General features: G+C 41.8%; 5 protein-coding genes across 8 annotated transcripts; 3 read left to right on the top strand and 2 right to left on the bottom strand.

Moving 5' to 3' along the window:
• The first annotated feature begins 9,678 nt into the window (after positions 1–9,678).
• Positions 9,679–14,141, top strand: LOC147234196 (serine/threonine-protein kinase pim-3-like). Its single transcript, XM_086147010.1, has 6 exons — positions 9,679–10,175; positions 10,363–10,472; positions 10,558–10,608; positions 10,760–11,123; positions 11,881–12,057; positions 12,332–14,141. Exons 1-6 carry the CDS (start codon positions 10,088–10,090, stop codon positions 12,532–12,534), a joined length of 993 nt encoding a protein of 330 aa, XP_086003136.1. The 5' UTR covers positions 9,679–10,087; the 3' UTR covers positions 12,535–14,141.
• Positions 14,142–67,431: 53,290 nt separating this feature from the next.
• creld2 (CRELD disulfide isomerase 2) lies at positions 67,432–75,536 on the bottom strand. Its single transcript, XM_086146162.1, has 10 exons — positions 75,207–75,536; positions 74,951–75,033; positions 73,886–73,996; positions 73,584–73,675; positions 73,266–73,442; positions 73,081–73,179; positions 71,460–71,543; positions 71,015–71,110; positions 69,083–69,223; positions 67,432–67,781 (listed from the first exon to the last, which is right to left on the bottom strand). Exons 1-10 carry the CDS (start codon positions 75,342–75,344, stop codon positions 67,723–67,725), a joined length of 1,080 nt encoding a protein of 359 aa, XP_086002288.1. The 5' UTR covers positions 75,345–75,536; the 3' UTR covers positions 67,432–67,722.
• A 323-nt stretch (positions 75,537–75,859) lies between these two features.
• On the top strand, positions 75,860–79,826 carry alg12 (ALG12 alpha-1,6-mannosyltransferase). The gene is made up of 9 exons (XM_086147008.1): positions 75,860–76,018; positions 76,669–76,801; positions 76,909–77,082; positions 77,171–77,365; positions 77,945–78,049; positions 78,146–78,368; positions 78,585–78,754; positions 78,971–79,046; positions 79,128–79,826. Exons 1-9 carry the CDS (start codon positions 75,860–75,862, stop codon positions 79,351–79,353), a joined length of 1,461 nt encoding a protein of 486 aa, XP_086003134.1. The 3' UTR covers positions 79,354–79,826.
• Positions 79,827–79,949: 123 nt separating this feature from the next.
• zbed4 (zinc finger, BED-type containing 4) lies at positions 79,950–87,069 on the bottom strand. Its single transcript, XM_086147007.1, has 2 exons — positions 86,932–87,069; positions 79,950–84,748 (listed from the first exon to the last, which is right to left on the bottom strand). Exon 2 carries the CDS (start codon positions 84,554–84,556, stop codon positions 80,786–80,788), a length of 3,771 nt encoding a protein of 1,256 aa, XP_086003133.1. The 5' UTR covers positions 84,557–84,748; positions 86,932–87,069; the 3' UTR covers positions 79,950–80,785.
• On the top strand, positions 87,010–106,515 carry brd1a (bromodomain containing 1a). 4 transcript variants are annotated; one of them, XM_086147004.1, is made up of 13 exons: positions 87,010–87,144; positions 90,272–91,691; positions 91,987–92,155; positions 93,131–93,262; positions 93,406–93,534; positions 96,103–96,415; positions 96,526–96,849; positions 98,891–99,499; positions 100,245–100,386; positions 100,543–100,676; positions 101,671–101,780; positions 103,254–103,408; positions 104,737–106,515. In XM_086147004.1, the coding sequence occupies exons 2-13, from the start codon at positions 90,289–90,291 to the stop codon at positions 104,918–104,920; spliced, it is 3,804 nt and encodes a 1,267-aa protein (XP_086003130.1). In that variant the 5' UTR covers positions 87,010–87,144; positions 90,272–90,288; the 3' UTR covers positions 104,921–106,515. The 4 variants fall into 4 exon arrangements, with proteins under 4 accessions (XP_086003130.1, XP_086003132.1, XP_086003131.1 ...); XM_086147005.1 differs by lacking the exon at positions 87,010–87,144 and adding an exon at positions 87,893–88,204 and having other exon boundaries at positions 91,987–92,143; XM_086147003.1 differs by lacking the exon at positions 87,010–87,144 and adding an exon at positions 87,897–88,204.
• Positions 106,516–144,179: the final 37,664 nt, after the last annotated feature.

Raw genomic sequence — 144,179 nt, 5'->3', positions numbered from 1 at the left:
TTTGACATAGCCGCAACCCCGCGTTAATCCATTGTAGGAATCATCTACGAAACTCGCCTCGGACGGTTTCCCGGCGCCGACTGTCAATCACTTGACAACCTTACACCTTTTAATTACCCCGATAATGTAAACGTGAAAAGAAGCAATTTGAGTGTGAAGACCTGATAATGCCTACTGCTGTCTCCCACCTCAGAACGCTGTTTGGTTAATTTCGCCGCGAGCGCTCAGGTGTGAAGGATTTACAGGGGGGAGCGAGGGGGATCTTTTCATAGGTGTCATGGCGAGAGGGGTCCGCGTCTTCTTTTCTCGCTATTGTTGCCATGTCATAACATCAGGACCTACGGATTAGGCCCTTCTGTGGCTTCGATCTCTGCACAATGTGCCCAGGCTTTTGGTGACATGTGGCTATTAGACACTCTGGTGAATAAATAATGACGTGACAGACTCGAAGAAGTCGCTGGTAATACAGAATAAAGATCAAAACGCCGCCTGGACGAGCCATGAGAAGACCGGAGCTCCGTCTATGTGTCTTAACGTGTGCGTTAGTTTCGGTTCTCTTTACATTTAGACGCGCTTTCTTCCGAACTGCTGCGCATGAAGGTGTGTTTGTGCATGTGGAAATGGACTGCTGACCAGGCATCCCGCGCCGGAGCTTGGGTCCTCACAGACACACTGTCAGCACAACGCCTGTCACGGCGGCCGACCAATGAAATCCCTCGGAGTGCAGGTCAAAGGGCGGGCGGCGGGCTGGGGGGGGGACAGCCACGAAAGCGCCCGGCTCTCCGCGCGCAACATGTAACACAAAAGTTCACTTGAGGTGAAAAACAAATCTTAATAAATGAGCTAAGAGTGTACGCTGCAGTTAAGCCCGAGAAATTGCACAATTAACTTTCACATATTATCCTTACAATCTTTCTTGACAGCTTGGCTTGGAGTGTGATGATTTCACCTCCACGGCAGGTCTGATCCTGTCCCTTCGCTTGCTCTTTGTCCAAATTAAAATGTCGCAGGCGTACATTGGCCTTTAGGGCAGTATTTTTTGTTTGTCTTTTTTTTTTTTTTTTACAGCTGGCACGCAGCCTCGAGGTATTACGGCAAGTTTTCTCACAGTCGCGGTCACCCAATGCCTGCAGTGTGTGTAAAAAAGCAAATGCGCCGCCACACCAACAAGTGCCGGACTTGAGAAAATGAGATTTGAATAAAGGGTATACTGATGCATAAGCAAGAAGAAATGTGCTGCAGACGCGGAGAAACTTTACCTTCATGGTCATTCTACTACAGTGAGTCCACTCATGTAGCTAAATGGTCTCAGAGTATAAGGCACTCTCATTTTCCCCGCTTTATGCCTTTTTTAGGAGTTATAATAGATATCATTATCAACAAATTACCTCAGCGACTATGACATTACTTATGTACGTTGCAATATCTCTCCAGCAAATATCCTGGGAGAAGGGAATGGGAGATAATATTCTAATTGTTTAAATTCATGATACCCATAAAACCCATCTATGAATAATTTAGTGACATGTGACAGCGCCTATTCACCATGTACCTGACTTTGCTGTGGGATTATTCATCTTTTTTGCTCATTCAGATGGAGTGGACGCATCCCAAATCCACTTAAGGCATTCATCTTAGTGGGACAACTGGCACCTCCTCCCAACAGCCCTTATCTAAATGTTAATTTTCACATGCCAAGAAAAAAAAAAAACATTAATTTTGCGTGTTATCACGCCGGTTTAATTTGCACCAAATACAAAGTACGTCTGTCAGTGTCAGAAATATCAGTACGATTAAAAAAAAGTAGAAATGGTCAAACAACAACATAAAGAAACAATTTCAGTCAACTCTGGGAATTATTGTTATCTTCATTATGGCTTTATAACATAAATACTGTGGCAATTTATCCCAGGATTCCCCATTTTTGCCTGAATGTCACGAGAAAGGGGCCTTTTCATATGTCGGAGATTTTTACCGCTCACTTATTCCACTAAATTCAGCTTGAATTGACTGATCCAGCCACAGATATCTCTTGGCCGGCTACGAAATACCCTTAACAACCTTTATCTGCGATGGGCCGGGGTCAAGCTTCCTCTCCAGTCCATTAAGTCTGTGTACAAAAAAAAAAATACAACAATAAAAAAAAAAAAAAAGTAAAGAGACCGCCTGGTAATGAACTGCTGCCTTTTTGTGCCGCTCACATCAGATTTGAGTCAAATCCCAGAAAACGACATCCCGTGTTTTGGGACTGATTCGTGTTCGATAAAAAAAGGGGAACCGGCCTTTACGTGGCTCCATCTCATTAAAGTAAGAAAGCGGCTTCGTTTCAGACGTGCAGTTAGCATGGAAGCTCCGTGGACTGCCTCGGGATGTGCAACCCTCCCCTCCTGGGGTCGCCGGCCCGGGGGATTTAAGGCTTTGGTCTCAGTATCCTCTTAAGACAGGGATGGGCAGTTAAATGGATCAAGTCACTGGAGGGAAGTGGAGCACTTAGTCGAAACGTCTGTGTATACAGTATGTGGAAGTTATATACGCCTGCTTTCCCGCTGAGGATTAACTACTAACGCAGCTGCTTTGGGGGGAGGACTTCTGAAACAGTTTGAGCAATAGACTTGGAAAGTGATTACTGACTGCTAAATAACAATCTCTTAATAGGGATAAGAGGTGAAAACTCCATTTGGAATGTAAACCATTTATGGTAACTGTTAAGTAAATCTTGTAATATCACTTCGATGGTTAAAATTGGACCCGTGTGGAGACGGCGAAAATACAGGAAAAGCAATGAAAACAGCACCTATGTTGAATTTTTCCACCAAAATCGTGCAAATTATAATGCCTTCGCTGTGTTTTTTTTTTTTTTTCCAATACTTGCTAAAGGGCTAACCCAAACTCAAACCTGAAACAACACAATAAATCTTGTTCCAAATGATCAAATGGGATTTGTTTTATGAAGTCTCCTACACCAGCCCGGCAGCCTGTTCGCACCCTTTCCTAGAGTATTAATGTCAACTCCCATGCACAGTAGCCATGTGCACGTTACAGATAGTGTCGGAATACATACAGCTAAGCTCCTGGGTGTTTTTAATTAATGTGATATATGTGCAGGGAAAGTGAGTATATGCGGTCGTATGTGTGTTTAGCTGTAGACATCTCGCACTGTTCGAAAAAAAAAAACAACCTGCGCTCGAAAACAATTTCAACCTTTCTGCAGAAGCTATGTATAAATTTGAAAAATCCATTTTTAAATTTGTGCCCATCACTCCCCTGGTTTTAATGACGAGGTAACATGAGTGAGCAAACATTTTCAGCCACCATCGATTAAACTGGTTGAACGAGATTTCGCTTCCACCGAAAATTGGTCATTATAGCTTGCCGCAGCTTCAAAGACTTGTTCCCAAGATAGTTCCAGGGCTACTTACACAGACTGCGTCACGGCTGTCATTCACAAACATTTTCAGAAGGTTAGCAGGCTAGCGGTTGGTGAATAACCTCGACGTGTATTCTGCAAAAGGACTAGTAGATTGAATTTAATAATGTATGTCAGATTAACTTTGTCAACATCGGCGCACCGAAGTATCATTCATAACCTAGTAGCAAAAATGGGTGTATTGTTTCTTTACGCGAGTTGCATACAAATGAGTAAGCGGGACATTTTCCTTGTTTATTTAATCTATATTCCATCCACGCTTTATATTTTTGGCACAACATGTCAATTTAATGTTCTGTTAAATATCCTGTTTGGATTATTCAAATGGATCTCAGCTTCAATATAAATAAAAAAATCGCTGACTTGCAGCACACAGCTGTTCTGCAGCACAGCACTGACACCTATAACCGTATTTGAGGGAAGACCTCTTCTTCATGCAGAAGGAGAAACCATCCACCGAGGCCGATCGGCCAATCGGTATCATTTCTCTCTCCGATGATTCAATACGCTTCGAAACGCCGAAAAAAGGCGCCGACGAGCGATGTTTAACCAACACACCAGACGCACTTCAGGGACCCTGAAGGTTCAAGCACGGTGTGAGGGTTGAGGGAGCCAGGCAATGTATAGCTTATTCATCAGTTTCGTTGAGCATTGATGATCTGTTGGGTATGACCTGATGCTGTCTGGCCCCTGGCGTACCAACATAGTGTTTAAAATTTAATAAAACATCCAAAGTTTGATTTCATGTCTTTGTCGGCTCTCTGAAGGATTCGTATCAACACAAATGTTTAACCACCAGTGAGTAGAAGATTGGTAAGTCAGGAACATTGCAGATACGATTATCGCCCGAACGGTAGCTGATGCACAGAAGGACAGACGTCCAAATAAAGGGAAGGTGTAAGGTAAGGGTCAGCAGCCTGCGCTTTTGAAAATAATTGAGTATTTAATAAATAAGTATTTTATTTTAGTTTGTTCGGTTTCAAAATAAAATTTAAAATTTGAAGACTATGGCGATCTTGTAACGTCCGAATAAAACAGGTAAAAAAAAATTGTTGTAGCTCTTAATAAGCGACTGCACACAGAGAGAAGTCGCCATTTTTGGTTTGCTGCAGGTGGAGAATTTAAGTACAGCTTTTTTTTTTTTTTTCCACATATACAAGAAGGACTCAAATGGGCATAGAGTATTTTGCTTAAACGTAACTTTCAATCCAAAGTTTTTTTTCCAGAGTTCAAAATGTTTTGTTGCATGCAGAAATGTAACATTTTCTCTGCAGTCGCTCATCCATTTAAAAAAATGCAACTTATATTTTGTTTATATATATATATATCATTAAGGCAAAAAATAAATAACATAATAGGCCGTGTTCACTTATTTTACATTTTTAAAAAAGGTTATGTGGCTGCCGGTGTTTTCTTTACGGGTCCAAATGGCTCTTTAACTGGTAAAGGTTCCCGACCCCTGGCGTAAGGTAAAGCGTTGAGGACGCTAATGACCAGTTATGCAATATGGCTAGCAGATTACTAGCCTGACAAGGGACCTGACGTTGTTGCATAATGCTGAGATGAGACAGTAATCCATACAGCTAACCTGGCCAGGATACAGGGACGAGTGACCAAGTCCCAACCCGCAACAGCGCCATGCACTGAGCACAGACCGCCAAAACCTTTCTGGAAAGTGTTTGAATAGCAGCGGGGATTATTTTGAATATGAGTACATGGTTGGTGACGGCAGACACGACAGTCTTTTTTTTCATTCAAGGAAATATTTTTTCATCTACCCATCGCCCTCATTCAGGGACACCACTACGGTCGACGCAACTCCAACGGAAGATAATACGTGTATATCCAGTGCGCATGTTGAGGAGGCGTCAGCACGCTACATGGCAAATTCAATCCCTCAGACTTCGTTGGCAGAGAGAACCGGTTCAACCAAGCTGGATCGGTTTCAATCGGCGGTTTACCAAAATGATGTGGCAGCTACTGGCCAGCAGGACGGTGCTAAAAATAACGTCGGGTGACCCCAAGACTCTGATGTGGTCGCGTACCCTCTGGTATGTCTGGCTTTACGTGTCCTAAATGAAACCCGACAAATTACAGACGCAGATGCTCGTTGCGGACCCCTTTTCAACTCGCTGACACGTTTCAGGCGAAGGCAGCCGAAAGGCATTTCAGGTACGAGAAAAAGAAAATTAATGAACGAGGATGGGGCAGAATGAAAGCTTGTGGCCCGCAAACCGCTTTTCGTTTACTTACTCCAGTGCTGTTTTCTCCGTGTCCACAGACCAAAGGGCTGGCAAACACAAATAAATGCCCTGATGATGATTTTGTCACGTGACCAACCGCATTGTGCACGTTTACACGAAGCCTCAGCAAAAACAGCGACTTCGACGTCGGCGCTCGGCACGCCTCCTTGGCCAGCAGCTCAAGTTGCCTCTCGACCCATTCACACCACCACGCAAAAAAATGATTACAATCATGAATACTTCATAAACTTGACTGGTGCTTGTTTGGAGGGCAAAGCCTTGTAAAGATTGAATTTGTCTATGTACTATAATCCAATACCTTGGATGATGGGATTGAGAGATGAATACTTTGCGTTCGATGCATTATTTATCATGTGCACATACTGCTAGCTTTTAGAGAGGCTGCGCTACGGAGGTCGCGTAAGGTGAGGGGAAGTCTTCCATTTAAAACATTATCCTCTATGGTTGCACGTTCATGTTCCAATTTGTTGACATTTTGCAGCCACGAGGTTGAGATAAAGTGAAAGCAGAGGGGTTTTAATTGTGATTAGTTTTACCAGATCCATAGCATGATACTTAAATTTAGAGTCATATGATTGCAGGAGTCCGTCGCAGCAAGCACTGGCTGAGGGGCAATAAACACGAGGATTTGGCCGGTGTCTAATATATCACGGGGTTGACACTCAATATCCATGCAACCACAACACCCTCACCCAATTCAGCCCCAAATGACATTTGCACACGTGCGCGAAGACCACATCCTCGGGCCTATACCAGATACTACATCCAACCACCTGTTGCGTCCATTAAAAGTGATGAATAAAAGTCTATCAAATGTTTATGGCCTTTTTTTTTTGGTTTGTCAAAATGGCTTTGACTGGGATTCTTAGTCAAGATAGTGAGGGGACCCGATCGGGGGAGAGAAGAGGCACGAGCCCAGTTCAGAATAAATATTAACATTCGTGCCGAGAGGTCCAATGACAAGCTGGCAGCTTTAAGTAGAGCAGTGGCACTCGAGACCACATTCAGAGGTTATCCAGGCCATATCTAACCATAAGTATTTAGCAGCTTGCATGCGAGTGTTCTAAATATTGTTAAACTTTAGAAAACATAAAACCCAATGAATTACTTTCAAATGAAAACAAGTAAGAACCAAACAACTATTCCGATTCCGGTCGTCAGTCGATCACAAGCTGACATATAGAAACATACAACCGTTTACTCTTTCATTGGTACGTCTGGGTCTCCAGTGAACCTTCACCATGTTTTTGGACCGTGGGAGGAAACTCAAGCTGACACAAGGAGAACATGCAATAGGACCTTCAAACCAGGGACCCTCTTGCTGCAAGGCGGAAGCACTTCGGCACTGTGCCGCCCAAATATGGAGATTACGGAACATGGATCTATCCAAATTACACAGATTCAGGAAAATCCATTGAGCTTGGCCCTTTACAGATTTTTTTTTTTTTTGGACATTTTTGTAACTCTGTAACCCCCAATCAGATAGAATTGTAACATAAAGTGTGCTCTGACAGGCCGGTTATTTTTCTCTCCCATTGTTGGTGGTGGTGAGTTCATGATCGTCCAGTGCACCAGACACCCTGGCATGTGTCGGGACTGCGATTCCCGGCCATGAAAAAAAAAAAAATGTAAAAAAATTGATAACTTTTCGAGTTATGCAAAGAAAAATGTTTGAAAAGAGGCTTTTCGAGAACACTGGAGAAAACGCTCATTATTCTCAAGGATAATTAATAATGAATTATTAATAACTGCTCTATAGGTGAGAACTCTACTGAACTCATGAGCACAGAGACATCACGATGCGAAGGGGGGGAGGATTTCTTTGGTTTTTTTCTTTAACACGGGGGTACGAGTCGAATGTGTTTACTTTGAAGGATAATTCAATAAACCACTGAACTCTTGATCATATATGCTAATATTTATAAGATAAAAGCAAACCCTTCTTTTGAGGTTATAGATTCAATGCCCAGTATCATTTTCTCAAGATGCGAGAGTGACAATATGCAAACAAAAACAAAATAAAAATGTGAAAAGGTGCACATTATCATACCATGAATAAAGAGCATCACTGCAGGTCAACCCAGCGGCTGTTCCTCTGCTCTCATATGCAGTGGATTTGTGTGCATTTACATAACTTTGCAGTTGACAGGCCCACGGCAAGATAAGGTTCCCTGGAATTTGATGCTTCTGTTTGGTTAGTGATCATACACACAACACACACACACTTACACACACACACACACAGAGTATCAGTGCTAGCAGAAGATAAAAAGTGGAAAGTTCACTGAAAGCCAAGGTCGTGTCAGATGTGTAACAGCAAAAGTGGAAAGTTTACCCTTCGAAATAGGACAGCTGGCACCAAAAACTTGGGCCTGATTATGTTTCCATGTCCTATCTGTGTTACCATCGCGCTGCGCTGTTCTCTTCTCATGCCGTCAATGCATGACATTTCGTTCTTGTGTAACCATAATTATGGATCATTTTTCAAACCCTTCATCACTTAAACGACAAACTTCAGGACCCGTATGTATGCAGCAATGCGTAGCATGATCTGTTGCGGTACATTTTAGAATTTAGAGGGTTTCCCGCTCATTTCAGGTGAGTTCAAGCAAAATCCCTGATGTTATGAAAAGCACCAAAATGTTTTTCCCCACTTCAAACCCCTGCAACTCACAATTTCCCTCCATATTTTCAATTCCAATTGTTTTTTAATTTTATTTATTTCAACTTCCACTTACTTGTGGTGGAAGGGTGTCCTTATTTTGATGCACCGTTTCAATGTACACATTGAAACACAAGGTTTAATGGAATAAATAACTAAATGAAACTGTAACAAGTTTTCAGGATCTGCATTGGAACCCCGTCTAGATCAGATTTTTGGATGTGTTTCCAAAATCATGTATTTTAGGCACAATATAAAATGAATGTTTACTCTCTTCATGACTGGCAGAGAGAGACAGAGATTTCTGTTAGTTGTTTTATAATGCCAGTTTAGCCTTAATGTTATGACAAGCACTGAAATGTTTTTCCCCTCTTCAAACCCCTGCAACTAACAATTTCCCTCCATATTTTCAATTCCTGTTGTTTTTCAATGTTATTTATTTCAACTACTTGTGAAGGAAGGGTGTCCTTATTTTGATGCACTGCTTCAATGTACACATCGAAACACAAGCTTTAATGGAATAAATAACGGAATGAAAATGTAAGGGTCTGCATTGGAACCCCGTCTAGATCAGAATTTTGAACGTGTCCATAAAATCATTTATTTTAGGCACAATATAAAATGAATGTTTACTCTCTCCACCGCTGGCAGAGAGACAGAAAGAGATATTCTGTTAGTTGTTTTATAATGCCAATTTAGCTTGAAAAAAAAAAAAAAACATAGGAAAATCAATCGTTTAAAGTCATTCTCTTTTTTTTCTTCTTCTTTTCCAGTGGTTAAGATAAACAAAGAGGCACGAAAAGGGGAAAATTCATTAGTAATGTGCAGTGGGTGAGTGCAGGGCATGGGGCTGCCTCTGCTGACAGGCCGCCTGTCTGTCACGGCGGAGCCGCAGAGGAAGGACGTCCCAGGATTGCCGCCACGTGCGCTCAAACGCCTGCTTTATTATAATAACTCCCCGTGATTGGTCAAAACGCGACACGGAGAATTTATATACGGCATCTGATTGGTCGCCGCCTCGGAGTATACAGAGACCGCAGTGCAAATCTCCTAGACAAAATATTCCGAGCGTCTCGTACTATGAAAAAGTAGTGCCGATGCGAATGGGGGTTACGGTGCGAATTTCGATAGAACGCTTATATAAGTCACATCGCCGCTTTTTTGGTTGTGTTTTAACACGTATCTAGTCACGGGGTGGCGTTTTCGGGTCGGAATTCGACGACGGGATCGACTTGTGTTGCCCGCGGAGGGATACTAACTTCCAACTGCGCGTCAAAATATTGGCTTGGGGAGACCGCGTCAAAGCTCAGACAGCGGCCACTCTCTTCAGGATAACAACATACTGCGGAGGTCTTTAAACGCAACGTCCTCTCGCAGCGGTTGCTAGAAACGTCGGAGTGTTCGTTGTTTTTGTTTTGGTTTTGCTCTTTACTCGTCCAAGAGGACTTTTTTTTTTTTTTCGTCGCGGACGCCTGTGTCGAGACACGCCAGTTTTGCCATTTGATGCCGGTTTTCGGGAAACGGTGCGCGACTTCACGGTCGTGACACGAATTTTGACAGGCGCGGTACGGCACCGCTTGACTGGATATATCGCTCCCTTGCCGCCAAGACGGTCCGCGCCACCTTTCCAATTTCCCTTTTTTTAACCCTGCGCCTGAACACACCGCCCACTGTTTTGGTTTGCATCCTCAACGGCTGGATAGGAGTCGTCTACGCCGGCCTCTCACCTTGAATATGTTGCTGTCAAAGTTTGGTTCATTTTCGCACATTTGCAATCCTTCAAGTATGGATCATCTTCCAGTGAAAATACAACTTCAGCCAGGTTTGTCCCCTTCGCCCTTTTTTCCCGCCTTCTTGTCGGATTTTCCCCGAAATTAGCAGACTCGATTCATTTAGAGTAAGCGACTGGACCCGCCATCGTGTCCTCCCCCTCCCCCGGTCTGTTGTGGAAATACCCTGCATACTTTTTTTTTCTTTTTTTAACATTTATTTTTACTTCAATTTTGCAGTTAAGGCAGAAAAGGAGCCGTTTGAAAAGGCGTACCAGGTGGGCTCCGTGCTGGGAAGCGGAGGATTCGGAACTGTGTACGCCGGCAGCCGGATCTCCGATGGCGCACCGGTAAGGCTGATCTGAAAGCGGGGCGTTTTTTTTTTCTTTTAATCGAAATAAATCGTCGACTTATTATTGTTTTTCACCCTATCAGGTGGCCGTGAAACACGTCATGAAGGAGCGGGTGACCGAGTGGGGCACAATCGTAAGTAGCGATCCCGATCTGCGTGTGGTTTGTTTTGGTCCCCTCCTCCCCCCGGCGGCTGAGGAGGAGGGGGCGGCGGCGGCGGCGGCGGCGCAATCCTCACGTATCCCCCCCCTCTTCCACCCTCCCCTCCGCCCGGTTCTCGTTACAGAACGGAGCGATGGTACCCCTGGAGATCCTGCTGTTAAAGAAGGTCAGCTCGTCTTTTCGCGGAGTTATCAAACTGCTGGACTATTACGAGCGGGCGGACGGCTGGCTCATCGTCATGGAGAGGCCGGAGCTCGTCAAGGACCTGTTCGACTTCATCACCGAGAAGGGCGCGCTGGACGAGGACGCGGCGCGGGGCTTTTTCCGCCAGGTCCTGGAGGCGGTCAGACACTGCTACGCCTGCGGCGTGGTGCACCGGGACATCAAGGACGAGAACCTGCTAGTGGATCTACGCACCGGGGAGCTCAAGCTTATTGACTTTGGCTCGGGGGCGATTCTCAAGGACACGGTGTACACCGATTTCGACGGTGAGTATCTATTAATCCCCCCCCCCGTGTGTGTATGTGGTGTGTGTGTGTGTGTCGCGGATCGTGCGTGGGCTGGGTTGTAATTGCCCTCTCAACCTCCCCGCCCCTCCGCTCCGTCCAGACGAGCGGATGCGGTGACGCAGCGCTCCGTTTTCGGCGGAGGGTTTTCCTTGCGCAATTACGAACGTGACGTGGACGGCGCTGCTCGGTGCCGTTTTTAGCGACGTGACGCACATCGTCGTCGATCTGACTCACGCTCGGTTTAATCTCGCCGGTGTTTTTTTTTTGTCATTTTTTTATTTTCTAAATGATCCTCCCGCTTCCACGTCGCCGATTATCGGCCGGACTTCGGTTATTTCCGGTCCGCCGGCCGGTGCCACGTAACATCTGTTTGTTGTGAAACCTGAGCCGGGGCGTCACGTGATCCGCTCACGTTGCCTTTTTGTTTGGCATCCCAGCTCCTCGGAAGGGAGGAGGCAGAGGCGGGCGGGTCACACAGTTTGTGTTTTTTGGCCAAATGAAGAATAAAAAGCTTGTACAACATGACTCAGCCGTTTCAGAGCCAGACACAATTGGGTGTTTATTTTTTATTTTTTTCTTCTTTCTTTTTCTAATGTTCAGTCTCTGCAGAGCTCTGGTGCCCTCTATATTCTTCCCATGTTCCGCTTACAAAACCGTCCCACCCTCACGGGGGAATATCAGGTGTCACAACACGCAGGCACCCACTAAACCCCCACCCCTGTTTCTCATCTTCTAGGTACGAGAGTGTACAGCCCGCCGGAGTGGATTCGCTTCCATAGATACCACGGTCGCTCGGCAACGGTTTGGTCGCTGGGTGTGCTGCTGTATGACATGGTGTGCGGAGACATCCCCTTCGAGCAAGATGAGGAGATCCTCCGAGGGAGGCTGTACTTCAGGAGGAGGATTTCAGTCGGTAAGTTACGACGCCAGCCGGCAACATAACCCCGGTTTTCAATTTGACCCGACAATAAAGATGCTTGAAATGATAGGAGAGCGCTTTACACAGCGTTAATTCTATGGTCAATTTGGCTTTTTCGAGTTCCCTGGCAGCTACTTGAGACACTCGGCCCAGGCACGGCATGAAATCGCTGCTTGCACCATCCCGAGTCATATCAAGTGCACTTACAAATAAATACACTCCATTTGTTCAATGACATCTCTAATATTGTGTGTGCCTGCCCCCGCAGAGTGCCAGCAGCTGATCAAATGGTGCCTGGCTCTGAGGCCGTCAGACCGACCCACACTGGAGCAGATCTGCGACCACCCATGGATGAGGGCGACGACCGAGTCCCCCAAGTCACCAGAGGAGCCGGTCGACAGCGACATCCGCCTTAGGACCATCGACACAGACTCTTCGTCAAGCACAACCTCAAGCAAAGAGAGTCTCTGAGGACAGCTCTGATAGACTGAGACTGTGGGGAAGGAAAGAGGGCGGGAGATGGTGGGAGTGATATGGACTCGAGGCCAGCAGCCTGTAGCCCAGCTGGCCTGTCAGCAACTGGGCATCTAATTTAGCTGGACCGGCAAGAAATATGTACTTTAAGTTTCCTCTTTTGTAGGGAATTTCTAATTTATTACTGTTTGTTGTTTCTTATCTTTATTTCCCCCACCCCCTCTTTTTCATTTATTTGATTATATGTGTTTCCTAAATGGGAACATTTTGCTGTTTGGGCGGTCTTACCAGCACTATTTATTCCCCCCTCCCCCCCTCATTTTTTTTTTTTTTGTTTACTATGCTGGTATATGCAGCTGGCAAGGCCCTCCTATTCAGACTTGGCTGCTCTCATAGAGCTTGGAGAATCCCTTTTTATTTAAATGTTTTAATTTTGATTTTGGAGTGCCTTTTTTTGGAAAGCTGCTTTTCTGGGGGCTTTCATCTCAACTCTGTTTTTTGGATTGCCCGCAGTTTGGTGGCTAGGTTGGCTGCGCCGTGACGGAAGGGTGTCTCGCTGTTTTTTGTTTGTTTTTTTTTTTTGTTTTTTTTTTTTTCTCCCACCTTCTCCATCACTGCGAGCCAACCAGCCCCCAGCCAAGAGGCATTAGATAGGAGAGAGGGAGGTGGGGCCTCTTTCTAACAATGGAATACTTGAAACACACTCGACTCAACTCTGTATCACTCTCTTTGAAGCTGCTCACTCACTCTATAGCCTGAACAGATGTTTTGGAAACTGGATCCTGTCTTTTTCTGAATGTCAAAATGTCAACACACACACACACACACATGCTACTACCCCTCTCCCGACCCCCTCCCTCCCCCCCACCTATGCTTGTCCCGGGTGTTTGGTCCTCCTTTCCTTTATGTCTCCCGCCATCTCACTGCTTAACACTACATGGCCCCCACCCCTGGCCTCCCTCAGGGTTTGGGGTGTGAAATGCACAATCAATGCAATCTTCATAATATATCTTTTTTTTTTTTTTTTTTTTTTGCAAATATTGTACAGTGTGTTTTTTTTTTTTTTTCTTCTTTTTGTGTGTGTTTTTCCTCCCCATTTGCATTTAATTTATTTGTAAACATGTAGACATTCCACACTCTGTGGTTATTTATTTATTTATTGTCTATGCTTAACTCCCCTCCTCAAAAATTTGCATATCCTACTTGGCCTTTAGTTTGCATTCCTATAACTTATTTTTACATATCGACAATTTTCTTTTCTTTTTTTTTTTTCTGGGATGTGGAGGATGCACTGACACGGTTGTCGATGTAAAGCAGAATAAAATAAGTTTACTTAAATTTGAAAGAGCATTTGAATGTTATTTAACTACTTTTTAGAGTCTAGTAGTGTTGAATGGCATCCATCCAGAGGAATCCATCTGGTTTCTTTTCTGTAATAAGTCTGGGCTCGATGGAGAGCAAATCAACAGGTGAAAAAGCTTGCGTAGTTGTCACATTGCCTCATACTCCACACTTTTCAGTTCAGCTATGTGACTTGTGGCTGTGAAGGATGGACATTGCTATTTTTTGATACAAAGTTTTCAATTAAACTCCCATTTTTATGTACAGAATCAAGCTTTGTGTGTCGATCATTTAGAAACTTGGAGTGTCGTTGGCCCCATGCCTCGGAGATATTGAAAAGTGTACTTTTGCACCCATACACACAAGGAAATACCCTTAATTTACTTGATGAAACACCCTCTGGGGGAGCTAATATACATATTTAATGTAACACGTGGTGGTAAGACCTCCGTTCATTTACATTGCCTTCAGTAATGATAACAATATTGTGACACAACCGCCAGCGTGGCTGAGGAGAAACATCACAGGAGCCATTAAATGGATGACAATCTGCAGAAACCACAGCGCTAATAAGAGGCAGATGTGTCTTGAGAGCCGAGTGGGGGTGGCGGTGTGTGTGTGTGTGTGTGTGTGTGTGTGGGGGGGGGGTGGGGTGGGGGTGGGGGGGGGGAGCTGGCATGATAGAAGAAGGGAGAGAAGGCACTTTCGGCATCACGACACACACACGCTCAAATATAGCACTAATTGCTTTTCCATTTTATGCCTTCTGCTTGTCCATCTACCATACAATAACATTAGTCATTTCATTATTGTACGCAGAAAGGCCATAAGGATGGAATCTTATGGGGTATGTGTTTTTTTTCTGGGGAGGTGCTGCCCCCTCTGGTGAGTCAGTGCAGTGGCGGACACCTGTAATAATTTTCAAGCATTTAACAAAATCTGAAAACTTTCTCAAAATCTCATATTCATTTTAAAGTCATTAATATAGATACATATATACAGATGTATAGATAAACATAACTGGAATGTTATGAATCTTCTTCTTATTATTATCATTATTGCTCTTGTGTATAATTTGTTACAGCATGAAAAAAAATAATAAATTGACATAAATAGATAAAATCTTTTGACCTCAAATGTCCAATTACACCTGACTAGCCGCCTCCAGTTGCAACCAGAGTGGCGACATATGGGCACTTGAGGACTTTGTCAGGGAACTGATCCCTAAAGCTTCTCAGAGATTTAATTTATGATGAAGGGAATCCCGTATTCCCTCACCTTCAAAAGCTACAATTTATAGCTCTTTTTTTTTTTTTTTTAGGAGAAATTGTTCAGTCCCCAAATTATGCCACCACTTGATGAAAGGGGGTACTCTGTAATTGATGACCATTCCTTAAACCACTACCCTTGTATGAAACATGGAGCTGTAAATGATGTCCGATTCAATATGATGACATCTGGGTTGCCGTATGCGACCCGCCCCCGTAATCCTCCATTGTCTTTGTGTCTCTGAGCTTTTTGACATGCAAATGACCACCAACTTGTCTCTATCAGACTCCCTTCTGCTCAGACTATAGCGAGCCTCATCCACTCTCACCATGAAATCCTCATTAAGTGCAGCAGAGCATATGCCATACTGTGGTGTCCCTCAGCTGAAGCCCACAGGCTGGTTAATATCATCCATCACTGCCACTTAGCTCGACTTCGTCAAGATTTCACAACTTTTGCTACGGTAATTTTGTCATTTGCACTATTAAACTGTGCTCAATCTTTTCACAGCACGTTCCGGGACACTAAAAGTCAGAGCTAATGTGCATGGACAAAAAATACTTAGATAAAAAAGCTGGGTAACTATAATCCAAAAGAAGGCGCAGGATAACCCTAACGTAGTTTTGTTGTTTTGCAAGGCTCCGCAATAATGCAAGTAGAAGACACTACGGCTGATTCATGGATAAAATGTAATATTTAATGCCTGCTGCAAGGTTAATGATGCCCTCACACAGAAAGTAACCAAAGTTTCTGTTCAAAAGATTCGGAGAGGACAAAGCTTGCTTGTTTCCCCTTCCCTCTGCACTTACACGTATCAAAACCAACCATCCCTCGATACGTACGTTACAACACTGACAATGAATCCGTTTCATTCAGAGCGTCACACACAGCCCGCCGGCCTTTGGGGCCAAATGTACCGGCGTCCAGCCGGTCCCAAATGGAACGTGGCCATAATTAATATTTTCGAGAACACTTGTGTTTTCCCACCAATGAAATGTCAATATGGTGGCTGTTCAAAGATGCTAACATCTGCGGGCAAAAAAGTACTTTTCAGTCTCTCCAGCTATTCATTTAACTAATAAGTAGAAAAAATGGTATGAGCTGTGTGCAGCTTCCCCTCTGCGGGACCATTATTGGATGATCTTATCTTAAGCTGTATTTGAAATTGAGTCTAAAAGTCGGCGTGTTGGATGGGAAATAAAATCGAATCGCAGAGGATATTTGTTACGTGACTGTATTTCAGGTGTCTCTACCCTCGATGCAGAACTCAGCGTGTCGTCCTGGCGGGGGAGTCTGAACAAATCCCCGGCAGGTCCGGGCAAACTGGAGACGGCCGTCGTAGGTGACAACTCGCCAGACACAGAGGAAGATGCCAGATGGACTCTGGTCCCGATGGGCGCAGATGGGTGGGTGGGTGGTGACCACACTTTTAGCGCAGGCTGGAGAACCAGCACCAAGACGAGGACAAGATGAGAGAGCAAACAAACTCCGCTGATGCGACGCTACTTCCTCCTGTTTACGTGTGACTAGATTCATCAGATCGTGTCAAATGATAGACGCGATAACCGGGGCGTCTGATTTCAGCATGTCCTTACACAACTCTACCATATAAACACAGCCATGGCTACTTGTCAAACATCATCTTTGCAAACTAAATACAGTTTCCTCAGTATTCCCGCTCTGCCATGACGATTCGGTAGTTTTCAGTTGAGTGAACGTCACATACTAAAGTCCACTCCGCTAACTATTGTACCCATATATTGGGAGTCCCACTTTCCAAAACACTGTGAAAATAGCGCAAATACTGACTTTAAAAAAAAGACTGGCTATTGGATATAAGAGAAACAAATACGGGTGCTGAAAGTGAACTTCGTATGGAATTGTTACATATTCAGATGTCAGTGTCGCAGACGGTCGAGTTTGTCACCCTATCTGCGAGGGAGAGTCCCTCGCCTTTCGGAGGAAACTCATTTCTGCCCGTTGTATCCGTGATGTTGTCGTTTCGGTCGCCACCTGCAGCTCGTCACCAAAGCAGAGGGTGGGAACGTGGATCAACTGATAATCCTTGGTCGCCACGACAGATGGAAGTAGAGTCTGCATCACGGAACAACCGCTTCACTTGACCTTACCTATCTGAGCCTTTGGTCGTAAAGAAGCATTTATCTGTTGTACAGCTGAATTTGTATCCGTACAGATGAGGCATACTTTGAATATATTGAAGTTATAGGTGAACTTTAGGTATCTTTTTAGTATCCCCAGTCAAAGTATGCTCACCCTAGTTTTGATGACTTGACCAAACGCTTTAGTTAAAATTTTTTAACATCCTGAATGTATATAATTCTCATCTAAGCAACGAGACAATGTCTCCTTACCGCCGGACTCTGAGAATCAACTCTACCTTCTGTCACGAAGACTTCCGAACAATGACCCCAACATTTTGACGCATTCGTTTGAATGACTTCCTCCTCCCTCCACTGAGCCTTGTTTATAATCTGACTGAAGAGGAAGCTGATGGCGGCTACAAGCGACTGCAGAGCAATTTACCTCTTTCGATAGATTAGCTTAAACAACACAAACGGCGACACTATTCGTAGTCACGTGCCACTGCAACCAATGTGCGCCGCCTCTTTCGCTTTCACGCGGACTGTTTACATGCATGCGATCCAGAGCCACTTCCTGTAGAAATAACCGCTTGTGCTTCAAATGCCCAAACAGAATCAGTCAACACTACTAAAAACAGACTATACAAATGGAAAACAGAAGACTCCAATCTCAAAACTCATGTTGCTCGCCTCAGGGATATGCATTCAAGTATATATCTGCTTATAGAGATCACCTAAACCATGTTTAGGACTGAATATGTCTTTGTTTTTTCCCTCTTGTAGTTGCTGGATGGCTGACAACTCACTCTGGAGGCCTCTCGCTCTCTGTTACCCAGAGCACAGCCTCCACAGGGATTTTCCACTGGTCTGGCTCGGTGTTCATTAAAAGCCGTGCCCCTGCCAGCGAGGAGTACCTGGCTGCCCAGCTTGTGGGAACCTACTGCCGCCACCACACACCATGAAGGAACCCATTGTTCCGGGCCGACAGGACACTTGTGTGTCTGCGTCGTAAATATAAGGGTAGAATGCGGTTCGGGCGAAACCGCCTTAACCGGGTAGCGATACTTGTACACACCGCGGCCAAAAACGGATCCGAGATTAAACAGAATGACGGCTCCAAATCTTCGGTCAGTCCGGTGCCGTCGTTGCCAAGCGCCAAGCCCGCATTAACAGCGGCGGCTGATCTCGGCAGGTGAACTGAGGTGACTGAACTTACTATTCCCAAGATGCAACCATTGATCACATCACGTCTAATTGCGAGCGCCGGGGGAGCGAAAGGGACGAAAACAAAAAAGGGGTGGAGAAAGGAGGAATTAAAGTTGATGGAAAGAGCGAGGGTGTGCTTGGAAAGGGGGGCGGGAGAGTGATGGCGGTGTTAATCGTTACAGTCTCGTAATGTGATCAGAGGAATCATTGACCCGGTGCTTATTTCGCCCCGTGGCTCTTATCTGTTTCTCCGGTGCGATGAGGGTAGTCTTTTCTGCTGATCAAACAGTCGACTCCCCAGGGGGAGAAATTATTGTCCAGCTGCATTTCTTGTCGTATTGCAGAGTGTTTAGGAAACGAACAAAACAGCTTTTGAACATTGACACGGTTCCAAATGGGAAGATGCAAAAGCGCACCAAATTCCCTATATAGGAAACTCCTAATCACAACATGCATGCAGTTTTCTTTAACACAATATTGATTTTGGGAACACGGGAACCTGGAGACTCTGAACCCTGTTGACATTGGACCCTGAGAATATTACCCAGACCTCCAGCTGTTCATTTTGTGATTTTTTTTTTTCTTTTAATCTTGCGCAGATTAAAGTAGATCTGCGTAAGATTTAGTTTAAACTTCATTTCATATTATCATGTCTATGGAGGTTTTCAGTCATCCGGGTCACGGGGAATTCTCGTGGAGGGGCCCTCGGACGCAACCTTTCAGAAACACATAACGCCGTACACGGATCGATACCAGGACGGATTTGCGCACCAGGCTCATCTGCTCCCTCCAAACAAAACAGGAAAGATTCACCACCAGAACCAGCCCCCGGTAACTTCAACATGAGCCTGCGAACATGTGATCCGACAGGTTACACTCCTTTGTTGCGCTTTACCATTTCACATTCCGATCCAAATAATCCCCAAAAGTTGCTCCTTTGTCCCCGATGAACGGCACACCGGTTAGCATAATGACCCCCTTTGACCTAGTTTCTGGCGATCTCTTCTAATTTCATCACGAGAACATCATAACCTAGACCCGCCCAAAACCCTGGCATTTATATTCTCTGGCTCCCCACAGATCATTAGAACTGAAGATGAAGGGTGAGACGTCTTCAAATGAAGAAATTCAAGTCCAGTTGCCACGACAAGAAGATTTTAACAAAAAGTCAAAGTTAAAATATCAGCTTTACTGTCAGTTTCTCCACATGCACTGGACATATAGAAGAATCGAAAATACATTTCTCACAATCCCAGGGTGACGTGGAATGAACAAAATAATCATGCAGTGCAAATTGTCAGTATAGTGCGCTGTTTCATTAAACAGTAAACATTAAACTATGCGGTATGAAGTGTAAAGTGCACGCAGATACAGACATACATTTGACGGCATGAGAGAGTAGCAGCAGAGGTTTTTTTTGTTTACGCTTTAGTGCAAAAGTCAGTCGGTAGTACCACAATGGTATAATAGCAGCATGGCGGTTTTCTCAGTGCAAAGAAGTAGCGAAAAAAACAGAAAAAAAAGTGGTAATTTTTCGTTATTGACCCAATGCTCATCCACTTTGTGTATTCTCGCCAGGCAGAAGTTGTTCTTGTTTTAGGACAGAAGACTTGGACGCACAAATTTTTTTATCCAAACATACAAGCAGGAATAGCTCCTCGTGTAACCTCCTATTCAAAAAAAAAAAAAAAGTATATTTTCATTGTGAGAGATGTTTTAAAGTGGAGGATGATCACACAGCGTCAACCTGGAGATAATAAGAGGATGAAGAGCATTCCGACTCGGGTTACTTTCTCATGGCAAAATGGAAAACGGCGGTGATTCACACTGAACATCTGTTTGGGAGATTTGATTCCTTTGACCTCGCAGCGAAAGGGTTTCTACGGTCCGATATTCTCAGATTACATCCCGACAAGTCAAAGACATCCAGGTCAGAGGCAGAAGAATGAAGAGCGTGCCCTAATGGACGGTGACCAGACCCTTGTGTTTCCTCTTGACATGGCGTGTGGAGGAAAAAGGCTTCATTCCCATGACCTTATGACGGACAGCTTAATTCTCTCGCAGTTCAGAGCACAGCATGCATGTGTTGAGCTTGAGACGCACGTGACGCAGCTGGATGGCAAAAAAAAAAAAAAAAAACTCGGACCATCTAGTTTCACGGATGCTTCGGTGGCGTCGGGGGAAAACGTTTACGGTTATCGAATTAACCGAAAAGGACAGGAAATGCAAGAATGGGTTCCGGGGCGACAATAAGTTTGATTTTTCGCTAAATTGCTGGCTAAATTCATAATATTAATGCCATTTGACGCTCTATTCAGAGCCGATATTATGAACATTAAGATCAGGTATTACGATGAATATCAATACGAAGTTAGGGGTTCTGAATTTAGCCATTATCGTTTTTCCCACATGGCCCAGCTCCGCTGTGCCGCTTCTGCCAGCTCGGGAAAGTATCCGTAAATCGAATCACTCTGCGCACACCCGCATCAATCACATCTCCAGCGAAGTTAATAAAACCGATATAAAAGATCTAAACTTACTATTACATGGCTGTTCAAGTATAAGCAGACCGCCGCTTGCAGCAGACTATGAGCCGTCAAACAAAAACTTGATTTCAACCCGTAATGACCACGAAATTTGCCCGAGCTCGTACTCTGGTGCACTCAGTGTTCTGAGAGTTGGTGAAAAGGTTGCAGAGGAAACGTTTACTTTTTGGACGAAATATGAGAAACGCTCATCCCGAGCGCTTTCGGGAATGCCCCTGTTTGGAACCCTGGCAGTCGTCCCACCAGGTTGAATTAGACGGGATCAACGGCGAAGGCAACGCTCCGACACCTTGAAATTATAATCTTAATTCTTCTCGTCCTGCTCTGGATAATCTCAGTTTTATGTAAATGCGGTAATTCATATGGATAGATACCGAAACATTTATTCCGATATATTTGGAATTCAGAAAAATGACGCTTCTTCAGATCTCTTGTTTTTTCCGTCGCGAGGGAAATATTTGCTCTTTGTCTCGACTGAATTCTGCCCCGTTCGATACTTAGCTGTTTTCGTTTTTTTTCTCGTCGCTCCGTCCGGAAACACGTTTCGACCTGAAAATCAAACCGACGGCACCGAGACGCTCCGTAGATCTAAAGCTAAATTAATCATTATATTTTTTTTTCTTTTTAGTGGAAATCGTCATCGGTCGCGTGATCCGCGGGTTAGATTGGCTGCCTTAACCTGAAAAACATGGGAAAATGACTATATTGAGGGAAAAGCTTTGAAGCCCCCGTATGTCTTAAGTCTGGTGGAAGATGAAAAGAAGAGGCGAGTGCAGACATGTCGGGGAAGGAAAAAAAAAAACAAAAAAAAAAAACGACATCGTCTGGATGAAACTGTAACAGGTTGAGAGATCAGACGCTTCGAAGAGAGACGTGAGAAATAGGGAGTCTGAAGATGAGTATCTCCTCATGTGTACAATTGTAGCGAAGACAGGGGTGCAACATTCAACGCGCCTATTTCGATATCATGAATAAAAATCTATATTCGTCTCTTGGAGGCGAATTGAAGAAGAGTGCAAATTTGAACTCTGGATCTTTTTTTTTTTTTTTTTGGACCCAGAGCGGTTCCGTTGCATGCGCTGAAAACAAATGAACTTAATTCGCGGGAGTAAATATGCAATGTGGTAGTCAGAGAGCGTTTACACAAGCGGGGCTCCGATAATAAAGCGGGAGACCGGAAAGGCATTCGGCTTCCCGTTCAGGACAGTCACGAAATCTGGCGAGCCTCCTCGGTGAGGATGATTAAAGGGCGCGCGTTCGCCGCAGGTATGTAACAACCACTTCAGGCCGCGCTTAGCTTCCCTCACGCTGAAAAAGAATGTATGGGAGCTTCTCGAAAGGGGGGAGAAAACTACCACTGTGCGCGAAACTACTCCTTCATTTTACCCCTCCTCCTTCAGCCTTACCACTCAAACCGCATACAGTAGGTGGCTAAAGGCTACACTTTCACCACTCATTCAGCCTGAGAATATATGGCTTGGGAGGACCCTGGGAATGTTTATGAACGAAGAGGGGAGAATTACGGGTGTTGCTTGGCTTTCTAAGAATGGTACGCGCTGAGAAACGACACTCCTCGGCGATGACGACAATAAGGCCCGGGCTTGCTTTGCTAAATCTGAAGTATCACAGAGCTCGGAGAACTACTTTTACGTGAATTCGAGATCCAATCGTCTCATCGTGAAACGCGACATTTCTTCAGCAGTACTTTAGCGAACGCTCAGAATGATTGACGTCCCCGCTTTTTTTTTTTTTTTTTTTTTTTTTTAATCAGTACATTGCAATGATACCGCCGCTAAGTCTGAGCGGGGATCGGTTATGGTGCAGGAATTCACGGAGTAGCTCCGTTTCCCGCATCCTCTCCGCCGCAGGTCCCGATGAATCACTTCTCACATCAGTTCCAATCTTTTTGAATTGCCTCGGGGTGACGTTGCGGGCCGAGACACAAACGCATTTTTTCCTTTCTGATGTGGTTTTCGGCGGGCCGTGAGAAAATGAGAAAAGGTAACATGAAATGATATTCCGCTATTATTTAGAATATGAAGCTTTATGGATACGTATAATTATCCGGCTATCCTGAATTAGTACTTGTTCCGAGCTCGGCAGGTGAAACATTTAATCTGAAATCGGGTCATGTTGGGTTCGCGACCCTTTCCTGTATGTGTTGTTAAAGACCAGCTGCCGAATGTTTTTCGTTGGGCTCAGAAAACCTCGGAGATACAAAATCTTGTCAGATATCCAGTCGTTTTTGGGATGTTATTTGGACTTTTTTAATCAATATCTCATACTTCTTTTGGCATGGGAACTAATGAGCTCATTTCAATACCGACGCTAGGCATCTGCTTAAAAGCCAAATAAAAAAAAAATAAATAAAAAATTGCAAAAAAATGTGCTTGGTTTGTGCCACCGCAACCTAGCTTGTGGTGCTTTTTGACTTCATCCGTAAGCGCTTTCCTCATATCTGACATCCAGACTACCAATGCGGTCGGTGAAGACATTAAACTTTACTTGCTTATGATCTCTGAGCGCTCCACCTCTAGCCTTTTAAGGCCACCCATACATTTAAAGACTTCGAAAAGATTTGGAAAAGACTTGACTTGCATCTAAAGACTAGTTTTTTAGAGTTTTAAATTGGAGACTTTTTATAAAGACTGTGGAACTTACAGGACTGTCTCAGAAAATTAGAATATTGTGATAAAGTTATTTATCTTCTGTAACGCAATTAAAAAAACAAAAATTACTTTTTCATGATATTCTAATATTTTGAGATAGGATTTTTGAGCTTTCTTAAGATGTAAGCCATAATCAGCAATATTAAAATAATAAAAGGCTTGCAATATTTCAGTGGATTTGTAATGAATCAAGAATGTATGATATTTTTGTTGTTTTAATTGCATTACAGAAGATAAAGAACTTTATCACAATATTCTAATTTTCTGGGACAGTCCTGTATATCTGAAGACCTTGAAAAGATTCAGAAAAGACTTGCGGAAAACTACAGCTAGATTCTTTCAGCAATTTTTCCCAGCCTGCAATGTTTTCACCGGGTATTTGCAGCGCCTCTGAGAGGCAAAATTTAAAGAACATCAGTTAATATGAAGTGGATGACTGAGGATTTTCCCTGAAAAGGGGGATTTTACATCTTATGCCACACATACGTCTAAAGACTTTGAAAAGATCTGGAAAAGACACATGGAAAACTATCATCTCACACCTGCTGTTAAGACTAGTTTTTAGAGTTTTAAGTCTGAGATTTTACAAAAACTGCAGAGCTTCCATTTAAAGACTGAAAAGACATGTGAAAAACTACAACTAGATTCTTTCAGGAATTTTTCCCACCATGCAAAGTTTCCACCAGGTTTTTTCAGAGCCTTTGCCATTTCAGTCTGTCGCGTTTCCTTCTACACTCGGTTGTTATACCATTACCGTTCATCCATACCGTAAAGAAATACCGCCTCTGCCTTCAGTATCGCTCTGGCCATTGTTTGCCTACCAAGTTACCTTTTTACGGTTTTGTTGAGGCTCATCTATTGGTTGTTGATTGACTAAAAAGACTTGCAATAATATCGAACACATTTCATATTGTCTTAATCCCAAGACAAGGAAAAGACTGAGCTACGACTGCTCTAAGACTTTGAAAATTGTAAGATGCAATTCCAGCTTAAGTTGTATCTGTACGCAATGTAAACAATTCTTGTGTGATATTGTTCTTTTCTCCATCATTTCACGCCTTTTTCATGTGCATGGCAACGGTGGTCATTTCCATTTCCGCTCCCATCTTTTTTCGCGGATGAACATTCGCGGACCATCTGAAAAATTTTCCTTTGCAAGAGTAAAAACAGTTTGGGAACTATTTGATTATGCAACCTTTTACTATCCTTTGGGTCAGTTAACTGCAAACAGTTGGTGGTCCCTGCCCTAAAGCCATACATACACTGAGAACATTTGTTTTTGCCAAAAAAAAAAAAAAAAAAGACAAAAAATGCAAAACATGATTCCTACCCTTGTTTTTTGTCCTTTTTTTCCTCCCCTCAGCTGCAGGGAATCTTCAATCTTTGTAGTTACAGTTAACAGTTAAGACAATTCATATTTCATTGTATTTCTTATTCTTCCTCCTTTCCACTATTATCTATTACTGTTATGTTTTTTACTTGAAACTCTGGCACGACAATTTCCTTCAGGATAAATAAAGTTGTTCTCATCTCATCTCATCTCATTTAATTGTCTCTTCTATTTATATTTATATCCATATTTATTGATATTGTTATTGTTGCGCTGCTGTGACAAAGAAATCTTCTGTATGGGGGAGCAATATAAATATCTTATCTCATCAAACATGTTTGATATTGTCATAAGCCCAAGACGAGGAAAAGACTCCTGTAAGACTCTTAAGATTACCTTCCAACTTTCTGTGTTAAGTCTGCCACTGGCGAAATCTTAAGGTGTAAACCCAGCATTGGTCCATGTGTGCTGACAGAATATCAAACACTGACACGTTTTGGATAAACGCTCGTTTTTTGCCTCGGTGATGGCAATTCTTGCTCGGTACGAGCGCGCTTCTCAAGTATCCCAGGTATTATTGTGACCCCAAAGCTAGGAAACTAAATCTTTTAAGATTACCACCTCATAGACCACGGCAAAAAAGACATATTGCAAAATAATTCTCCTTCCCTCGCTCATGGTGAGATTTAACAAAGAAAACTTGCAGATTGTTGGATTTGACAAAGGAAATACCGGTGAGAAGTTCAGTGTGTTGGAGACGAGAGGGTTATGACCCAGTTAGCGAAGGCCTCTGGTTCCAGATGGTTGTGTCAACGCTTCATAGCCGCTCTGCGCTTCAGGGATCCCTTGGTTAAACTGAATTTGCTCATCATGCATAACCACACACACACACACACACACACACACAAACACACACACCACGCTCCAGATCTTAGCATGCTATCGTGCCACTTTTTTCCATTTTCACAACGCCATAAATGCTCCCCGTCGTCAGAAAAATGTAAAAATAAATAGAAAAAAAAACATCTGACGAAGAACCGTCACTGTTTTCCGCACGGATTCCACGTCCCGTGCGTTTGTGTTCACCTGGGCGTAAAATCTCGAGCGATGACTCAGCATTATTACACGTCAACATCCGCCTTGTTTCCTTTTTGTGAAAAAAAAAAAAAAAAATGAATGATGAAAGCGAACCATCGTGGATCAGTGATGGAACAGCGTGACCTCGTTGCAGTGCCAGCGTGTCGAAGATCCGCTACTTCCTTTGGGCCCCTTTGCTGTAATTCATAGCCCTTTGCTGCAATTCATAACACACACACACACACACACACTGGTTCTAACCTAAATTCTTCCGTTATTTTGACGACAATGCCCTCTGTGACGCAAAATGCACTTTTGAATAAGGTCTATTGAGAGGAGCTGTGAGAGTCCTCTTGCCCCGAGGTGGTTGTATCAATGAAATCAATTGTATTTGTCTTTCTGCCGTTTGCAGCTATAACCTGAGAAGCATTCCGACCCCGATATTATAGGATATAATTCAGCTTTCTCAGAGTGTTCGCCCAGGTTGCACATTATTATTTCAATTACGCTTGGGTAAAAAAAAAAAACACTCTTGTCGAGCTCCCGTCGCCTTTTGTGTATCCCTCGCTTTTGACCAACACAGCAGGTCCAACAGTCGAACAAAGAAAATCTCCCCTTCCTATTTGCCGTCAGTCCCACTTGCCTGTCCGGGACTTAAACATCACTCCTCCTCACGCCTTGTTTACCATCTCGCTCTGTATCCAAAGCGATGGCGGCGGTCGTCAACGTGATTATGTTACAACGAGGACAACCAGTTCCGTGAAAAGGGAAACAAGGGATTCCCGTCATTGTTACCAAAGAGCTCTTTACCTACGACGCTCCTCCTCTGTAACGGACACACAAGAAGCTGCAGATGCATGACTCACCAAGGACACCAGATACTCAGTCATGAGGGTGCACACATGCACAAAAAAAAAAAAAAAAAAAAAGAGATGAATACATTGTGCACAAAAGCAGTTAAAAACAAGTCACAACAGTTGATGGCTATTTTTATTTTCATCATGTTGATAGATTATGTGAATTTGGGGATAGAAAAAAAAGAAATCTTATATTTACTGTTGTGCCCAAAAAAAGAAAGGGAAGAGGAACTGCTTACGCTAGTCTTGGACTTTCAAGTAAAAAAAATGAATTTTTGATCATTACCACTTAATTATTAAGACAGTGTTGTTTGGACAAACTGTTGAACAATTCACTCAAAGACAATCAGTAGACCCAATCAGATATCCAAACCCGTAGTGACTGGGTTTTGGCCGGCGGGGCTTTACGCCTGACTCAGACATTCGACATAAAATCAGACGTCAAACAGTCTTGGGCCGGTCGGCTCCCTGCCAGTTCTACACTTTTAAAGCACGGCGATCAGCAGTAAGTGTGCTTCTCTTGCAGTGGCTTCACAGTAAGAAGGTTCGGGCCTTTTTGTTTTGTCCCCATGCTATCCCTGCATCTGCGCGGGTGGTCGTCCGGGTTCTCCGGTTTCCTCCCACAGCCCAAAAACATGCTATAGGTTCACTGGAGACCCTAAATTGCCGAGACGTGTTAATGACAGGGTGAATGGTTGTACGTCCCTATATGATTCATAAGTGGGAGGATGACTGGTTGTGCGTCGACATATGTGACCCTGTGATCGAACGCCGATCGGCCCAGGGTGAACGCCGCCTCTGGCCCAATGACAGCTGGGATAGCCTCCAGCCCAGACCCTGACCCTGACCCTGAGTCCAGGGTCAGATAATGAATGAATGAACCAGAGATAAACCACAGTGACCTCCCAATCTGCTTGATGCATCCTACACCAAACTCCTACCTGTCTGATGTAAATAAGACCTTATGTTCCCCGGCAGAGAGCTGCGCTCCTCTTATACAAACCTACTAGCAGTACCTTTTGCTCGCTCTAAGCGATCTCAGGCAAAACTGTTCTCAGTTCTACTACCTCAGTGGGGGAACAAACTTCCGGAAGCAACAAGACTAGCATCATCTCTCTCAACCTTCAAGAAGCAGGTAAAAACTTTTCTCTTTCAGGACTATTTACTGTGCTGATGCTTGAGCCGCCCCAGATCAGGTTAGGCACCAAGTTAGGCTATACAGTGTATGTTTGTGTACGTCTTTGTCAAAACAAAAAAAAAAAAAAAAAACTCACTAACCCAAGCTTACTGTTCTGTATATTTCCTGTGCATCTTGTATTTACAAGTGTTATTTGCAGTCCTTACGTCCTCTATTGTAAGTCGCTTTGGATAAAAGCGTCTGCCAAATGTAATGTAATGTAATGTAATGTAATGTAAACCTCCCAGTTCAAGTAACGTGCGATTCCAAGCATTGACCAGCTTACAGATCTGAGAAAAAATACCGGTCTGTAAGTGACTGACCCAATTTAAAATCATATCAATATGATTTTCAATATCCTGCAGTGCAAAGGAAACATGGAATATTGAGCAGATGGTTGATGAGAGGGTTGAAGGGAAATATCACCAAACCATTACCAGTATGTTAGATTCGTACAGCAGCCAAGTCTGCAGGTTAAAGCCTTCATGGCTAAATAACCTCTTCATCATGCACACAAACAAATACGGGGAAAGACTATATTCACTGAACGTCATCCACGGCATCGCATTGCACTGGATTCAACCAATGGTAAACTAAGCGTGCTCTGAATTTGCATGAGAAGGAATAGCTATGAATGTGACTGATGATCTATGCAAACAAATGGTTCAGTTGTCTAACAAATGCTATAAGAGCAGACCCATGGGCACGTTTGCATGTTTAAGACAAGCCACTTTTAGAAAGTCGTTTTTTTTTTCCGAAATCTGCCACAGTGATACACTCTCCTCCAGCCAACTCTGCATTCTCCTCTCTCACGCCGACTAACTTAATCTCTTCTTTCACTCCATCCATAAATCTTCAGTTCCAACCCAGCATCTTTCTACCAATATATTCAATATTCCTCCTCTGTACATAACCAAATTATCCCAGTCTGGCTTCTCTGACCTTATCTCCAAATCATCCTACATGTGCTGTCCCTCTGATGGACTCATTCCTGATCCTATCCATCCTCGTCAGTCCCGAAGAGAACCTCAACATTTTCATCCCTGCTACCTTCAGCTCCGCTTCCTGTCTTTTCTTCAGCGCCACTGTAAAAAATCTGCACCCCTTCAATTTATGCAGCAAATCTTCTTTTCCTTTTCCTTTCGGCCTTTCCCTTCAGGGGTCACCACAGTGAATCAACTTTCTCTATCTAACCCTACTCTCTGTACCCCCCCTCCCACACACACACACACACACACACACACACACACACACACACACACACACACACACACACACACACCAACTATACCTTCACATCCTCTCTCACTACGTCCATAAATCTTCTCTTAGGTCTTCCTCTCGACCTCCTGCCTGGCATCTCCAATTTCAGCATCTGTCTACCAATATATTAGCTATCCCTCCTCTGTACATGACCCAACCATCTCAGTCTGGTTTCTCTGACCTTCTTACCAAAATATCTAACATGTGCTGTTCCTCTGATGGACTCATTCCAACATCCTATCCATCCTTGTCAATTCCAAAGTTGAACCTCAACATCTTCATCTCTGCAACCTCTAGCTCTGCCTGCTGTCTTTCCATCATTGTCACTATTTCTATCCCATACAGCATCGCTGGTCTCGCTACTGTCTTGTACACCTTTCCTTTCATTCTGGCTGATAGTCTTCTATCGCATGGTAACCCTGACGCTTTTCTCCACCCATTCCAGCCTGATTGAGCCCATTTCTTTACCTTTTAAAGTTAAATTTTAAAAATTAAAATAGCTGTGTATCTAGTCTGTGTATAGTGACCATTTTATCAATGCAGTACACAAAGTATTCAATAGGCTCCATCTCACCGTGGTTAAAAAAACCCAAAACAAACAAGAAATATAATGATTATATAAAATAAAACAGAGAAAAAATAGAATAAAATGAAATAAAAGGGATTGCAGATGTCTTTTGTCACGGATGCTTGAGCATCTGCATGTATGTATGCAACTACTATGCAAACCCGCTTCTCCTTACTCAAACCATAGTAATTCCATGAGAAATGGAAATGTCAAGCCTATGACAAATGAAATGAAAATGCCTGCCCTGGAGATAAAAAAAGAAAAAAAAATACTAGTTGCCACTTCACTGCCTTTGTCATCACTTCAAAAATGAGTGTATGACAGAGGTAGAGGCAGGTCTTGAGTGTTTCATATCTGGCAAAGAGAGCAAAACAAAACACAAACCTGAGGTCAGTGCTTCACTCACACTGTTGTGTTAGACGTTACTGCCTTTTCTCTGGCTCTCCTGCAGCTGAGCAAAACTCCCACAGGCTCTTGCTGCAGCGCAGTATACCACAGGATGCTGGGATGTGTAGCTAACGCTTAAGTTTTATTGGAAGCGAGTGTGCAATGCAGTATAACCTGCAGCAGGGAACTCAGATGCTGGCCAAACGGAACTAGGTCACATCCAGCATCATAACACACAACAGCAGTGGATGTGTGGTTGCAGCGAAGCCACTGATTGCGGCCTACTTTCAATCCCTGACTGCAACCTTGCTGTTCCAAAGTTTTAGGGCGCGCAAAAGACACGAGACGCACACAGAAAATGATGCCAAACTATCACTCGGACTATCTCCGTTTTCTGTTGCTCTTATATTTGTGATACGATCCTTCTGCGTTCCGGGAGGATTCGGATACGGGCATAAAAAAAAAAATGAGAGAACGATTCGAGGCCACACAGTAGTTCATATGATCAATACAACGTGTCCTAACACATGGTGGTTACCTTCCTCGACTGTTTCTTCTATTCAGTTTGGAACATATGAACTCAAAATAACTTTTTCGCGCCTTCCTCTCTCTTTCCATGCCAAACAAGGCAGAAGTAGCCCACAGACTACAGAAGAACTTTGGAAGAGAACCAGCTAGAGGTACGAATGTGGGTGTTAACCGTGTTCAGGTGGATAGCGAAGGGCACAGGAGACGCGGTTATTCAACAGGAGATGATGCAGCCAGGGATGCGGGGCATATTTTTATCTTTTTTTGGGAAGAGGAGGAAGCAAGAAATGAACAAAACCGCTTTTTGGTGAACGCTGAGAGGATATTGTTATGGAGTTTTACAGGATGGAGATTTTCATCTCATTTAAAATGCATGTGTTTAAAATCAAAACGAACCCCCCATGTGGATATACATGAGATTACCTCAGAAAAGTAAAGCTCTCGGTTACGTCGTTTCTGTGTCAGTTCATTCATGCGCATGTTTGCGTTCTCACTATTTGCTCTTCGCCGAACGGCTATGATGTCATCAGCGCGCCTCACAATAAAAGGTTACGAGTATCAAGTAGCCCAGCTGTTTGTGTGTGCCGGGTCTATTTCTGGACCTTTTCCATTGTGCATAGCCAATGCGGTTCGACTGGATGCGTGTGTGTGTGTGTGTGTGTGTTGACGCCTGAAAAGCGAAACGCAGCGGCAGGGGAATTGTTGTGATTGTGACGTTTCAGCTGAAACGATAACAAAAAGCAAAAGTCCCGGTACTATGGAGCCGTCCTGGAGCTGTACTTATTGTACGTCTTAGCAAGGACACATCCATATCTGTCACCAGCTGCAGCGGCTGACTCAACAGATGCTCGGGGAAGGGTTGACTGCGTTTTCCGACAGATATTGCTTATTTGAGTGACTTCATTTGTCAAAACACTGTTGTCCAATAGCAGGAAAGGGTTGAACACCCTTGGTTGAATTGATTATTTTGACTGCAAATTAAAGGATGACTCAATCGGATGGGTTTTAAGAATGACTTCCCGTAAGCCTGATGCTTTGTTCGATGTCTTTTAGATCATTTTTCCACATTGCGTCACCAGGACAGGAGATTCGGTCGTCTTTTTTTCCTTGTACTCACCGGGGCTTCGCTGCCGGATCTCCTTCTTATTAATCCACTTGAAATGGTCTCGACTTGGCCGGCGGCGATGAAAGCGCAGGTTGCTCTTCATCCCCCTCCAATCCGCACGAAGACGACCCTGTGAACGGAGGTATTCAGTCGGTAAACCAGGAAGATCGGGTTCATAAACGATCGCACCGCATTCATGTTCTTTCATATACTTGCTCCATGCGTTATGTCAGATAACTGACTAAATATATATGGATTTGAACTTATTTTGTTTGACCTTGATCCGTCAAGGTCAAACAAAATAAGCAAAAATGGAGTTTAAGATGCAAGGGGGGGGGGGGGGGGGTCTTAACATTTTTCTGCATATCCTGACCTGGTTTCCAGGTCGCGAACCATGAACCAGGAGCATTGGAGGTTAAGCTGGCTTGCCAAACTATTTCAGTCCTTTAATTCACTTTGCACTCCAGCTTTAGGTGGGTGACATAATTTTTGGACCCTGAGGTTGCTAGGCGATGAGATTGATGAGCGTACTGATGATGTCACACAGGCATAGGATACATCTATGGATGTTCTTCACTATTCTCCTCTCTTCAGGGCTCGCCACAGCGAATCATCATCCTCCATCTAACCCCATGGTCTGTAGGCTCTTCCCTTAAGCAGCTAACTTCATGTTCTCTTTCCACCAGTCCATAAATCTGCTCTCTGGTCGTCCCACAGGCCTCCTCCTTCGGCATTCTTCTACCCAAATCTTTACTATCCTTCCTCTGTGTGACTTGATCTTCATAAAATCTAACATGTGCTGTCCCTCTGATGGACTCATTTCTGATCCTGTCAATCCTTGTCACTCCCAAAAGAGAATCTCAACATCTTCATCTCTTGGTCCTCCAGCTCTGCCTTCTGCTTTTTCGTCATTATCACTGTCTCTAAATCATACACCATTACTGTTCTCACCACTGTCTTGTGCAACTTTCCTTTCATTCTGGCTGATACTCTTTTCCACAAATGACCCCTGACACTCCAACCAGCTTTCACCACATCTTTTTCAAACTCTCCATTTCCCTGGACTGTTTGGCCTAAGTCCTTAAAATCCTCCACCTTCTTTATCTCCGCTCCCTGTAGCCTCACCGTTCCACTTGGCTCCATCTCATTCACACACGAGTAACGTGAACGCCGCAACTAACCTTCGATTCCTCTCATTTCCAGGAGCACACCCTCCCCTCTCGAGGTTGTCCTCTACCTGCTCTCCCTACACATCGCAGTGTCATCTGAAAACGTCATAGACCGTGGAGATTCCTTTCAAACCTCATCCGTCAGTCTGTCCATCACCACTGCGAACCAGAAGAATCTCAGAGCTGATTCCTGATGTAGTCCCACCTCCACCTTGAACTCCTCCGTCACCCCTAGGGCACACCTCACCACTGTCTTACAGCTGTCATACATGTCCTGCACCACTCTTGTATACTTCTTTGCCACTCTACACTTCCTCATATAGTACCATAGTTCCTAAGCACCCTATCATATGCTTTTTTTGCTAGAACTACAAAACTGCAGTGCAGCTCCCCCTGACCTTCCCTGGATACTTTCCCAAAATTCCTATTTCACCGTTAGACACACACATAACTGCACGAAATACTGGCGCACATGTGTTAGCACACACACATGCTCTCTCCCTTTCCTCCTCCATCCCTGCTCACCCTGATATTCCACATGAACTCTGTAAAACAGCCTTTGCAGCAGAATGATAAGACATGATATGACAGCATGGATTGTACTGATTACTGAAGCGGAGAGGACAAATGTGGAACATGGTTGGGTAGGGCAAAAAAAAAAAAAAATGTTGCCGTGCAACTTTATGACTATGATCTGGAACTTCTTAATCCTTCGTATATAAAGTCCACATATATAGCTAGATAAATATATATAAACTGTGAAGTCAGCCAATCCCATCCATCCTCTTGCTGCAGAGGTTTTCTACCCGGCAGGCTTTGGGGTTCATCAGTGGGCCAGAACACAAATGCAGGTCACAAGAAGCTGGAGGGAAAAGAATATCTTCTTTGACTATATACGCTTATGCATATTATTCTTATGATATAGAGATTTCTGGCCTGATACAGCACAATATTTTTTCTTTGAACATCACGCACCCAGGCATGAATTTAAGGTCAAGTGTTGCTTTGTTTATTTTCCGGTGGAAAAAAGGGAAAGCCAATAACACCTATAGGTTTGTGACGTTTAACACTGCGGGTTAAAGCGATGTTTCCGAAAAAAATGCAGTTTTCATTTAAAGTGTTTACAAAACCCATCACATGCAAATTGCAATTACACAGACATTACACACAAAGGCATATACGAATTAAACGGGCAGCAGTGTTGTCCTCTTCTTCTGTTGGACAAAAACCTGAAATGACTGTATCTGTAATTTCTGCTATGTCATGTAGCTGTGCCAAATGAGTGGAAAATCTCGATTACCACTCCCAACTAGAACTTGTTATTAACACGTGCACTTTGCCTTTAGCAAATCGGAAAATATGCTAAAAAGAAGGGTCATCCTCCTCTATTTATCTTTTGTGTGTGTGTGCGGGGGGGGGGGTATATTTGTGTATCCGGAAACACAGTGTGTAATATAGTGTAACATCATGGGACTGCAGAACCGCTGATAAACACATTTCTGCAACAGAAACATATTTGCTTTACGCTGGATAGCGTTTACCCGTTCACACACATAGACGCACACGACGGTAGCAGAGCTGCGAAGCAAGCAGAATGATAAGATATCTTGCTTTTAGGGGTTCGTGTTTTTGCACGAGGGAACTTCAGCACACAGCCAGGCAGAGCAGGAATTCAAACTACCAACCTTCTGGTTGGAGGGATGCCCAACTACCACCAGAGCCATGGCCAGCCCGCTCTACTAGCTGCATCATGTTAGTGCTAATAACATTTTCACACTAAATCGCCATGTAAAACCAACCAAACTAACGCATGCATGATCGATAATAATAATAAGATAACTTCAACGTGCTCTACTAAGACAAAATGATTGGCACCGTTATCAAAGAGCCTTCCAGTTCAGTATTGACTCTGAATTTTTTTTTATTTATAAATAGTTTTTAGTTTTTTTTACCTTAGGAATGTGCATCCAAAGTGAATGTATCCTAACAAATTATGAAATTCAGCTGTTTTCCAGGAATGATGGATCAATAGTTGTGACTGAATTGCAGTTGCAAACATATATGTTTTTCCATCATACCAGGACAATAATAATACTGTGTATATAACTTTGTGGTAGCTGCCATCAGCGTTACAGTGAAAATTTTTTTTTTAATTATTTTTAATGATAATCTACAGATCAGGGAGGACATTTTCAAATGGAGATTCGGTCTTATATCAGAGAATCTTTCCCGGGAAAACTGTTTGGCACTTTGATCCAAAATAATTCTCGGAAACACACGCCACACAAATGTGATTCGGTCCTTCCCTGCCTTTTACTGCGTCGGTATCTTTTTTTAGAACAAAGCGATAAACTGTTTGCTCTGGACGTGTCGCTGGAGTAAAACTCATTACTTGTTTTTTTGAGAAAAAAAAAAAAAATCATCAGGATTTATGACATTTTGTGCTGTTTGGCTAGTTGTTTTGGCCGGAGGCACACAGTTACCATCATGTGAGTGTATTCGTTGCTGTGTTTGCTTGCGTGTGTCCCTACAAGGGGGGGAGAACAAATATGTTCATACTGGTTATGAAAACGGGGATGTTTTTTTCCAAATGGAGACGTGCTCCGGTACGTCCTCACCTGTGTGTTTTGTTTTCATCTCATCCCTGAGCTTCCGGCTCTTACGTTTTGATGTGTCACAGCTCGCGAGCGTTTGCGCGTGTCGACTAAAAATAGAGTTCTAGTGAGCTGCTCAGTGAACTGCTCAGCGCCGCTTAATTATTTAAGACCTGGAAAAGGCTGAGGGGTGACCCTCCCCTCACTCACATTTACCATATTTAGTTTCTGGGATACAATCGTAGAAGGCGGATGAACCCCCCCCCGCGCCCTCCGGAGGCCCCGCTAAGTGCGTGTCACTATGTCATTCACTCGCCGCCGGAAGATAATGTCTTCGAGGCTTTTCCCCCTTGTCATACTCTGCGTGAGCATCCGCGTTCATGCTGCTCATGAAAAACATCCCACGTCATTGGAGTGGGTGGTGTCACATGCTCACTCACAGGAACACACACACACAAACACACACACACACAAAATCACTCTTCGTTGGATGCTTGGTAGATATTATCGAATCCTATTGTTCCCTCGATTGAAATGAGAAGACAGTCATTGTTACAGGTTTTGCATTCGGTCAACCAAAAGCTGATACAATAGTTAAAAATAATCTGTGTGTTGGTCAATTACTATAAAGTGACACATTTCTTTTCCAGCATGTGGTTTTATAATGGAAAATTAAAAAAAAAAAATGGTGAATGATTTCTGGTTTATAGCCAAAACCCGATGTATTTCCCTTTCTATTTTTTTTTAAACTGAATTTCCAACCGAAAAGGCCTCTTGAAAGAGAGGTGAAATGCCGAAAAGAAATTTACCAAGAATTGGTTCATATGAAGACTTGGGAATTTCCCTGAAAAGGGGTATTTTATGTCTTAAGCTATCTATGCCACATCTAAAGACTTGGAAAAAAGTCATGGAAAACCACAAAAAGTGCTCATATCTACCGTATTTTCGGGACTATTGAACATACTTTAATATAAGCTGCACCAGCTAACGATAAATAAATAAATACATATGTACATATATAAGCCACACTTATCTATATGCTGCAAGCATCCACGTTGTAACATGAGATATTTACACAGAAAGATGTTACACAGCAACCTTTTTTTTTAACAAAATATACATCGGTAACATCCACAAATATGAACTGGAAATGCTTTTTTCCGCACAGTGCGTGTAACAAGTCTGATGAAAAAGATAAATAATAAATAACACAAGGAAAAGTCCATCCATTCATCCATTTTCTATAACTGCTTTGTCCTACTCCAGCTGATCGCTATCTTCGTCTCCCAGGCGCCCTAAAACCATAAAAGTCGTCTTCTTCAGTGTCGGAATTGAACGGCCTCAGAATTTCACGGTAATTTCATTGGTCCGATGTGATAAGGCTAAATGTTTTGCCGGCGTGAAGCTTGTCAGCCCCCCCCCCGCAAAAAAAAAAAAAAAAAAAAAAAAGAAAATCGATAAATTAACCGCATCATTGTTTAAGCCGCAGTGTTCTCAAGTAGCGACTTATAGTCTGAAAATTACAGTAAACAGAAGTTTTTCAGTTTTAAATCTGAGATTTTACAAAGATTGTGGATCTTAGATCTAGAAGACTGAAAAGATTTGGAAAAGATTTGCGGAAAACCATAACTTTCAGCAATTTTTTTCCCACCAGGCAATGTTTTCACTGGGTATTTGCGGAGCCTCTGCTATTTCAGCCAATCGCATTAGCTTCTCCATTTGGTCGTGAAACGTTGGAGAGTTGGTATCGTACAACGAGAGTTGGCTGTTCTGCCGACAGCTCCACCATCCAATCCTCTTCCTGAACGGCCCGCACAGATCCGGACGTCCTTCGTTGTTACCGTTCATCAATAACATCTCATCTATTCTTGGAGCTCATCAATTGCTCCTTGATTGTGTTACATCACTATAAAGACTGAAAGTCTTGTGATAACATCAAACATGTTTGACATTGTCGGAAGACTGAGCTACGACTGCTTTAAGAATGTAAGATTACTCACTTACACTGAACGACAAAGATACGGGGAGCGCGATGCGACTCCAGTAAGGCTCTTAACATTTCCTTGCGACTTTCAGTTTTAAGTCTGCAACTGTGAAAATCGTAAGGTGTAATCTGTACGCTATGGAAACAATTGTTGGGTGATACTATTCTTTTCCAGTATATGGGCGCTCGCCATCATTTTGGGCCTTTTTATGTGCATGGCAACAGTGGCCAAATCTTTTCGTGGATGGAGATTAGCCGACCATCCCCCTGACGCTGAACAACCAAGATGTGACTTTCAGTTTTAGGTCTGTAACTGCATAAACTGCAAGGTGTAAGTGCAGCATTGGTCAATGTGTGTTAACAGAATATCAAACACTGACATGTTTTGTATTCGGGACTGTCTCAGAAAATTAGAATATTGTGATAAAGTTCTTTATCTTCTGTAATGCAGTTGCATAAACCAAAAATGTCATACATTCTGGATTCATTACAAATCAAGTGAAATATTGCAAGCCTTTTATTATGTTAATATTACTGATTATGGCTTACATCTTAAGAAAACTCAAAAATTCTATCTCAAAATTTTAGAATATCAAGAAAAAATAATTTTTGTTTTTTTGATTGCATCACAGAAGATAAAGAACTTTATACAATATTTTCTGAGACAGTCCTGTAAGTACTTTCCTCTTGCTCTGGATGAGCACGCTTCCCAGATCCCTCGCCCTTAAATACTCCATTCCCTTTATGCAAAAGACAAGGAATTTCGCTTTCAATGTGACTGTGTATTTTTGAATTTGTTTGGTTTGGTCTGGAGGGCCACGTTTTGGTGACAGAGGTGATGGTGTTTGAAAGGGGAGCAAAAAAAAACCCGCAGTGTCAGAGATGTCCAAACAGGGTGCAGCGCATTCAGAGAATGCTGAAGGGCCCTTGAATGGCAAAGCTTGATGTCACAGGTCCTTTGTGAACGAGTGGCCTTCCCTTCTGCAGCAGGAACCAAGGTGACAACTCATTGTCTAGGTTTGTTGATTATCTCTTCTTGTATTTGTGCTTGTGTTCACCTGTGAGTCACATCCAACCCCTCCCCACGACACCTTTTGTTCCCGGCCCGTCACCATTCATACGTCAAGTCCTGTCCTTCTCGTTGCGCACGATCGCCTTTCTTTCGAAAGGCCGATAGTTTTGATGTCCCCGTCGTTCCCCTTTTCTTGAATCGGGCCCGGTTCGAGCTTAATTATTTCCGGGCCCGATTCAACCCTTCGCTTTCGTCATCAGTATGATTTGCGATGGGCCTAGAAGGCCGAGAGGCTGTTCCTCGTGAAGAAACGAATAAAAGTAGAAAAGGAGGGACCGACACACACCCATTCGCTGATCCCACGGATCCCTTTTCTCAGTTTGAGAAATAGGTCACAGAAAGTGTTCCAACTTTTACATTTTGTAATCGTCAAAGGCGAAATACCCGACATAAAGCGTCAGTACGGCCAAGAACTTTGTTTGTTTTTTTTCCCAGCGGTGGCTCTTGTACAACGGGCCTTTGTAGTTTGGTACACCGTGTCCTCAAACTCTGACTGAAGAAAACAATGTTTGTACCTGAGTTGAAAAGCTGCATACTGGATGGAAAGCCCTCTTATCGCCGTCTCATGCTGGCTGAATAATACCGAGGGAAAGGCTCGGCGGCACCAGACGTGATTTTCGCGACTGAGCATTTCGAACGACCTGCCCTCGGCGGCACGACTGAACCCATCATGCGACAGGCAGGGAGAGAAAAAGATAATGGTGTGGGGTTGGAAAACCCCAATTTTACTTCACTAAATTTGGAAGAACTTTCAAATAATTTTGTTTGTCGGCGATGTGCGTTCCCTGCCACGTTAATGTTTTTTTTTTAAAAAACTATGTCATCTTGTTGAATGAAATCCCTCTTATGCTACGATCCTGAGAATAGATACCAGATCCTCAGCCTGGCAACTGGAGACGCCAAAAAAATAAAATAAAATCGATCCAAACGACACAATCTTGGCAACCCTCTGGATGCCTCACTTACAAAAGGTACGGCAACAACTCAAGTGAAAAGCAGAATTGAACGGGTTCATCCGGGCCGTTGGCTGGCAGCGGCCATACAGCGCGTTTGCCCTCAGTCACACCCGTACACAAATGCATGAACCCCTCTGAACCCCCTGTCCTATAAACAGGCAGGCATGTCAGGAATGCCCACGTGCATTTACAGACATGTTTTGTGCCACCGGTGGCATTTGTTAGGTTAATCAGTCGGAGCAGGCAGCGGGGTCTTTTGTTATTGGCTGGGGCTCAGGGCGGGGCCTGCTCAGCGGCTGAAAGAACCTATGAGCATCAGCAACATCCTGCCTCTTTCTTTGGGAGATTTGGGATGAGGTAACATGACAGCATTGTCATAATAGAATACCAGAGGGAACGAGGAGGACATGGAGAAGAGAGCCCTCATCTGTCACTGTCACGGTGTTTCTCCTCTCCAATGACCTCCGTGTTCCATCTACGATTTAAGGTAACGTCCTTTTTCTACATTAAGATGGAAGAATTCCCAGTATCATCACAACATGCGTGCGAGCGATATTCACAAATAGTGCTCGTACCTGCAAAACTAAAGGTCCTTGAAACGCATCTTAGAGTGCCCTCAGGCCGTCCATTTTTGTTTTTCCGAATGAATTCAGCAAAAGTAAGAGCGGTTTGTTTGCCATTAAACAACTGGCGTATATCATTGGAACAACCGGAGCCGTGGATTTCCCGTGCTCAATTTTCTAATTTTCTTGTAATAGTGATTTTTTTATAATAAAATTTTTAATACTAAATAATAAGAATAATAACAATTCAATTTTATTTTCTAATAAATGTGAATTTTTTGCCCAATTTTAATTGAAGGAATTTATTCATTTAAAGTCCCGCCACTTCATACGTGCACGTTCATACATGTCAGGGTCGAGCTCCCTTTGGGGGGTCGGTTTTCTGTCGACGCTCCGGGAAGCCGCGCTGTTGCTGCGCAGATAGACGGCGTTCATGACATGAGACAAATGGAATAAATGAATCTTGTTGTCATTCTAGACCACCAGAATTGCATTCGTCTGGTACTTTTCTCGTCAACGGGCGGTCGAACCACTTTGCATCGTGGAGCCTTCGGAGGAGCCGAGGGAACGGACCGCAAAGCCTCGGATCACTGGATGGCCCGCTCTACCCCCCCACCCGAGCCGCAGCTGCTCCGGCACATAATGGGTTCTTTTTTAAAACGATTTCTTATAATTTGTTCATCTGCTCTCTTTCCGATATCTGCCTCCAGCTGCTTGATCTTGAACACATACTTTCCTCTCTCCTTTTTCCCGGGTCAACATCCCGGGTTTGTTGAGTGGATGCGGCACCAACTGACACTTTATTTTAAATACAACATTAAAATCATGGTCTAAAAAGATATAAAATATTGATATCAAGCCCTAAAGCTATAAGTGTTGCGAGTCTTTTGCCGTACCGGCAGTATATTAATATTCATTATATAGAATATTGTCATCTCAATATACATTTCCTACCATTCACCTAGACTTTGTAGTAAATATTGTAAAAGGCAACTTGTATGGCCTGCTTTTAAATGTCGTATTTGAGATCGCATTTGTTTATTAAGGCTACGCATTATTCATGTCTTTTATGCGACTAGAGTATAATTTTATCTCCACAATACAGTTCCCCTTTTCTGTGTTGTTTCAATGATATCACGATTCAAAATATCTACACATTTTGTTATCTTTGCACAAATTTCATCATGTTACTTTTATATTGCTCATATTGGGAAAATGCAACTACAGAGTTAGGAGGGAGTTGGGTCGGAGACTCCGTAAAGCGCCGCTAGCACAGCTGTTATTGCAAGCATCAGAAAAAAAAAGAAGGGAAAATAAAGAGTGGTAGATGGTTTGGTCAGCAGCACGGCATCCAGCGGAATGAGGCATTATCATGACCTGGCAGCAGCGAGCCTGCTGTGGAGAGAAATCACCGCAGTGGTTCTCCAGCTAAATGCTGGAAGATTTAATGCTACATGGCGTCCCCCCCCCCGCCCCTTTGAGAGCACTGGAACACAGAGGCGGCCGAGTCTCGCCGAACGCCCGGCGAATAACTGAGCGAACGGGAATTAAGCGTCTGTCATAAATTTCAGCATTTTTAAAAATTTTTTTTAATTTAAGCAACAGTTGGTTTCGAGGTCTCTTTTTGCTTTTTGCAAACATAAAATAGGTTGGATAACGAAGAAAAAGCGTAAACTTATATAGATTATTGCTCAAAATCATGATGTGACCTTTTAACATGCATTTGTAAAATGTGAGTTTTCACCGTTATAACTATAGCAGATAGAGACAGTCATTATTTTTTTCTCGAGCGTTTTCTGAAAAGTTGAACATTATTTTGGGGAGAAACCCGACACGTCGGAATAACGTGATGAGCCGGGGACACAATTAATTCGGCCTTTACAATATGTGGAGGTTGAGCGGAGGGCCTTCGCTCTCGTGATTACCGGGCCTTTTAATCCCATTTGTCATCAACACATTGATGTCACATGTAAGACAGGGAGGTCAGATGGCGCTCATGTGAGTATCATCAGACCAGGAAAGAGTCCTCGACTCCTGCTGCTTTTTAGTTTGGTCACTTATCTCAACATCGGGGGGGGGGGGTTACTATTCCTGGAATCACAAAGCGCAACACGTGCGAGTGAAGGTACCACGGTGGCTTCTCATGAGCATGACCCATTCTCAGGGAGAATTATAGGTCTCATAAAGGAACGATTGTCCGGATTGCCGTTTGGGATCAGCGTATCCTAAAAACACCCAGGAGGGGGGTGGCCAAAAAAAAAAAAAAAGAAGGGGGAGGGGATGACAGCACAATCCTTGTATTTCCCTCCTGAGCAATAGCACCGACACAACAAGGCTATTGTGTTCCTCGTCCCTGTGATGTAGCCAGGTGGGGGGGGGGGGGTTCGGAGAAATGGCGGGAGACAGAGACGGAAAATCCGACCTAAGAACAACACCGAACCGTGTTTACGCTCTTGACAACGCGCGCATTGTTCGTCCTGCTGACAGGTGTGCGGATAAAGGTGTCACACCAGATAGACAAAAAAAAAAAAACTTAAAAAAAAAAAAGCAGTTTAGTAGAACCCAATACACTCCATCCCTGTTTCTCTGAGGCCTGGTATCCCCGCCTGAGTGTCTGAGGTGCTGCTGTTGCTGGGTGACTGACACCCCCCCCCCCCCCCCCATGCCTTCAACCTCCCTGGATCCAGACAGAGTGGCTTGTGTCCGGCGGAGAAGGCAAGGTGACGCCAGTGGGCCACACTGGGGCTGTTGTTAAAGCGTGCACATGAAGAGCGGCGGGGAGGGGAGGGGGAAACGTAAGAAATAGCAGTAGCCCCGAATCCCAGGGGCCGTCACGGAAGAAAAATAAGAGAAAAAAAAAAAAAAAAAGGGAGGCGACACCGACAACACGGTCTGAGCGAAGGACATGGCTAAGACATAGGGCGAGAGGGATTAAGTAGCATGTGAGCATTGTGTGTGTGTGTGTGTGTGTGTGTGTGTGTGTGTGTGTGTGTACGTAGCAAAAGTTGCATCTGTGTCTCAACCCCCCCCTCCCGCAGTAAATGGTTGCATTCTGCAAGTGGTGCGAGGCCGGGGTTTCGCCGCTTGGCGGGAGAACGAGGTGCGATGCCCCGCATTCGGAGTCCAATTTGTTCTACGTCAACCTTTTGTTACGTAATCGCCTCCCCAACATTCAAAACCGCTGCAAACACTGCGCATCTTACTCAGCGCGGTCACGGATCAGCGAAGTTTAATCTTTGCCGTGGAGGTTTAGTGAGTCAGCATGCGATGTTTTCTTCATCTGCACTTTCTGGGCGCTTCAGTTAAAACACCGATCTTACGTCTATCATCCTTTCAAAAGTATCTAGATACCAAAAACCAGCCAATCGGTTTCCCCCTCTCATGCTACTGCATCTCTTCACGACTCCTCTGCAATCCCTGTCGATCCTGCGCCGCAACTCTGTTCGGCATTCGAATAAAATCCTGCATTGTTTCCAGCGGCGATGCCAAACCAGTTTTTGGTTTAACTGGTGCCATTACCGAGCCGGTTTGTGTTTACTACAAACACAGTCATATTATTCTTATTTACTCTTGTGGATTGTGACGATTAGCACACCCACTGATTTTCTCCAAAACATTCAATTATTTTCTAGGAAAGACCTTCACGTATGAGGGATCTGGCAAGATGACAGAGCAAAAGAGAAGGGGTAATTGAGTTTGATTACTTTTAGCATGAGAAAAACCAGTCCATTTTTTTTTTTTTAATAGAATTTCATATAACTTGTACTGCAAATAAAAAGACACTGTTTCTATGTGTATGACCTTATCCAGTTACTAAAGTGTACTCTTTGCTTGTCTGTATGGCGCCTCCAATTAAAATTCATTATTATTATTATATAGTTGGCTAAGACGGAGGTAATAAGCAGATACATGGCTCCTGGAGACAAAATTAAATCGGAGATGATCGTCTTAAGCTGTCGACCAGCGATGTGTCATGGAACAAGCTAACAGAAGCTAGCGGTGTCGCTTTGGCGCTTTCAAGCTGCGAATGATGCAATATCTAATATATCAGCTGTAGTTGAACAAGAGGTACTATACACAGTTTAAGAAGTTATTTGTGATATTCTTCTTCAAAATGTCAAAAGATGCACACATTTCAATCTCAGTTCTATTGTAGTTTCTGGCTATTTTACAGTCCTGCGGTCTTATTCGACCGCTGAGTCACCGTTTGAAAACCCGCAAATAGACCAGGAATGCTCTAGCAATAGCTGCTAACCTTGTTATCAAAAGATCTGCCTACTCCAAATCCAACGTCGATATTTGCATTATTTCTAACACAGCTACGCCCCGTCCTTGCGCGCTCCTTCATTTGCCTAAAGTCGCACCTTCTTCATGCAAAAATGCAAGATCTCCAATAAACTCAACAAAACTTTGGCAGCGGGAAATAACGACAGATTCTGCCACTGCATGGCTTCAATCTAGCAAGGAATATCAGCTATTTTGATTTATTTTGGAGATATCTTACTGTGTTAAGTCCATACCATATTTTTTTTACTTTCCATATGTTTGTGTGGTTACAGACATTGGATTGGGTTCTAAAAGTCCACCCAATTTTTTCCCGCATACACCATGAGTATTGATGAACCAAAAATACACGAGCTTAAATTGTTTCACTGTTCCTTTGTTATGATAGGACAGTCACGGTTGACGCACAACACAACTCTCATAATTAACAGTCCATAATATAGGAAAGCAATGACAGAAATAAGGAAACTTTTCGCATTTGTTGTTGACATCTTCTTTCTAAAAATCAAAAGAAGGCCGGTCAAAAATATTTTTCTTTTATTTAGCTGCTCAAAAGCATTAAATGACTCCTTTATTGGCGGTTTGGTTTTGAGAGTCTTCATTCATTCTCTATACTGTTTATAGGCTGGAGATCAATCCAAATTATTGGAACTGGAACTGGACGGGTCACCAGTTGATCACATGTATGGCGACATGTGGACCATTCAACCATCCACCCTCTCATTTGCAAATTATATAGATATACAACCATCATATAGAGGAGGGGTCGGGAACCTTCTTGACTGGGAGAGCCATAAAAGACAAATATTTCTAAATATATTTCATCCAGAGCCATGTAGTAATTTTAATGTATAATAAATTAAATATGTCTTACTTTTAACGTGACTTCTGGTGCTGCATGGATTTGTTCTAAGTGCCGCTTTATGTTTGACCGTTTCATCGATGCAATTTTATCACAGCATATCAGACATACCGCACATCCAAATGCAAATTCCTCTGTCGTAAAAGACGTAATCATTGTCTTTTTTTTCATTTCGCCATCTTTTCCATTACCAGGCTTGACGCGGATAAACGAGTTGGCGATCTGATAAAATTAATTTCTTCACCTTTACAATGACCCGGCCGTGCTCGGGAGCCAATGGTTCCCGAACCCAACTGACGGGTGACCAGTGAAATTTATCTTCAAAACTTATTTCTGTTTACTTTAAAATGACACAGTATTACAAAGAAATATCACAAGTATTCTAAAATCAGTTCCAAACTAATTTTTTTCCTTTTTCAACTCAAAATCGTATGGGAGCCATATGCAGTCACCAGTAGAGTGAGCCATAGTTTGCGAGCGAGCCATATTTTCCCCACTGCTGATATAGAGACTTTCATGACCTAATGGGTGACTAACAGAAACACAGTCACAAATCAACATTTACCGGGATAGATGGGTCCTACGGGGGTCTAAAGGTCCGAAAGGTAAACAAGACAGTGGTGAGACCAACGATGCTGGACAGGAGGCAGAGCTGGAGATCGCAGAGATGAAGATGTTGAGGTTCTCTTTTGGAGTGACAAGGATGATTAGGATCAGGAATGAGTCCATCAGAGGGACAGCGAATGTTAGATGCTCTGGAGAGAAGGTCGGACAAGCCAGATTGAGATGGTTGGGTCATGTTGGGAGGATGCAGAGAATAGGGTGAAATGGAGAAGGAAAAGAAGAAGATGGTTCCTATACTTGGTAAGATTACTGGATAAAAGTAAAGTTATTGTTGAGGTTTGAGGTGATCCTTTCCGGTCATTATGTTTATAATGTCATCAGACTGCATAATGCGACCAATGGAACGAATCATTTCGCCTCCAGTTGCGTTGAAATAGAAACAACGCCATAAAGAGCCTTCATCGGAAGTTACGCTCATGCGTTTGCGAATCGACGCTGTTCGACGTTCAAGTTTTGGGAGTTTGAAACGGGCCTTTGTTACATAATCCCTGCTCCGATAGTAGTCCATCTGGGAGAACTCTGTTGGCGCATACTGACATGAGTGAGTGTGTGTCAGTGGGTGGGCGCAGGAGAGTAGAGCAAGATGCGAAAAAAGTGCACGAGCGAGCGCGTCTGTGGGTGTGCGTGTGTGTGTGTGTGTATCCACCTTGTCAGCATTTGGTCCTTAAATGTGATGTATTTATTCATTACAAATTGTCGAGTATACACCTGATGGGATGGAGTAGGATCGCACTGATAGCGTTGCCAAGACTCTACACACACATCCCTTTGGACACGGATGTGTGTGTTTGTGCGTCTGTGTGCGGGGGCAGTAGCAGGCTGGTGCGTGGGCCGCTCACTGCCTTTCATTCTCTCTGCTATCAGAGACACTTCCGCGCCGTTTTCGCTCCGCACAAACGCAAAGCCGTCCGCAGGCACGGCTAAAGAGTCCCAGAAACAGGATGTAGGCCAAGCTGGAGCTGCTAGTGCTTGGCCACGGGAGCTCTACTCGCTTCCAGCATTATGTAAACCTGCCAGATCAAGCTGTGTAGTCATTTGGTCACACACTTCATTTAGATTTCCAGCGATGGGATTAGACGGGAGAGGCCCTCTATCTTTCTTCTTCATGTTCGAGAAAATTAGCGGCGAACCGAAGTCACCGTTGTGTATCAAGGATGGAGGCGAAAGAAAAAGAAGGAGCACCGGCTGGAAGAAAGAGCTAAAGGATAAACATAAGCGCACACTTCCATTGAAGGCCAGAACAAAACAAAACAAACCAAAAAAAAAAAAAAAAACATTGTTAACCTGGTGTTGCCGTGAAAACGAGATTTATCTGCAGATCTGCACCTGAGGGCAGAGGAAGCATTACTCCACGCCGCGGTGTTGTTTACGTAACTATAGAGAGGAGATCAATTTTGTTTTTTTTTGTTTTTTTTGGCACTGCTGTTTGCTAAAAGGTTCACATCCAGTGGGGAGGAAGCCCAAGCAGGCACCGGCATGCTGGTGCAGTGAAACAAAGACGGGCTGCCTGGAGGAAAACACTCTGCTGGAAGATTCCTGTTTTCAGCCGTGTCCAGCCTTTGAATGGCCGATGTGTCCCGAGCTTTTTAACTCCGTGCATCAGGTTAACAGATGGTCCCTCACCTGGACATCCCCACCTAGTGGACAGATGTGTCTTAACAGAACAATTAATAGTGTGATACTATCTAACTGTTAGCACTATGATTTTTAAATGAGTTTTATTTGCAGCTATTTCAATTTTTGCCCCTTGACCTGCAGTAGCACCGGCAACACACACCTCCACTCCCAAGCAATTAAACCAATCGGGTCAATCATTTGCATTGGATGAGGATTTAACGTTCATAAAAAAGGGGATGAGGCTCACGATTGACGTAAAAGGTCAAGTGATGTCAAATTGTATTTAAACTCACTCTTGCTTTTATCCCGTTGACCCCAAGCCAGGAACATAAAATTAACTACTCTGGCTGAAGGTGCATTTTTTTGGAAATAACAAACTTTTCTTTTTTTTTTTCTTTCCCATATCTCCTTGTCTCCTTTCTCATGACAGTGCATGAAAATGCTGCAGATCAGATGAATGTTATTACATTATATTGTATTATATTATATCATATTATATCATATGATTTAATTCAATTGAATGATATGAAGTGTATGGAGTCTTGTTAACAAATTCAATTAAAAACAGAGTTTCGTGGACTGAAATGCAGAAACACAAAGATTTGGGATGGGCTGGCTAATGTTTTTTTTTTTTTTTCTTTCTACTGTCGTGACTTATTCAAGAAATCATGTAATTGGAACTTACCCTTTCAAGGTTTCACACAACTATGGTTATTTCTGAAGGACGCACGCTAAACAAACTGAGCCACAGACAGCAACTATGATTATAATAGCATAAATATTATCCATTACATATAAAGACTTTGAAAAGATTTGAAAAAGATTCATGGAAAACTATCAACAGTCTTTGTTACAGATTTTGCATTTGCTCAAACGAAGTGCTGATACAACATTTAAAAATGCTCCTAATTAAAAATACTGTGTATTTGTCAAGACCTTAACAGTTCTTACAAATTACTACAAAGTGACACATTTCTTTTTTTAGCGTGAGGTTGTGCGATGGAAATTTCATCATAACGGTGAATCATTTCTGGATAACATCCACGGCCCAATATTCCCCTTTATTTTTCAAAAGAAAAGGCATCTCTCAACAGCGGTGAAACGCCGAAAAGAAATTTACCGAACATCGGTTAATATGAACTGGATGACGGGATTTTCTCCGAAAAGGGGGATTTTATGTCTTATGCCACCCATGCATCTAAATACTTTGGAAAAGACTCATGGAAAACTATCATCTCACAGAGTTTTCAGTTTTAAATTTGAGATTTTACAAAGACTATGAATCTTTCTTGCGGGGTCACTAATTATAGGACTACAACTAGATTCCTTTTGCACTTTTTTTTCCAACCATGCAATGTTTTTAGAGGGTATTTGCAGAGCCTCTGCTCTTTTAGTCCATTGCTTTTCCTTCTCCGCTCAGTTTTGATACGTCGGAGAGTCGACATCGTCCATGCCGGGTTGTTTCTGAACGCTCCATATTTATCAGGACGTCCGTCACCCTTCCTGTTCATCCATACCACCAACCCGGCCCTGTTTGTCTAGCGGTTTTGTCGGAGCTCATTTATAGGTTGTCGATTGTGTTACGTCACCGCGAAGATTTGTGATAATATCAAACACGTCTGATATCGTCATAAACTGGAGTCTAGGAACAGACATAAGACTGTAAGATTACCAACGAGCACTGAACGACCGAGATGACGGGAACGCGCCGCGGAAGATTTTCTTCCGGCTTTCAGTTTTAAATCTGCCACTGTGAAAGCCATAAGGTGTAAACCAAAGCATACGTTCTGTCTGTACACCATGTAAACAATGCTTGTGTGATATTATTCTTTTCACCATCATTTCACACTTTTTCATGGCGACAGTGGCCATTACCCTTTTTTTTTCGTGACATTAACAGGCCATCCGCTACTTTTCCTAGTTACTTTGCAAGAGTAAAAAAAACTGTTTTAAAACGATTTGATTGTGCAACCTTTTACTATCCTATATGTCGGTTTACTGCAAATGGTTATTGGTCCCTGCACTACACCCGTACATAAGAATAAGAACAACTTTATTTGTCCTGAAGGACATTGTTGTGCCAGAGTTACAAAAAAAATATAACAAAAATAAATAATGGTAGAAAATTGTATAAACAGTAAAAAAAAAAAAGAGAGAAAAAGGGAGTATAAGAAATACAAATAAACTATAAAGTGTCTTAAGTAACAAGTGAAAGATAAGGAGTGCACAAGAGTATGAAAAAATATTGTACATGTAGCTGTTAAGAAATATGAATGCTTTGAGAACATTTTTTTGTGCAAAAAAGACATATTGCAAAAACTCGCGAAAACATCAAACGTGTTTGGTATTGTCGTAAGCCCGAGGGTTGGAAAAGACTGAGCTACAACTGAAAGATGACCCTCTTACACCGAAAGACCAAGATACCGGGAGCTGCGACTCCTATAAGAATCTTAAGGTTACCTTCTGACTTTCAATGTTAAGTCTTTGCAAAATCTTAAGTTGTAATCCCAGCATTAGTCAATGTGTGCTGGCAGAATATCAAACACTGACACGTTTTGGAAAAGTGCTCGAATTCTGGCTCTGGCGTTTCCCAAATATCTCAGATATTGTTGTAATCTAGGAAAAAGACTGATCTAAACCTGTTAAGATCACCACCCCATAATGAATGAATCCATGAATCCAGTAAGACAGAGATTTCCTTCTGACTTTCAGTTTTAAGTCTGCCACTGTGAAAATTGTTCAGTATAGCCTAGCATTAGACAGTTAACAAATAACGTGTAAATATACATATATATGCAAAAATATATATATTTTGAACTGCATCATTAATCAAATTGGATGAATGTGAGGGATTCTACAGAATGTCATCTTCTTACTCCTCTTACTCACATGTGAAACCATCTGGAAAGGCCTGCCTGCTACAAAAAACATCTGTTGTCTAGTAACCGTAAGAGCCGAACAGGCGGATTGCAGTACAACATCGCTTTTACTTTCTTTCCGCGTTAGTTTTTGCCGTATTATAATTTTCGACGTGGATGATGACATCTCATACGGACCTGAGGTGAGACGGGAAAAGAGTGACACTGATGAGCCTGACAGCTGAACCCTGAGCAAAACAAACACACGAAAACTAGTTGTGACTCAATTTTACATGAGCTGGATTTCCTGCATTAATCTTTATTAATTTCAAAACGAAAGGGGAAATGGACTTTATTGTTGCCTTTCACCCTCTCGCTCACAAACACACTGGAAATAAAGGGGAATTGTAGATGGATGGACTAGTTTGACATTCATGCAATAAATATTAATCATATCATATGTATAATCAATTATATCGCACGTCCAAAGTGCAAAGGAAGTCCCGATAGCTTCATATTAAATTATAAGTGGAATTCTGGGAGATACTTTGGATAAAAAGGAGCAGTTCCAAATATCATTTCCATAAATAACGTTAAACACATCAGGCTTTGACTTTTCAATATTATGCAAACTAGTGTGATGCACATTATCTTGCTTGTGTGCACATATTCTTGCATGCATGTGTGTGTGTGTGTGTGTGTGTGTGTGCGTGTGTGAGACTGCCTAGGCCTAACAGTACACCTGCCCTACATTCACTCATCAGCTCACCTGCCCTTCATCATCTCATCATCCGTACCGATTCTGCTCTCACTTCCACGCATCGCCAGAAAGACCTCATTATCTCGGTTTTATTTTTGGGCACAGGGGGCTGTTCCAAGCAGTGCATTTTCCAGCAAGAGAGAACGGGTTTCTTGTATGAAACACTAGTATTTTTGGTTAGAATTCCACCGATAGGTTCTCTCTGTTGAGTAAGAGACAGGGAAGAGGTACCTAAAAAAAAAAAAAAAAATCAGTGTGTCCAAATGCTTGTCACCGGTGGAGGGGGGGGGGGTCTGTTTAAAGGCAAATTATAAGAATGTATTAAAAAAATGAGGAAGATGAAACCAAATGAAAATGTTCGTATCGCTATGTTCGGAAGATAGAATGGAGGAGGATTATTGCTTGATAAAAACATTTTCCAATCTATGTAAGAATAAGAACAACTTTATCTATCCCGAAGGAAATTGTTGTGCCAGAGTTACAAGTAAAACATAACAATAATAAATAACAGTAGAAAATTGTATCAACAGTATGAAAAAATAAAAATGAAAATAAAAATTAAAAAAAAAGGGGGGGGATAATGATCTATATATATAGTTATCTATACAGTTCTTTGTATTTCACAAGGAATAATCGCCGATGTCAACAATTTGGCCCTTACAGGGGAATTTCGATTAAAAAATTATCATGTCTCCTCGCAAGATCTTAAGGGCACAAATTTTGAGAACTTTTACTTTGGACTATTTCCGATCAAGAACAGCGATAATTAAAATCACAGAAACATTCATATAGTGACTGATTCAATTTATTAGCATTATTTTTATTATATGGCCCGCTCCCTGGCTAAGTGGGTGGTTCTAATGCAGTCCAATGCTGTTCGCCAACTATCAACTAATTGCCAATGAAGAGACAGTAATCACCATTTGGTCCCTCCGCTGATGCCAGTCGTACAGTAAGTGCGCTGTTTTTTTTAACTAATTTAATGGTACACTCATAATCATGCCAGCGACGGACCCAGATTTTCAATATCCCGATTCCCCCGAACCTATCTGACGCTGGATCTCCTCCTCAGTGCCTGCCAGATCTCCACTAACGTTTTCCTTTGTTAAAACGCGCCAACCGCACTGCTGCTGCTCCAAACCGCATCAAATGATTCCCATCAGTTTGTTAAGTGGACACACAGTCTTATTCCATCTAATTCAATATCCCTATAATTTACCCCCCCCCCCCCCCCCCCCCCCCCCCCCCGCCGAGAGAGGGTTGAGTTCTCAGATGCAAAATTTGACAAATAAATTCTGATTAACTGCATATTTCAGCAAGCCATTGTCAGGACGTGGATTTTAAATAAGGGGAAAGGAGAGCAAATGTAACATCCTGTGAATGTGTATGACGAGATATAATCAGGTATATTAAATGTTTGCAGAGCCACGAATCATAAATGACATGCATGCAAGCGTCCGGATCGATCCATCTTCTCGGTGCTACACTGACATCCTTTTATAGAATGATAAAGACTAATTATATCACCACTATGAGCAATTTTAAATGGGGTCTTTCAGGCCACTTTGATTTATCGAACGGCCGACGGCAGGAGGATTGTGAGTAAATATCTGCTTTTGGAAAAAGGTAAAAATAATGAATTTGGACCAGGGGGAGGAGGAAAGGGGGGGTTGTCACTGAAAAACCCGAGGGGATGTGAGTAGTTTTAGCAGCGGGGAGGGGGTGAGGGGGGGATGGGCGTGGGGGTGAGTGGCATGTCACCAGCCCAGCAGCTCTGCATGGCAGATATATGTCTAAATGTGCTGACCTGACAGAGAGGTGACAGGCAAGGCTTAGCTGAGCCAGCAGTGCTGCCCACTCTCTCCCTCTCTCTGTCTGACTGCAGACTCATCAGCAGCAACACCCTCTTTTTTTTTTTTTTTTTTTTGCACCAGGTGCCGTCCTTTGCGCGTCTGTGTCGCGCAGATTTCACAGTGCAAGTTTCAATCGAAGACTCTGCGATGAACTGAGAATTTTGTTTATGCGCAGAGGTTGTTTTTTTTTCTCTCGTAAGCCCCTCCGACCCCTTCCTCCACCTTGCACTGACCGAAAGTAGCCTGGCCGGTTGCGTAACGGCCGTCGGTGGGGTGGTCGGCACGGCTAAGCCGCTGAGCCCTCCTGTGATCACTGCTCTCTCTTCACTAGGGTTACTGTCCAGGAAAAACATAGCCATATGAACTGATAACAACCAGGAAATGAGTTCCACGGAGAATGACAGTGAGGCTCGGGCCTGTTTCATATCCAGTCAATTACAAGAAGGGGAAAATGTAATTGATGTCTGTTGCTCTTGTTGTTGTGACAGGCCGCGTTGTGCTTTCATGTGGCCATGTGGCTTTAGGGATCATAAGAGACTCATGTCCCGTCTTATTACGTTCCATTAAAATAGACACACAAACTAAAATCCAGCGAATACTGAATTTATAAGATAATGGAACCAATAGCAACTTTTGAGAGGAACTAAAATGACGACAAATTTCCAAGTGTTGTCCCACCAGAGCTTATTTCACCACATAATGCTATTAAATAGTCCATAACACCTGAAAGATATCAATTTAATATCTAAAAGATGTGCAACATTTTCACCATTTACACAACGTTTGCTATATTTATGTTGCAAAAATGGAAATAAACTCCAGCATCAGGCTCAAAAGCAACAAAACATCAGAAATAAAAGAAGGTATAAAAGACACATTGTCCGTGTAATAATATTTGGACGTGTAGAATACATTAGGCTGATAAAACTCATTGTTGCAACTAGTGTTGCTTAATTTCTCAAAAATGTTTTCCTTTTCTGCTTTATTTTGTCTCTCAGTCATCCAAGAGGTTTCGTCACTTCTCTGGAACTGAGGAGGCCTTTGAACGCCAATGATCCGGATGAGCGACAATCTTCAGATTGAATAGGTGACGCATTGATTTGCTAACAGACAAATCTTAAAAAAAAAAAAAAAAAAAAAACACACGATCAAGTTGAGAGCTGTGTCTATTTAAGGTAAAAGGTCGCCATCCGAAACCGCAACATACATGGGGCTGAGTGGCGACACTTAAATTATGTTGGCGTTCCGCTGGAGTCCCGTTTGTATTTTAGTTACTCAAAATAAAATATCTGTCTATTAAAAACAGGGGAAAAATACAGCAGAGTGAAGAAACGAATACACGTGCAATTTTTTGCAAACCACGAGCAGGTCCCCCCTCAAGTCACTGTCTCCAAGAAAGGAGGGAGACTTGCAGTCTAACTTACATCCGGCTTCTTTTAATGCATTTTTAACCATTTTACATCGCTTCGCCGGTCATGGTTCTCCTATTTAACAACATAATACCCAGACACCCATCCATCCATCACTTCACGCGCTGTCGGCCGTAGCCTCTGCGCACTGGATAAGCGAACACAGCGCCTTTCCTTGGCACGTGCTGACGAGGCTAGCTGCATTCGTTTTAAGCCGGGGAAAAGGGCACAGCTCATTTAATTACGCCGATGTTTCACATTATGCGAGTCAAGGTGGTCGGTCGGACATCTGATATATGGGCGCCGCTCGTCGGTTAGCTGCTAAGTAACTAATTATGCCGTGTTGCGCTCGCCTACAGTGTTTCACATGTAATTAGTTGCGATACGGAAGCTCAACACAGCTGGACTTCCTTTTCTGCTTTAACCCCAGAGGAACACATTGTTCCATTATGCACGGTATTCGTACTATTATGCTCCAGCAGTGTAAACAATGGTAAAGTTGATCAAAATGGGGGCAAGTTGCAAGAGCGATCCAAGAAAACATTCAGTAAAAGTCCCTTATTGGTGACGACCTCAGAGGCTGACTCTTCAGTCCGGCCCATTTAAGCATCTTTCAGCAAAATATTTTGGCATTTTATCCACAGTTTTACTGGTCGCTTGAGTGTGTGTTCAGTTTGCGTGAACAACTTAAGAGCGCGTAAACAGAATCCACCCTGAACCGCTGATTTATTCCGACAGCCGGGCCGTGCCTTCTGTCCGAGCCTTTGTGTGACCTCCTCTGCCTCGCCGCCGCCTCGTTCGCTGTCCTCCACTTCTGTTTTCACCCTCCGGTATCAACAGCACCTTGGTACCATGGCAACATACACCTTGACGTGGAGAAACAAACACGTGCCTTTGCTTCAGCCCAGGTTTTACAACGGGCTTTGGAGGGACGGCGGGAAAAGTACTTTGAAGCCGTGTCCAACAGTGAGAGAGAAGTATGCGTTTGAAGTGGAGAGGCCGGCTCGTGTTTTGTTACTGCAGGTGTTAAAGTAGGTTACAACACAAAATAGTGCCTATTCATGCAAAAACAATACGTTGTACAATCCAACTGTTAAGTAGGTCGGTCTCGACTATGAGACTCCTCAACCCAAAACATTGTTAACAGATTGTGACAACAACAACAAAAAGGACATACAGGATGTCTCATTTTAGAGATTAGAGTATCAGGTGTCGGACTTCTGCCTGTCAAGGTGGCTGTATGACATCCGGTTTGTTAGGCTCATCTGCAGACAACAGCGTTTTTAAAAAAAGTAATTGAAAGATTAATGAGAAATGGTGACTTATGTTTTTTGATTTTAGCTGTTGGACCCTGTTCCCCCGTGAACTCATCATTTCCTAAAAGCTGAAAGCAAAACTGCCAGTGGGTCAATACAAAAATTCAATAGGGCTGAAAAAAAGTTTATATAAAACTATAACAGTTATTTTTGTTATACTCAAGTGGAAAACAAGCAGACAATAACCAGATGTGCAGCTGATAACAGGTAAACTCAATGACATATCAGGTGAACTTGCAATTTAGTAATATGACACCGGGGTGGGAGACTTAATTTAGTTGGATGGGGCACTGGCAACAATCATTTAGTCATATAGTTAAGGAATACTTTTTTTTTCTTTGGTAACCTTATATAAAACAGAGCACAACAGTTGGAAAACATCTCAGGACTTTAAGACACGATGCTACATCCTTTTACGCGTCATACAGCACAGCCTTCGCATTCATAGGGACACAAATGCCACAGTGCTACTTAAACTATAAACTATAATCACAAAACAAGTGAAAACACTGATCGTCCTGGCTCTACTCAGATAGGCTGATCACATTCTGCATACAAAATATATGTTTTCTATTTGTTTACCACACTATTCAACCCTATATATTGTGATAAACACTGAGAGTAGGTACAAAAGGCCTAAATTCTTAATCTTACCTTCAGTGTGAAACACGCTAAAGGTACCATCACATATTCATATGTTTATGAAAACAATAGTATCAGTAGATATTGGAATAATGTACAATTTCAATGCCCTTTCTCAACCAGACCCATCAAGACCCTGTGTTTTTTGGAAAAAAAAAAAAAAGATCATTTTAGATTTAAGTTGTATTTCTCTGTTTTCTTGCATCGAAACACATGTCCATAAATAAAAACAATATAACTAGATGCAGAGTTCTCAGAGCCAGTAGATCCCAATAAAGACAAACAGGCCCCCTCTTCTTTTTCTTCTTTTTAAACAAACATATAAGTCATTTCTCCTTAATGCAATGTCAAAATGGAGCGCAGGGAATGGTATACAGAATCCAATGTAAATTATTTATTGTTGCCATGTTACATCTTTGCCCTTTGTCCAATAGGAATAACACGGATACATCTGCTTTTGCACAAACTAGACAGAAAGGCAATATTAGCATTTTCATTCAAACCCGGCTGACGGTCAATCTATTATCATATAGTGTTGACCTGGTTTATTAATTTTATCCTCAGTATTTAACTAAACCTCTGCTTGCAATGACTTGGGAGTGAAATTCTACAATAGAGCCATCTTTTCTCAGTAGGGAAAAAACTTTTGAAATCATATAAAAAATACTTTCCCTAAACAAATACAGAGCAACCGTGAGAACCCTGAGGATCATGTCTATCCCGCCATCCAGGTCATGGTTTATTCTCACAAAAATCTTCTCCTCGTAGCAACTGGACTTGATTTTCTTTCCCTTCAAGGCAATTTTCTTTCCCTGTTATTAAGCTGCATTCACACATACAGGCTTTTTTTTTCTGGAGGAAGTCCTGTGTGAATCACAGTAAGAAGTGATTTTCTCAGAAATCTGCAAGAGCTCGTGTGAAAAATATTTACGCTAGTGACACTTGGAAGGTATTCCCAAAAATTTACACGGGACTATGTGTGAGAAAAGCTTTTACACATGTTAAGGACCATTCTGGGTTACATAAACAGAAAAAAAATCTTTGTTAGGGGATTTGAGACGCAAATAATAGCACAATTCTGTATTCTATGTATTCAGATATAGACAGATCTATAAAATTTGTACTTACGGCTGATGTTTGCGATTGGGTGTAAGTAACTATTGTGTTCCAGCCAAGGGATGTTAAAATGCGCTAAATATATATACATTTGAAGAAAGGGGAAAGGTCACTGTAAGTAGTAACCCTAAAGATAACCACCAAACTGTTCTCCTTGGTCTTTTCCTCCAGTTTAACGGCCTTTCCAGTCATTGTTTTTGGTTTTATGGCTCGAGATCGGAGCGTTTTCGCTCTGCTCTCACCACTTTGATAAAGCCATTGCTCCAGATGCAGCAGGAAGCTCTTAGATAAACCGATAGAGGTCTGATAAACTAAGTATGGTACCTGTTAAGCAGCTTACAGCAGTCCAACAGAGATAGCAATGAATTGGTGAACAAAGCAGAGCATTTAACAGATAGAAGCCCTGACATTTCCAAAAAGGTAGTTATGGATGTTTGTGTTGGGCGCAATAAGCTGTGATTGATTGTATTATCGAATTGGTAGTGTCACAAGGTTAGCAGATGAAGCGGCGAATAATTAGCATCTGATCTTTTGGATATTTGATGAGTGCCATTCTGTGTCTGTGGACACGTAACAAAAACGTCCGTTCTCATCCGCTGTCTTCGGATGGATGAGATCAATTTCAGAGCAGTTTTGCTGTTTGTGTCCTCAGACACGAAGCAGATACATAAATTGTCACAGTGGTGCAATCAAACACTTGGGTTCATGTGTCACAAAGTCTGGGAGATGCTGTATTCTATTTCTTTTGCACACAACAAAAAAATTCCAATTTCCCCATTTTCACCCCCGGGCAGGCAGCTACAACTACAAATGCAGCCGCAGCTCTTCCATATCACGCTTATACTTCCTGACTCCAGACATCTGATGCAAACTGATTTCTCGAAAGCTCCCGCTGACTTCTCTCACAGGTTTCCTAACTGCACCTTAAAACTTTCTATCACTGAGTCCCAGTCGGGGCTGCTCCGCAGAGTTTCCAATTTGTCTGACTAAATCGCCGGCTGTTTAGCATGCAGCCGGGTGAGAGAGAGGCAGACCGAACCGCATCAGAGGGCAGCAAGTTTAAGGAGTGCCTGACATCAGAGGCGGCGCAGGCCACTGACAGCTGAACAAAAGCACATGGTGCCACATCTGGCTTCTAGTTTAGAGCATAGTTTCCCTCCGTGTACCTCAACACTATGATTATCTCTCTCCCATTGCCTTACAATGGAACAAAGAAGATTGTTGTCTAAGGATAGCTTTGGGAAACGGCAGACCTGAGGGTTAAGACACACCAAACTGACGTCAAAGAACGAGTGCCAATAACTGCTGCTTATTGCATTGCCTGTGTTTGTTCAACTTGGATTCGAACACACCGCCAAGATGATGGTCAACTCGCATGTTTTACCCATGCATGAGAAAATGTCAGTTTACCAGCAGCGGCAAGCGGCATATATCCATTATCCCAACAAAAATGGAAAGGCCACGAAATATATATACATATACATATACATATACATATGCACCATACTTTCGGGACTATGGAGTGCACTGAATATAAGCCAAACCAGCAAAAAAAAAAAAAAAAGTATAAATGTAAATATATAAGCTGCACTTGTCCATAACCCGCAGGTGTCCATGCTGTAACATGAGATATTTACACAGAACTTTTTTTTTTTTTTTTTAAATTAAAATGCATACGGGAAACATCCACAGATACATTCTGGAAATGTGCCTTTTTTCCCCAAAAAGTGCCTGTAACACAGCTGATGAAAAAGATTGATAATAAATAAAAAAGTCCATCCATCCATCCATCCATCCATCTACTTTCAATCCCCGCTTTGTCCTTCTCCAGCTGATCGCTATCTTCGTCTTCCTCCTGCACACTAAAACCGTTAAAGTCGTCTTCCTCAGTGTCGGAATTGAACATACTCAGAGTTTCAAGCTAATTTCATTGGCCCGATGTGGCGAGGCAAAATGTTTTGGCGGCATGAAGCTTGTGAATCCATAAATTAACCACATCTTTGTTTAAGCCGCAGTGTTAAAAGCGTGTGAAAAGAGTAGCCGCTTACGGTCCGGAAATAACGATATATAAACACACACATATATACGTTTAAAAATAAGGCGAATTTGGCAATTTTCTATTGGTGCTGTTCTGTCAGGATTGATCAATCATGTACTGGTTTGCCTGAGCAGAACCCGCTGGTGAGAATGATTTCTCTCGCCCGCTGCTCTCAGCTGCTGATTCAACGTGTTCAGTCATCAGGAAAACCCACCAACAAGGGGTCAATAAATGCCAACCTTCAGGGGACACTTCAAAGACTGGAGTACCAGATGCTAACCAACTGCTAACCGTCGGCGCTGCGTGCAGGGCATGGAACTGAATGAATGAATGAATGAACAAAAGTGTAAGAGAGGGCAAGGCAGTTTAGTCATGATCAAATAAAAAAGCCTTTCTGAATAGACATCTGACGGCTAACGTCTTACTGTTAGTGCATTTCAAAACTCTGCGTGCTTTTGGGTTTCCTCAGTTACCCCGAGTGTCCTCAAAGTGACCCTGCACCAGCTGAACCATGTGCTCCACAGCTGAGGTTTACTGGCAGGAGGAAACCACCACGAATTCAAGAGCGTGGAGCACTTCCAAGTGCAGAGCACACACGCACATCTGTAGCAGACTTCATAAATGCACACATTGGCAATGCTGGGCATATGCTGACATACAAACAGTACTTTTTGATGCACATTTGTGGAATCCAAGGGATTCACAATGCGGTGGGAAAGAGGAAGCCAGAATTCAGGATAAACAATATTGTAATTTCAAGAGGAGGCAGGCCGAATGTTTGGAAGAGGTCTTAGAGAGGTTACACATTCAGAATGCAGCATATGAAGATGTAAAATGCTACATTGCTGCTAAAGATTGATTTTGTAATTGAAATGTCACTTGAAATAGAAAGCAAATCTGACAAGTAATCAAGATTTCAACTTTTCAATTCAATGGATGACCAACGGACCAATAAATTTGTGATTTTGGCAGGTAGAATATATGGAGCGTTGTTAAGGGGACGAATGGTGACAAGTTACTTAAGAAAAGAGGCCAATTATTTTACTTAGTTCAGGCAAACAGAGCCTTTTTTTTGACATTTTTGCCTTCTTATTTTAAAAGGGAACCTCTGCTGGGAGGATTAATTGACATAAATATACTATACTCTTTGTCTCATACTGGAATATGTTGTTAAAAAGGCATGAACAATTGTTATTTCGTCACACATATTTTAACAGCCACTGTTTTACTAGCGCAGTGATTAGCGCAATACATGCTATGTTGATGACGTTTCCGGGGTTCTGCATGTTAACTTGGTACAATACGATATATACGGTAATAATGCTATATTGTGCTGCTTTTGGGTATAGTTTCCAGGCCAAGGAAAACAAAGGGGCTGAACAAAGGGACTGATGCTAAGCTACACAGCTTACCAAGGCACAAGAAGGGAAGAAGGGAGTGGGAAAATACTTGTGGACGTACACATCTTCCGAAAGGTGTTCTCGCTGCTTCTCTCCTAATGCATGATGCATTTAGCCGACCAAAGCCTACAGTTTTCTTTCCTGAACATGCAAAATGCCCTCAGGAAATGAGTGAAACCCGCTCGAAGAAACGGCACAGGCAGAAGATGCTGGATGTTCTCCTGTGAGGATGCCATTAACCCGCTACTATAAAAAGTAGCATCTGATGACGAAAGCGTGATCACGGAGGAAGCTGACGGTCAGTCAGCACAGCATTCCGTAAGCCTACCCTGAAGACCCGATGAAAAAAAGTCGAGCTTGTTACAACAGACGCTCTCTCTCTCTCTTGGCATAGCAATGCAGTTACCGCAAGCACATCAGCGACTTTTGCCTCTTTGCATGTTTGTCTTCATTTTGAAACTCATTTTGACTTCTGTCTTCAGCATTATCCTCCTCGCTCATGTCTCTCAGCTTCAAACGGACTGGTCGCACAGATGACACGGACTGAGCCGAGTTGAACCTCATGACATCACTACCAAGACAGCATTGCAACGTAAACAACAATGGCAACGTTTTTTTTTTACAATTTTAAACAAACTCAGATCCTCAGATTTTATTATTGTTTTTATGTAGCTGGTCTAATAAGGTAACCCAGGATCCCTTTAAGAGGTGAAACTCTTTGCCAAAGCTGTAAACAAAATTTACTGGCACATACACTATTTAGCTAAAAGTATTCGCTCACCTGCCTAGACTCGCATATGACCTTAAGTGACATCCCATTCCTAATCCATAGGGTTCAATGTGACGTTGGTCCAGCCTTTGCAGGTATAACAGCTTCAACTCTTCTGGGAAGGCTGTCCACAAGGTTAAGGAGTGTTTTTATGGGATTTTTGACCATTTTTCCAGAAGCGCGTTTGTGAGGTCACACACTGATGTTGGACGAGACGGCCTGGCTCTCAGTCTCCGCTCTAATTCATCCCAAAGGTGTTCTATCGGGTTGAGGTCAGGATTCTGTGCCGGCCAGTCAAGTTCATCCACACCAGATTCTGTCATCAATGTCTTTATGGACCTTGCTTTGTGGTGCATAGTCATGTTGGAAAAGGAAGGGGCCAACTCCAAACTGTTCCCACAAAGTTGGGAGTGTGGAATTGTCCAAAATGTCTTGGTATGCTGAAGCTTTCGGAGTTCCTTTCAATGGAACTAGTACCGTTCTCCTGGCAACTGCCAAACCCAGACTCGTCCATCAGATTACCAGATGGAGAAGCGCGATTTGTCACTCCAGAGAATGCACTTCCACTACTCTAGAGTCCAGTGGTGGCGTGCTTTACACCACTGCATCCGACTCTTTGGATTGCACTTGGTGACGTGTGGCTTGGGTGCATGGAAACCCATTCTATGAAGCTAATCTTCAGATAATTTGAAGGCCACATGAAGTTTGGAGGTCTGTAGCAATTGACTTTGCAGAAAGTTGGCGACCTCTTCGCACTATGCGCCTCAGCACCCGCTGACCTCGCTCTCTCAGTTTACGTGGTCCACCACTTCTTGGCTGAGTTCCCGTCATACCAAACACTTCCATGTTCTTATAATACAGCTGACAGTTAACTGTGGAATATTTAGGAGCGAGGAAGTGTCACGATTGGATTTGTTTCACAGGTGGCCTCCTATCACAGTTCCCCCTGGAATTCACTGAGCTTCTCAGAGCGACCCATTCTTTCACAGATATTTGTAAAAACAGTATGCATGCCTAAGTGCTTCATTTTATACACCTGTAGCAATGGAAATGATGGGAACACCAGATTCCAATTATTTGGATGGGTGAGCAAATACTTTTGTCCGTATAGTGTATTTCTTGAAATCTGATTCAAACCAAATATCTCACTTGATTAATACATGTGTCAACCCAGGCTCTGTTTTTGCAAAGCAGAAATGAAATCTATTTAAACCTTGGCTACCAAGCGTATAATTTCTTTGTTTACGTGAATCACTCAGTCCTGCCTGCAGCTGCAGCGCTGTCTGGGTGTGAGTCTTCGGAAGGGAACTAATTCCTTAGTAATACATTACTCATGTTTGTCCAGACACTAGGCATCAACTCGCTGAGAAACTATCACAAACTTTGCCGGCTGAGTCAGCTGCACACGGGTGGTAAAAATGAAGACTTCACGGGGTTGCTAGTATCCGAATCGACTGTTTTTCCTTTCTGCCACATCAACATGCGGAGACAGGATGTGCTTAATTCACCTGGATGAAAGTTGTAGCAACAACAGTCGGTCAAGTGAGTACGTATTAGTCAGGACGCTGACTCATGGTAATGTCCTCACTCGCCTCCGCTGCTTCTTCATTTGTTTGACTCACTGAAAGACTCCTTATGGGAAATTAATGGACGTGAACTTTTCAGGGGACCGAGACGTTTGTTTATCTGCTTTTTTGTAACTTGTTCTTATATGGTTATAAGATGGTTCTTACACCCCTCAGTTTTATAACACCGTATTTCCTTCTTTTATTTTTTGTCATTCATTCTCTATACCGCTTATCCTGCACTGGGCTGGAGCCTGTCCCAGTCATTGGTTGAGAGGTACGGTTCACGCTACACCAGGCTGCCAGTCGATCACAAGGCCACATATAGCATTCAGTCTCTCATTCACAATTATTGGTCCCATTGGAGAATCTCCAATGAACATGAATTGTGGAAAACCAAGAGGAAACCCACAGAGACACAGGAGAGAATGTGCAAACTCCTAACTACTGTGTGGCGGAAGTGCTGACCATTGCGCCACTGTGCCGCCCCTTATCCTACATTACATTACATTGCATTTGGCAGACGCTTTTATCCAAAGCGACTTACAATAGAGGGCATAGGGACTGCAAATACACTTGCAAATACACGATGCACAGGAAATATACAGAACAGTAAGCATGGGTTAGTGAGTTTTTTTTGACAAAGACATACACAAACGTACACATACACACACACACACACACACTGCATAGCCTTACTTGCTGCCTAACCTGATCTGGGGCATCAGCGCAGTAAAAAGTCCTGAAAAAGAAGTTTTTACCTGTTTCTTGAAGGTTGAGATAAATGATGCTAGTACATCCTATGCATGTTGGTCAAAAACCCTGTGGGTAGCTCGCATTCAGTCATTCATCCATTAATTTATACAGGTATTTAGCACTACAATGTTTGATCAGCAGCACTGGAAACATGACTCTCTGGCCTGCTCCTAGTAGCTCACTGCCGTAACTTAGAACATTTCGGGGTCCCTCACAGATTCTACTTGACTCTGTATTAGTAAGTCTCAAAAAAATAGCAAAGGAATCTGAGAGACAGAAATGCAGATGTAAAACATTTTGACCATTGTACCATTGCCATTACTGTAACTACATAGTGCACTTTTTGTTTGACTTCATTTCTTGTAGATGGGAAGCCCGTGTGTTCATGAAGTACAGAGGAACACATGGGGGAGTGGGGGGGGGGGGGGTAGGAAGGTGAAATCATTGCTGCAAATGGAAACAGAGACTATTTTTTTTTTTTCATTTAAAAGTGGCTTTACTAGCAAAGACACGCTAATCGGTTTGTGTGAAATTAGTTTTAGCCTAGTATCAAGCATGAAGCAAAGGGAAATAACTGGCCTGTCTCTAACAGAACATAACCCTATCTACCAGAGCCTTAACCCACAGACAAATGCATTTTGATTCATTGCGGAGCCTTCTAAGAGACTTCACTATTGGTTTACCCTCACTCCCACCCCCATGTCTTTGCTACTTGTCTCCCTTTTCCATTCGTTTTAACTGTGGTGCCACTGCTAGATATGTTGACACAACCCACGGCCGTGGAATCAGCTTAGAAAGCGGAGGACTTATTTTGTTTGCTTTCCACACACCAGTCACTGATGATGAGGGGTCGGCTGAACTGCACCTCAAATCCATCCTCCCGGCTCAGGGTCATCACCACCTCATTAAGATCTAGGGTCATTCGTCAAAGGGTTTTCTTTCCCTTACCACACAGTGACAAGGGCGCCTTCACACTCCGTGTCCTAAACATGCACTCTGTTGTTATATTTACCATGAAAATTGGACTCAAGGGGCCCCTCTCTCTGAACTTGTGGCTCACTCACTGGATTTGTGATGCAAACCGCACTGGTTTGCTCCACTCCAGAGGGCCTCAAGGCAAACTGCACCAGAGACATTACATCTTCTGTGGTACTTTACATCCTGATGGGGATGCCTCAAAACCATTCACAAAGCTTTTTAAACGCTTTACTTACAGAAATACAGATAGAGGTCATAACATCTTTTCTAAACACTGAATTGATGTGCCATTTGGTATATTTTGTACTCTGCTTTGAAGGTGCAGCTGAGGGGAGTGGGGCGCTTCTTCTAAAAAATAAAAAATAAAAATTCTTTTCAAAATTTGGACCACTTCTTGCAAAATAACAGAGGGGAAGAATAGAATATGCCTTTAATTTTTCCACAGTGGGGAAATTTCAATTTGCACAACAGAAAGTGGACAGTGCAGGCGAGGAGTATTGTGGACCAAGGACCACTGAGGACCATGTTCAAATTATTTGTTATTTTCTCATATTCCTAAATTTCACATAATCTTAAAATGTAATTTACAACGACACCAACTCATCAAAACAATTTGAATCAATTGTCAACCTCCGATACCATACATCATGAACATGTATATCCCTGTACCTAGTAAGTGGCATTGGGAAAAATTTAAAATATTTAGTAGATTGGGGATCTTAAATCTATGACGTTTTCCTCAGCATTTGACCAAAAGATAGCCCATCGAATAAATAAACAAATATAAAGCGATGTGAAAATTGCAAAAATATCAAGGTCACATTTCGGTTAGTGTTTCAGCAGTTGAACTACCACGATATAGTCTTTCATTCTGTATGACTCTATAAGATCAGCTTAACATCCAGGGGTGATAATTGGTGGGGTGGCAGTACATAGACGCAAGTGCGAACAACGGGGGAAGGGATTGCAGGGTGGAATGATACAAAGATTGCATTTTTGCCGCCTCACGACCAGCACAGACAGGTCTCAACTGGCAGTTCCTCCACCTTGGCGGGCCTGTTGAGTCAAAACAGCTGACATCATTCTGCAGGAAGCTGGGAAGGCCAATTGCAAGGTGAGACATGGGTTAGAAAAACATGCTTTGATCCAAACGGACCAGAAGACGGTTTTCCCCCAAAAGCACTTTAATTCCAATATGATAACGGTTTTCAAAAGCCAAAAACATGTCAGAGACAAGAACATTTCCTGGGTTATGAGGTAAAACTGTTGAATAATTTATATTCCACCATGAACTCTGAATACTTTAAGCACATCTCTTATCAGTACAAAATCTGACCCCTCCCAGATTATCATAATGAATCAAAAGCTGTTATTTGTATGAAGGTTCACCAAATAATTTAGCAAATTGCCACTAAATCCTCAGATGTTAAGAGAGATGAAATTAAACAGAGCTTAATGGAAACAATGAAAAGTCCCGTTGAGTCCGTCAAATACTCAGACGCTGTGATTTAACCTGTGTCTTGTTTCAAGCACCGCGCGTTGCTGCATAACAATGCCTTGACAGCCATCGTGTGGCAAACTCCGGTCACTACCACACAACCTTTGACCAATTTCTTGTCTCACAACAGTTTCTATCTGTATACGCCAGGCACATCATTAAAATCGTCGTCTGGTGGCAATGACTGCAAGCATTAGCCATCAAGACACAAATTGGTGTAACACAAGATAGAAAAGGGCTGATAGCTAGCTCCAGTGGAGAACCTCATCACCTTACCAATAATCATTGAGCAGAGCAGTGGTTCGTACCTGCCAGCTGGAAGAGGAGTTGATATTGGCTGATGACCAAGGTTCATGACACGTGGCTATTGTGTATTGACCAGCTTGTTCGAAACCAATCGGGGCTAACCGCTCGGTAACATGGCTGCTGCAGAAAACGCTTTTACAGGGACACGCAACTATCAAACCTTATGCATAGAGATACGGAAGAGAGTGCTCTGGTCTAGTGAATAATTTTCTTTCAATCATTTGCAAGACAAGGCATGAGTCTTGTATGTATCTGTATGTCTCAGGATATTGAAGAGAGGAAAGAGATGTCAGCCGACCACATGATTCTTTTGGGCTAATTTTAGGACTTGCTCAGTTTGAGCTCAACATTCTTACATTTCCACAACCTCAGAGGAACCTGGAGGCAGTTTTAACACTGTAGCTTTTTCTTGTGTAGGATTCGGGTACTGTGAGAAGGTACAAGAAGAGAAGACATGTTCTTGACATTGGTATCAATATGTATCAGTATCAATATTTACTTTATTTGAACAACTTTACTTCTTTAAAACCATACAACAAATAAAGAAAAGTGGTACTTTGAAAAGCAACAATGCAACAGAAATAAAATGTCTCTTGTGCTTGAGGTCACGATTCTCTGATAGAAAACACCGGATTTGAGGGCCCGATAGAAGGACGATGTGGCTAAGGTGTACCTTGGACACTAAGTGCATGTTGGAAACAATTGCGAAAAAGATCAGCGTCATATTCCCAAATCCCGAAAAATTCTTCCTGATAGGTCCCACTGTTTACATCAAAGCTCCCCGTGTGGACTGGAGGCTGTCTCGGTTGCTCCTGGTTCCTCCTCTTTTTCTAAAGACAATGGAAGAATAGTGAAGATCTTTAGGGACCCCGTAGTGAAAGTGTTGAGGCCTGCGATCTTTTATGTCTTAAGAGACAGCGGCACTGAGGAAAAAAGACGGGAGGCAGAACTGCAGGTAGAGGTGATTAAGTTGTTGAGGTTCTTTTGCAGATTGACAAGGACGGATAGGATCTGATGAGTCCGTCAGAGGGACATGTCAGATGCATTGGAGATAAAAAAAAAAAAAAAATCAAAAGAGGCCATACGGAGATGATTTTGACATGTACAGGGGAATAGTGAATATATTTGTAGAAGGACGCTGAGGTTGGAACTACCTAAAGGAAGTCCAAAAAGAAGCTTTACGGAGGGGATAAAAAGGGTTGGTGTGGAAGAAGAGGATGCAGAGAATAGGGTTAGATGGAGGCAGGTGTTTTGCTGTGGCAACCACTGAACAGAATAGCCAAAAGCAGAAGCAGAAACGCAGAAATGCGAGAACCTTATTGGTTTTGTTTTTATAATTCTTATTTTCTGTACTGTGTATTTGTGCGAATGAAGCCAACCTTCCTAAGTATACAAAATCAACTGAAGGGGCGTCAGGAGGTTTGTCAGCAATATTTCTGTGCGCATCTAAAACCCGACTCAAACTCAAGAAGGCCCTTCAATGACCAGGTTTATTAATTGTAATAGTCTCCTACATAACAAGCACAATTAAAAAGAAAAATTATGGCATTCCCTTTTCAGAAATTCTCCATTTTAAAAAGTTTCCCCCCAATTAATTCAAAAACTTATTTCTGACATCTGGACTGAAATTAACCAGCTGATTTTCAGATCTCAATCTTTTTCATTTTTATTTTTTATTTATTTTTTTCATCAGTTAGAGTATGAGGGAATATGGTACCGAAAAGCAACAGTGACTCAGACAAGACAGTTATGAAATGAAAGGTATGGCGGCCTCTTGTGGTCATAGAGAACCATGGATTTTGGGATCATTTCATGTCACAGAAAGCAAACTGGATTTCTTCTTTGGGCATTAAAAATGAATGAATAAGTACAAACATTTACATTTTTGCCAGTGTATTTTCTATATATAGACAGTACTGATATTCTTGGCGATAGGAGGTCATAGGTCTAAAACCCAGTTCTCCAAAATACCACAAGTGAAAAAACTTTCCAAAGACCCATTTATATTTAGCCTATCTTATCCAACATGTTTAGAACTTGTTTATAGTTCCAGGTCTAGTAGTAAATAAAATGGATAGATCTAAGATCACGGTCATTTCAGAATAAAATAAGATAAACACTTGATGCTCACCTGGCTCTGGTTTCTGTACACACTCGCCGTTTTGCTCCTCGTAGCCACTTGGACAGATGCATGTGTAGCTTCCTTGACTGTTCAGACACTCCTCATGCTCTTGTGTGCATACTGGCTCTGGCTGGGAGCATTCATCGATGTCTAGTAGAAAATATTTAAAAAAAAATTATATAAAAATCAACAAGAGAATAATCACACGACAAATACTTCAAATCAAAATTTGTGATATGGTAGGAAAAAGAACATTACCAAGCACAATAATAATCCTTTAAGATTTGGAAAAGATACAAAAAATAAATTAATGGAAAAAAAAAAAAAAAATTGAATTCTTAGGAAAAAACACTCGTATCTCTAACACTGAATGAGCAACAGTGAAAGGAAAAGGAACTACGATCTTAGTTTCTCAAGAAAGAAATTACCCATATGAGGACCACTTGTATTTTACAGCATCTTCTTCCATAGTGTCTCAACTGTTCAAGATTTAAAGTGTTTACTGTCACATGCAGTGTAGAAACGTGATTCCCCATACAGTGAAATTCCTACTTCGCTGTCTGCAGTGCATTTGGATATGTATAGATAAGAAATAATGATAGTGTAAACATTATTATAAATATGAATATGAACAATGTTGGCAGTGCAGTAAGACATTTGAGTACAGCTTGGTGTGCAACTTTGGAGTGCAGTTTCCATGGAAGCTAAACTTTCTCCAATTAAGACATCTCCCCGTCCCCAAAAGCTAAATAATTGGGGTATAATATTTGGTTTTACCCTGCAGACCTGATGGATATATCCAGAATAAAACTGAGAAACCTGCAGCGACCCCCTGTGTTCTGTTTAAAGTTTCACTTGAGTTTATGCCTGAGAAGGATATAACAGTTCAGAATAAGATTTGCTTTGGAATGGGGTGATGTGATGTAAAACAGCCTCATATGAGGAGGGAGTCAACAACAATACACTAGTCAAACTGAGATGTTTTGTCACATGACGCTGTAAATATGAAATATTTAATAATCTGGTATAATATAAACTTCAATATCAGCTAGCACTTAGGGCAAAGTATTATTTTATGTGATAAACAGAAAAAAAGGTGACAACAACACTGATGTTTTACGGTCAAATACAGACAGTGACTTTGATGCCATTTTTCTACTGAGAAAACGCTGTGTATGAATGGGTGTGTGTGTTTGGGCAAAAAGAAAAAACAGATGTAGATTCATACTGTGAAAAGAGAAGCTGCGAAGTCACATCACAGGGACACACACAAAGATCTCCGTGATGTCACTTTGTACTGGATCTTTGAATCTTTTGAGCCACTCAGAACATCAAGTTACTGTAGTTTCCTGCAGGGTATGCTCTCGGTTGAAAGATTAATGCACGGTGTCAGACAAGTTAAATTGGCAACTTGTCGGGAATTGATTCTAAGTATGTAGGAAGACAGATCTTTTCTTCACTCTCTCCCTCATGTTGTCCTTCACATGTGAGCCCTAAGTTCATTTATACACTGTAGCCCTGTAACCTTTGTGGTATTTGAGTTGTATCAGTTCTTCCCGCACTGAACTTGTTTTATTTAAAAAGAGCTGTCACGTTGAATTTATATTCTTAATTAAAAGTGTGGAAGTCCTGTTAACACAGACATTGCCATAAAAAAATAAAAGATTTAAAAAAAGCAAGAGACTGCAATGCAATCTCTTGCTTTTTTTTATGTGGAATTTTGGACTACAGGCATTGGTGATTTTATTTTTCAACCAAATTTTATCCTAATTATCATATCAAATAGGCAATCAACTGTGTTTCGATCAACTTGGGCAAAAATTAAAAGCACTAAAGTTTATGACTTCTGACACATGAGACTCAGTTATTCTTCCAGCATGAATGATTAACCTTGATAATCAAAACTCTTCCCATTCTGCCTCTTTATTTTAAATCCCCTACCTGTGCAGGCACCCTCTGTGAGCTGGTACCCGCTGGCACAGTTCTGGCACTTATCAGCTCCGGGTCCGGTACATCCAGAGCAAACTTTGTCACAAGCTTCAAAGATCAAACACACACACACACACACACACACACACACACACACATAGATTACATGAGTGTTATCAACAGCTATTTTTCTCCAGATTCAAAGCCATGAGATGACTTCAGCTGAAGTTAGAAAAACGCTTTATTTCAAGATGTGAACCTGCAGCCTACAGAGAGCAAGATTCCTTTAGGCTAGTCAGTGTTGTGTTACTTAACTATTGTTTAAAAATCATACCAGTTTTCAAGACAGCCCACAAGATGGACCCACTTTGTATCAATGATTGGCAGATTTATCTAAAATAAAATAAAAAAATTGTAAGGTAGCCTTATGTGGGATGTATCAAATGCATACTCTCACCCTTGCAGGAATACGATCCTTCGGTGTTTAGGCAGTACTGGTCTTCTTTACAAGGGGAAGGGTCTGTGGAGCACTCATTTATGTCTGCAACACATAAGATAGATCACAATGAGATTAGGTGCGTGCGGCTCATACAACCAAATGATCAAAATGCATTACCAGGCCAATTTGACAATACAGTACATATAAATTGATTTTAAATAGCCTTACAAATCATTGCAAGAGGGTGCAATTCAATAAGCATAAGTCAATTGATACTAGTATCTAGCTTTATAGATAATAGTACAGCACAACAAATCAATGAGATAATTTCAATTCCATTTGACCTATATTTCTGTTGCCACCTGCAAGGATGATTACTGACAGATATCCAAATTGTACACAAAAAGAAAAGTTTACAAAAGGTTAACATCTTGAGAATTCTTATCCATAAATTATTAGGTTGTATTAAAACACTCTCAGTAGAATTATTAATATATTCAAACATGCACTGAAAAATATGGCTGAGTGGAATCTGCACAGGGGAGTTTTGCCTGGTAGGATGTTCCAGATATGCTTAAGAGTACTTTCAAATAAACTACTCCTTAAACAAGATGAAAAGAAACTGACAAATACATGTGTTTTGCAAATATGCTTTGATAGGCTGCTTTTCAAATACTATAGTATAGTTGGTTTTCATGTAGGTAATAGACACATAGCAGTATGGTGTAGGGAAAAAAATGCATGAAACTATCACAAGGTGTTTTAAGACACACAAAACAAACTAACTGTGGACTACGGGCACCTGCAGCTCATGGTGAAAACTGCAGGGATGATCACCGGGACTCATCTACCCTCTCTGCAGTTCATCAACCACTGCCTCCACCCTCAATAAACCATCATCAAACCCACACTTCTACCTTCAGGTTAGAGGTACAGAAGTAGAAAATGTAGGACCTCAAAACTGGACAACTCCTTCTGCCCCGCTGCCATCAGACTCCTGAACAGCTGACAGGAGTTTACAATCATGAACTACCTCTGATTAATCAGCTGCACTTGAAGGTTTGCATTACAATTCGCACACTCAATACTTGTCAAACAGCCATGAACTACCTCAGAATATTCATGGGGTGCCATCTTTGCACACTTTCTGTTTGCATGATTTATTATCATCATGTATTTCTTAATTAGAACAACAATCACTGTCCCTGACACAATAGTCAAGAAAGTGGCATTAAGTACTATTATTGTGTAATTTATTTCAACTATGTTATTCTTATAGATCATAGAAATTAATGCTGTCTTACTTTATAGACTTTTCTGCTCAAATAAAATGTATTACTATTATATCAACATCTTTTACTTTTCTGCAGAGCTTATATTTCTGCTATTTTTTTACACACACTGCCTTTTATGCTATGTTCCTAAGAACAGCAAAGAACTTATTTTGTTTTACAGGGAAATATGATCCAACACAAACCCTTTGGATTCCTTGAATGTATCCCCATGTGTACACAATGTAGTTGTGCAAAAGCATATCAGAGGTACAATAATCACAAGGTGTCTCTATATTAGTAAATACAAAACCATATAGTCCGCCCCAGAAAGACTCCTCTTAGTCTTGAAATTACTGTCCTCTTACCAACACAGTTTTCTTGCTCATCATCCTCCCAGCCTTCCTTGCAGTCATCACAGTCCTGGTTGGTTGCCCCGGTGCAGGTCTTGCAGGAAGTGTGACATTCTGCAGCCATTGGAAGACAAATTTACTTAAACGGCACGTCACTACACAAGAGAACACTTGAGGCAGCTGCACTTGTGGAATCCTACCTGAGCATAAGGAGAAGGTGTCGTTCCGCACTTCATTGAAATAGCCGTCAATGCAATCGAGGCAGAATTCTCCTTTATAACCGTGATCGCAGCTGCACTTCCCATTCCCGCCGCGTGTTCCGTCCCCGTCACAAATCCCATTTCCATGGCAGGGTTTTTCAGCGCCCCCCACACAGGCTTCAGTAACAAACAGAAGTACAATTTTCACCTTAAACACTGAGCACCTCCTAAGGGGTTCTAACAGTAAATAGGTAAAGAAACTGCTAAATGCAACATTTTGTCTGGTTTTATATGATAATATGTCATATTTTTGCTCACCATTGCAGTCTGGCCCGAATGTTCCTTTTGGACAGCATACTTTGATGGTCTCAATGCAGAACCATTTATGTAAATCAGGATGTTTCGTTTTCCTGCATTGCATTAGGACAAATATTGAAAGAAAAAAAAAATATCAACAGGATCCTAGAAACACTTAAGTCAACAGAGCTTTAAATGTAGACCACATTTTTGATCCTTTTGTTTTAACACTGAACCTTGAGTCAAAATTATACTGTAACTTACTCAGTTACATTAATTCAGACACTAGTAACTTTGATCAACACACATGCACACACACACACCTCTTGAACCACCATGTCTCAAAATGGTCCTCGTGCTCTTCTACCATTTGGTTGCACTCAAAGCTGCTGCTGTCACACAGATCCTCTAGGATCTCCACCAGACGAATCTCACTGCAAATACAGCAGTCGGGACAACATGTGTAGCAGATAGGTCAATTATAAAGGGAAGTAGTGAGTGTTCCATCATTGTCAAAATGTCAAATCAAATTATTTTTCATTGATATTTCACTGGTTGTAAGAAAAGCCCTGGCCCGTCAAATGATGAGAATAAATGTTTCACATTAAAGTGAAATTCAACTGTAGGTTACAGAATATCAGTATAATGTAACCAAGTGAATAATAGAACATTTGAATCCATCTCACATCGAGAAAACTATTGGTAGAGCCGACTAACATTAACAAAATGAATTTGCTATTGGTTTTACCTCTATTTCTGCCAATTATTTTCTTGTTTGATTAAATTCTAAACCCATGTAAATGTTTAACAGGATCACAAGGGAAAGTATCAGTAGTAACTACAAAAAAAGGCAGAATTAAATAAATGGCAAAACAATACAAAAAAAATTGCCAATATTTATTCAATTTTTTTTTATTTTATAACATTTGTGCCTCTTCCTTATGCCTAGCAATGTGTCCCTCAAAAATTTTGCTTTGCTTGTATAATGTCAATAAGAACTCTTGAGTCTGGAATTATCAACAAAGAAATTACTTGAATTTTTGCAACAAGTGGAATTCACCAAGCAGAAAGCATATTCTGATCATCCATTATGTGTGTCTGGTACATTATGTTCCTCACACATAAAGGTAAACACTGTTGTTTACATGAAGACAAAAGATGCTGAAAGTAAAATTTATTCTCCTAAAGCGCTCACTCTAGTCAAATATTGAGTCAGCTATGATGCATATAAACACTTGCTGTACATTAAGTGAATGAATCATGAAACACAGTGTTTATCTCTTCTTTACTACAAGATATCTGGGCTGACTCCAGATATTGAGTGTTAGTTTGCAGCTGAAGGGCAGGTTGACCTGGAGTTAGGACAGGTCAGGCCGATTCTGTCTCACCTTGTCTCATATTTGGATAGTTTCCTCTCCTCCCAGGCTGTGTTGCCCCCACCAAAGTTTTGTTTAGTGGTTCTTTCAAAACCCTGAAACACACACAAAAAAATTTAAATTAAAAAAGAAAAATCAACCGTTGTTTGACTAGAAGGAGAGTGAATATGCAATAAGAGAAAATACAATTAAGGCCTTTTATACATAGCACTCATTAAACTCATCCCATTCATTTCGAACCAGAGAAACTCAAGACAAAAGGTGTGACCTTGTTGAAATTCTCCGTGATTTTCCGACAGGTTTCGCAGGCGCTTTTCATATCCTTCTTGGCGTTGGTAGAGTTAAAAAGTAAAATAAGAGCCAGACAGGACAAAAGCCACGGTAGCAGTGGAGTGGAGGACAGCATCTCAGCCGATCAATTCTGGTTCATATCAGTACACACGCTTCAACTGCTCTCCGACGAGCTCGTCACTGGGAATAGAGTCCTGTGCGACCCGGAGACATCTAAATCACCTCTTCCTTTCATCAAATAAATGATGATGTTTGTATGCAAAGCGCAGCTGAGTACTATTTACATGCCGGCTGTACGAAAAAAAAAGATGAGTTTTTAGTTTTCCGCGTCAGCCTCTCGGGTCGAATTGTGGCTTGCGTTGATAGGCTCTATGTTCCTGTCAATCACCATAGTGACCAATCATAGGCCGCCACGCGCGGGACAAAAAGAGGCTTCCTCACGTGGAAAATTCACGAAGGAAATTTTTCGTATTAAAATAAGGTTGTTTTCTAACTCTAGCAAAAAAAAAAAAATTTAAATATATTGACAATGTATTGAACAAATGATTTAAAAAATATATATCTTACAGACAGAAACAAGTATATACGATAGCAGACGCAGACCGGAAGTGACGTGGTCTTGTAGCTGTCATGGCTGACAAAAGAAGTGTTTTGGGGCTTCCACTGTGGCTTTTACTTCTTTCTGTGGCTTTGCTACATTTATTGATTTGTCCCTTCACCAAAGTTGAGGAGAGCTTTAATTTGCAGGCAGTGCATGACCTTCTCTACCACAGGTTTGATTTTGACAAGGTAAGCAGGTGTTGCAGATGCTGTGCTAACAAGCTAACTTAACTGTGCAAACAAGTCATGAATGATTGCAACTGGATAGAGATTTGGAAATATGACACGAAACAATACTTTACAGAATACACAGCTTAAATGCTTATTTGCAAAATGCAGACAGCATGTTATGACTTAATTTCATTTTAGTCGTAATTGCTGGGAAAGACAAAAATACTGCTGTACAGGTAAAAATTTTTAACTCAAACAAATTATTTAGATTTTATTAATATAATGTTTTTAATAGGTATTAATCTCAATATCTATCTTTATATATTTATTTATTTATTTATTTTTAATTGTCTCAATAAATTAATGTAAATTGCGAAAGGAAAACAGTAAATGACCCAGAATTGTTCGAGAGAAAGAAATCATTATGAAACGACCTGAAAAAAAATGTTAAGATATGTCTGAACAACCCAACAATCAAAAAGAATTTGATTGCCTCATCCACTAAATGGGATACTAGGTATTCTGAGTCTGGTAATTATTTTGAATGTGCGGACCTAGAAATTGTGACCAACTGTGGTTCATCTGCCAATGAAGATTATGTGATATTGTACTTTCTAATTTGATATCTGATTATTCAAGTGTTGATAAGAGCCTTTAATTTCTTTCAGTATGACCACCATGAGTTCCCTGGTGTTGTGCCGCGAACGTTCATCGGGCCCCTGTTCCTTGCCATTCTCTGCTCCCCTTCTGTTTTTCTGGCGTCTCTCCTGGATGCACCCAAATTTTACACACAACTAATGGGTAAATCACTCAGATCTGTTGTGATGATTGCGGGCATGAGTTCTTAAATGTCAGTTTTATCTCCCGACCGATGGGTTTCAACCCATTTTTAATGTCTTCTGTTACAGTCCGAGCTTCCTTGGGAGTTTGTGTGATGGGTGCACTGTGGCACATGCAGAGGGAGGTGAGGAGGCAGTTTGGCTCCACAGTTGCAGGGCTCTTCTGTCTGTCATGTGTGTCACAGTTTCACCTAATGTTCTACAGCACCAGGACGCTCCCTAATGTATTTGCCTTGCCGATAGGTAAGATAGTCTAATCAGAATTTTTACCTTTTCCTATCTAATTTTGGAACAAACAAACAGTGTGATGGGTGTTCATTTACCTTTCCAGTTCTCCTTGCATTCACATCTTGGATGGCTCAGAAATCGGGGAGATTCATCAGCCTCTCGGCTTTTGTCATCATTGTGTTCCGGTCAGAGCTTTGCATCTTTCTGGGTCTCATGTTGCTTATATCACTCGTGAGACGTAAGCTCGGACTGCTGGAACTGCTATACTATGCTGTACCTGCTGGGATATTGTCACTGGGTGAGTTTTGAATATAAAAAATGCAGATAGCAGGGTTTCGTGAATAGGAATAAAGACGCATGTAATTATATCAAGAAGACCCATTTGGGGTTTTAATATGTATTAGAGTATACACAGCACTTATACTTCATTTTGTCCGTCCTGAATGTAATTTGCAGCCTTTTTTGGTAACCTTTTTTAACAAGGAATTTCTTAAACATTTTAGGTTATTTCATTTCTTTATACCTTTTATTAGTGTATAAGTTATGTAGGCTTTGAAAGTCACTAACTATATAATTTATACAATAATTTATGGAGGGCGCTAACACAATCTGTATGTCAGCAATACAACTATAAATCAGATTTTTCCATTTTACAAAAAAATTCATCATACAATATTTTATTTATATCAAGAAGGATAGTGAATTTATTGGTACAAGTTTGCTGGGATTGGAGCTGCCAGGCAGGAAGTATAGAGGAAGAAAAAAGAAAAGATTTATGGACATAACAAAAGAGGACATGAAGTTAGAATATTATCCAACCACATTGAGCTCAAAAAAATTGGTTTACATTCTGATTATTTTTCTTTGCATTTCGCAGCTGTGACTGTTGCCATTGACAGTTTCTTTTGGAGGATGTTTCTGTGGCCAGAGGGTCAGGTTTTATGGTTCAACACGATCCTCAACAGAAGTTCCAACTGGGGAATATCCTTTAAAGTGAATTAGAAAAACAAGAGCTCACTAGTAAATGTACATCTGTTTTTTTCCGTCTTCATTTCTCCTTGACACACTCCTCAGTAAACCTCCCCCTTTCTATGGTACTTCTACTCTGCACTGCCCCGTGGCCTGGGATGCACATTACTGTTTGTCCCTCTGGGGCTCCTTGACCGGCGGATGAGGCTGCTGCTGCTGCCCACATTGGGCTTCATCCTCCTCTACTCACTGCTGCCTCACAAAGAGCTGCGCTTCATCATATACACTTTCCCTGTGCTCAGTTTGGTGGCTGCCCGAGGCTGCTCTTTTATGTAAGGGGGAAAAAGTAAAACTTTAGGGATAATCATGTAAACATTAAGTTAGAAATAAACACTTAGCAATCAAGTGTCTGTTAATGGCAAACAGAAAAGACACTTGAATTTTAGCATGTGAGAAGTTTGAAAAAAATAAATCTTTCTCATTAAAACCCTAATTGCAAATGTAGATTTCAGTTTTATAATTGTTTAAATTTCCCCTTTGTGCTGCAGTCTGTGCAACTACCAGAAATCCTGGATATACAAACTGGGTTCTTTGGTTGTCGTCAGCCATCTGATGATCAATGTGCTGTACTCAAGTATTTCTCTCCACGTTTCGCATCATAATTACCCAGGAGGCCAGGGGTTGCAGTCACTTCACAAGCTTTTGCCATCAACAGCAGGTTTGTACGGTCTTTAGATATTTTTTTCAAAGTACCCCAAATTCGAGCCATTTTAAGGATTTGTAGTAATTGTGATTAATGATAAGGATTTGAACTTAGCAATGTAGCATCAAGCCCAACTGTTTATATCTGGAAAATCATTTAGAGATGTTTCATTAGGTATTAACAAAAAGTAAAACTGTTTACCAAGCAATTTGAAGTTTGTTTTTATTTCAGATGTCTTTGTTCATGTCGACACCTATGCTGCTGAAACGGGAGTATCCCGCTTCTTGGAGCAGAACAGACACTGGAGGTCAGTGCATTTTTTTTTTTTCAATATATCAGTTGCCACTAAGTTTTTAAAGCACTCACCATTTTCAAATTTTTCAAATAGATATGACAAAAGAGAAGACATGGACCCGACAAATCCCGAAATCAAAATGTACTCCCATCTATTAATGGAGGTTAACGTCACAAGGATGGAGCTACTGAAGGACAGCCATCAGCCTCTGGCCTTCATAGAAGGTTACAGCAACATTGAAGTCAACATGTTTAATTTCCCTCCCGTCAGAGTACGATTGGAGAGAAAAACTGTTTTGATGGAAAAAACTGGCGCTTGAGAGACAACATTTGAAAGGAATTGTGTATTTGATTCCTATTTCTTTACTGCCCAAAGCTGACAGTGCTTGATTCAAGAGATGGTCTGCTTTAACACAACGACAATTATCAAGTTCAAGCATGATTACAGTATCTGCAGGCATGTACTCTCAGCTCTCAAATGAGTATTCATATACTGTCTGTTGGAAAATTTGCTTAAAAGAAGTAGGGCAACATTTTTCATTTAGACCGTTACGAAGGTTTAAAATGTCTTAGATGCCATAAATTGTACATTAAAGTTTCAATTTTTTTTTCTAAGTTATCTTTTTCAAGTTTCTGAAAAATGTCTGGGTCCCTGACAGTCTAATGTATACACTGTTTTAAATTGTAATGACATTCAAGTTTTGTAGGACTGTGGTACTCATTTCATAGAATCAAGTGGTTTTTTAAGGACATAACATTTAATGACTGGTTTGTATATTTTTAGCCTGAGGTGATTAGTAAATATGTACATATCTAAATAAAGTATGAAAAAAATCAAACAAGATGAGAGTACTGCGTTGATGTTAAATGTCTGATGATATATCTCCCTTTGAAAACCATTAAACAGCCAATAACCTTTTACATAAGGAAAACCTTTATTTACAAATGACCACAAAATTTGCATGGTTCCAGTCTCAATTCTAAAACATTTATCAAATTATGTTTGGTAAGTAATTTAATATAAAAATGTACAGTACATTGCTTTACTAAATAGACCCATAATTTAATCCCCTGAACATAAACTTAAATTGTGCTTAAGAGACAAATTGTATATTCCAAACAAACGGCTTATTCTGAAAATACAGCAATATCTTACAGGATCTTATTAAAAACATTTCAGCAAGTAAAAAATTTCTATTTCTAAATGACAGTACCATGAGCCACAATTTCACAATGAAAATTAAATAACATTAACTTAAAAACATCTTTCAGTCACAGCATTTATTTTTGGGCCATGTTTTCATCCAACAAAAAAAAAAAAAAAAATCACCTGCATCTATTTTTAATAATATTCAAAAGCATCCTGACATTATCTGCGCAAATTTAACAAAATATTTACAGCATTTTGACCTGAAAAAGTTTTGGATAAGGCACAAGGAGAGAGAAGACAGAAAACAAAACGAAAAAAAAAAAAAAAAAAAAAAGCAAACACGTCACCAACCCCTACAGCTAGGAAAACCCTCCCTCCCTGATACACTTCAGACTGAGACTTTATCACATACATCTCCAAAGTGTTTAACAGTAGTACACAACACAACAAATCGTCCAAACCTGGCCTTTGCATTGAGAATCAATCAGTGTATACATTTATATTTTACATTACACAACAGGAAAAAAAAAAAAAAAATCCCAGTTTCACAGCTATTTCTCTTGGTCCTTGATAAAGGGTTTAAGTTAATGCTTCATTTTGAATCAATATTGAAAATAAATCAAGGGGAGGTTGACCTTGAGGAAAAGCAGACCCTCCATATTCTCCAGCAAAGGCCTGGGATGGTTTAGAGCACAGTTCACACTAGCTGTGCTGAAGAGTGTCTCTGCTGGGATTATGCTGGGAGGACAGCCCACATAACGAGCTGCTACTTTGGCAAGATCTGGCCACAAGAACTTTTTGAGGTTCCAATAGTCGAGCGGGTCACAGCTTTGATCGAGTATGTCTTCCTCAAGGTACTCCTGCACTGCAAGCTCTAGGGACTTTGGTTTCTCCTCGTGTTTTACGTTATGTCTTATATCAGCCATCAAAGACCAGAGGTTGTCCTTGTTTGAGTGAGAGGTGTTCGATGACTCTGGGTCTTCGTTGAAGCCGTTGAGCAGAGGAGAATTGGGTGTATCTGAAGTTGAAGAGGACAACTCCAGCTCTTCAATCAGGTCTTGCTTAAATCGCTCGGCTTCTTCCTCTGTGAACAAGGACGTCTTGTATCGCGGGTCCAGCATTGTGGCCCAGGTGTATCGTGAGTCTTGCAAAGTTGCAGACATTCTGCTTACCATGGCTTCTTTAAGAGACTTGAGCATGTTGTCTATGCCCACAGTTTCATCGAACAGCAAGTCAATCTTTCTATTGAGGATGTGAATAAGTGGTATCACTTGTCCCAGAGTGGCAGTGCGGTTGCTCATCTCCCTGCAGGCGACATCGAAAGGTTTTAGTGCGTTGCAAACGGATAGCATCACCTCCCACTGATCACAGCTAATCATTTCCCTGAAATTGCACTCAATCGACATCTCGTCGATTGCTTTCTTCTGCTCCACCAGCCGCTCCAGCATGAAGAAGGATGTTCTCCATTTGGAGGGAACATCCTGAATTAGCTGGTTCTCCGGCAGTTGGTGGACCCTCTGGAGTTCGACAAGCTTCTCCTTGGCCTTTGCAGAACGGTGCACGCGTTCACAGATCTTTCGTCCAATGCTCAGTAGGTTCTGAACCATTCTCTGGCTCTTTATGGCTTCACTAACAATGAGGTCTATAGTGTGTCCAAAACACTGCATGGCGACATGGCCATTGTCCTCCAACGTGTTTCTGATGGTGCTGTTATCAGTTACAGTGAACCCCCTTTTCAGTCCTGACGAGGTGATCCAAGTGTCCCACAGATACTCGAGCTGTTTTGGGATGTCATGCATATCCTGATCACAGTCTATTTGTGAGACACTTAAGAGAGCAGAGCAGTGAAAGTCCTGACCCTGAGGTCTGACACTTGACTCATACGTCGCCCAGTGTGCAGTGAGGGTCAGGTATTCCCTTGTCTGGCTACTGACCCAGATACTCGTCGTGAAGTGGACAACACCCCCTTCAGCCTCTTTGAGATGCATCAGCACCACATCTTTCACCTTTTCGTACATATCCGGTATGGCAGTGCTGGTAAAATAAGAAGAAGATGGTAGAGAATACTGAGGCTGGAGGTACTCTAGTAGTCTAGTCAGTCCAGCATTCTCCACCATAGCTGATGGCTGAAGATCCAGTGCGAGCATTTCTGCAATAAGTTTGGTGATTTTTTTGGCAACCGGGTGGTGTTCGTCAAACTGCTCATGATTCTGTTCTGTTTCATAAACAGAAGTATCCATGAGCTCTTGTTTGACATGAATTTCAGCAGACGGCACGTCACCTGAGATAGTATTGTTACTTTCAAGAACATGTCCATGAAACCTCTGCATGTGCCTGAATAGGCAGCTGGTGCCGAGGTTTGTAGTCTTTTTGCCTCTGCTAATTGTGCGGCTACAGTGCAAACAAACCACCTTTGTGGGGTCAGCAGGTGAAATGGAAAAATGGTTCCACAGTTTTGATGTCTTCTTACTGAAAACTGGCAGGGTCGGTGGCTTTTTGTCAATGGTAGGGCTTTCAGTTTCTTTGGTTGAAACTGCATCGTTTGATATGAGGTTAGTATAGGGCTGAGGGGAAGCTTCCTTGTCATCTAGACCTTTTTGGTTTTTGAGGACATCTGGGTGGCGCCTCATGAGGTGCCGCATTAAACAGCTGGTACCGAAGTCGCCGCGTTTCCCCCGGCTGATGACACATGGACAGTAACGGCACAGTGCTTTTAACTGATCGACTGGCGACACGATGAAATGATGCCAAACTTCAGACTTCACCCGTTTCATGATCTTCTTGTTTTGTAGGAAAACCGAGTGATCCTGAAAGGAGCTGGGACCATCAGGGAGATCACATGGCGAAGATGTTAAGGGTATGTCATCCCCCTGAGCTCTGAAGGACAGATTGAGACAGGAGTCCTGTCCTGAGAGTTGCATCAGGTCATTGGAATCCTCTTTTACATCCAAACTCTCATCAATATTTTGCTGCAACTCATCCGATATAGTTTCAGGCGAGGATGGAAGAAGAGGTGATTCTTTTTTTACTTCCAGCGGGTCCTGTATTTGCGTGCGGGACAACATCGATGGTGGATTAGAGTAGGGTGGAGGAATGTGATTGCCCTGCCCATTTTCTTCGATGACAACTTCTTTGTGGGCCCTCCACATATGCCGAATAAGACAGCTAGTCCCGAGATCTTTCCCATTTTTACCCCGGCTAAATTCATTCATGCAATGGATGCAGACCGCTTTGGAATTGTCAGCAGGTGAAAGGTAGAAGTGTTTCCATACAGCTGATCTCCGCCGAGAACTAGAGGTTTTTGGGGTGCCAGGAAAACGCTCAGGCCCTCCATCGGACATATCTTCAAGGTTGTTTTCAGAGGAATGTGAGGATAAGAGTGAGCTGCAAACAGTGTCAGTGTTGATACATGGTTCTTCTTTTGGTTCAACTTTGGGTAACACTTCTTTGGATGACACGTCTGAACTTTCAGCTGAGGAGGTGGACGGCGAAGTGTTCTTTGAGGCAGAAGTCATGATGCTATTTGAGAGGTCTCCGTTTTTTGGTGAGTTTGGGGATGAGGGTATCAAAGATGAGGCAAGAACGCTCGTCAAATTATTCGTGGACGCATCTGCTCCGTCTTGGAAAAGCACAGTTGGGTGAGCCCTTCGTACGTGCCTCATTAGACAACTTGTACTGAGGTCTTTCTCATTCTTACCCCGACTGAACTCCTTCATGCAGTATAAACAGATTGCTTTGGTACTGTCTCGAGGTGATATGCAGAAATGATTCCAAGCTGGAGATTTTTTCCTTGGGTTATTGTGACCTCTCATAGATGACAAAAGGCTCTGGGTGACAGCATCCATGGCAACGTCATAAAGGGTACTTGTGTATCCACTAAGTAAATTACTATATTCATCTCCATCTTTAGTTGCAAAAGGGCCAATTGAGCCACCAAATGCAAGGCTTTCATCATCCTGGATATCTTCATCAATACCATTTGTATCTCCAATCTCCTCTTTCATATGACTTGCTCCATTTTCATAATTTTCGCTCTCGGTATTTTCGTCATTATCTGTGTTAAGCCATTTGCTTGAAAGAGATGGAGAAGCTGGGTCATTCACTTTTTCTATGTCAGTCTCCAACTGTTTATCACCCTGAGAAGATAAATGGATAGAAAGGGGTGGGTTTTTGTCCAGTGTTATTGAGGAACAAGAAGGCGTTTTAGCAACAGCAGTCTCATGTGGGTTAATGCTGTAGGATTTGAAAACATAACCATCCTGGCCCTCAATCTTCAGGCAGGCCCCCTTTGCCTCCCTTTTCCTTTTTAAAGCGCCACTACTTTCACTGACCATATCCTCACTCATGTGAGAGAGTTCTTCCTCCCCATCCATTGCAGCTGCCCAATTGTTTCTGCTGAATATTCTTGTCTGAGTTGTCAAATGTAATCAGTTTTTTCAGGTCTAGTCATTGATACTGCAGCTCTCAAGCGGGTGTTGTTATGTTCGTGTGGCTGTCTGGGACACAGGAAGCCTGCTTGTCCCTCTCCATTTATGATTGAACAGGTTCCACCTCTCTGCCCCTACCTAGAGAGGGAGAGAGCAAAATAGATCAAAGTGCATTCGAGAGCCATAACACGCTTCCAAAGCGACAACTGATAGAGGAAAACTGCAACAGAGCTTTAGCATATCCATGATATATTACTCTTATTACCAATTATCTCAATTGTCGAGGTCTATAATGCAAATTTTGCCCAACTTAACAATGATATATGGAAAATAAATCAACACATTTATCAGTGACAGGAACTCTACTTTCATTGCAAGGCAAGCTTTGATAGGACAAATGTGGATAGACATAAATAATCATGCCTTATAATAAAATATTTATGTTTAATACTTGATATGACATATAAATGGCAGGGCCAGTCTCAAATTAGTGATCATGCTATATGCCCATTTATTGCATCCACGTCGCAACACCAAATGGTCTACAACAACCGTGCCCTGAGTAAAATTGTATTCATGTAGTATTATTAAAAGTATTTATTTTACACTGATGCTGAAACAAACCCTCTTCACATAATGCTACAGTTAAACATAAACATGCAACAACTTTGAAGATCACCCATAAATATGTATCAAAACTGTTAAAACTGTCAAAATAAGATGTAATTGTTCCATTGTAGTACAAGGTGAGCCTCAAAAGGAGACACCAATGGAAATAGAACTGTTTAATCTTAGTATGCCTTGATTGTAGAAACACCAAAGATAAATATTTACATCAAATGATTAGAGTTATGGACTATGAATTCACTTTACACCTTGTCCTCTACCATACACCGATCAGCCGTAACATTTTGACCACTGTCAGCCTAGTGGATGGAGTAGAACATTTTTGTTTCTCAATTCGATGTGTTGAACTTTAAAAATGGTCAAGCATAAGGCTGTCATGGACTTTTCATGACCAAAATATAGTGGGTTGATGACTAGATCAATGTATCAGAAACTGCAGCTCCTATCCTGGTCTTCAGTGGTCATGACCTTGCAAAATTATAATAAAATGGATCTGATGTTGTTTGAGGAACATAATGAAAAGTTCACGTTGCTGGCCTTTAAATTCCCCTGATCTCAGTCCAATATATGATTATGTAACATGGCGCCCTCTATGGTGGACATGTTTGCTAGCGTCATTTTTTTCTTCTTTCTTGAATCCTATAGCATTTAGGAATGCACTGGACAAACAAGTCTGATCCATGCAGAGCCCCCATCTCCCTCTTTCCAGGACTTAAGAGATCAGCTGCTAATGTCATGGTGTTAGATATTACTGTACACCTTAAAGAGTTCTGATAGAGTCCCTGCCTCAACAGCCCACAACTGTTTGTTAGCAAAAAAAAAGGACAGATACCACATCAGGGAAGTGGTCATTATGTTATGGCTGACTGGTGTATTCTCTTAGAAATCTGATGTTTTCAAAATCCAGAACTATGAGAGGCAACAAGTAAAACAGATACACAATTAAGTACTGAAACATTTTACTATAGATCCAAAAACATATATATTTTCATCAGTGTATCATTAAAATAAAGTACGCACATTTAAAGTGTGTAAATTTTAATTGTTATACTATCAAGACCGATCAAGAGGTCGTGAAAGAAAACTTTAAGCGACAGCTTTTCCGGGTTTGGCTGAAGTGCGAGTCCGGAAGACGAAAAGGACAGCAAAAATAGCCACTGCTTACTAGCTATCTTTAAATACGCACACTTAAAACGATCCTTTGACGAACGGGCTTTCTTGTGATCCGAAAATAAAACCTAAACTGGTTTCGAAATACATTCAAAACACCAACAAATAAAAGTTTAACATTTAAATGTGACAAATACAAGCTAACATTACGCTACATCATCAGTAAACAGCACGGTGGCTATCGTGTTGCTAACTGGGTTAGCCGTAAAGCTAATGGACGTATAAAAACAAACACTCAGGAATTACAGAGCCGTGACTTGGCGTTGAAGCGCATATCTCACTTGATGTGGTTCGCATGGTTATCCCCGCGGCGATTAATTAAAGGTGAAAGGCATTTAACCATTTTCAGACCATACCGCGACGGCTAGCTGGTTAGCTGCCAGCTAGGCCACACACAGGACATAGTAGCTAACCTGGCGAGGCAGAACCGAGCAGAACCCAACCCAGCTCAGACCAGTTCTCACCACGACGCCATGGCCACATTAAAAGTTCCCCGCACTTTAACGGGAGCTTAGCGTACTTACTGTGAAGTATCTGGACCTGATCACTGTGTTTCGGCTGCTAAACAGTTAAATATGACACATTTGATTGATCCGGAGGGGGGTTCACTTTGTTGCTTTTGTCTCCTGGTTTGCTCGCAGTTCACGTTCGGCCGAAGCAGCTCCACACAGCGTCGGACGGAAGGAACACGTTTTAATGATGTCATCAGGCTCGAGGTCCTCACTATGGCGAAGGAGGTGATACGTTAAGAAAAAAACTAAACATCGCCATGCTTTAGCAATAACTCATACTTTTACGTCACCGTTATAACTATTACAATGTATAAATAGATCGTGTTTATTCTTATTTGTTTACATTGAGCCACCACAACACACTACATATATGTAACTTAGTCCAGTTTATTCGCAAATCTTAAATAAACGGCTATCGGACAGTTTTACCAGCTAAATATAACCTAACTAAACGCGTGTTGCATTCAAGTAGATTATTATGATCTCACAAGACAAAACCATGTGTAACACTTGCGTGGGGCTCTGAATCCATGGGGATTCCTTTCGAGGAGTGCGTTTCAGACAGATGGAGTCACAGAAAAGGGGCTACGGTTTTAATTTACAGATATTAGCCCGGGGTGTTGTCAGTCTGCTGTCTTAGCTGTCCCCTGGCCTCGGTCAAGAGAGAAAATGCTGAATCAAATAACCAGCGATAGATAGATGGCCAACCTCACATCCGCTGTGTCATGTAGTTATGATTCCCAACGCCACAGAGTCCAAACAGCTAGTGCTGTGCTACTGCCCTCATTCGCGCTTTGTTCGGAGCTTTGTCCTGTGTGCGGCTTGTAACGATCGACAATGGGCAACGCAATGATTATGTGACAGATGGGCTTTTGTGTGAAACTACGACTCACCACCAACATGACCTCCAGCGTCACACGTAGAGCGGTGCGTGCGGGTGGGAGTTGTCTGCTGAAACGCATTGTTGTGTTGGGGGATGAGCCGTCTGTGTTGCTGCTGTTGCTATTCGTTCCTGGTCGATTGTGGCTAGCGAGAGGCTCCACTCTATGAATGGGCCTAAAAGCTATTTTTTCCGTATAATCTATCATGGAAACCTAACGAGCGCTAAGCAGGCTACTTTTTTTTCTTAGTTTCTAAGTAAGTGAAAAGACCCCAGTGTCGCCCGCTGGATGAGAACACTGTGCACGGAAACAGAGCCACTTAGCAGGCCGTATCGCCATTGCTTTGTAAGGCTGCTGGCTAACTGCCGTCTTCTTCAACTACCAAAACTGTTCACGAATCACAGGTATGTTTTGGACTTTTATTAGAATTTCTCTGGAGCCGTAATCACACCGCGAAGACGCGTTAGCTGCTCTCGCAATGAAATAAGCATTTAACGGTACACATTTAGGAAGCGAAGTTATGGTCGCTGGAATTAGCTCTTGTTTTGTTTGACGCCATTTCTCCCGTTTCGGGGGTGGCTAGTCCTTCTCGCTCGTTAGCCAGCCAACCGCCCAGCTAGCTAGGTAATGTTATTGTTAACAACTTGGCCACTTTGACAGCGACTTGTATTGTCAAAGGTAATTACCGTCTCTGCACCAAAAGGACGAGCGCTTAAACCGTGCACACTCGTATTGAAAGCGCCGTGTGTGGCCACCTCCCACCGCATTTAAATCCCTCTGTTCATTGACCCAACATTACTGGCTAAAGTGCAGCACGGCGAAAATCCTGCAGAGCTAATGTTCTAAAGGCTTTCATGAGTTTTAAGTCGCCCTTCCATCAGTTCTACTCATCCTTGCAACTCTTTACAACGCATTAAAACTAACAGTTTTTTAACTCGGGAAAAATTACGTTGATTTTCAGGGTACAACAGATAAGTATGAAATCTTTTGATTTTGCTGTAGGGATTTTTTTTCCTCTTCCTATTTCACATTAATTATACTTTTACACCTTTAAGTATAATCTGTTTTCATATTTTTAAATGAAGTCATTTATATTGGAACTCAGCTGCGCTGTAGGGGATTGGATTGATAATATGCTATTGCTAGGGGACATTATTATTGACTTTGATTTACTGAGCCGATTAGTTATTGATCTATTTATCAATGTCTTTGTTTGGGATAATGGAAGCAAGTGTAAATTTTTGTTGTCCAGCCTATTCTCATGCTATCTCAATTTATTTGTACAGCATTCCATTAGTATAAGGATTTCACAAAAAAAAAAAAAAAAACATATTCTGAAAAATGAACATTAAGTGTTTGAATGCTGAATTATGTGGGCCACCAGTGGAGTTTTTGAACCCCTTACTAACTGCTTGGTATATGATAATATAAGATAAACTTTATTGATTCCCATAGGGGAAATTCCTTTGTCACAGCAGCATAACAGTTAAAATGTTTAAGAATAAATAAGTAAAATAAATATGAATATAAATATAAATAGGTAGACAGAAGATAGCATGACTTTCGCAAATAAATAGACAACAACAACAACAGCAACAACTTCAGGGATAATAATGGACAACATAAAGGAACACTAAGGGTGAAAATGCACAACTAGAACTAAACAACAATTAAAATAGAGTGACAATAGCAATGATAAGAAACAAATAAATGAACAAAAATAGGCAGGATGCATGCAGGCTGGGACCAACAAGGATAAGAAAGATAGCAGAGTAAGGGCATGTCATGTGAGTGGGTGAGGTAGTGAGATCGTGGAAGCAGCACAGATGCATCTCAGGCCGGTCAGAGTTTTGTCCCATCCAGGCTGCTGTTATAGAGAATGTCTGTCAGCTTGCTTTCATTAGATGTCAACTGTTTTGTCCACCCTTTCTTCTTTCATATTTGGCCCCTGTGTGTTTTGCTGGGACAAAGCCCCCAAGAGAGAACTTTTAGACCCGTTTCATGTTGTTTTTTTAAGCTGACAAATTAAATGACCTTGCTCTGGCACTCATAAATTGAAATGCATTCGCTGTTACAAAGTTTGCATGAGTGGAAAGCAGAAATCTTCATATGTAGAATTAAATGTGTTGCATTTCTGACATGCCTCCATGACATTACATTGCCATTGTATAGTCATGATTTTTTTTTCCATTGGTAAGTATCAAACACATAATTTTTTTTTGATACATATTATTCTGTGGACTTGGAAAATTAGGAACTGTTAAAAACTGGAAATGGCGTTTAGCCCCCTGTCCAACTGGTAATAGTAATCTTACTCATTTGAAGTAAGGCTTTGTCTGTCTCAAAAGTCTTGTGTGTAATTTCTGAATCCCAATTGATATTATTATATATAACTATTTTATCTATTCTTTTACTGTTAACTTCAGTAACATTAAAATGTGACTGTTTCTCTCCACTTCCCATCTTTACAGCAACACGGAGCATCAAGATGAAGAAGAAAGCTCGGCACCACCGGGTCACGGTGCCAATCAGGCCACCGTCTCCCATCAAGCCTTCTCCCAACAAGCAGATCCTAACTTATGCCCAGGCGCAGCGCATTGTGGAATTTGAGATTGATGGCCGTATCCATCGGCTCAGCATATACGATAAGCTAGATGTGATCTCAGACGATGACCCTATGGTGCAGGAGATGATGGAGTGCACCAGCAATAAGGAGAATGCTGAAAAACCACAGCAGCAGGTTCTCTTGAGGTCAGTCAGACTAAAGAACAATCAGGAGAAGAGAAATGCTGCAATGGGCATCACTGGTCATAGAGAGGGAAGTGGACACCATGCCAGTGACAATGCAGGTCCAAATCTTCCAGAACCTAAATTTCGCACTGTGGAATATAATCTTCCGGCTGTTCCGAAACGTCCATCTTGCTTTTACAAATTCCAAGAGAAAACCGAGGAAGAGCTTGATGAGGAAACCGAGTATGACATGGATGAGGAAGATTATGCCTGGCTGGATTTGGTCAATGAAAAACGGCGAAGTGAAGGTGTCAGTCAGGTCTCTTACAATGTTTTTGAGTTCTTGATTGACCGCTTTGAGAAAGAGTTATACCTGGAGAGCTTGGACAAAGGCAGTGAAAAGCAAGCTTCCATAGATGAGGATGCTGTCTGCTGTATCTGTATGGATGGTGAGTGTCACAACAGCAATGCTATTCTGTTTTGTGATATGTGCAACGTGGCTGTGCACCAGGAATGCTACGGTGTGCCCTACATTCCTGAGGGCCAGTGGCTCTGTAGACACTGCCTCCAGGCACCTAACCAACCTGCAGACTGTATCCTCTGTCCCAGCAAGGGTGGAGCTGTAAAAAAGACTGACGATGACCGCTGGGGACATGTTGTGTGCGCCCTCTGGGTCCCAGAGGTTGGCTTCTCCAACACCACTTTCATTGAACCTATTGACGGCATTAGTCACATACCACCCGCTCGTTGGAAGCTCACCTGCTACCTTTGCAAACAGAAAGGCGTGGGAGCATGCATTCAGTGCCACAAAGCTAACTGTTACACCGCCTTCCACGTCAGCTGTGCCCAAAAGGCCGGTTTGTTCATGAAAATGGAGCCGATCAAGGACATAACGGATTCAGGAGAGGCCACCTTCTCGGTAAAAAAGACAGCTTACTGTGGTGCTCACACACCAAACGGCTGCGTCAGAAGAAAACTCACCATCTATGATGACGCTCTGAAAACTAAAAACGGACTTTGTAAGAAAGAGGACAAGGGCAGGGAAGCTGGTCAAGGTCATTCAAGGGGAAAGCAGCAGAGGAGGAGAAACAAGAAGCCCGAGTCTGAAGTTGAAAGTGAAGCTGCAATCCATGCTACTGTGCCTACTTTTCCTGCTCACAGGTACGATAGAATATTGGAATGAGAATGAGAGATGTATTTTATTTAGTAATTCAAGGGTGGCAACGTCAAAGAACTTTTTCTGAAATTAACAATTTCATTGATCATCTTGTGTCCTGTTTTGAAACTGCAACGAGTAAAGGTTACATCTGGTCGTTGACCTGTAGCGGCATTTTTAAGCCACGTTGCACCGGCAAATAAGTTTCCATCACCATTAAAATGCATTAAAAGTTGAGGGGAGGTTGTATCTTTTTGGGGATGTGGCCCATCTTACACTTCTCTCACTTCTTCCTCCTAGATTACAAACCATTTTGAACCAGGTGTCAGTCCAGAAGAAGAAAGCCTTTGTGGAGCTGGTCCTAAATTACTGGACTCTGAAAAGGCAGTCAAGGAATGGACTGCCCCTGATAAGGCGCCTCCAGACAAGCCTTCAGTCACAGAAGAATGCGCAACCGGTTTGTTCCTCAGTCAGTCAGTCACAGAAGACCTCAAATCTTCTTTTTTCTTTCAAACATTGTACCAGTAGCTTGTAAAACAAGATAAATAATCTTCACATGCTTGTGACATTGTTGATTTTTTTTAAATCATATTCTTCTAAATAGCTCTGGATTTTTATCAGGGTTGAACAACATGGGACCGAAAGGATTAATAATAATCACAAGATATTTCGTTCCCCAAATCAATCCAACAATCCAGGACTGTCTCAGAAAATTGGAATATTGTGATAAAGTTCTTTTTCTTCTGTATTGCAATTAAAAAAACAAAAAATACTTTTTCATGATATTCTAATATTTTGAGATAGGATTTTTGAGTTTTCTTAAGATGTAAGCCATAATCAGCAATATTATAATAGTAAAAGGCTTGTAATATTTCAGTTGATTTGTAATGAATCCAGAATGTATGACATTTTTGTTTTTGTAATTGCATTACAGAAGATAAAGAACTCTATCACAATATTCTAATTTTCTGAGACAGTCCTTTATATACCGGTACTTTGGCATAGAAACAAACATGTGACATACACAATAAAATGAATCGTCATTCTTCTCGCTTATGAAACACTGCACTCAGGAGCCAAATAATTATCGAGGTAATTTCAGGCTGACTTAAGCATAATTTCTTGCTGACGTTTTGGTGTCAGTTCTGATCATTTCAAAACAGTGACAGCTGCTTATGTCATTTCCTTGTGATTTTTCTTTGTGTATCTTTGTGACAATGTTATACCACTCTCAGTAGAATACAAGAATAAATACTAAGACTCAATAATATCCAGTTCACTGCTAAATAATGAATCAAGTGTTTTAACTGAATTGGAAGTTGTTGCATCAAAAAGTCACTTTTGGTTTCTGTTTATAAAAAAAAAAAAAAGTTGAATATTGTCAGTCTTTTTCCTTCGCCAAAAGCACTAATATCTTTTTTTCTATCCATTCTGTCCTTGGCAGAAGCACAATGAGGAGGAAAGCAGGGCTCTGAAGGACCAGCTAAAGGGGTGGCATCGGCTCAGGCATGACCTTGAGAGAGCGCGGCTACTGCTGGAGCTGATTCGCAAGAGGGAGAAGCTTAAAAGGGAGGAAGTAAGTGGTGGAACTATAAGAAAATCAAACAACAGCAAGAACATTTTTTTTTTCCTTTTCTGGGGCTTTGAAATCCCTGTACAAGAGGAGTCAGGCTGTAAAAAAAGGCACCAAATCTGAACAGTGACTGTTCTTCTTTTCAGATAAAGTTCCAGGAGACCCTCTTAGAGATGCAATTGACACCCTTCAGTATTTTACTTCGAGCACTCTTAGACCAACTCCAAACAAAAGACCAGGCCAGGATCTTTGCCCAGCCGGTTGATGTCAGCGAGGTGAGTTTCACTGGATTCCCACACTTCTGGATGGGATTGGGATAGGAAAAAAAAAAAATCACATGATATTCTGATGTCCTATTAGGTAATCAGCTTATGTATCAAAAGTGAATGATGACAGTGAATTAAATTGTTCAGATTTTTTTCATTATGTATTTCGAATACTTTATTTATCCATTGCGGGGAAACCGATCTCTCCATTTAACCCATGGTGGGTGACTTCGAAGCAGCGAGCAGCCCCTGAGCAGAGCCCAGGGAGCAGTTAGGGGTTCAGCGTCTTGCTCAGCATCACTTCGGAAGGCGAGGATGAGTTCGGAAATCGAACCAGGAACTTTCACAATGGAAGACAGCTCTTTCCACCGAGCTAGGCTGCTTGATGTTTTGTAAGGTTAGCAATAATGAGGGGTAGTTTAAGCAGCTTTTAGTCAAATGCATGTTAATGCCATATGAAGGGGTTTTAACCCAGCACCAAGGTTTTACTAATATCTGGGTTATTTTTTGCTGAAAAGCTGATTTTTTTTTAAAGTGTAAAGTGTTTAAAGAGTTTTCTTGCATTGCATTGATATGTTCTTGCTAATTTTGGGGCAACATCCTTTAATATTTAAATTTTTTTTTGTTGTTTGTTTTCTTCAAATTTTTAAAGGTGATGATAACTGAAAATTGTCAATTCAGTAGCCCATGATTTTCAAATAAACTTCAGCAAACCAATAATTGCACAATGTAATGAACAGGGATATGTTTCTGGTATTAGAAAACCAGAAATATAGCTTCTGAAATTTAGAAGTATGTTGATGTATGGCAGTCTACAAGAAGATTGTGCAGACGTTTGAATACGTTTGTCAGTTGTAACTTGGATTCCGCAAGACGTTACTGTGATATTATCAAATTGGAGATATGTGAATACACCCACACACACAAACCCACACACAACAGTATTTTAATGATAGTTTCAGGGAGCTGCACTGTGTCCAATTTATTAATTTACTTAGTCTTTAGAGATTTTCACACTGCGGTGCTTGGACATGTGCTCATATAATTGACCGAACATAAAATATATCCTGTCGCTGTATTACATTTCTGTGGTTTAAATTTCTTGCGTCCGACAGGAGGACTCTGTGCGGAATTTGCATGTTCTTCTCGTGTCTGCGTGGGTCTCCTCCTGCTTCTCTGTTTTCCTTGCACAGTCTTAAAATCATGTAGTAGGTTTATTGGAAACTCTAAATTGTACAGACGTGTGAGTAAGAATGAGCGAATGCTTGCACGTCTCTATATGTGGCCCTGTGATCGCCTGGCGACCAGTTCAGGGTGAACCCTGCCTCTCCCCCAATGACAGCTGGGATTGGCTCCAGCCCTCCCCCTGTGACCCCGAGTGCAGGACGAGCGGTATATGAAATGAATGAATGAATAAATCACTCGCTGAGAGTTGTCGCGGGTACAAAAAGCTGTTTTGTATAACTCCAGCTGAGCTGAGCTAGATTGGTGAGGCTGAAGAACAAATTGCAACTGCCATATCTGATTTTCTGTTTGATAAACCTTCAGATTAGAGTTGCTGGTTTGTGTTCCATCGTGTTGCAACAGGTCATATGAAGGTCATGCGAGTTGTAGTTATACTTTTCACACAGCGGTGGCACAGCGCTGGCTTCATATTTATTGTTTGTAAATATATATATTTATATAAATAATTTACACATTTTGCAAAGCAGATGTGGCAGTCAAGAGACAACCGACCATGTTACTTTTAACAACATATGTCCCGCATCAGGTTTGAACGGCTATTGCACCAGATAGACTTTGAAGAAATAACTGAAGTACAAAGCAAACGAACCATGTTTTTCAGTCTTTTCCACCCGTTTGAAAGCTGGTCATTCCTTAGCAGAAGTTGCGATCATAGTGACTTTGGGTCATATTACAGACCCTTCGCTGTATCCTCTCCTTGTGTTACACAACTTCCTGGTAGCAGAATGTGTAACATGAGACAACAGTCCATCACAAGGTGCCGATGTCTCTGCAGGGCACAAAATGTCGCTGAGCGTGGCTCGGCTTGCTCAGCCAGTAGAACATGAGACTCTTAGTCTCGGGGTTGTAGGTTCGAGCCCCAAGTTGGGCGCAGCATCTTCTCTTTTGTTGTTGATTCTTCATATTTCCCCCTAGCTATCCACATGCCCAAAGCAATTTTTGATTTAGATTTGCATAGAGTCTTTGGACAAATTGGGAACATTCATTTGTTTAATGCTGTGGCATTTGTTGCACATGAATTGATGCAAAACAAGTGTAAGCAGTATTGACAATATTATTTATTATTACAAAGCATTCCAGAGTTACTTTGCTGTTTGGCTGTTAATGAGATTATCTGGAATACTGATATCTGCGTTGGTATGAAAAATCCCATGTTAATTAATTTTGTGACGATTTTATGTAATTTTTTACTAAATTTCTGGTAAATTTGAATTGTATAGTCTTGATGTACAGAATACAGTCTGATGTGTTAAAATATACAAATCTGGTCAATAATGCTGAATGAAAGCACAAATGTGTTTTATAATGCATTTTGCTTGTTGTGCTACGCAGGTTCCAGACTACCTTGATCACATTAAACACCCAATGGACTTCTCCACCATGCGGCAGCGCATCGACGCCCAGGAATACAACAGTTTCGAGCAGTTTGAGGCCGACTTCAACCTCATCATCGACAATTGCATGAAATATAACTCAAAAGACACGTATTTCTACCGAGCCGCCGTCCGCCTTCGAGATCAGGGCGGGGTGTTGCTCAGAAAGGCGCGGCGCGATGTCGAGAAGATCGGCTTTGACTCGGAAAGCGGCATGCATCTCACAGAAGCCCCCGAAATTAAAGCACCTCCAACTTTTTCATGGGACGATGGTAAGGGCTGTCGCAAAGGCACATCATGTGTCTTGTCAGGTGGCTGAAATGTGTGATACAAAATTAACTTAAAATCTGGACATGTGGTTGTTTATTTTTCTCCCCCTCAGTGGATCGCCTCCTGGTGCCAGCCAATCGGGAGCATTTGTCCTTGGAAAAGCAGCTGCAGCAGCTGCTGGAGAAGTTCGATCTGACCTTCGCAATGAAATCCAGCCCATCTCGCAGCAAACGCATCAAGCTGCTCAAGAAGACCATCAATGACGTGCGCAATGAGATGAGCCTAAAGAGAGTCCTTCCCTCCAACCACAAACACTGCTCTCCCTCCTCTGCGACTTCTACGTTAGCATCGTCTTCATTGGCTTTCCACCGTCCACAGTCTGGTAGATTTAAAGAGGAGAAATCGAAGCCTAACGGGCATTTCCCTGAGGATGAGGGTATGTATGGATTTTTTGTTGTTGCTGTATTAGTATGTATATTTTCTTTATACTGTATACTGTGCAGGCCTTTTGATTTTATAGTCATGTGCTGCCTTACGCAGAGGGCAGAGATTTGTGACATTTTTACCAGAAACCTGGATGAACTTAACAGACACGTCTCCTCTCCTCTGCATGTTTGCAGAGGAGATGCAGAGGAGACCCCCCTCGCCCCTCCAAAAAATCCTGCAAAATGTTGAAGCCTGAGCTTTTTGTTCTTGGATTTTGCTTATCTTGATGACTAATATAAACACCAGGCCGTGACTACATTTTTAATGCGCTGCAGTATTGCAGCATGAAGCTGATTAGGACTGTACCCGGAACAAGATGCTGTCACTTAAACAGTCTATCTTAATAATCGCAATCAGAATAAGGTCAGAAAAATAAGATCTTAATTATTAGGTATTGAATATTCTCGCTTTTAATGACAGTAATGAAGTACATTGTGGGTATGTTAACATCCCATTGTTGTTTTCCATAGTTTTTGTTCTTGTGAAGCTGTCAAACTGCTTTATATTACATGTTGTCTTGTAGATTTTTTTTTCGGACAAGGCAGCAATGGTTAAAGTCCCATCATTTTTGTAACAAGGCTGAAAGTATCTGTACTCTGTATTTCGAAGGAAACCGATACGGTGATTTATAGATAGGTGCTCACATAGAAGTAATACACAACTTTATATAGATGAGTTTATAACAACACACTGTGCTACCAGTACTATATTTTTACGCTTCCTCAGTAACATTTGAATTATTCAAGGCTTACAAAAGTGTTTTTGTTTTGTTTTTTTTGGTATTCCTTATCACACAAATAGATCGTAACACTTTTTGCATTTCTCAAATACTCCGAAGTGACGGTTGCATTTTAGCCGTGGTGAAAACAGGTTACTTTATTCTAGAAGTATTCTTGTGTATTTTTCCTTCAACCTCATCCCTGGAGGGGGCAAAAGAGCAGTTTCCACTACCACCGAAACAACGTAGGCAGAAACATTTCTACTCTGAGCCATGACACATTGATAATATCACTGCAGAGGTTTTTTGAATATTTTTTTCTCAGGCTTCTACTTGCATGCTTGTTTAACCGCATTAAGTCTGTTGTAGATCACATTATAATGAGGCAGAGGCAGAAAAGAAAAAGCAATTTTCCTTGTTTTTTTTAAATATATATTTACAGGAGGGCCACACTGTTATGCAAATAATTCCTTGTTCTGCTTACATGATAAACCTAAAAGCCATAGAAATCTGCAGGGTCTGCATTTCTGAAAATCATAGATAAAGGACCAAGCATAGATATTACTCTCTATTAGTTGCGCTTTTGGACTAATTCTGTCCTGAGGTTTACATACAGCTTATGTTGCTCAAATACAAATGTAAAATGTTCTGCTCCTATTAAAACTAATGGTGATGAATTCAAATTAAGTTGTATAATTGAAAAATCACAAAGATAATGAGAAGAGAGAAACATCAGAAAATCTGGGCAAATACGGATTGTCTGGTCAAAACATTTTTTTTCTCAGTAAATTCACCCGATAGTTTTTGAGCTACTCTGCACACAGGTGGTTGAAGGGGCTCTCAGAACACGCGGTGTACAAATTAGAAAATGAGCAATGTATTGAAATCTTGTAGCCGGTTACGGCATAATCCCGTTGCTGAATTCTGAAGCGATTCACAGTCATTTCAGTGAAACCAAAAATAAAAACACAAATCAAGATGAACTTTCAGTTTACTATAGATATTATTTATTTACATGGTATACCTGATTTACCAAAACAGATGTCATAATATGCTTTGGATCTGAAACACAGGATTCTGAGTATGATATTTTGTTTTATGTTTTGTGTTATTCATCCTGGCAAGCCCTTTCCCAACATATCAATATTTTGTGTTTTATTTTTCATAGTCTAAATGATGAATGTTGACTGTTTCCTGAAAAATACCATTCCGATACGGCTTTGTTTCCAGGGCCGCTCTCAGTGCTTTTCTTCTTTCTCTCCACACACCACAGGAGACAAATCTCTACCACCGAAACTCGAACCCTCAGATTCCATCCCTCCTCTCATCCACTCAGACACAGACCCTGAGCCTCCCACGCTCAAACCAATTGACGCCGGGCCGGACTGTGATGAAAAGACTCATGCCAAGGGCAGCAAGTTTGACAGGGAAATACCTGACCTGCTGTCCTCCCCGCCACGCCTCAATGGCCACTCCCACGACAACCTCCAAAACTCCCTGTTTGATGGGGACATGAGTGTGGTGGCTACCTCTACGCTTGCAGAGCCCACGGGCACCATAAATCGGCGGACCGCAGTGCTCTTCTGCAAATCAAAGGGCGTCAGCCCGCACAAGCCCCCGAGGGGCGGAGAGGAGGATGCCAATAAAGTTGACAGGAAAGACAAAAAGGAGGGGGAGGCGGAGGAGGAGGTGGGGGAGGAGGATGAAGGTGCCGCACAGCTGGACTCAAAATCCTTCCTGTCAGTGGTCTTGCCCCGGCTGGAAACGCTACTTCACAGCAAGAAGAGGAAGCATGGCGGCGATGGAGAGAGTGAGAATGAGGGGGAAGAAGAGAGGGAGCGCGAAGAGGAGGGCAGGTCCCCGGTTAAAAAACTCAACACTGGTGAGAACGTTACAAAAAAAGAAAACCTCTTTAAGATGAATCTACGGCCTCAGTTGTTGTTTTCCAATGTATATTTATGCTATATTGGATCAATTGTGCTGTGTAGTTTTGAATGTTGTAGAGTTTTTTAAGACTTTCAACAGTACCTTATTAAATAAGCGTTGCAGTATTTAGGTCAGCTGCCAGCTACTGAAACTGGCAAGGCAAGCACTGTAATTACCATCCATCATGATACTAAAATAGCACACAAGTAAGATAAGATACTTGATTAGTGTTATACGTAAGTGTGATTGAATAAAATTTCATTAGTCTTGTTTTAAAAAAAAAAAAAAAAATATATATATACACCGTAATTTCCGGACTATTGAGCGCACCTCAATATAAGCCGCACCGGCTAGCCAATCGCTATCCCGGGCTTCCTCCTGCGCGCTAAAACCATCAAAGTTGTCTTCTTCAGTGTCGGAGTTCAACGGACTCAGAATTTCCAGGTCATTTTCATCGGTCCGATGTGACGAGGATAAACGTTTTAGCGGCGTGGAGCTCGTTAGCGTCCCCTACCCAAAGTCCATATATTAGCGCATCGTTGTGTAAGTGAAAAAAGTAGCGGCTTATCATCTGAAAATTACGGTATATATATATATATATATATATATATATATATATTTAAAAGACCACTGGAATCCAAAAACATATTTTGCAACCGAGTGTGTAATTTATGTTTCTCACTACTGTTTGATTTTTCCAGGCCTGTCCAGTGGCTTTGGGAGCAAAATGGAGGAGAAGGACGTGGAGGAACACAGCAGAGGAAGTCGACCCGTGGAGCCACGAAGGCGCTGTGCCTCCGAGTCGTCAATCTCCTCATGTAGCAGTCTGCCTGGAGGCCCCAGGTAATTCTCCAGATCATATTTATTGTGTTTGACAACCTGTCCTCATTCAGTCAGCTTGTCTTCTAAAGGCGTGGCCCTGACAAAGCTATCACTTCTGCCATGACGCCTCCCTGGCACTAGACATCTTGTCTGCTAAGCTTTTGGTTTTGTTTCCAGCACCATTCTCAGTCTTCCCAAATGCGGGAAAGGGAAACCTGCCTTGGTCCGGAGAAACACTGTGGATGATAAGAGCGAATTAATTGCTTGTATCGAAAACGGGAACTTTGCAAAAGCTGCACGAATCGCTGCTGGTAAGTTCATATATTTCAATTCAAACCCTGTCCGCTGGGTTGGGTATGGGGTAATCATTTTGATACACACAGTAGGGCAAAGCAAAGCACCAAATACAAATCATGTAAAGTACGCCATTTTCATTTTATTTCACTTGGAGTGGAGAAGAGAGATAATCCTCTCTTGTATGTGACTCACAGTATGATAGACCACCCACATAGTCGGTGTTTGCTTCTGTCAAGTCATCCGATACAGAATACAAAAATTCCAAAACACTCTTTTTATTTATTGATGCAGTCATTGGCATGTTGAACACATAATGAAATAAAGAAAAAAGATAGAAATCGCAAATGGGTTATGTGTCAGGCCCGCTCACCTTCCATCCAGTTTCCAGAAAATATACGTGCTAATAACCATTGTGTCAACTGACTGACTGTGGATAATAAAATGGCTAATAAAAGGACTTGTTTAGTAATAGTATTGTATCACACAGTTGTCTGTTGTGTATTGTGTCCAGGTGTCTGCTGGTCCATTGTATCTCAAAATCAAAAGCAAATACTCTTGCACTGTGACCGGTGATGTGAAGGCATTTTTTTCTTTCTAACCTGAATATTTACCAGTTCTCATGGTTTAATTGGACTGAACACGCTGACACCTGATACTCACGCACAGATAAAATGCAGGGTTGGAAAGACCCGGCAGATACACGCCGTGTTCATCTGACTTTTGGCAGCGACTGACGAGTCTTAGCACCTCTCCCGGTCCTTGCAGCACGTGACCAGTCAGCATCTGGAGATTCTCCCTTAATCATAACTCATACTTGGCTGACTGAGTGGGGAAGGTGGCTGGTAAATTGTAATATCTGTCTTTCACAGCACTTCTTAAAAGGAAAAGTTAATTTCCCACCCTGATTCACTCTGTGCTCCTATGCCTGCAGAACTGCTTTGCAAATATGTTGCGTATGAGTTAAACCCTCCCCCCGTATCTTGTTTGGTGTTGTCCCTGCTTCCGTAGAGGTTGGCAACAGCAATATCTGGATGCCTGCTAGTGCTGCAACTGTTGCATTGGAACCCCTAAAGCTAGTTTGGGCCAAATGTAGTGGATACCCTTCCTACCCCGCCTTGGTGAGTGTTTGTGGGAGAGAAACCATGAAGCAGTAACTGTAATGTCTTACTGAAAAGTTTTCTTGCGATCTTTTTTTCTGTTTGGTGGTGCATGCACATAAATAAGACACACTTAATATGATGAGTTGAGCAGAAGTTTTATCCTCAAGAAAAAAAAAAAGAGCATCAAAAGTGTTTATTGTCATGCATACAGTGCGTGACCATGTTTCCCTGTACCATGAAATTCTTCCTTTGCTGTCCAGAGCGGATGCCGGACAGTATAATCTAAGTATATAATGCATACGTAATAGTAAACAGTAAGGCCAATGTAATTTCCGGACTATTGAGCGCCCTTTAATATAAGCCATACCGGCTAAAAATTAATACATAAATATACATATACATATTTAGGCCGCACTTGTCTATAAGCTGCAGGTGTCTGTGTTGTAACATGAGATATTTACACAGAAACATTTTTTTTTTTTACTTTTAATTAAATACATACCGGTAACATCCACAAATACGTTCTGGAAATGCTTTTTTTTCTAAACAGTGCCTGTAACACGGCTTATTAAAAAAGATTAATAATAAATAACACAAGAAAAAGTCCATCCATCCATCCATTATCTATCTCTACTTTGTCCTACTCTAGCTGATTGCTATCTTCGTCTTCCTCCTTCGCACTAAAACCATGAAAGTCGTCTCCTTCAGTGTCGGATTTGAACAGCCTCAGAAATTCACCGTAATTTCATTGGTCCGCTGTGACAAGGCTAAATGTTTTCTGCGGCATGAAGCTCATTAGGCCAAAAAAATCCATAAATTAGCCGCAGCATTGTTTAAGCTGCAATGTTCAAAGCGTGTGAAAAAAGTAGCGTCTTATAGCCCGGAAATTATGGTAGATTAAAAAGCCAGCATTTCAAATATACAAAACAAACCTAAACTATGCAGAAATGCAAACCATGCAAACAGAACTATGTATCAGTACAGCAATTCACAATGACTGGGTTTTGGCTGCGTCTTAATTTTTGACATTTCCCCCCCCGATGTTTTTGTAATTTCTTTCTTATTTAGGGTCGTTTATTATTTTAAAATGTCATGAAGATATTGCGGTCATTTCTGGTTAAAATATAAAGAAACATCATATTATTTTACATTGACATTTGGATAATCAATCACTTGATGTATAAAGATGGTTGGGTGATATGCATATCTGGCCCAACCCAACTTTCGATCAGGAAAATGTATGGCTTCTTTGCCATTTTTAACCCATTACCCTCTAGATGGCAGTCTCTAACTGTTAACCGGCTATTTGACCTTAGCATGAAAGGACAAATGAAGAAAAGCATCTTTCTGCCACAAGCTGACAGTGTGCATGTAATAGTCTGGCGGTGCTCATTTTCGCCTAATGTAAGCTTGAATGATTCAATGCCTTAATGCATGTTTTCCATTTTGCGAGTGTGTATGTGTGACTGCCTCCTCTCCCGTCGTGTGTAGATCATCGACCCCCACATGCCGCGTGTGGGCTGCCAGCACAACGGGGTGTCCATCCCCATGCCCCCGATGGACGTGCTGCGCATCGGAGAGCAGATGCAGTACAAAGCCGAAGAGAAACTCTACCTCGTGCTCTTCTTCGACAACAAGCGCAGCTGGTGAGTGCTAGAATGATTTAAGCCGACACGCGTTTCTACAAGGGTAAACCTGTCAACCTGTCCATCAGTCGGTCATTACTCTCTCACGGCTGCATAAATTGTTAAAGACACAACACCGCTTTCTCCTCAAGCGGCAGTTAGGTTTTTCCCAATAACTCCCGTCATCAGGGAAGTGTTGAAAGTCCTGTTACCGTCAAGATGGCCTTCACCAGACCCGGAACAAACTACATGCATTTTATGTGCCATTGACAACTGACTTGGAGTGGACTCAGACCTGTGAAATGCATATGAATCAGGTCAAAGATTCATTACATTATTTTTGAATTCTAAAATACATGAAAGATGAACGCATCGGCACATTTGTTGGTTTTCATGATATTATTTCACAGACAGCGTATTTTAATTCAATCAATCTTCCACCAGTCCTCATCATTTTTAACTATTTTGATTCATTGCAGGTTTTGTTTTGTTCTTACATTTTTCATCACATTGAATGTACCTCCCACTCACCTTAGTTCCTCCCAACATGCACTCTCCTAATTACCATTTACACTTAAATAAATAGCATTTTCAAAATTAGTGTGTGTACTTAGTGTTTGATATCATAATAGTCAACAAGCCACAAATAACGGAAGAGAAACAACACATTTCTTCCCATGAAGCCCCCAGCCTTGACAGTGATTTCAAGAAATTTCTCAAAGCAGAATTTAAAAAAATCAGTCTTTCATTTTGCACTGTACAGTTACTTAATTATATTATCCGTCTTTATTTCAAATATTCAAAAGATTTTTGCTTGCCCCAGTGGTAGGGAAACAGCTGCTTTCAGTGTTTTAACTCCTTTCTACAATTGCAAGTGAGTCTCCAGAGTCTTGGCAATTTGCGGGGAAAATTCATCATTATATTTCCACATGAGAGCTATCTACAGACGGCTAATAGTGTCATGTTTGTTTTGCGTATAAACACACATGTGCACAATCGCCCTACATGATTTCACAAGTAAATGGCTGAGAGAAAGATATTAAGGTTTAAAGCAAAGTCACGCATCTCCTAAAATTGTATTGTTCCGTTATATGTATCTAACATACATTTCTTTAGGTTAATATCAGCAAAGGGAGGCTCTCCCCTCTAAATCAGAATTAAACAGCATGCATAGGGGCTGTGGGTCACAGCACTATCCAAGTGGTGTTCAATTTTTTTTGAATATTTGAAAAAAAAAAAATATATATATATATATAAAAATATATATATTGTATATCAAGGGATTTATGATAGACTACCCTTTCATTTTAAAATGCCTCAAAAAAAATGTATTTATTTCCCCCTCACAGGCAGTGGCTTCCTAGGTCCAAGATGGTCCCTCTGGGGATGGACAAGACCATAGACAAGATCAAAATGATGGAAGGGCGCACATCCAGCATCCGCAAGGCGGTCCAGATCGCTTTCAGCCGTGCCATGAACCACCTGAGCATTGTGCAAGATGAGCAAGTCAGCGACCTCAGTGATGTTGACTGATAACACCGGCTGCCTCCCTCCTCCCATACTCTTCACTTGTACCTCTCCTGCACCAAATACCCTCCTCTTTCACTCCCTCTGTCTCTACAGGAGACTCTAATGTTTACTGGGCACCCGCCATGATAGGCGGCGCCTCCGCTCATCCATTCCTACCCATTCACACACCCTATGTGTGCCGATGGGGTACGGCTGCTGCTGAACTGAATGTGTCTAACGTCTCCACCTCCAGATTGTGCTTAGAGACTGCTACCCCAGTCACCTCTGCTTCCACTCAGACCCGCATTAGTGTCATTTATTTTCCTTCACTGTACAAGACAGTACGTTCCTAAATTGCGGTAACCTTATCAGATATGTCTGTTGTGTCAAGTATTTGTGGTAAAATGAGAACTTCACACCCTGCTGGTAGATTTTGGCTGCGGCGTTTGCCGTTTTTTCTTCTTTGTTCAATCCTCTTTTATTTTGGCAGGTAGGTTAGATGGCCAGAGTGGACCAATACATACACTTCCTGCCCACATATAGGCTTTTGTGTTGCGTGTTCAGGTGAATCAGCTGCAGCCAAAGTTTATGAAAAGGTCACATTTGCATTCTTAAATCATTTCTATTTACTTGCTTTGTATTTAAACTGTAAATATGTACAGTTGCCTGACACTAACTTATTTTGTAGTTGGACATAGATGGGTACTGTACAGGAGTTTTCTTAGTATTTATACTTGATGCATTCATGGCACGAAGGTGTAAGTGCTGTCTGAGCAAGGAGGAAAAAAATGCAAAAGCCTTAGTGATAAGGAAATTAGGGCTAAAACATCACATTTCCTGAAAAGTATGAAAGTTCTCTTTTTTTTCCCTTTTTTTTTAAGTTATTGAAGTTTATAATCATAAGCTTCCATTTGGTATTCATCTTTTTTCTATTAAAAAATAGTTTTAGTCTATTTTTGTTCCAATATATATATTTATATGATTTGAATACATGGTAATACAATATGTAAGTCTCTGAAGCTCATAAAGTCGGACGTTGTGGACAAAGAACGTATATTGTTCTCAAGAAACCAAAAATGTTGCTACCCAGAAGGTTTTGCCGATTGATTTTCCTGTGTGATGTGACATTGTTGCCAAAAAAGAAAAAAAAAAGTAAACCTGTATTTTTATGTGATACATTTTACTGTTATTGGTTTTCCTGTAGTCGTAGGGAGACGTGCCTGCATTAACTTATTGTAAAGTATTTACATTACTTTATATTCTAGGAACGACGTGCAAATTGATTGTGGTAAAAAGTGGCACATCTTGTGGTGGATACTTGCCTTCTTTTTTAGTAACATCTAACTTTTTTTTTTTAGCTGTAGACTTCAAGACATTTCTTTTTATACTATTGCCTATTCTGTTGTTTTTTTTTTCTGGGTAGCATCGGGTAGTTTTTGGTATATTTCATTTTATATTTAACTGTAGTAGTTTTTATTTCTTTTTTGATTTTATGTTTTTTTTTTTTCTTTGTTTTTTATTTTTTAATCAGGTCATACAAAATATTTCTGCGACTGTTTTTTGTAGCAAAGTGAAAAATAAAAGATACAGTTATGAATAAATGTTACTCTCCTTTTTTAGCCTGGCGTGTGTTTCATTTTTTTCACAATTATATAAATATTGATTAACCATTTACTAATCATTACACTGTTATCCAAGTTTGTGTCTGAGGAGGAGCACCTGAACCTATTATGCTTGCAAAGTGAGAGTGTTTTCAAACCGCTCAATTTTGAAGGATATTTATTGAGTAGGAAAGCTTTCTTGTGTTCCATTAAATAGGACAAAGTACAAAAAAGGTCTGGTGGATTATTTGTCAAAAGGCGATATCCAAATAGTTGGCAACAATGTGTCATGATTATTATTCCATGATGTCCTTTTGAAAATAAGAATTTCTAAAAACTAACTACAAGCTGATCTGGCTATTGAACGTGTAGGCACATAGACGCCTCACTGACTCTTTAGAAAAAGACAGCAAAAACAGTTATAGGCAGACAGATTTTTCAAAACACAGCATAAACAAGCAGTTTGACAAAGAGCAATTTGTCTGTCTGAAATGTAATCAAGTTCAGAAAATAAGTTTGGTTCTAATACATAAAATACACGTTTGAAAGGCGTGTGTTGAAAAGAAAAGGTGCCTGTGATTCCCGTTTGGTCCACGAGGGGGCGCTGTTGCTCCGCACAGGAACTGGAGACGTCTACTTCCGCGCAAACACACCTGAGCGACCACCTGCCTGCATCCCTCTTCCCAGGTACATGTACATTGGTATTCAGCAAATAAACGCTTTTCATCACTGCGCTCAAATGGCGAATGCACAGATTAGAGAGAAATGTCAATTAACGCTAAATCGTCTCGAAGACATGGCCGCCGCTTCTTCTGCGGCTCGGCTTGTCAGTGCCAATCATCGGTCATCGCAACTTCCCCTCCCCCACCCCCTGTTATTTTCTCCGTTCACGGAGAGTGGGCAGACAATTCTCCGCTTAAGTGTTTTATTTGTTTATATGCTAATTTTCAGATGAAAGTTTAGCTAACGGAGATGGAAAGGAGAAATGTAAACAGGCGTGGGCGGGACTGGAACCTGGAACCACTTTGTGCAGTTTGCCGGGTGCGTTCGCATTTACCCGTTTAGCTAGCTGTCGCTAGCTGTGCATACTTTTTTTTTTTTCTTCCTTTCTTTTTTCCGCTCAAGTTAGTCGAAGCCACCGTCGCTTATGGAGGTAAAGTAGCTTTATGGGGATTAAATGAGGCAGTAATGGCCCTTCAATAGAGAAAGCCACCTTCAAGCTGCGTTGAAAGACATCTCCCATCTTTATAAACAATTGGCGCTAATGAAGTCACACACAAACACCACAGAGTCGAACTCCATCCCCCTCCTTGTCTGTCTGTCTTCACCTGATACTAATTGTGTGGGGAGGTAAACATAGCAGTCAAGTGGAGAGGACGGCGAGTCAAGCGTGAATATCAATCTCCCCCCATCAGTGTCATCAGATGACTTTGACAAGAGTTGAGGTGGCCCATTAGTGGTGGAAGCGGGGCCGCTGCCACGGTATCCGGGGCGGAGGCCCCTCGAAACGCAGAGGACCTGCAGAGCCGAGTGTGTGTGTGTGTGTGTGTGATACGGCCGGGCAGTGGTGGTGTGAGGAGAACAAAACTTAAACAAGGTAACGCGAATCTCACATTCCTACACCTGTGAGTCTGTGCACGTGCATTTCCCAAACCCGTGCGCATTACGATGAGAGCTTGCACTGGTTTCTTGCAGCTTTTCGCGTCAGGAGGTGAACAGCTGAGGTCGGATCCTGCAACTTGTTTTTTTTTCCTCCCAAAGTCAAGAAGATTTTATTTTTAAATTCAGGTAGTACAAACCATTCATTTCCTTCTACTGTGTTGGTGTTTTTTATTGTTTTTTTTTTCTTTTCTTTTATTTTTTTTTATGATTTCATTCAAGATACTCAACCACAGAACTTGTGTCTTTAACTCAAACTTCAAACACAAAATGGCTTCCTAAGCGTTTGATCCAGACAGTCACTAAGTCTCCTGATATTTAGGTTATTATTTCCAATATGGAAGTAAGTGAGATCAGTTGAGTTCTAATCAAAAATGAAACAACAATTTCTTGACTATGTCTTGTATTTTATAGTCTTTGTTTTTTGTTTTTTTTTCTCTTTCTAACAGTTTTTCTATTTTTTCTTTTATTTTTGTTTTGTTTAAAATACTCAACCACAGAACTTCTATTTTAGTACCAAACTCAAAGTAAGATGGCTATTTGAGCGTTGGATCCAGACCTTTTTCCGAGGCTCCTGATGTCTTGGTTATTTTTCTGGTATGGAAGTTTGTGAGAAGTTAGTTTTTAGTCAAGAATGAAACAACAAAAACAGTAATTTCTTGGACTATGCCTTTATGCAGTGGAATGGTTTGTGATGAAATTGTTGGTTTTGTTTGAATATTTTACCCATTTTTAGGCTAAGCTGCCTTTACCCCCTTAAGTTTCATCTTATTATTTCTTAAGATCCCACAGCTTTATTGCGTCATACTTTGGTACAAACTCAATCTCTTTGGATTCATGTCACTTACTATTTGATTAACTGTTTAGTGGTGAAAAAACAACCGCCAAGGGGATTGAAATGGAAAATGGTCAGTCCTTGCAGCCTTCAAACACATCCAACACTGGAAATTCATTTATATTCTCTCTTAAGTAGCATTAAGGTTGGGAAGAAATCATTTAATGCTTATCTCTCTGAATGACATTTAATGGGCATCTGCTTGTTATAGCTCCTCATTCAGGCTTTAAACAGAATATATTCAAGAGTTCTTGATTTTTAAAGCTGAGAATATTCTGTATGTCTCGTGCATCATTTAATACAATTTCTCCCAGAGTTCAGCCCAATTCACTCAGTGTCTTTGGAAACTCAGAAATCTCATTCAAATTCGTAACAATATTTTACCGAAAGGATAAAAATAAAAAGATTCCTGAGCTTTCTGGGTGTGTGTCAAAGAGGTTAAAGATGTTTGGACTTCGAATATAAGGCAAAAAAAAAAAAAGTTCTATATGAACACAGAATCTTCTAAATAAGCTGCTCAGACTCATCTCATTTGTGACAGGTAGTCAAGAGGTGTGTGAGGTGACTCGTAAAGGAAGTGCACCCGGAGAGCTGCCCTGCTCCTCCTGCATTAAACATCACGCAAAACCATCCACTTTCCATTTTGGAGTATGCTCAAAAACATTACCCAGCACTGCTCCCTTCTGCTTGCTCTTTCTCTCTTTCGCTCTCTCTCTCTCTGCATGTCCCTGATAGGTCCAATCTCCAGTGGCTATGTTCAAAACACTGGGCCAGAATAGCACGGGCCCTAGGTAGATAAATATTTATGGGGTGCGTCTACTTCTTACCACAGAGGAGAAGTAGAAATAGTGTGTTTCCAAGGTGAGCAAAACAAACAACTTCAAAGGAATTTAAATGCAGTTTGTGTAATTTTTTTTTTCCCACAGTCACATGTTTCTGTGCAGATTAGCAATAGATTGTTAATGAAGGATTCGTGCCTGGTGCCAGATGACCTGATTATCATCTGGTTTTTTTTTTTGTAACGAAACCCCAAGCCTCGAGGCATCTCAAAATCGCCCCGTACGTTTGCCGTCGCGAAGGCCTGACTGAGCTTTTTTTTTTTTTTCTTTTTTTTTTTTATTTGGTGCCAATCTCACCAGCATCTACATTATTCATCGATCAGCATGGACTGTGATCAGAAGCAGGCCTGCTAATGGATGAGATGAAAGGGCCGCTCAGCACGGATAAAACTGCGGGGAGATAAAAACAGAAAAATTGTCGATGGTCCCTTGGGATGTCATTTATTTACCGCTAATCCGTAACAAACTATGTCGGCTTTCGCCGAGCGCGCAGTTTAACACCTGAGATTTAATAGCCACTGTAAAATCGCCGTGTCTCCGGGCTTCACTAACTCGACGACGGCTGCTCGTCACATGTGCTGCCATCAAACTGCGGCGAAGCTAATTAGCTGTTAATGTCACGATTCAGCTGGTGCCGGAAACGCGCAATTGTGGCGTGTGTGCGCGGGCCCACGTGCCGGGATTTGGTCGGCGAACGGGGAGGGGGTGGCCAGCAGGACTCAGAATGTGGCCCTTTGATGTGAGAGTTAATTACTTGTGTAGTTAAGATAATTAGCAAAAGTCCATAATAAAAAGTAAATAGGGCGAAGGGTGTCTGAATTGGCTTAGTTTTGAGTTACATGAAAATTGTGTCTTTCTGAGTAAACCTCAACTAGGCGGAGCACAGAGCTCCTTTGCGCAACACAAATAAAGTGTGTGCCGCCCATGTAGAAAGCTGAGGTTTGATTGCACTTCTGTTTCAAATTGCTGTGTTTCACAAGCATCAAATCAACAATAAATCTAAGAAATCATCCTTAAGAACCACATAATTTTCAGGTAATTTCTTGTTGATTGATTGGTAATCATTTCTAATTCACATATTATTTTATTCTGATTTGAGGTCATTCAAAATACATGCATTTTTCAAGTTCTTGAGATGATAGACCTAATTTCTCGATGATATATTAAGAGATTTTTAGACTATTATTTCTAAAGCTAAGTATGAGCCATATCGATGGAAATTGAATTTGCTCTTGCGCTTTTGCCTCACAGCAAGAAGGTCCCCTGTTGGATGTTCTGAAAGGGCGCCGCCTTCCTGTGTGAAGTGTGCATGTTCACCCTGCGTGCACTCGGGCTGCCCCCGGTTTCTCCTGTTACCTCCAACAGTTCAAAAAAGTCCCTAATATGTCCAGAGAATCAGTGAGTGAATGGTTGTAAGTCTCTATATGATGTGTGAATAAGAGGGTGAATGACTGTATTATGGGCGCGGTGTGGTGCACGAGGCAGAGGACCCATCTTTGGAGACGAACATTCCTAGTTTGATTCCTGACTCCTAGTGTGTTGAAGTGTTGTTGAGCAAGACACTGAACCCCTAACTGCTCCCATGGCGCTGATGGACGGCAGCTAACTGCTCATGGTTCATCCACGATGGGTTAAATGCAGAGAATGAATTTCCCCACAAGGGATTAATACAGGATACATTATTCTAATTATATTTCTTTCAAATCTGTGGCTCTGTGATGGACCGATGACCATTCAATGGGTCTCACCCAACGACAGCCAGAAGAGGCTCCAAGTGCAGGATAGATGCAATAGATAATGAATGAATAAAAACAAAACAAAACATTTTTTAAAAAGTGGAAAATCTCAAGGGGCAAAAAACAGAAACGAATCAAAAATACAATGAGCTTTGTCACGGCGTTTCACAGTGGTTGATTTGAATCACAACGAGACCATATTTCATGTATATCTAGCCTAGATGTTGGTATGTGTATGCGTGTGTGCATGTGTGTGCTTGATGCACTGTTGAATATAAGGACCCCCGTTTGGGTCATGTTTATATGCTGAAGTGGCTTCATCCCGGCTCACACGGAAAAGTGACTCCCCTGCCGTTCTCATCACCATTCTGCAGCATTCCAAGGACACTGTTGTGATTGACGGGGCTTAATGTGTATCTTGCCAGAATTGGATTTGATCCTGGGGGCTCTGCCACTGGGCCCCATGTTAGATTTACACCCCCCCCCTCGCTACCACCACTGCCGCCACCCCGCCTGCCCCCTCCAGCTCCCATCATACCCTCCCTTTCTCTGTCGAACAAATAGAAACAGAATTACCTCTTCTGGAGCGGTTCCCGCCTGCCCGTTTGCTGCATTGTGGTGAGATCATGTGCGGATCTGTGTCGCTGAGTGATTGTACTTTGCCTGCTTGTATTTTTTTGCGGGGATTTGGGAGAGGATTTGAGCGCATGAAAGACAGAGGGATGGAGAGCAGGTGTGACCGCGAGGGCTTGTTTTGATGCGAGTGTGTTCACTTGAGTCCGTGTTTAATATACAGGTGCGTTTCGTGGCACATGAGCCTCATGGTTTCATGGCCGCATTCCTGAGGATGAGACTAGTGGAGGTAGGGGGGAAGCCTCCGGCTGTAGATGCACCTGCTGCCACAGAGGTGTGTTGCAGAATTTAGCTGAATATTTGCACTTCCTGCCCCACAGGCAACTCGCACTTCAATTCAGCTATGAGATGGAACAAAACAATGATTTGTGGTGGCCTTGGCAGAAAAGCGACATCTGGCTTCCTGTGACTAGATGGTGTGGCAACTCCTGGTAGTAGAACAGTGAAAGTTTTCCCGCCCTCACATATCAAGGCGCAGTCATATCCACAAATACTAGAATGGTGCCTGGATGAAACGGGGTTCAGTCTATGGCGTTTGGACAGCTGCAGCAGTTAGCTGTCAGTGTCTATGTAAAACTTCTGCCTCTTGTTTCCAAGCAATCCCAACACACCCAGAATAAAGATTCCCTGAGCTTGATCTGACTGTGATAACAGTGTGATCTTCAGAATCTGTAGCACCGATTGCTTCTCCCTTGGTTCTGAGTCTGTGAGCATACAAGCAGAGTCGCATCCCCCCCCCCCCCCCCCGGCTTGTAGATAGCTTATGCTCTTATGCTTGTCTTGCAAGGATCTTTGGCAGTAACATCCTTTTTTGGGGCAAAAAGCCTGCCAACCGGGTTTATCCATTTGGTTGAGGACTGACATTACTGCAATAGCGTCCCCCTTATCTCTGTCTGCTCCCGAGATGGAGGAAGCAAATGTAGACCGAGACACATTCCCATTTCAAAGAAACAATGGCTTTCTCTCCAGTTCCAAGTGGAGGCACTGCATTGGTGCAAGCGCTCCATTTGTGCGCGTGTTTGTCAAAGTGCACTCGAACCCAACATGACGTGTCGTTTTTATCTCTTGTCTTGAAGGGTGTGTATTACTTAAAGACTGCAGAGTTTATAAACAACATATTAATACCTCTAGGAGAAAGCAAGATCAATCCCTATGATATCTAGTCTTGCATTGTTTTATCTAATCTGAGACATTTTACACAGCAAAGGTTGGAATAGAAAAAGGCACGTCAGTTTAAGGCAGAGCTGCTCTGCAAGCAGAGGGCACATTCAGGGTCTTAACTGATATTTGCATTTTCAGGTGCAGACCGGACTTAACCCAGTTACCAAATTGGCAGTTTTTCAGCTGATCGATCTGCCCTAATAAAGTAAAAAAGGCACAGAAGTTCCTGCTCTGGCTGAAACACACAGTTAAGCAAATGTCTATGCAAAGGCATTAGTAAGTCCGTCTCAAGAGCTCCACTTTTGTGTCGATGCATGCCAGATGAGACAGGTAGTTTTTGTAATATGTAGCCTGCCTCACCGCCTCTGTGATTGGGCAGGTTGGAAAGGGAGATCAGCTCAACTTAAAAAAGATAGAATGAAATAAATTAACATAAAATAAAGCTTTGGCTGGCAAAGCCTTACCCAAATCCCCCCTTCTTTATCCATCACAGATCATGAGTTTGCAGGACTAAATGATGATAGAGTAAGACAACCAGCCTGACAATAAATTACCAAAACACCCTGAATTCGACTCAAAACCGTATACTTTTCAGCAGCTGTCAGCTTCAGGGCTAGATAGCAGTTTAAAACCAACTCACAGCTGGGGGTAAGCTGATGCTAAATCAAGTTAAAAGTGCAGCATTGATTCAACAAACAACTTTCCTCAGTATTGCACAGTATGTAATACTGGAAAGATATTACAAAACCCTGCTGTTAGAATGGCACTGTACCTCCTTTTATTACTATTGGCACCTTAGGAATAACAGTTGTAATATGAAATGTATTTTTCTGTACATGCATCCTTTTAGGACAGAATGTCTGTATGTGCGTGAGTGTGCACAGCACTCTGCTTCCACTGCCTCTCACTACAGCTCGCTCAGGACGAGCGTTCAAGGCAGGGCTGATACATGTCTGCAGAGGTTCTCAGTCATCCAGGTTATGGTGAATCTTGTTGAAATTTTCTTGTCATGGCAACTGCACTTGAATTTCTTCACTCGAAGATGTTTCGGCCCTCATCCGAGAGGCTTCTTCAGTTCTAATGACCTGTGGGGGGTTTCTGAGTATAAGACAGATTTGCAAACATGGACCAGGTCCATCTGCCACCTTCAAACAACCAGGAAGGATTCACCAGCAGAAGCCAGCCCCCGGTAACTTCCACATGAGTCTCAGTTCATGTGACCCAGCAGGTTTCACTCCTTTGCTTAGCTTTACCTTTTCACATCCTAATCAAGGTAATCACACAAAAGTTGCTTGTTTGTCCCAACGAACAACACCGCCATTAGCACAACAACCCCCTTGGGCCTAGTTTCTGCCGATCAAGTCTTTATTTACATAACAAACCACCATAACCTAGACCCGCCCAAACCCTGGCAGTTATATTCAGAAGCTCCTCAGGTGTCATTAGAACTGAAGAAGCCTCCCAGATGAGGGGTGAAACGTCTTCAAGTGAAAAAATTCAAGTCCAGTTGCCACAACAAGAAGGTTTTGTCAACTTGACACCAGAATAAATATTATTGCCCTCATATCCAAGTCAAACAGTTGTGATTTATTTTTCGACTGGCTAACCCCCCCCCCTCTTATTTTAATGAGATAATAACAGTAATTCAATTTTTACCCAACTTGACAAATTTAATGTGCATTGTTTGCAGCAGTAACTTCAGCTAATTTCAAATAATAATAGGGATGTATAATTCATATAGCTATGACAAATTAACAGCAGATAATGGGAAGTTGATATTGTTATGTAATGCACTAATAAATAGAGCTGACAGGTGGCAGCAGCACAACTTAACACAATTTCCTCTAGCTTATTGCCGTAAAACAGAAAATATGAACAAATGGGTTTTGACTGGAGCTGGATATTGAATTGAGACCTCGTTGAGCTGAGGGTTCTTAGTCCACTTATCAAAAAACTTGTAGTATTTTGATCTGATAAGAAAATGATTGGGATATAAGAACACACATACTCACACCAGAATCTCCTCACCAAACCCAAGAGATTTTTACCATCCACCTCCGTTTTGTTGATAGTTAGTTAGTTTCGCTTGACATATTAACACTATAAAACCAAACCAAAAAGAGAACCACTGGTACAAGATCCGAGTAAACAAACATCAGGAATTAAACTGCCCATAGCTTTTTGGATTCACAAAGCACTGGTTATTAAATATAAGCGTTTTACAGCTATCAAAGAAATTAAAATGTTTTCATGGTTAGGGCAAGAATATACTGTAGAATTCGGATGCTTTAGGTTGAGGTTTCACCTCTGGTTTGCGTTGTGTTTCCTTAGCACAAATCATACCTTGCATCAAATCAAATTACCTGTGTTTGCATAGGTAATTTCTTAGACCTCCCCAGTGTCTCAAGATTGGGTCACGTTGTCAGAGCACAAGGTACCCGACAGCGCCCATCCTGGGTCAGGTCTGGCGCATACATGTATACAAAGGTTACAGATACAGTAGTTTAATGGACTGCCATAATCGTCTCCTCCACCACACGAGATCGATCACACTGTTCAATACAAAGTATAACAGACTTTCTGACGGTTCCCTTCTGCAACAGTTGTCGATGCCTGCGGGACAATCTTACAGATGGCTTGATAGTCTATCACGAGTCACTAAACCTCTCACAAGAGAACTGGGATTGGTTCAAATTCTTCAAGACAAAGCGTGACACAGTTGAAGTAGGAGAACCATGATTACAGTAGAGAGAAAAATAACATTAATATTCCATAATGCTCAGCACAATTGTTGGCTTTTGATGAATACGTTAGACAGCCTGCGCTCTCTGATGAAAAGGAAACCTATGAAGATCTTTTATTAACTAATATGATTGAAAACATTTTGATCATTTGGATCTACTGCTACTGCATGGTGGTTATCATCCTCACCTCACAGCAATGAGGTCCAGGGCCTTTCCTTGGCGGAAAGGTGGTGTATTCTTTCAATGCTTGCAAGTCTTTTCAAGGTAACTGGACTTGAATTTCTTCCCTTGAAGATAGTTCACCTCTCATCCAAGAGGCTTCCTCAGTTTGAATGGACTGTGGGGAGTTTTTCTCTAAATGACTGCCAGAGTTCGGGGCTGCTTTGAGTTGTGATGGCTTGTTAAGTTAATGAGAGAGTTGTTTTGCAGAAACTAGGTTGGATGGGGTTGTTGTGTTAATGGGGGCATCATTAGGGGGCAGCAAATGTTTAAAATTTGAAAAGGTAAGCCAAAATTGTCTGTTGAGGTTCCCATTCATGCAGGTCAGAGTTAATTCTTGTCAAAGATCTTCTTCTCATAGCAACTGGACTTGAGGTTCTTCCCTTGAAGACTTTTCATCTCTCATCCGAAAGGCCTCTTCTGTCCGAATTGACTTGGGAGTTTCCGAATATAACCACCAGGGTTGGGGGACGGTCTTGGTTGCGATCACTTATTATGCTAATGGGAGTTATTTTGCAGAAACTAGGTTGAAGGGGGTTGTTGTGTTAATGGGGGTGTCGCTAGGTGGGAACAAAGGTACAACTTCTGGGAACACATGCTGGTCTTACATCTCAAGACTTCAGATTTTGAAAAGACTCTCTTGCTCACATCTTAAGACTAGTTTTTAGAGTCTTAAGTCTTTCCGTAGTCTTACAAGGCTGAGACCAAAGATTGTGGGTCTCACATCTAAAGACTAGAAGACCGGACAACCTTCTTTCAGCAATTTTTTTGCTTGTTCCTTCGGCCACCTCCTCTGCTCAGACATTTTTCCCGTTTTGACAAGGATGACTTCTTTGACTCCTCTCTCGAAGCATCTGTCTTCTGCGGCCAGAATGCGATTTGTGCAGAGGATGTTTTGTCTCCCCAATGTAGACGTCATCACAATCCTCAGTGCAGGTGACAGCATACACCATGTTTTCAATCTCGTGCCTGGGTGTTTTGTCCTTGGGGTGCACCCAGTCTTTGCCTCGGGTATTGTGGGGATTGAAGTGTGAGATGTTCTGGTATTTGGTGTTTGTTGACGATATCCTCCCATTTATTTTCCTTCTGTTCTGCACTCTTGCATCTGGTAGTTTCAGATTTGGCAAAGGCACAATTTTTGTAGCCACAGGATTTAAGGGCTTTCCTAATATGTTGGACCACAGTTTATGGGGTATTCTCTGTTCAGTGGTGTAGAGTTCTAATAACCACTAGTTTCCATCAAAAGGTCCGTTGTTTCAAAAACAAGCCATGGACCAAGGCCACCAAAGGCCTTCTTAACAAGAAGAGTAAAACCAAGGAGGTTTGGAGGAAGGTGAAGAAGATGACAGGCTGTGGAAAAACCAGGCCTGGAGCCAAGGGTGGCCCTGATTTTGCTGCGGAGCTAAACCTTTTCTTCGATTGGTTTGACACCCCAGTGAGCTCTGGGCTTTCTTTCCCCTCCTTCTCACCTCCTCGCACCTCTGCTGTATGCTCTGCCCCCCCCCCCCCCCCATCAACACCTTACCTACCACCCGTCCCCGTCCTCCTGCCCACTAGCAGCAGCTTCCAAGGACAGCCCCCGCTCACCCCGCCTCACGATCTCCTCAAACCTGGACGCAACCACTACCTGCCCCCCTTCACCCGCCCACCCGCAACTGCCATAGACACCCCCCCTCCACCACACCACCCCTTCCCCCTGAGCATAGGTATGGCCACTACCAGTCCCGCTCCCGTCCACTAGGAACTCCCACACAAAGCCCCCCCTCCTGCCAAAAAGCATCAGCTCCGAAGAACAGCCCCCCATCTCCCCAAACCTAGACAGAAATACAACCACTGAGCACAGACATGGTCACCACCTGCCCCGCCTCCCACTGCCTACCGGAAGCTTCCACAGACAGCCCCCCCCCCCCCCAGCCCCCTACTACAACCATGGGAACATTAATACACACAACCGCTACTCCTCTCACCCCGCAGCAGCCCCCTCGATCAGTATCAAAACCAGTTGGTTGGACAACATCAGCCCCAGGGTTCTCAAGGTGTATGTTGGGCAGCTTGCTGGGGTCTTCCAGCACCTTTTCAATCTCTCTCTGAGGTTGCTGAAGGTGCCTTACCTCTGGAAGATCTTCATTGTCCCAGTACCCAAGCAGGAGGTCTTCTAAGTACTCTCAATGATGACAGTCCGGCGGCTCTAACGTCACATGTCATGAAGTTTTTCGAGAGGCTTGTACTCCAGCACCTGAAAGACCGGCTATCCGCTTCCCTGGACCCTCTGCAGTTTGCGTACCGGCAGGACGTGGGTGTGGAGGATGCAATCATCTTTCTCAGTCATAGGGCTCTATCCCACCTTGAGGGTGCAGGAAGCACTGTGGGAGTCACCTTCTACGACTTCACCAGTGCCTTCAACGGCGTCCAACCCACCCTCCTCTAGGACAAACTTCTGAGTATGCAACTTCACTGACATCACTGTCATCACTGCCTAGATGCTGGACTACCTCACAGGATGGCCGCAGTATGATGGGGTGGATGGCCGTGTTTCTGAGGCCGTGGCGTGCAGCACAGGAGTGCCCCAAGGTACTGTCCTGTCTCCATTCCTCTTCACGCTACTCCCACCCCGGTGCAGAACCGAACGCTTCAGATGCTCCTTTGTGCCCGCGGTCATCCGACTGTACAACAGCAGTCTGGATGGCATACAACTCTGACTGGCTTGAGTGCACGTGTGCTGCTTCCACAATTCCACAATCTCACTACCCTACCCAATTCACTACCTCACCCATTCACGTCATGTCCTAACTCTGCTGTCTCTCTTATCCTTGTTTGTCCCAGCCCAAACACATCCAGCCTATTTTTATTTATTTATTTTATTCATTTCCATTTATTAGTGTCACTCTGTTTATATAGTTGTTAAGTTCTGGCTGTGTATTTTTCACCCTCACTGTTCCTTGATGTTGCTCATTGTTATCTCTTGTTGTTGTTGTTGTTGTTGTTGTTGTTCTCGTCGTCTGTTGCCTATTTGCTGTCTATTTATTCGTGGATGTCTTGCTATCTTATGTCTTCTGCCTATTCATATTTATATTCATATTCATATTCATTTTATCTTATCTAATATTGGACCTCAGTTTTTCTGCCTTTGACAGTTGATGGGGTGTTCTTGGTTCAGTGTTGTAGAGTTCTGATAACCCCTAGTTTGTGTTCAAGGGGGTGATGCAAGTCAAAGGGCAAATACTGGTCTGACCAATAATTTGCTCCTAGACCCAGACCAGCCCTCAATCCTAGTGGTTATATTTTGAATTTTCCCACAGTCTATTTGAACTGAACAAGCCTCTTGAATGAGAAGAGAAATGTCTTAATGGGAAGGAGATCAAGTCCAATTGCTATGAGAAGATTCTTTTTATCAAGCTAAAATTTATATCACGTATAGCAAAGGAGAGGAACATGTTGAAGCTCTTGGACTGGTAGTCACCAGGGCCTGGTTTTGGTGGTGGATATTCTGGGATGGATCTCAGTGTAACGTTGTATGTGGGTGAAATGTTGGACCTAAAGTACCCCACCTCAGCTCAGAAACTGTTTTTCTCGTTTCGACAAAGATGGCTTTGTTGTCTCCTCTTGAACTATCTGTCGTCTCTGGCCAGAATGCCCTTGTCCTTAATGTTAAGGTGGACTTTTCCTCTGTACAAACTGATTGCCCAACACAGGAGAGCCACCTCTTCAGGACAGGACTCCGTCGTCCACCTCGTATGGTTGTGTGGCTCTGTGTTTGATCATTCCACTCATCCAATGTCAGATGGCATTGAGTCCACCTAGCCTCAATACTGTATGCAATATTAGCAGTCAACTAAATAAGCGATGTGCCTAACAAATTCCCCTACATTCTATGCTATTTTTATTCTCTCATTGTTAATTTGGTTTTGTGATTTTGTCCTGTCAGTAGCAAGATTGCCTAGATCCGTAAACAAATCAAGGAATAATGCTTAAACCGCTACAAAAAGGAAAAAAAAAGTCCCATAACTGCATTTCTCTAACAAAGTCACCATGAAGTTTTGTCTAAGCTGTTTAAAGCTACAAGTTTTCATTTTATCAATGTATAACATGCAGGTGTCTTAGTATTTGACAATAATTTTGTGAGTTTTTGCATTGACTAACATCATACACCCCTAGGAAATCTGGAAGAGTATTTCTTACTTTCTTTCAACCATGTTATGGATTTGTTAATCGAAATGCTGAGGAAAATATTGCCAACAGAAATAGTCTTGCATTGCAGCCCTTTAATGAATCATTTGGTTTAAGGCTTCTGTTGTAATGCTGCGCTGCATGAAAGAAATTGTCCTGGCAACCTTCTAAACTCTGGGAAATTACAGGGAGAGAAAAAAAAAAGAGCCAAAAAATCGCACAAATAAAACATTACTGAGAGCCAAAGGGGTGAAAAATATGTCTCTCAAAATGACACAGAAAACGGAAATTATATGCCACAGAAAGTGTCAGTTTATGGAAGAACAGATATGTGGACAAAGTCATCAGTGCTGCAGTGGCAGGGATATCGAACAACAAAACAGTGCATGCCCACATACAGTAACCAGTAGGGGGATTACCGACTCCTCTCTTATTCTCTGCTTCTTTTTTATTGCTTATGCCAACCTCCCGTCACATAAACTCACTAAGTTATTTCTTGCTAGATGGCAACAATAAAATCACCTCCCCCAGTCCACGGTTTAAGTGAAAGTGATGCTTCCTTTCTCTTCTCTTCTCGTGTTAATGTGCTTCTCCCTCCAACCAATCCAGTGCACGGTCTCCTGTTCTGCAGGGGCCTGTTAATGCGGCAAGATATTTCCCTGATGCAACAGACTACTTAAGTGTTTGTGTTCTACTGTTTTTGTTCTTCCACCTGCCCACACTCACTGCTGTTAAATGATTAATGTTGAATTTAAGCGCCCGCCAACTTTGTCGCTGGGCTCCTTCTCCTCGCTTCCTCCCCTGTCTCCCCCCGTTGCTCTAACCGTCCCTTCAGGGCTATTGATTATAGAACAAACGGGGGAGACTAAGGGTGACCCCAGATTGGGGGTGTATGGGCACTTGGAGTATAATTACTTGCAGCAGTCTTCTTTGTCTCTCTCTCTTTCTCCCTCTCTCCTTTTCATCCTAATATCCCTTCATCCGCTCACTCCAACAAAAACACAAGGAAAGCCGATAAAGCAAAAGTCCCAGCTAAATTGAACATGTCGCTTTTTTAAATGAGTTTACTTACTTTTGGTGTGTTTTCCCATTAATGTCGTCTATCATTTCATCTGTGTGTGTGTGTGTGTGTGTGTGTGTGTGTGTGTGTCCGTGTAATTGTGTACGTGCAGGTTTGGCCGAAGGCTTAACCCTGCTCTTTATAATGCATTAACGTTTTGGAGTGAGGTTTGCTTAAGCAAGCGAAGGAAACAGCAGTAAGTCAGCCAGGAGAACCAATCACTGACGAGAACCAATCACTGACAACATCCATCATGGCGTGCGACGAAATGTGACGCAGGGTCCGAGTGGAAGATGTCTCATGAAGTCTTTGGTGTGGATATCGATTCTAACTCCGGATAGCTGCGGTTTTACATGTTGTATGTCATTTAGCAGCGATACCAGCGCAGAATTAAGGTGGATTCAAGTCCTTTTCTGAAATAGGAATGGCAGTGCCCTTGATTAATAGGTTTTCTCTCGAGGATTTTTGAAGAGCTTCTTAAATTGGCTGTTTTCAAGTGGAGGGTGTCTGACTGAGGTCTTGCTGAGTTCTGCATTAAGGACCAAAAGCTCACAGATGAAGGAAAATCGGCCTCAGTACGTTAATGAGAAAGTCATGATCACAGACAACCATTTGATTTGCAGACTCATTGAAATTGGTTCTGTGTGCTTTTAGATTTGTGATGCATATGAGGATTTCTTTTTGAAGTGTTTGCACTATAAGATGAACATCACATTATTAGGCAGATCGCAGCAATTTGTCCCTTTTGGGGTTTTCTCCTAAAAATACAAAAGGAGTGTCTTTTGATTCTCAGAGGTACCGGGAACCAAATAGGCTGCAGTCAAGTTAAGATATATCCCCGGATTATTATTTAAGTTTCCTTACCTGTATTTATTTAAAAGCTTCAGTTCCCGTTTTTTTTTTTTTTTTTTGCTACCCCACTTTGAGATCTCAATAAAACAAACAGAGTTTGCTAAATGAAAATTTAATTGTTTTTAAAAGTTAAAAAGTAATCTTGGCTAGCCTGGCATTATCCAGGTGCTCCAATTGTATAAAGATCATGCAGAACCAGGGGAAGATATAAAGCAGGCTCAGCCATGTGTTTGATTTTATTTTGTAAGCATCGTGAAAAAAATTAGCAATAAGCAATGCAAATGTCCTAATGCAAATGTCCTAGGAAAACGGCACTGGTAACAGAGAGTCTCCATGCCATTCAATCTATTTCAGACATATGCTTTTACTCGGTTTGCTCCATTTTGAAGAGATCTGTAAAAAAGGTGAACATCTGGAGCACAGTCACCTGTTAAAGATTTTGGAAGTCAGGCGCACACGCAGGGCTCTGCACCGAGACAGACAGGGTTCGAAACAGCAAGTTGACTCAGACCAATGGACAGGTACATGCAGTATTTATTTAGGGGGTAGGGGGGGCACCGGGGGGGATACAGGCAGGCTGGGTAGGAGGACGCAGGGCAGGGGCAGGCAACTGCATGCACCGACGCGGGAGAGGCCCAGTCAGGGACAGGTGGTTAAGCGGAAGGTGCTACCATACACCGATGCGGGAGGTGGCAGCCCGGCGGGGTGCACAGATTTACACCGCTGAGGGACCGGAGCGACTGGGGAAGACTGAGGGAAATTGGCAAATGATCCAGCAACCAGTGAGGCTCAAAGCTCTGGCTTCAAGCCCTCATTGATTGCAGGGAACCAGGACTAGCCGTGCACTCCCAATTGCATAGCAATCCATGGCAGGTGCGTCGCACATTGAGCATGCGCCTGCTGCGAGCCCAACCCTGACACCACTCTGTGAAATATGGAAACAGGAGTACGGTCAAACCTCATTTTCCACGGTCATAGTTGGTGGGATAAAGATTCGTGCATTTGTCGAATATGTTTGATCACGGTCAAATAAATAATTGCGGAAGATTGAAACAAAGACTTTCCAACGTTTTCAAAGTAGGAAAATGGCAATTGCCTTGACATCCTTATTTTCTTTTGGTGTCGTACCAAGATCTTTCCTCGCTCGGAGTGAAGACTAAGAAAGCTCTTTCTTTCCCATAAAAAAGTTCCTGTGAAGTGTTTTTGTCTTCTTTTGTAAGAATGGCTCTGTTTGACGGAAAGTTACAAGTTAACAGAGCGAAGCAGTTTTAGAAAGACCAGCCAGCTCTAAAGGCCTTTAGTCTAAAATCAATAATACAGAGACAGCCTGCCATATGCTTCATGAGATATTTTCTTTTGGTCTATGATTTTTAATAAAATCATCGCAAACAGTTAGTAGCGTGCTCTGATATCCCACCCAAGAAATAAGCCAACCTTTTGCTTCACTCTTAAAAATCCAATGAATGTCTCACTGCAAACCTCTGACTGTTTTATTGGTCCGTTTCTAATTTTGTAACTGCCTCTTGTGCGAAAAAAAAAAAAAAAATCAATTGAGCTTGCCTCCATAAATCAGTCATAACAAGGAAAATGGTGCTCTTAATAGTGCTTCTGCCCAACAGCTGCATGGATTTTTTTTTTTTTTTGTAACACGTTGCTTAGTATAGTGCATCACTGTTTGTGACCAAATGTAATTTGGTGACATTCTGGTGACATCCCCAATTCCTGCAGGCCTCGTCATCGCACGACACAACTGTAATTCAATCTGAAGGTTATGTAAAATGTTTAAATCCTTTGCTTGCTTTGATTTCGATCATGCACCTACAAACTGAATTGAAACAGAACTGGCTACTTTAGAAAGGTTGTGGCGTACTTCACGGCACACATAACACAAAGTACGGATCGAGACCTAAAAAGTAGAAGGTGAATATTAATTTAGTAATTGCTTTTCTTTAGCTTGTCTACATTAGAGGCCAAAGACGCTGCTTCAGCCCTTGTTATTAAACCTGGATGGAAACAAATACTTATAGAATTGCCTTGGAGAACCAATTCAAAGTTTTCGAGGGTGTCCTTAGTGCTGTGGCGGTGAAAATACAGAAGCCATGTGCTTGTAAACACTTTTGTTTTCCAAATTGTGCCTTGGACATCCTTTCTCAGTGTTATAAAAGGTGTCTCTGTGTAGCAGCGATTTGCCATATCTTCATAGTTTGTTTCTGTGCTAAGAACAGAATAGGAGAGCGCGTGGCTTCCATTGACAGAATATAAGAGTCTTACTTTTATCAGTGCTGCCTCACGCCTCCTTCCAAGTGCCCATAATACCTCTAAACATTCCTTTATTATCAAAGGGGTGGTGAGATAACTGATTGACTGCTATTGCAATATTAACCTTGGCTAGCTGGATATATTAAATCGGGTCTTATTTTTCCATCCATTTAGTTGCATTCTCTCTAAGGTGCAACAAAGTATTCACACCACAGCTACAAAACCAGTTTTTTGAATCACTGACCCTATCTTGCATTAACAACATCTTAGGCTGCTAGTTCCTCATGAGCACTGATAGCGTCTTATTTATTTGGGGCAGTACACAATACACATAGAACACTGTCATTTTTCTAGTTCCCTTCCTTTGTTTATGCATGTTTCACTTTTAGAGAGCTTCTTTGTAGCAAAGCAGTATGCTGACTGTGTATAGAAATTGATTTAAAAATATACTTATCTCTGATCTTTATACTTGGTGTTAACTCCTATGTACAAGACTAGTTAGCACAAAAAAAAACTTCAATTAAGAGATTGGGATTAATATTTTCTACTTTCTCTCTATGCTGTATTGATTTCAGTTTTGCATGCCTCAGGAAGCTTTTAGACTTTCATTTCTCTGGATTGAATGCTGAAACGCTTAAATTAATGCCTACTTGTGAGTTATTAATTAATTCAGACAGAGTATTCGCAAGTCAAACAGGATGCACAGATTTTCTTTTAGCGCTGCACAATTAAGTTGTGCTCATGCTTTGATTTTGTATTAGCCCAATTGTCCCTCTTTATGTCGTCGTGGCTCTCAAGTAGGCTGGCCAAGACACTTCTCCATCGCAGTTCAGGCGGGGCCAGAGCAGGCAGCCCGACTATTTGCAAACTGTGGGTCAATCCATCTGGAGTCTGTCAGTAACTGGCTTGCTCCCACCCTACTAGCATAGCCATTATAGCACCAGCCACCAAAATGATGCCACATGCATGCCTTACACGGCCTTATAGTGTGTGTGTGTGTGTGTGTGTGTGTGTGTGTGTGTGTGTGTGTGTGTGTGTGTGTGTGTGTGTGTGTGTGTGTGTGTGTGTGTGTGTGTGTGTGTGTGTGTGTGTGTGTGTGTGTGTGTGTGTGTGTGTGTGTGTGTGTGTGTGTGTGTGTGTGTGTGTGTGTGTGTGTGTGTGTGTGTGTGTGGGCAGGCCCTGGTGTAATATATTGATAAATCACCCCAAAGCTGCAAGTTTGTTGAGAGCATTTGGGAGCCTGTAAAAATTTGGTGCCTGAGTAAAATAATCGCACCAAATTGCCTCATTTTGCAAAACAAAAATCAATTAAAGCCCGATAGATATCTCATGTTGCACAACTCCCATGTTCCTTGAAAAACAGTGCCTGTAAAAAGTAGGTAGTTGTTTTTTAAAGTGCTCATTTGAATCATAAGCCGAGGGAAACAAAAGGTCTTCTGAAGGTCAGTTTTAATAGCAAAAAACAGATATATTTTGACTTGTTTGGCAAAAAAAAACCAAGTTAAATAAACAAGCTGGAGTTGATGGAAAATTGATAAAACCTTTAGGGCTACCTCTCAAGAGTATGAATTTCATAGTCATTATGGCTGAATGTCGTTGTAATTCTGGACCACCTCAAAAACCCTATCTTTGGGGAAAAAAGAAAGGCACGCCTTGGTGTAGCGGTGCTTCACAATTTTTTAACAGAGAAGACCTTCAGCGTGACAGCGGAGCACTGCAACTAGATGGGAAGAGACAAGCAATGGGAGCAGGAGCGGGACAGAATAAAGTGAAAAGAGTTAGTTAGGTGGTCAAGGAGCCACCTGTGATCCACAGTATAACTAAATCCTCTCATTCCCCATCCACTGCTTTGTTTTTTAAGGTCCTCAGAGGATATTGGTGCCATATTCTTTCAGTGGTAAAATGTCCCCAGGCTCAAAGCTATTTCAGATGCTTTACCGGTGGGCTGAAAGTGATAGAAAAGGCGTAATTTGCTTTGACTTTGCCTCTCAGACAAACCAATCTCCCAGTGTTATTTAAGTCCCTGCTCTTCTCTCGCTCTCAGCAGCGTGTAATAGCAAACAACAAATTTCAGGTTGCCATGGATTTCTGCTATTTATAGGTTGTGTGTTTTTGTATGCACACACTCGTTTGTGTGAGTGATTGTGGTTGTGTGCACAGGTGTGTGTGTGTGATTGTGGTTGTGTGTATTGGTGTGTGTGTGTGCTCATTGCGCATTCACCTGATACTTGTGTTTAATTGTCAGTGCTTTTTGCAAATGTTTGTATTAAAGCCTCCTTGTTTGTTTCTATCATGCAGATGAAATACTGTCACAGCAAAAACTCTCACGATGCATATTCCTTACGAACAACCGTTGCAAGGAAATAAAAAATAAAAGGTTTGTAACTTTGAATTGACTCGAAAAATGTATTCACGTTGTATTCCCAGTGCACTCTTTTCTGGGCTGGTATGATCCTCGGATGCAGAGAAGAAGCGAGAGAGCCCAAGAATAGCTGAAGCCTAAAAAACACCTGATGGGCCGAAAATAGAGAGCTTCATTATGCCAGGGAAGGGAAGGATCTGGGCCCCGCCTGTTGATTATCAATTCCCTCTTGTGACTTCTGAACTTCACTCTTCAGCCACAATGCAGGAAAAGAGACTAGCTAAAAAATCCCTTAACTTTTGTCAGTGAGATACGTTATGCACTGTAACAATAAGATGTCAGCTTGAAAACACCTTTTAGTTTGTTTTCTTCTCTTTTAACTCTACTTGACTACCTGTGCGTCTGCATGTTCAACAGTCGCTTTATTGTCAGGAAGTAATTTGCTACTCTTACAGAAACAAACATGGAAAGAGGGGGAAAAAAAAACCCATCTGATTTGATGCTTGTTCCCACACAAAGTTGTCTCGCTGTCGCACTTTCACTCTCTTTCCTAACCACTAAAAAAAGTTTCTATGAGTTTCCCCAGCATCATTTAAAGAGTGTACCTTAAGCGCTTTGGTTTGTCATCCCAGGGCTACAGCCCTATGATTGCCAACAGGCACAGGCTGAAGTCATGCTCTTCATTATGTCAAAATGAGATGTTTTACAATAATACTGTATACAGAGGAACTGTCAGTGGTTGTTTTTCCCCTTAATGTTTTTAGCTGAACGCTTTCATGGTTAGAATTAACCTTTGGCTAAATAAAAGAAAATATATTACATATGAAATGTACTACTTTTTCTGAAAAGCAGGGCCAACACATGGCTGTTTTGGTCCCAGGCCTTCTCCAGACATTTATAAGAGCACAATGGAGCGAATCTCCCAGTCACATTCTATAAATGGTTTGACAGGTAGTTGTGCTGCAATCTTTGTACCCATCAGCTATCCTGCTATCACATTTAGCTTCTGAGAATATTGCATGTGTTCCACTGTAGCCAGCATTTTTTTGCTCTGTACTTTCCCTGAATTGTAAATTGATTTGCCTGAATAGGGTTAAAATTAATAGGTGATGTACAACTGGGTCGTTTCTCTCACATCTGACTTTGTTTCCTGTCTGAAAGTGAGATGGTCCCACCGTGAACTTTGCTTAGCACATTCTTTTTTTTTTCTTTCAAATCATAAAAATATTCTTAGTAAGAGGGCAGGGTGCTATAGAATGTTGGACTAGACCACTCCTTTTCATCACAAAAAGCAGCTGCACATTGGTGTTATGTTGCTATGACAACAGTATGTTCACAGATATATGATAGACATCAACAGACATATTTTTTTTTTTTTTTTATAATTCATTTGTGTAACTGACTAATTGTTCAACATTGTTTTTCATTATGCGCGGCACCTGGAGGATCCCTTGCCTCATAGGTGGTATAATTGGACTAATAATGATAATACCATTGTCTCTGCTCAATTTGACAGACATCAAGCATGGAGAATATGGGTCTGTGAGACTTGCATTCAAGAGCTGATTTACATGACTTCAACAAAAAAAAAAAAAAAAAAAAAAATCCCAAGAAAAGGCCAAACTCTCCAATTGTGTTGTATTTATTTTATATATAGATACATATATCTATATATAGATAGACAGATATATAGCAATACCCATTAACATTTCTGCACTATAATGTTTCTTTTCATTAAGGGGTGGTCATCCCTCACTCCTGTGTGAGTGTGTGTCTGTGTTGAGATTCTTAATTCTTTCCACAGACTCTTAGCATCTTCAAAAGTACCCTTGGAAATTACTGATGTAAAAAGAAACGCATGTTTAACATGCAGTTGGGAATGTGTGGTGCTGCAGGAGAAAAGGGAGGTGGAGTCATACATGGGACCCATCATATATCCAGGGCTCTAATTACTTCCACACTCCTCCCATGTGTCTAAGATGGATTCTCAGGAGCCAGAAGTAGAGGATCAGCACTTTCCATCCCTCCTACCTACTCTATGTTCTTTTTCTCCTTTGTCACAGCAGGGCTTGTGTTATTAACCTCCTGTCTGCTCATGCAAATAGGACGCTATAGTGCTTCCTCTCTTGCTGGAAGCTCGTTTTTAGACAGTTGAGCTCTTATTTCCACTTATAGATATCCTGCAGCATTTGTCAGAGGTCTAAAGCAAGTAGTAGAGGGAGAATAGAAACAGTGACACAACACCGTACTTCAATTATTGTCTTGTTTTTATGTATGAATGAGGGAGAAAATGGAAAAGAAGGTCGTGAAAAGAGAAAGAAGCGGATAGTATTTGGTGTGTATTTGACCAACAAAGTGTATTTGCACTTGTCAGTGTGCGTGCACGTTTGACTGAAAATGTAGCACTCTGTAATACAAAGGAGTCAGGGGGACACTTGATTTTGATGGCAAAAGCCCTTGACTCATACGGCCCATTCTCTTTTTGTGTTACACTGTCACCCCCATCATTAGAGCCCCTAAGTACCTCTCAAGGTGGTTATTGTACCTCTCATCAGCACAGCGCACCGATTGGGCAGCGATTGGCAGATACAAAAGCCAGGTGGGGACAGCAATAATCATCAGATGTGAATCAAGCATGAACTGACATCTTTACATAGGGCCCTCCTGGCTGACAAAAAATGGACAGCTAACCGCTAAAGGACCTGCTAACACCCTCATTATCCCCCTCGCCCAGTAGCGCAAACCCCACCCCTGCAATGACCAATGATGAGGGCTCGTGGTGTTGCACATAAAAACCGTATTCATGCTCTGCCCTATAAGGGGACATAAAAATGACAGCTGCACTTTAAAGTGTTACTGTGTAGCTTGTAACAGCAGATACAATGAGATACACAGTCATTAAAAAGCTCTAATTTGGCAGTTATGAGAATGGAAATGCTGCATAAGTAGTGTGCAAATGTGCCTGCTGATCCTCTGACCAAATGGCACTGCCATCCATCTACTTGTGTATTCATCTATCAACTTGATCACTTTATTACTTAGTATTTATTACTTAGCAGATCCTTGGTAGGATCAAAGTCTTTTGATCCTTTCAGATATATATTTTTTAAACTGTGTGTTTCCCCATTTTCAGCACAAGACATATTTTAGCCAAAAAGATAACTTATGGCACATAAGCTGTATCGTAGCTGAGCAAAATGGACGATGGAACAGAATAGAATCTTCTTTTAATCATCTCACAGTGGGAAAATTTCAACCATTCACAGCAGAAAGTAGACAGTGCAAGAGAAGGTCATCAAAAATAGAAAACTAAAGATAAACAATAATCAGCGCTAACCATATCTATCTATCTAGCTATCTAGCTATCTATCTATCTATCTATCTATCTAGGACATGTTTAACAAGTTGCCCTTAACAATATGCTGATAAATATAAACATGTGCAAAAGTGGATGAATGACGGAGAAGTCTATTGAGAGCAGAGTTGGGTGTTAAATAGTCAAACATCAGTTTGCAGGAAGGACCTGCGGAATTTTGCCTTCACATACTTGCGGTGGAAGAGTCAGCTCGATCTTCTTCCTGTCAGCCGCTGATGGGCTGCTGCTCCAGCGGACTACTCCGAAGAAAATGGCTGATGCCACTTTAATGTCGAAGAAGGTCTTTAGGGGAGCCCCTCGCACACCAAAGTCTCCTCAATGGTTTGTGGCGAGATGGGGTTTAGCAAAGTAACAATAGGAGTCACGGAGAAATTGCTCTTTAGAAGATGGCTTTTAGTTAATAGACAACAAACAGTGGAAAACCAGGGGATGTCTCTCTTAGCACTAACAGTTAGCCTGAGGGTTTATGGTAACTGACGGTGCAAGTTAGGCCCCCCCCCCCAGAACACAACATTTTACAATAATTCGACCATGAAGTTCTTTAACATAGAACCAAGAGAAGCTCCCAACAGTCATCAACATCATCATTCGTAAAGCATTCTTGGGTTCCGCTGGCCCGTCCCCGTCCCACGCTACAAGTTACAGTCTACTCTGAACGTTCCTGTGGAGCATCAGTGTTTTGATACAAGTCCAGTTTATTGTTCAGGTAAACACCCTGTTACTTAACACAAGGTACTCAATATTCCAATTTTTCTGATCGAAATCTTCTATCAGGGACGTTCACGCTGTGAATGGTTCCGATGCTAATGGCACAGCAGCGGAGGGGTGAAAACTAATTACTAGTTTAACCCTAATCTTCTATTCACACACTTAGTTACATCTGTGACTGATCAAGTGTATGTATTCCAGGGGGAGTGTGGTGCTTTCCTCACAAACATCTCAATGTATCTGGAATCCGTCCTTGACATTTAGAACTTCACCTGATGCTGAACACTTTTCAATCCAGGTGCAACTGTTGTCGGTATGACTGGGAAAAAAATAATTCAGTGGACAAGGTCTCTGTGCTAAGGTACTTCTACATAGCTTTCGTTAACTAACAATTGTGTCCTTTCGAGCAAGAGTCTCAGTCAAAAACAAGCAACCTCGACCCAGCTTTTTATTCATAAACTCTGTAACACACATTTTTTTTCTTTATATGTACCAGTCTTGGTATTTTTACTTGCTGTAAGAGATATAGTTGATCAGTTAAAGTGATTTCAGTGTTTATGCCCTGGAGAACAAGAGGTGAATCACAGTCAGTGTATTGCACATGCCTTTTGAAGTACAGAATTAGAAATAAATAAATAAAAATGTATTTGCCAAAAAAAAAAGGGGAAAAGTACAGAGATGTTTTTTTTTTGTTTGCTTTAGGTGTTTTTGTAGAAATGCAGAAACAATGTTGATGGGAACAAACCTGAACATTTTGCTGTTACTCAAACAAACACAGAATCGCAGCAATACCAGAACAGTAGAAGGGTTGAAACGCCATTCAGAACAACAGCTTAACGGGCGAGTGGAGGGTGCTAACTGTTGTACACAGATACTTAGCTTTTTAAACAGCAGGAGATTTAAAGCTGACAATGTAGCCTCCATCCCTCACACAAAGACAAAAGTTCAAAATCGATCAATTTTTCTTTGTATTTGCTGCAGATAGATGAGCCAGTTAAACCTCCAATCATTGCCAAAATACATTGCAAGACACGGTGCTTTTAACTGCAGAAGCCATACCATTAGCACTTCCAGGAATATCTAGTAACATCTATAGAGCGGTCACCCACATAGATTTTGCCCATGAAGGGCCTCTAGATAATTGGGAAGATAAATCTAACCAAGTGACGACTTAGTACGGTACATCTCTCGAGCCAACGGAAGACTCACAGTCTATTGTTTTTTTTTTCCAAAAGAAAACAGGAAACCCTAAAGCTACTTAAAAGAATGGTGGAATGACATCAAAATGTATTATTCTACTTCTTTTAGAGATAATTGCATTGTAATGTGTCTATACAGTACATCTGATAAAAGAAGAAATACCTTTATTGTCACATCCAGCACAACATCAGTGAAATGTGACCACTGCATTTAACCCGTCATGTATGAACCATGAGCAGAAGGAAGCTAATGAGCAGCGCCAGGGGAGCATTTAGGGGTTCTGTGTCTGAAAAAAACATTTCGACTGGCTAGGAGGAGCGCTGGGATTGAACCAGGGAATGTTTGGTTCAATGTTGGTACTCCGGTTACTGAATGGTACAACCAATCCCTTTTGACCACAATCAGCCATATCTCTTTTTTTTTTTTTTTTTTTTAAGCTTGGTGAATCACAAAGAAATCGAACCCTCTTTTTTTTTTTTTTTACCAGTGTCTCTTACTTATTTTTTCAAACTGGTTGGAATGACCAAAATCTGCACTCAAGTGCAGAGGCACACACAGTCATGTGTTCAACACACACATCCTGCGGATGTGGATGACTGCTTCCTCCAGGGAATGAGTAAAAAAAAAAAAAAAAAAAAAAAATGAAGTCACACAACCGGAGCAAAGAAAACCTAGCTGCACTTTTTGTCCCGTCAAACAGTACAGTACAGTACAGAGCACATCCTCTATAGAACGTTGTATACTTTAGATCAGAGTCTTTTCATTTAAACACCCTGAGGTGCTGTCAGCTCAGTTCCCGAAGGGCGCTGTGATAGGAACATACAATGTCACAGAGATGTTGAGTGTGGCGTGCACACAGGCGATGGGTTGGAGAGACACAGAGGCAGAAAGAATGGGAGAAACGAGTGAAAACCACTCAATACAGTAAATTGAACTCTTTATGGTCAAATGCTCTCCCCTCTCCCACAAACAAAATGATTAGTCGCATCAATAAATTACATTTGGTCTATGCCCAATTGCTCTATATGACAGATTTTTCTTCAATTTTATGGTTGAAAAGGGCTTCCCTGTTGACTTCCTTAAAAAATTTAAATTAGCAGCTCCTGTTTGTATCAGTTTCGGTAGGCATCCTTGTATTTTTCTTTATTTTTTTATGTCAATGTCCATGTAAGATTCGATAATCACACAAGTGATGGACAGTGCACAGTAACTGTGACAACATTATGATCTTTAGCATGGGAATTTACAGGCTGAGAAGCACATTGGAATACAGTTTAAAGAAACAACCAAATTAGAGGACACAGCCTAACTTTACATTTACAACCGTGGATAAACCTATTTTTATGTTCTCCCTGGACACACTGGGGTACTTCTATTGGAAAGTAAATAATACCGCTCTGCGGCACATAAAAGCACATCGGAGCAGGTGGTTACTGGCGGTGGGTGAGCCAAAGCAACGGCGCTTCGTATCATGCAGCAAAAACAGAGCCCGCTGCTCAGCAGTAGACTGAGTGTGCTACAAATAGTTCGCTCTGTTCATGGAAAGAATTTGTGATTGGTCGTTTATAGTAATCATGTTGAAGAGTGGGCTAATGGACTGCACCCACTAGCCACACACAGCTCTGGGTGTGTGAACTTTCATTGCTCATTATAGACATACTGTGCGTATGATGACCGTGATCATTATCCATTATGTGACAACACATATCCCAATCAGAACAGATCAGACTTCGCCACCTCCCTCACACAATGTCAGTGATATTTTCCACCGAGAGGCCGTCATTACCCCCAGCTGGTGAAATAATGATGTTCTGGAATTTTTGCCATCAACTGCAGACAATTAAACCACACAAGAAAGGACGAAATGAACTTGTCACCTTCAAAATCGCGAAAGAATCTGGTGATCGCGGCGTGCATTTCTCAAACCTCTCTTTTTAGGGGTATGCTTGTGCTGTGAAACATCTCTGGCCAAAATCCAGATTCAAAAGAGAGCAGCTCTGAAATGGAAGTCTGTTTCAGGCGTATTTTTTTCTAGCTGTTGTTTTGCTCATGAGATGAAGGCTCAGTGGTATATTGGGATACTGTTGGGGTTTAATGAGTATCACAACAGCAAACACTTTTGAAAGTGTGTCTGAAAACCACTACACTTTTAGGTGTTTCTCAGGTATGATTGAAAGAGGAAAGAAAATACATTTCCCTTTTTTGTCAAAGTATTATTGAGAGAATATCATTTTTCATTTTTCAACTTGAACAAGCATTCTGTTGAAAAACAACCCCCCCTCCATAATGTTTTTAATTGTAGCATAATTTTTTTTGCTGTGTAAACATTGTCTAGCCTCATGTTAATGGTCCATAGTGACACATATTTTGGAGGGGCTGTCTAGATTTATGAGATATGCACTTACTTTTTCTCCCATGGCTCATCAACAGCTTTTTCAACCACACCGTTCAGTGCGACTTGGTGTGATGCTAGCGTTTCAGCGTTTTTTTCCTTTTTTTTTTTTTTTTTATACAAATCACACCTATTCATGTTAACAGAAATTCCCTCCTATCTTGATGTGCAGAATTAACCGAAAGAAATGTGGAACGTTTTTATTTCCAGCCATTTCTGAAACAGTTTTTGTTTACTATTATTATTTATTATTCACGCATTCATTATCTTGCACCTGGGGTCATGGGTGTGCCAGAGAATATCCCCGCTGTCATTCAGCTAGAGGTGGGCTAAACCCTGGACCAGTTGCCAGTCAATCGCAGATTATTATTATTATTATTATTATTATTATTATTATTGTTATATTTTGGCCAGAAGATGTATACTTTTTCAAAAAAGCATTGTATTTTATGTGTTTTATGCTGTGTTTATGTATGAAATAATCAGCCGGTTTAAACAGATGGTCACATTATTCTTTATGAAGATATTAAACATGTACAGACTGTTTGAAAAATTTACAGCTTAATATTTTTGGTAGACGTTAGATGGACCTCAGCGGAGGTTCTGTCACTTCTCCGGGTTTTCAACCGCTTTTTCTCTTCGTCAGTTTTATCAGATATATCTTGGCTCATGGTGGATACCCATTTCCATCAGAATACCAGCCTCCCTTCTCAGCACCAAACAAAATACGGGTCGAACTGCCCTGCCAAATGCACCCTTATCCATGATTACCAAAAAGATGCAGCATCGAGCCCAGCCTATTATTTTCAATTTCTCTAGGAGAAAGTTAATCTAATGAGCATTATAGGCAGCTAATGGGAATTATAATTAGTCAGATGCAGTAGATTATCTGTGCATAATTAGCTGTGTCTGTCAGCTCCAATTAGCATGACAGAAATTAGAAGGGCCTGAGTTTGCTGTAGAGGGGAGGAAAGAAAAAAAAAAGACAGAGAGAGAAGAGGAAGCCAAGGAAACAAGGAGGTGGAAGAGGTGTGGGAAAAGAAAGGATCGAGGGGTTAAGGAAGGGGGAGCTGCAGGGGATGTGGTTGGATTGGAGCATCAGATTTGTAGCCCTGAGCTCCGGCTTCAGCTGAGAATAGGAGACATGCTCGGATAGTAGGACAGGCACAAATAATTTCCGGGGATGATGAAGATGGGTTTCAGGCACAGACGAGACTCTACTTCGGAGCTGAGGAGACATTTGCCTGCATACCCAAGCTGTTCTAGACATTTTAAATCAATACCTCCCTTAACACATCCACAGCCCACACACATTTATGATCAGTCATTAACATTGTTTTAGGCCCCAGAGCAAGACGCTGTACCTTAACTAAATCACAGAATAGTCAGTATAGGAGCTAATTTGTTTTTATGAAAGCATAAAACACAAAAAGGTAGAAAATAAAAATCACTATGATCAAAAAATGCACCAAATACTGTTTTATTTTTGCTCTTTGCGGAATTAAAGAAAGTTCACTATATGTGAATGAAACTTTTTGTTTCAGTCTGTTGGATATTTTCACCTGCTCAATTTATGTTGATAATAATTCCAACCGTTTTCCAATGTACGATAATTGGGCCATTTTGTCTCACAAGCTTCATCACATCCCAACGACTAAAAACCAGCCGAAATTAAACCTGATCCGTTTTCCTTTAAAATACATTTAGCTCAATTGCTTTTAAGGACAATTAAAAAAAAAACATATCAGAAACTCTTGGGTAAGTCTCGCTTCTAATGTTTTCCCTCCATTTCCTCCAAAATATCAATATTCTAAGCTTTCCATATGGCGCTTAATCATTTTCAATCCAGCAATACTGCACACTGTGGTGCCTGTTACCCACCAGCGTCTTCACAATTGTCAGATACAGACAGCAAGCGCACCAGCTTGTGAATGCTTCTTGCAAAAAAAGGAGAGGAAAGACATCCTCTGCAGTCTGCTCTCTTGTTGTTGGAGTTGTACATTTACCAATAGGTGATCATACTTATATTCATCATTGTTTATTGTCAGATATTATTACTTCCTGCCTCCTGTGTTGTTATAATGTCATCTACCATGGAGTTTCATTTGGAAGTCCTAACATTTGAGGACATGTGTAAAGGGATGTTGATAGAATTTTGCCTAGTTGGTTGATATGATTCCTGACAGAGGAAATTAAATTTGGGTGCATATTTTGGAATCGGTTTGAGCCTAAACGACCGTGTCTTGTTAAACATATTATTTAGTTTTTTTTTTTTTGTTTTTTTTTTTGCTTTTCAGTTTATAAATCCTCATTCCTTGGTGTTGACAAGGCCAGTGTTTCTGCTCTGAGCCGTGGCAAAGGGAAAGTATTTTGCACATCACAAGCAAATGAGCTAATAGGCCAGTTACGCCAGCAGAATAAAATTCAGTTCAGTTAAAAAAAGAAAAAACAAAAGAATAACATATCCATGGATTCTGCTTAGACTCCAGTTATTTATTTTTTTTTTAGCTTTGTTGATACTGTCAGGATGGCAGTAATTGTTCTGGTGTTACCTGGGTGTGCTGCAGTGAGAGTGGTTTCTCTTTTTCTGCCCCTCTCATGTATGTAAATGAGGTGGCTGAAACACTGCAAGCACCTCTCAATATAATGCAGTCCACTCCAGCACCACTACAATCTCAATAAAAACATGTAGTTAAATGAATACGGCTCGGAGAGTGTCAATCAAAACTAAACATTATTGTATTTGGAAAGGCAGATTTTTATAGCAGAGCTATTGAATCATATCACGTGAGCGAATCCAAGTAGAGCTAATGAAGTGGCCAGGGACATGCATGGACAACAATACTCACTTGATTTATTTTAGAGCGCTTCTAGGCTATTTCAGTTTACATCTCAATCGATAAGGCTGACCCACTATTCTAATGTCCATACATGACTGGGTAAATATGATGTCAAATTAAACTTCGATTTTTATGTTGTGTAAAAAAAAAAAAAAAATGGTTCAAATGTATCATTTGTGTGTTTATTTTCATTACTTGTACTTATAAGTGATATGTATACCGGAGGCACTGTTAAAAGATTAAAAAACAAGTTCAAGGTGATATTTAGTTTGTCACATGTGAGACTTTCACCATCCTATAAATTTCTGATTTCAGATTCATTAGAAAAAAAAAAAATAAAACAACTTCTGTTTTCTTTGAACAGTACAACTGTATGACAACATCTAAAGTGCATTTAATAAACACAAATTATTCGGCTTAACAAAACTAATTTGTAATGTTCAGAATCAGCTTCGCATCCTTACAACAACATTCCCAGAGGCACTTCGGAAAGTGTCTCAATGAACATGTACGGGAAGATACACAGGCGGCTTAATAGCTTTTGATTGAGAAAACAGTGTTACATTTGCATAGATTATCACTATCTATTTGACCAGGCTGTATGTGTCAGTAAAGCACAGTTGGTAAATAGCAACGGTAAACAGCAGCGAGGCAAGCGAATGCCTGGACTGCACACAACCTCGCTCAACGTATGTTAAACAACGTAAACAGGAGGCACACACACACAGCCGAGTGCTCACAAACATAGTTAAGCTAACACACCTTGTTTATAAACAAATTCTCTGGCACACATGCTCACACAAGACGTGGTTATGTGCATAGAGCTTGCAAGCACTGGTGTACATTCACTCACGCGCACATGCTCGCACACACTCACACACACACACGTGGGAACACAGGGGAGGTGTGAGAAGACACATTACCACGGCGTGCAGTCAGTGTAGCTGGCCTTAAGCTTCTTCTTGCTTGAGATTATTGATCAGGCTCAGCTCATATTTACAGACGGATATACAGCTCTGTGATGTCCGTGTGATGCGTATGCTCACACAGATAAACACACACACACACACATACAGCAGTCACATATATGAATGCTTTCACACTCTCCTCCAATCACTGCTCAAGGCTACTTGGCTCCCCATCGGCTCATGCTCTGTCACTGTGCTTCCTGTTGTCCCTGTCTGCTTATGTTGACGTCTTGCTTCTTTGACAGGCACACTGAAAGTGACAGCATGATTTGTACTCCAGCACAAACACGCCTTTCAATGTCAATTCCCATGATATGGCTTGGAAAGGCTTTGGAGATCCTGTGACTGTGTCTTTTACATTTTTGGGTTGAGCTGTTGAGCGGTTGAGCGGCGCGCTGCGGGTGAACTGCTGCAAGTTCGACAACTCACTCAACGGCACTTTGTTCAGTGCTGATGATGACTGTCATTGTTTTACATGTCCGTGATGAAAAAACGCTCCTGGTCTGTAAATGATATACATATATATTGTTCTTGTTGCCGTTGTGACATGTTTGATGTTCACTGTCTAGAATAACATGCGGATTGACAGAAAAAGACTTATTTAACATTACACCGATGAAACGGTCTGGTCTCAAAATGCATGGCTAACAGGGGGATTGTTGACTTCAAGCCATTCCTTGTCACAACTACAATCTGGAGACTTGAAGGTCTATTTGTAAAATGCATATTGTATCGTTTGAAAATGTTTTGGAAGAACGAGGAGTTGGTATTGTTCATATAATAAAAACAAAACAGAAAAAAGTTGAGTTGGAGAGGATGTAGGGAATAAGTAGTCATAAACACCCCTGTTAAAATTATTATTATCATTAATTTATTTCCCAAAGTCTTTGCAACTCCTTATATTTATATTTCTATGTTATACAAATAAAAAGGCGGTTTATTCAATAAAATAAGAACTTAATGATCTTAGATAGTAATGAAATTTCCCGCATGTGATTCTATTTGAAAAAAGAAACAAAAAAGTGTCTACCAACTGATGTTGAAATTTAGTTTCTCAATACTTTAGGTAATGTGACTTACTTCATCAACAATGATTGGGAGATGGGATGGTTTGCTGCCGATCGATTGGTGCCTGTAAGGGTGGCCCAGTTCAAGCTGCACTGAGCCTGGTGGAGAGGAGTGTGTGTCTTCTGGGCAAAATGTGTGGATTAAGGGAGGTCTGAACTTGAAACAGGAAAGGACAGAGCAGTCAATAACACACTGATTAATGATAATGGCATGCAAGCTAGGGGGATAATCTTTCTAAGCTCTTTTTTATCTAAGGACCGATTGACTGGAAAACATGGAGGACAGACAGAAAATGCAGCATTCCCCAGGCAAACTAGTGGTATCCAAACATGGTAAATGTTTGTTTTTGTGTCCGGTTTTTAAAAGAGTGATTGAAAATGCATTTGCCGTCATAGCAGTCCTTGGAGCTGGCTTGAATCACTGGACTTTGCCCAAGACTAAACTCCCCCCTCCCTAGGAATATCAAAACAAAGTAATGGTTGCAAAACCTCTTTTGCGTCGATTCCAAGTTGACTTTCTGTGATGGAGCTGTCTGAGTCTGGATGAATTCATTCATGCTGTGCTACTTTGGGTTAGCAGCTATTTGGAGCTCGCCAATATTTTTTTCCTTCATAAACTGTCAACATTATGCCCCAATCACATCATCTATCAGTGCTGTTTTCTTTCACCTTGCTGCAAAATATGGCCATAAAAGCCTCGCTCATTATAATAGCAAATTCCTTCCACCTATTTTATCTCCCATCATCAAAAGCTTATTGACAGGAATGAAATGGAAATTATGTTTTATCAGCGGCTCTTTCTATCACACTGGCCCATGAGAGACTTGCAAGGTCTGTTCAGAAATTTAAGAGGTGCCGGTCCTTCAGCCACTTGCCTATAGATTTGCACCCTGTCAGTTTATTTATGCAGCATCATGGACACAATTATTCCCTATAACCACAGACGTGAAAAAGCACAGGAACCCTGACAGTCTCGAGACAGATTGATGCCGCTTGGAGTGTTTATCCGAGGAACTCGTCATCGGGCTGTTGATTGGAGATGGATGTTCAGGTCCTGCCTTGGTGGGAGATGCTTGCCCAGCTTATTGAACTTAGACCCGCGGGGGGAGGGGATGCAGGAGGAGGGGGAGCGCCGCCATCCATTCCTTCCTGCGCTATTTCTTACCCTTTTGTCCACTGTCACTCCGATCTCACAGAGAACCAAAACGGCCGTCCTTCCATCATTCTCTCATCGGCGTTAATCTCTTTATCACGTCGTCTTCTATTCCACTCCCATCCCGCCGCAGTCTGGAATTCAAAGGGCTGAGAAGCGGCTCTCCAGGCCCCCACGCTTCCTGTTCGATTGGCCCAATACTTTATTCACTTCACCCAGACATAAAAGACATCAAGCTGACTGATCAGTGGGCAGGAGCCAGGGCACGACTGATCAATGAGGCCTTGGGCTGAGAGAATGGGGGAGGGAGGATAGATGGAGGTGGTGGTACGCGGGGTTGGTCTGTCAGGTAGGCCGACGGACGAACAATCAGAGGGCCAATCGATGTAACTTTTGCTGAGCTCAGATAAGAGGGTGCAGTCTGAACACACAACCAGATCCTTACTGACAGCAGCTTTTGTTTCTTGTACTCATGAGATTTATGTACCTCCAGGTAACATACCTCAAAAAACAGCCAAAGATAAAACAGACAGATAACATCACGATCCATTTGTTTATAAAAAGCAACATCTTTTCAAACCCTGTATTCCACAGAACAGGTGATGAAAATCTGCTAATGTGGCGTGATGAATACTTTCTACATAATGGAATTGCATGTATAAGAGTGTCGGGGGAACCATTGATTGGGCTTCATTCCTGCCTTTGTTTGTCTGTCCATCAAATTAATAGCACAGACACTATTGATTAAACATATTGAAAAACAATGGAGTTACCTAAGTGTCTTACTTTACCACTTTTAAATGCAAATGATCCTGTGAGGTGAATCTATCCGGTAACTTAAAGTTTCTTTTTTTTCACTCCCTTACTTTCACTGAAAGGTATTGAAACTCTTTTTTGTTTCTGACCTACAATATGTCAGAAGTTGTAGAAGTACTGAAGAATTTTAGTTTTAAGAATTAGTTGCTGAATGTTTGCAGATCTAACCTTATATAACTTTTAGTTCCAGAAACTGTACTCAGGCTCACTAAAGATATCTGGAGGCCATTGTTGTCCGTGTTTTGGCAAAACCTGAAGATTTGGGAAGATTATGCAAATCAATGTTATGACTAATGGAAAAGCAATAGATAATGTGTGGGGAAAGTTTGTCTTCTAGAACTTTGTTATTATATTGATATGGACCTTTTTCCTTGCAGGTTGAAATTTTGAATTTCTGTTGGACTGACTTTTGACTTTTAGCCATGGTAGGTGAAATAAAAGCAGAGTTTTTGATGAACCAAACACAATAACACAGACTCCATGAAGGGCCGCTACATTTCCCTAGAACAAATTTTTGAGAACTAAATATGAGACTATGAGCCTTATTCAAACTCTAAAATTACATATACAATGGACCGATTCAGCGTCGATTCAGCGTCTTCCTTTACTTTTGTAACTCAGAAATGGGGGATATATACAGTGGGGAGAACAAGTATTTGATTCACTGTTGATTTTTAAGCTTTTTCCCATTTGCAAAGCATGTTGAGGTCTGTAATTTTTATCACAAGTACACTTCGGAATCTAAAAGAAAAATCCAGAAAAACGCATTTATGATTTTGAGGTAATTATTTTTTTTTTTATTGCACGACATAAATATTTGATACATGGGAAAAACAGAACTTAATATTTGAACTGGGCCACTCCAGGATCTTGATCTGCTTCTTACGGAGCCGCTCCTTAGTTCCCCTGGCTGTGTGTTTGGGGTCGTCGTCATGCTGGAAGATCCGGCCACGATCCATCTTCAAGACTCTTACTGAGGGAAGGAAGTTGTTGACCGAGATCTTGCGATACGTGGCCACGTCCGTCCTCCCCTCAATACGGTGCAGTCGTCCTGTCCCCTTTACAGAAAAGCATCCCCAAGGAATAATGTTTCCACCTCCATGATTCACGGTTGGGATGATGTTCTTGGGGTTGTTCTCATCCTTCTTCTTCCTCCAAACACAGCAAGTGGAGTTTAGACCAGAAAGCTCTATTTTTGTCTCATCAGACCACATGACCTTCCCTTCCTCCTCTAGAGCAGGGCTTGAGCAGGGGGGGGACCTCGCGCTCACTGCAGGATTTTAATCCATGACAGTGTAGTGTGTTGCTAATAGTTTTACTAGTGGTCCCAGCTCTCTTCGGGTCATTGACCCGGTCCGGCCGTGTAGTTCTGGTCTGATCCCTCACCTTCGTTATGATCATTGATGCCCCGCGAGGTGAGATGTTGCATGGAGCCCCAGACCGAGGGAGACTGACCGTCATCTAGAACTTCTTCCATTTTCAATAATTGTGCCACCAGTTGTTGCCTTCTCACCAAGATGCTTGCCTATTGTCCTGTAGCCCATCCCAGCCTTGTGCAGGTCTACAATTTTATCCCTGATGTCCTTACACAGCTCTCTGGTCTGGGCCATTGTGGAGAGGTTGGAGTTTGGTTTGATTGAGTGCCTGAACAGGTGTCTTTTATACAGGTACTAAGTTCAAACTGGTGCAGTTAATACAGGTAATGAGTGGAGAACAGGAGGGCTTCTTGAAGTCTGTGAGAGACATAATTCTTACTGGTTGGTAGGTGATCAAATATTTGTCATGCAATAAAATGCAAATGAATTACTGAAAAATCATACAATGTGTCGTTCTGGATTTTTGTTTTAGATTCCATCGCTCACAGTTGAAGCGTACCTGTGATAAAAATAACAGACTTCTACATGCCTTGCAAGTGGGAAACGCTGAAAAATCAGCATTGCATCAAATACTTGTTCTCCCCTCTGTATCACCAAAGAATTTTCTTGGACTGGCAGCATTTCCCAGACAAGCATACTTTTCCACCTTGAATATGTGGTGAAACCTCAACGGGACTTGGACGGAAAGTGGCTTCAAGCCCAGGCAGTGGAAACCACAGTGTGTCAAGAGGCTGGCAAGCTGATCGATAGGAAGCTAATTGGAAAATAGCAGCAGGAAATGTGATAATGTGGCTGTTCACTCTGGTCTTACTCCGGCTGCACTCCCCCAAGCACCTCCCTCTTCTCTTGTCCCACTCAAGGGGGGTCGAGTTTGGCCCTTCATTCTAGTGGCTCTCTAATAAGGTTTGAGCCATTGGTCGACCTGAATGAAAATCACAGCCACTCTGACCAGGCTCCACATAGCCCGAGGAGTCTTGCTGCACGCTTACATTCGTTGCACGTTTGGGAGGAAACGCAGTGAGAGAAGCTGGTGAGACGCTGCTCAAGATGTCAGTATCCGGTGTCTCGTACATGCATCCTCAGCTTGGCATGCAGACGTGGTGATAGCATACATACGAGAGAGAAAGTCGGGCTGTCAGAAAAGAAGGCGCCGGGTTAATTTCACATAGAGGAGAAGAGTTGAAAGGAGGCTCAACTCTAAGGGATACAGAACAGGGAACAATTAGAGACTTTTAATTGTTCTGAAATTAGAGTTAAGAA

This window comes from Fistularia commersonii, chromosome 5 (assembly GCF_037954325.1).
Source record: "Fistularia commersonii isolate RoL2024-O1a breed Wild chromosome 5, RoL_Fcom_v1.0, whole genome shotgun sequence".
In the NCBI taxonomy this organism is placed as follows: domain Eukaryota; kingdom Metazoa; phylum Chordata; class Actinopteri; order Syngnathiformes; family Fistulariidae; genus Fistularia; species Fistularia commersonii.
The sequence above is the reverse complement of the archived record's forward strand: the minus strand, read 5'-3'. Positions and strand labels throughout refer to the sequence as shown.

Coding starts and splice junctions, on each gene's coding strand:
- LOC147234196 (XM_086147010.1), top strand. CDS start 10,088: ATGTTGCTGTCAAAGTTTGGTTCATTTTCGCACATTTGCAATCCTTCA. Junction 10,176..10,362: donor GAAAATACAACTTCAGCCAG/GTTTGTCCCCTT, acceptor TCAATTTTGCAG/TTAAGGCAGAAAAGGAGCCG. Junction 10,609..10,759: donor TGACCGAGTGGGGCACAATC/GTAAGTAGCGAT, acceptor TTCTCGTTACAG/AACGGAGCGATGGTACCCCT.
- creld2 (XM_086146162.1), bottom strand. CDS start 75,344: ATGCTGTCCTCCACTCCACTGCTACCGTGGCTTTTGTCCTGTCTGGCT. Junction 73,180..73,265: donor CACCTTCTCCTTATGCTCAG/GTAGGATTCCAC, acceptor CAATGGCTGCAG/AATGTCACACTTCCTGCAAG. Junction 69,224..71,014: donor CACAGAGGGTGCCTGCACAG/GTAGGGGATTTA, acceptor ATTTTCTACTAG/ACATCGATGAATGCTCCCAG.
- alg12 (XM_086147008.1), top strand. CDS start 75,860: ATGGCTGACAAAAGAAGTGTTTTGGGGCTTCCACTGTGGCTTTTACTT. Junction 76,802..76,908: donor ATTTTACACACAACTAATGG/GTAAATCACTCA, acceptor CTTCTGTTACAG/TCCGAGCTTCCTTGGGAGTT. Junction 79,047..79,127: donor GAGCAGAACAGACACTGGAG/GTCAGTGCATTT, acceptor TTTTTCAAATAG/ATATGACAAAAGAGAAGACA.
- zbed4 (XM_086147007.1), bottom strand. CDS start 84,556: ATGGATGGGGAGGAAGAACTCTCTCACATGAGTGAGGATATGGTCAGT.
- brd1a (XM_086147004.1), top strand. CDS start 90,289: ATGAAGAAGAAAGCTCGGCACCACCGGGTCACGGTGCCAATCAGGCCA. Junction 92,156..93,130: donor CGCAACCGGTTTGTTCCTCA/GTCAGTCAGTCA, acceptor TGTCCTTGGCAG/AAGCACAATGAGGAGGAAAG. Junction 103,409..104,736: donor TTCGACAACAAGCGCAGCTG/GTGAGTGCTAGA, acceptor TCCCCCTCACAG/GCAGTGGCTTCCTAGGTCCA.